Here is a 140661-nt window from a genome sequence, read left to right as displayed (position 1 = left end):
ACTCAGAGAACATCAAGAAATAAGGAACAAACATTGATTATTAAATACTATTAAATATCTTTAACACAGATTTAATGTGTGAGTTCTTCATCTCCAAAATTTTTCAACAAGAGTCTGAACGGTCACTGCTCTTTAAATACTTTTCCTGTACACTGCTGATGGTTGAAAAAGACAGTCATTATGCTCTTTAATTCTAGGATTCGATAATTATTGACTAAGGATATGATTACTGAACTATTTTCTAACTCAAGGATCTGCAGTGGACACCAAAGTATGGAACACGGCTAGATTATCAAAATATATTTTTAAAAACTCATAAAATGTCAATTGTTGGGTTTCTTATATAAGCTCTTATTCAAAATCTGTAAATGTAGCTGGGCTGCAAGATCTCAAGATGTTGATCATCTTGTATGCATTCTCAATTTGTTTTTTTGTTTTTTATTGGCTCCTGTTTTGCACTTGGGACTTAGAAGCCTATATTCTAATTGTAGGTAAATCATCTGCATAAAAGCAATCAGTCCCCTACCTTTGGCAAAATATGATGAGTTAAGTAGGATAGTTTTTTGGTTGAATTTCTGTATGATGGAAGAATAAAATATTACTTTGGATAAACAAGATGTCAATTCAAAAAAAATATTGACTTTCAAACAGACTGCATTTGACCATGTAGGGGTTTTTCTTAAAAAGTGTTTGGATAAGAAAAAAAGGCTCAGCTTCAGTAAGGATCTGTTTTTTTTAAAACCTCTCTTTCCCTCTCTCCCTCCCTCTCCCTCTCTCTTTCCATCCATCCCTCTGTCCTTTCCTCCTACAAAGCTTCATTTATGCCAAACTGACTTTGTACTTCCAAAGATTATTGTGCTCAATAATCAGCCAAACCCCAGATTCCATCACTTTTCCTGGTACTCTGCGCCCAGCCATTTATGTTCCGCAATCTAACTACTCTGCTCCTTTCTTTTCATGAAATTAAATTCCCTTCATGTGAAGGAAATTTTTAAAATCAGTTGTCACACATACGAGCATAACACATATTATGACATTTGTGACAACAGCACATTATCACAAGTATGAGGGCGACATGCCCAGTGCCCAGCCCACTGAGGAGCACACTCTCACACTTTCTTGTACCCCTAGAAAGTTGATGGAAGACTTGTATTAAGCCCATACATCAGCCTATTTCTCCCTCTTAGGTATCTAGGCATTCCTGCTGTTACTGAAATATTATTTCCATTTCTCCTTCCTTCCTAGGGGCAACTTAAAAACTCAAGGATTTCCAGGGCATGCATGCTTTTCTGGCAAAAGGATTTCCAGGGCAATTGGCAGATATAAGAATAGTGGCTACGTGTTTTATTCTATGCTCCAAATTCTAGAACTTGAGCCAGAGATGGTCTTTAAAAAAAAGAATACTTGCCTACATTAGGCCTGTCCCCCTCCTGCCAGAATATGCATGTTAAAGAGACACTTCTAAATGGGCAACTTTACCTAATTGACTCATGTTTAATCAGAGCATTCAAAGGGAGCATCTCATAGGAAGCAAGATAATGTAATGGTAAGTGGAAAGGACCTTGAGAGGAAGAACTGCACCAGAAGGAAAAATCCTTCTATTCTAATCAGCCATCAGAGTAGGAGGGGGGGGCAGAAAAGAGGGACGGAAAGCATCTCTCAAGGGCGTCTCCCTAATAGTTCATAGATTTAATCACTGACAACACTTTAAGAAATTACCGTACATTTTACTCTGGGTTATGGGAGGTACACTGAAGTTGACTAAATATACTTCACTAATCTAGGACTAGCACGGCAGGGAGTGGTACGCTGCTATCTTGTAAATTACAGAAAAGGCAGATAAATACGCTTACGGAGAAATGAGCTTTATTATCTATAATGTTTTAACTCTGTACATTTCAAAATATTACAGAATTGTGACATTCTTTTTAAAACCTTGCTAAGCATAATTAAACAAAGGGGCAAAACCTACTTTTCCATAAACTTCCCAAAAGTGTGTGTCTTCCAAGTGGCTTTTAATCTAAAATCCAATGAAGGCAATCTCTTTTTTAAATCCTTCAAATTTTATCCAGATATTTCAAAGGGATGTTCCATTTACGGATAACTGCGAACAATTTTATATTTTCATTTTATTATAAAAACTCATTTGGACAAAATGGTGGGGCAAATAGACAAAGGTGAATATACATTGTCCGAGGATAAAGTTGCATGATCCAATCTGAGTCAGTCGTTGGACCAGAGGTTTTGTCTTCTGACTCATACTGGAACCCATCCTCAGGAAATTTCTCTCTAGCAGCTGCTACACTGACCCAGTGGATCCTGCAAATAGACAAAAGACAAACTAAATTTTAGACAGAGAGTGAAAAAAATAACAGGAAAAGTTTATATGTATTTAAAGCAGTAATAAAGGTGTTTTTTTTTTTTTTTTTTGTGAGTGTCCATTAATCCAAACTAGGTTTGGAATTCTAGGAGAGATAAAGCTAGTGTCAATATTCATGATTAGTATTTCTTGCCTGGACTACCTCAAAGGGCTGACAGATACTGTAGACCAGTGATGGTGAGGGCGGTCCCTGAGGCGAGGGCAGTCCCTGAAGCCTTTGGAACGCTTAAAACGACCCTCTGAGCAACCCGGAAGTCACTTCCGGTTTGCTCGGAGGGTGGTTTTAAGCGTTCCGAAGGCTTCATGGAAGCCTCCGGACGGTCCCTGAAGCCTCCAGAGGGCCTCCGGGGGGGGCGGGGGGCTCTTTTCACCCTCCCCAGGCTCCTATAAATCCTCTGCAGCCTGGGGAGTGCGAAAAAAGCATGTAAAAATGGGGGGGTCGCGTGTTGTGCGCACATGCGCACTGGGTGCGTCGCACATTGCATTATGGGTGCGGCACGCCTGCACATGACCCCCCTGCACTCCCCCCACTTGTGGCACGCGAGCCAAAAAAGGTTCGCCATCGCTGCCCTAGGAGCACTCTGAAAGCCTCCTAAATGGCTATGCATGACCATTTTGATGAAGGGGGCGGGGTTTCAGGAGGCAGAAAGTGCATATTCAGTGTATAAGACGCACCCAGATTTTCAGCCTCTTTTTTGAGGGAAAAAGGTGTGCCTTATACTCCGAAAAATATGGCAGCTATTGATGCTATGGCACCTATTTGCATTTGCCTTGTTGGTTTCTATCTGGTGGGGAGGTGACTTGCATAAAATAGGGCACTGGGGCCAATGACGTAGGTTGCTCCTTTCACCCACTGGGATTCCGACCTATGGAAAAGGACAGCTGGTTCGAAAACCTGAACTCGCATCATTATTTCCAATTATTTTGGATAAAAATATTTATCTCCTTCCTTTCTCCTTTGACCCCAGAGCAAAAGCCCTCCACCACAGCCAGCTGTTTCAAAAACCTCTCACAACAGAGACAGTATAGAATGTTCAGGTTAATTACAAAGATGAAATAACAGATAGTCCTCGACTTACAACAGTTTGCTTAGTGACAGTTTGAAGTTACAACAGCACTGAAAAAAGTGAGTTATGACCGTTTTTCATAGTTATGACCATTGCAGCATTCCCATGGTCACATGATTTACATTCGGATGCTTGACAACTGACTGACATTTATGACCGTTGCAGCGTCCCAGAGTCATGGGATCCCCTTTTGCGACCTTCTGACGAGCGAAGTCAATGGGGAAACCAAATTCACTTAACAACCATGTTACTAATTTAACAACTGCAGTGATTCACTTATCAAATGGGTCAAGAACAGAGGTGATATTCTACCGGATTGGACCAGTTCACTCGAACCGGTAGTGGAAATCCCCGCCCACCCGCTCTGGCTCTATTTTGTCCTATTTATGGACGTTTTAAGCAAAGCACATGCGGGAAGGCCCCCCATTTTTACATGCTTTTTTCGCACTCCCCAGGCTGCAGAGGATTTATAGGAGCCTGGGGAGGGTGAAAAGAGCCTCCCCGCCCCCCAGAGGCCCTCCGGAGGCTTCAGGGACCGTCCGGAGGCTTCCCTGAAGAATTGCATTATGGGTGCAGCACGCCCGCACACAACCCCCCTGCGCTCCCCCCACTTGTGGCACACGAGCCAAAAAAGGTTCGCCATCACTGCTGTAGACTGTAAATCTTATGAGTACCTACCCAAGAAAATGAAAATCAATTCAATTAATCAAAAGGCTAGTGCAGCATTACAAAAATACTCTGTAGTGACATCTCATGGTTTTAGTCACTGTCACACCTTAAGGAATTACTGTAAATTTTGTTCTGGGTTATTATGAAGAAGGTTGGAGTTGTCTAGGAAGGGACCATGTATGCAGTTCAGGACTAGCACAGCCAGGAATGACACATCAATCTTGTAACTGACTTATAGAAAAAGACATAGGTTAAGTAGGTTGAACAACTTACCTTGTTGCCAGTCCTGTGCTTCTCAAGAACAGTCTGTTACTCAGATCTGCAACATCAGAAAGAAAAACCCTCAAGTATGAGAGGGAGAAAATTGTCTTAAGCAGGAAAAAGTCTTGAATTTGTCCTTATTTTGGCCATGTCCTTGGGTTGAAACCTGTCTATTTGTGGGCTATTCGGCTGTAAAATGAACCTGAGATGGCTAAGAGACTGAATGTTTATGTTCAGTAATGAGGAGATCAGGAACCCCAAAATGCCTTCTTACTAGGTCTGTAGAATAAAGCTTAAATTATTTTTGGGGTGTGTGTGGATGCTTAAATCCCTTCTTCTGGATTAAAATGAACCTGACATGGAAGGGCAAAGAGTTTGCTTCTGAGTTGCTACAACTTGTCCTTGGCACTCTGCACTGTCATGTGGCAAACTATAATTCAGATGATTGTTGATTTCTTCAGTGTTGTTTTTTCTATATCAATCTAGTACTTGGGCATGTTTTTTTGTTGGAAGAAATGTCCGTCTGGTTTCAGCTCCAAGTGGGGGAAAAGACACTGTAGACCTGGAGGCTGCTTGGAAAGATGGTTTAATGGTGGACAGGACCACATGGCTTGAGTCCTGAACAGAAAAGGGGGGGGGGTCACATGCTTCAATGTTGATTGAAGAAGAAGAGAGGAAAGAGAAGGGCTGAAAGTTCCTAGTTTTATACTCTCTGTTTGGCCCCACCTCTCTGTTTCCTGGTCCTGTGTAAGAAAATATATTCTGATTGGTTATCAGACTCCCATGGGACCATGCAGGGGCAACTCTCTACGCCAGTGGTTCTCAACCTGTGGGTCGGGATCCCTTTGGAGGTCGAACGACCCTTTCACAGGGGTCGCCTCAGACCATCGGAAAACACATATTTTCAACGGTCTTAGGAATCGAGACACCAATTTTATGGTTGGGGGGTCACCACAACATGTGGAACTGTATTAAAGGGTCGTGGCATTGGGAAGGTTGAGAACCACTGCTCTAGGCTGTCTTTGAGTCCAGGTTTGAGTTTCCAGATGCCATGGGGTGAGTGGGGTAAAGGGCTAATACTATCATGCCTTAATCCCATCACTCTGTAGCTGAAGGGGAGAACTCTTTATTATATAGAATAGATTGGCTTGGGCATTGTAATGGACCATTAAGAAAAGTGAAGGCTATTAAGAGTGAGTCTGTTTCCTGCCTAAAAACATGTTTTTCCATTTCTGATCCAGGGAAATGTAATATTCTGCCTTTTCAATGTTTCCCAGGATATTTCAGTTTTCTAGCAGAGGGGGTGGGTTTTAACTTCCTACAGTTTATCCTCCCACACTTTGCATTACTGCGCTAGGCATACAGAACTGACATTTGAGGCTTTCTTCAGCTACCTTTACAAAGACCGGGGAAAGGGGGTTTCAATGCAGACTTCTACTGTTTAAAGCCTGAAAAACTATGTGTATTCCTCTGAAACAATGACTTATGAATAAAAGCAAGTGGTTGTAAAAACTTTAGTTCACAGTAATTCATCTTTGCAAAATAAAAAGCCTTTTTGTACAGTTTAATGCTGCTCTCTGCAGGAAGAGAGCAGAACATCCTGCTCCGGTTTATGACAATTGTTCACACATGCTTTAGTTTTACCCAATTAAATCAACACAGATGCTGATTTTTTGCCAGCAGCTTGCCAATGGCGCCAGGTTTCATCTGAAGCCATTCACTCTTTACAGAAAGAATTAAAAAACAAACAAATTATCACATTTTTCATTCTCCCTGCCCCATGACCCATATACTGTATATTCCTCAACATGACTTGGTGGAATTGTATCTACCGTTATGCAAAAAATTGCAAAGACAATCTGAGGGCAAGCTGTGTGAGGGGAAATTGATGGCTAACAAATATGAAAAATGTATCGAAAAAGCTTCCCCCATTCCTGTCATACTTGTCATAGCAAACCATCATTGTCTTCCAATCTCCTGTGGCTGTTAATGGCTAGTGAACTAACAGTATTAGGATATTACATGTGTGATCTTAGATCTACAGGAAATGAATTCAACAATTTTTTTTACATTTATTAGATACCACAAAGAATTTCTTTTTTTTTTTTTTTTTTTTTTTTTTTTTGTAATAAAATTTTATTGGTTTTTCAAAATTTATAGGGAAAAGGGTAAATGGACAGGTATACAAATTTTGGCAGTTGCAAAGTGTGTGAGGCCCCCCTCCCTCCATACCCATAGCGTACATTTATATATAATGCATTAGTATATAATTGATTATAATCAGCATATTAGTTCTATTATTAAATTCAATCAAATTAAACATTGCAATATAAAATCCAAATATAATTCCATTTTCACTTTCGGTCAATTTATAATAATATGATTTTCATATTTATTTCTGTGATCTGAGTCTTCTTGCTATTGCCCCATCTCCCTCCACTGGCAGAGCTCTGGCCCCTCCCGTGTCCTGCGTGTCCGTTGTAGTGTCTGGTGGTTTCTCTAGGAGTGTTTTATTTTTTTCCATAAAGGCCTGCGCCTCTATGGGTGAATTAATTCTGATTCTTGTCTCCTCCCAGAATATCAGCATACCTTCAGGCATCAACCATCTAAACCACACCCCTTTCTGGTATAATTTATTCGCTAATTGCGAATAATTTTTTCTTTTTTCTCTAATCTTCTTAGGGATCTGCTTCAGAATGGTTATCTCCATATCATGATATATCAATGCTTGCCCCCTTTGTACACCCAGAATTTCATCTCTTGTGGTTTTTCTAAGGAATTTAATGTGAACCTCCCTGGGTAAATTGTGTGTTCTAGCATAAGCTGAGTTCACTCTATAAACCAGATCTATATCCCACCCCATCTGTTGTTTTTCTTTGTGTGTATAGTCAGCCAGAATGTTTGTCATGATGTCCCTTATATTTTCCCCATCTTCTTCTATAACATTTTGAAATCTAAGATAATAGGACATTCTCTCAAATTCTAATTTCATCTGTTGGATGTCAAGATCTTTGTTCCCTTTCTGCACGGCTTCCACCCCCCCCCTCACCTCCTCCACCCCCCCTTCCACAAGATTCAGTCTTTGTGAGTTCTTATATATTTGGGCTTGATTTTCTTTAATTTCATCTTTCATTTCCCTTAACTGTTTCTTGATTTCCTCCTGGCCCTGTAGAATTTGTTGAAGCATTTGTTGAAAGTCCATCTCTGTAGTCTTATGTTGCATCAGTTCTGTTATCTTTGACTGTGTGGCTGGACTGGATGTTGCGGATGTTGGAGCAGAAGTGGCAAAGCCAGGTTTTCCAGGAGGGGGTCTTTTAGATGCCATCCTTTATAACGTTAAAAGTTCAGTCCAAATATGAAGTAAGCAATTAGAAAAGAAGGGTAGCCAGGTGAATCCGGGAGCAGAATAACCAGGCAGAAGAGAATCTCTCCAATAAGTCTGGCAATAGATAGAAAATTTCCCCTAGAAGGTTAAAGAAATACCAATCCACAAGAGGTTCCTCTGGGAGACACGGAGACAAGGACCGGAAGCCTGAATTTTAAAGGTGGAGTCAGGTTTCAGAGTTCATAAAGACAACGGAAGTGTGCCATCTTGCCCTGCCAGTTTTGGGCACAGAGGCGTAACAAAGTTTTAGAAAGTTCCAAAAGTCCTCAAATCATTGTAATATGTAAAATTAAATTGAAAAGAAAATCATCTCAGCCTAAGTGAGGCTTCATTCGTTGGCTCTCCCCCCTCCTCCTTCCCCGGGGGCTGAGAGCAAAATTGTTTCTTGCCGCTTGTCCAAGGGGGGGGGGGAAACCCCCCTCCCTCCAGCCGCACCTCCAAAATGCTCCGAAAGTTGTTTTAAAGTTTTAAAAGCTGAATCAAATCTTCATGCAAAGTAAGGGATGAAGAGAGAGGCAACCTCACCGCACCGCAGCTGCTTCCTTCAATTGTAGCATTCTCCAGTCGGCTTGTAGCGAGGCGCGAGGCGTGGAAACGCGATGCGCCCTCCGAGCTTGCTCCCCGGTGCCTTGGGCGCGCGAGAGAGCCCCCGCCGGCTGCCGCCGCTGCAGGAGACCTCCGCGATGCCGCCCCTCCGGCAGGACCCCTCTGCGGGGTGTCCTGTGCCCCCCAAGGAGTGGGGAAGCCCACCGGGGAGCCGGAGCGGGCAAAGAGCTGCCCGTCGCCGCCGCCGCCGGAACCGGAACTCGCAAGAATTTCTATATAGAATTGGCTGACAATTATACTCCACTGCAAAGTTAAAATGGATGAGGGGCTATTACTCAAACGATAAAGTTTGTTTTACTATTGATTCATTTTGCTCCAATAGCCATCAATTTGCTAACATAGGGCTAGAAAAAAAATTGCAGTTTAAAGATGTAGATGGATTCTGGAATATACCCCAAAACATGGAGCTTTCAAGTGGAAGGAATTATGCATGAATGGATTCTGAGGAGCAACAAGTGATTCTGTTCAATGTTGGATTGAATACAGCATTTATATTAAATTGTGTTGATAAAAATTAGAATTGGCTGCCTATTACTGTAATATAAAGACTGATCAATGCTATTTTCTTTGGCTATGGTTTAATGGTGTTTAAAAATTGCACTAGTTTTTAATGTATGCGTGTATTATATAATATGAATATGAATGTGATTTCCTTTTTCCTTTTTATTTCCATTCCTCTTTTGTCTCATTCTCCCTTACTTTAAAACAACAACAACATTACTACTAGTAGCTAACAGTTCCCAATGGGAAGTTAGTAAGTAAGTTGCAATATTTGGATTCTCTGGTACAGCAAAGAATATTAGTGCTGATCCTAAAAATTGCAAAGTAGCTGTGATAACTAAAATATAAGAAAAGATGGGCCAGATCTTTGTATCTAGTAGTTCCCTGTTCTCTGCGGCCAGACAGATCCTTGTGTGATGCTTATGAGGACAAATGATGTAGAACAGCGTTTCTCAACCTTGGCTACTTTAAGGTAGGTGGACTTCAACTCCCAGAATTCCCTAATCAGCATAGCTGGCTGGGGAATTCTGGGAGTTGAAGTCCACTGATCTTAAAGTGGCCAAGGTTGTGAAACTTTGATGTAGCACACAATTTCTCATTTATTCTAGCAAACAGCTCTTGGCAGCATAATAGTAAACAGTAGATAGCCATCATGACAGTTTCTTTTTTTTTCTCTGAATTTGCTGAACTCTGTCTTAAATCCAGGGAAGTGAATAGCTATTACTGTCCTATGTAATGGATCCTCTTTTTAAAATTATGTCTGCTTGAGTGGAGGAGCCAAAGTTGTGACGAGATGATGTGCGATCTCAATGCTCTGAGATCACAGTCAATACTTTTGCCACTGGGTGGTCCAAACGGATCTAAACCATCCCACAGAGACGGTGAACAGGAAGAATACGTCTTGCTGATCCCAGGAACATCGCAAAGTCCCTGATTGATCCAAGAGAAGTTCTTCAAGCCAGTGACAAAAAATCCAGCCATTTGGCTGATGAAGTCGGGGCGGCTCTAAAATGGAAGGATATGGAAAGAGAAAGTGTTTCCAGCTGGTGAGGAATTTTTACTGTTTTAAAAGTGACTGCCTATAAAAAACTTAAAATTAATTTTAATTGGAGAACAGAAGAAATAAGTGGCAGAATTAAATTTGGAATGGTTTTGGACAGTGGGTTATCTTACTTTTTAAATGCTATCTTCACAGATGGAATTTATGCAAGCCTTTTAAAACGAATGGATTAAGTTTCCTTCTTCTTTTATTTTTCTTTTACTATTCTTTGTAATCTATGGACTAAAATTCTCCTCTTTCATTACTGTGGGTGTTTTTCTAACTCATTTAAGAATCTGACTTTTTAAAAACTTGAAATACAAAAAAGATACAAAAAGAAACAAAGAAAAGTGCAACATTGCAACAATAACACTGCTATTCGGAGGCTGGAGGCTTGTGTATTGGAAACGAAACACTTTTATTTTTTTTCACTGATTATCCTGGCTTGGCACTTCAAGGTCTCACTGCTTGTTTATAGAGAGTGATAAGAAGAAAAGCACACAGATGTTCCTTTGAAGTATATTTTTAACCAGAGAAAGGTGAAAATGAAATGTTATTGTGAATTTATGCTTAATCCTGTTAAAACCTTCTAAGCTAGAGCAGCAGTGTTTGTTAGCTGGAGATAATGGCACAATTTTAACAGTAGGAAGAAGTTTTAAGTCTGCAAAAGATATTCTCAGAAATGCAGAAATTATCAGATACATGTGAGAGGATAGAGAAGAAGTTGGAAGACTTAGTGCATCTAACAGCAAAATATGATGAAGAAGTTGAAGAGGTTTATCAAATGGAAAAAGTGGCGGTTAAAATCCTAAAAATTGAAGAGGAAAACGAATATAAAGAAATTAAAATTGCTGATATTTATGGTGATTGGTTTGTCTCTGAAAAGGGAAAGAGTGGAATACTGAAAGAGGAATTAAATGGAGGGAAAATCTACCCCAGATGGCAAGATACAGAAGAAGAGAAAACAAAAGAATTTATGGAGAGAAATTTTATTAGCAATATCATTGATAACACTACCAACAATCAAAGATAAGCTGATTAAGGAAACAAAAGAAGGGCATCGGAATTATATGAGAGATTTTATAAGCAAAGAGTTGCTAAGAGGAGTCCATACAAAGTTGATTAAGGAGATGATTAGAGGACTGACACCACAAATGGCAGAAGATATGAGACTGTTTTGCTACTGGAATGATACAGGTTGATAGATGGAAGAGTATACTTTAAAACTAGTGAAATTTAGTGAAATTTAGTGACAATAGATATAGTTAAATAAATAATTGATAATGATAATAATGTATACAATGTGTAGTGTTATGATAAGTAATAACTGGATATGAATATTGAATGGTACTCATGAAAAGAAGATTAGAAACCCTTTTGGATTATATATAAAGGTTAATTAAAAAAGAATTAAGTTAGATTCAGTTAAGTCTTGATTATTAGGGGGGGAAATAATACAGGATATAGTCAAAGGAGGGATAATGATAACAACATATATATGTATGTATGGGTACAACATAAGGAAATGGGATGTAAATTGTAAACACTGATTTGCAAAGAAGGCTTAGAAAACTTTGTTATTAAATATTATGGATGGTTAGCTAGAATAGGACATAAGGATTTAGTGTTATTGGAGTATTTTAGACATAGTAAATGAAATGCCAGTATGTGGTTTTGTATTAAATCTTGGTATATTTTATGATGAAGGACATTTAAACAATTATAGTCAAATGAAAATGGAGGTATGATGATGGTAACATGTATAAATATCTGAGTTAAAATACTTGAGTTAATATGAATTATGTTTTTTTTTCCCAAAGAATTTTATTGGTTTTTTTAACATTTATAGGGAAAAGGGTAAATGGAAGGGTATACAAATTTTGGCAGTTGCAAGTGTGGCAGGCGCCCCCTCCCTCCAAACTCATAAAATACATCTGAGTATAAAACATTAGTACATAATCATATAAAATCAGCATATTAATTCTAAAAATATTTTCAATCAGTTTATATATTGTAATATATAATCTACATATAATTTCATTACTACTTTCGGTCTGTTTATAACAATGTGGTTTTCTTATTCATTTTTGTGATCTGAGCTTTCTTGGTATTGCCCCTTCTCCCCCCGCTGCAGAGTTCCGGCCCCTCCCGTGTCCTGCATAACCGTTGTAGAGTCTTCTGTTTTTTCTAGGTTTGCTTTGTTTTTTTCCATAAAGGCCTGTGCCTCTATGGGTGTATTGATTCTAATTCTTGTCTCCTCCCAGAATATCAGCATACCTTCAGGCATCAACCATCTAAACCACACCCCCTTCTGGTATAATTTATTCGCCAATTGCGAATAATTTTTCCTTTTTTCCCTAATTTTTTGGGGGATCTGCTTCAAGATGGTTATTTCCCTGTCGTAGTATGTCAATGCTTGCCCCCTTTGTACACCCAGAATTTCGTCTCTTGTGCTTTTTCTAAGGAATTTAATATGGACCTCCCTGGGTACATTGTGTGTTCTGGCATAAGCTGAATTCACTCTGTAGACCAGATCTATCTCCCATTCCATCTGTTGTTTTTCCTTATGTATGTATTCAGCTAGAATGTTAGTCATAATGTCCCTTATATTTTCCCCATCTGCTTCTATAACGTTTTGAAATCTAAGATAAAAGGACATTCTCTCAAATTCTGTTTTCATTTGCTGGATATCAAGTTCTTTGTTTCCCTTCTGCACTGCTTCTACCCCCCCCCCCCTCACCTCCGCCACCCCACCCTCCACAAAGTCCAGTCTCTGTGAGTTCTTATAGATTTGGACTTGATTCTCTTTAATTTCTTCCTTCATTTCCTTTAATTGTTTCTTAATTTCTTCCTGGCCCTGTATAAGTTGTTGAAGCATTTGTTGCAAATCCATCTCTGTACTCTTAGGTTGCATCAGTTCTGTAATCTTTGACTGTGTGGCAGGACTGGATATTGCAGATGTCGGTGCAGAAGTAGCAAAGCCAGGTTTTCCAGGGAGTGGTCTTTTTGGAGACATAGTTTATAAAGTAGAGAGATCAGTCAGTATGGAGAATGGACAGCTGGAGAAGTAGAGCAGACAGATGAGTCCAGGAGGCAGAAGATCCAAGCAGAGGGGAGTTTCTTTAGTCAATCTGGCAATAGAGAGAAATTTTTCCCCCAGAGAGTTCAGGAAATAACAATCCACAAGAGATTCTTCTGGGTGACACGGAGACAAAGACCGGAAGCCTGAATTTTAAAGGTGGAGTCAGGTTTCACAGTTCATGAAGACAATGGAAGTGTGCCATCTTGCCCTGCCAGCTTTGGGCTCAGAGGCATAGTAAAGTTTTAAAGGTTCAGAAAGTTCTCAGGTCATCAGTAAATTATGGAGCTAAATCCAGTGAAAATCACTTTTACAGGGGTGAGGCATCATTGGTTGGCTCTCCCCCCTCCTCCTTCCCCTGAGGGCGAAAGCAGAATTTTCCCAAGCCGCTTGTCCAAGGGGGGGGGGGAAATATGAATTATGTTTGTTGACTGTGGAAGAGATGCACGAAAGCCTTTTTGTAACCAGCTGATACACTTTCTACAGTATGTAAAGAAGGATGTGTTGTTTGTTTTGAAAATTAAAAGTAAAAAAAAAACTTTAAAAAAATAAAAATTATGTCTGCTTGAAGAAATACATTCTTTTGCTACCCTGTGTTACTTACTATTCAATTTCACTGCTGGAGAAAGTGGGAAAGAGCAACTTTCATTATTATTTTCTCCTTAAATCAAAAAGTCCCAGGCATTGAAACTTTATAGGTCTCATCATATTGTTTGCCCTTTTCTGTACTTGGCCCATGTCTACATTAGTTTTTCAAGTTCAGTATTCAAAATTTAGTGCTCCTTTCCATACAATGAGATTTCCTTATTTCATATTAATAGAATGATTGAATTATAAAACAACTACATTAGAACAGTCTTTCCCAATCTCAGCATCTTTAAGCTGTTTGGACTTCAACTGCCAGAATTTCCCAGCCAGCCATGCTAATTCCCCACTATCCTGTCAGTGCTGAAGAAGCTTCTTGGATGAGAAGCAAAACATCTTCGAAGAAAAAACAAGGAAGTCCAGTTGCCTTCTGAAAAAACACTTTTGGGACAACCATGACCTGGATGGCTGAGAATCTCTACAGATTTTTAGCTGTACAATTTGGGATGAACCCCCTTTGAATGGTGTGGGAGTAGGAATGGATTTCCAGAGGAAAAATGGCAGACTACAGGAACCAGGAGCACCACTCAGGTGACCCTGAGGACACAGATAAACCTCCAAGTGCTTCAAAGACCCTCTAAAAGGATGCAGATTACCAGCTGTCTGCAAGGAATATAAATCCTTCCATTGCTCACTATCCTATCAGAGCTGAAGAAGCTTCTTGGATGAGAAAGAAAAAGCAAGAAAATCTAGTTGCCTTCTGAAAAAGCACCTTTGGGACAACCATGACTTGGATGGCTGAGAATCTCTATAGACGCACAGCTTAAAATTGCTGAGATTGAGAAAGGCTGCCTTAAAATATTGATTTCAAAGCTCTTAATACTTTAGTGTCCATAAGATGGTGCTCTATTTCTTCTGAATGAGTCAATAATACTTTTCTCAATCAAGACAATTGTAAAACCTTTCAATTCTTTCTCACTGCTGCCAGGAACAGCCCCATTCAAAGTTTATAATGTTTTATTGTTTGTGCTATGTGGCTTTCTATGATGCAGAGGGAAAAAACCTGCTAAAAAAAGCTATGGGAATTTATTCACCTTCATTCCATTTGAATCAAATAAATAAGTTGTGAGGACAACTGAAGTTTTGCACATTCCACAAAGTCAGCAAGATTTCTTGGAGCCTATGATTCTCAAGACTTCACTGTTGGCTCAGAATCTCATGATTTGCAGGCTGCTTGTACAAGCAATTCCTCAAAATGACTAACGGGGCGCATTATCAGCAATGTGTGAATTCCAATCTTCACTCTTTTTTTCCTGATCTGAAGACCATTTGGAAATATATCAATCCCAATTAAAATTATCCAATAGACAGAATACAGTAAACCATCTCTAGTACTGAGAACAGGTTCATTTCATAGATGGATTCATTCATGGCAAGAGCCACATCCGCACTGACAATCCTCTCCGTCGAAATACTGAGGAGCAAAATCATAACATCTCAGATATTTGAAAACTCCAGGACTATTGCTTACACTTATCACATTTTCCTCTACAATTCTTCTCAATATTCAGTTTTTATGATTTTTCCTTCTGTATTTTTTTTTTATCTTGACTATCCTGAGATAGATTTGGATAGGAGATGACGTGAGTCACAGATCCTATAAAAATACACATATTCAAAGACAAACCAACCTGAAATCACCAATGATTTGAGAGCAGAAATTTTAACCCAGATCTTCCTTGTCCATGTCTGACGCTTAAATCATTGCCACACAAACTTATTTGTCCATTACTGTGGCTTGACAGTTGAGTCAGGTACCAAAGACAAGGTAGTACGAGCCTCTAGTAGGAATGAAATAATGTGGCAGGCCTGCAGAACAAATTGATAGACAGAGCTAAAGAACAAGGCAGGAATTAGCAGTAATGTAGAGAAAGGAACAAATGAATAACTAGTATAAAAAATAAACCACAAGATGCAAGTTAGAATTTAGCTGGAAAAGGTGCCAGTTATTTTGTTTTGGTCCATCAGAAACCCCTTTGTAAAATATTGTGTTACATGGTTTAATGGTAGGCTGGACTTCAAATCTGAAAAACTTTTCATTGAGAAAGTTTCCACATAAGCTCAATGCATCTTCACAGCAATCAGCCAGAAGCTCTTAATATTTATTAAATACTCAATTTACACTAGATTATAATTTTTTGTGTATGTGTCAAGAATTGCACAAAGTGCTGAGGTGGCATGCCAGGGTTGTATTCTGGAAAATGGGCAGGGCAGGGGGAAATGGGAGGTGAATTTAGCACTTAGCAGTTGCACTTAGATTTAGATACTGCTTCATAGTGCTTTACAGCCCTTTCTAAGCAGTTTACAGAGTCAGCCTATTGCCCCCAACAACATGGGTCCTCATCTTACCCTTCTGGAAGGCTGAGTCAACCTTGAGCCTGGCAAAATTTGAACTGCTGAACTGCAGCTAGCAATTAGTTGAAGTAGCCTGCAGCACTGAACTCTAACCACTGCACCACCTTGGCTCATTTAGAATTCAGAGGGGAAAAAGAGGGAAATTATTAACATTTTACCTGTTTTTATGTCTTTTTGAATTCAGTGTATAGTCCAGAATCCATTGTACTGTAGTTGGGCAGCCAACAACTTTAAATAAATAAAATTAGAAATACTGTCCCATTTTCCATTGCATTTCAGTTAAATTTAACATTTTCAAAACATTACAGTTTTGCAAAAGCTTTAAAAATAACATAAAACTCTAAAATCCAATTTTGATAGCATATCATATCATGATGTTTTGGTGATCCCAGGAAGATACTGCAGAATTGGAGTGGGGGGAGGATACTACAATTAGGAGTTGAATTGCCATTCCTATATTTTTCATAGAAATACAGTGCAGTTAATACAGCAACATAATACACAAATGTATTGCGTACATATCAGTGAGCAAAATATTACAAACTCCAACATCTTAGAGGTAAGTTACATTTTAAATTATAAATACCATTTTGAATTCACTTTCTATAGTCTACAGCATGGGTCGTCAACCTGGTCCCTATCGCCCACTAGTGGGCGTTTTGGGATTCCAGGTGGGCGGTGGGGATTTCGGAGGTTAAAACCTTCTTTTGAAGTAACGCGCGCGAGAAGCGCCGTCCCATCGCCAGGGAAACAGTGAGGTGAATCACGTGGTTGCTCAGATTACACGGGCGCAGCCCGAGAAGACATTTCTGAGAAGAGAAACTTCTCTGGTCGGGCTGCGCCCGTGTGATCTGAGCAACCACGTGATTCACCTCACTCACTGTTTCCCTGGCGATGGGACGGTGCTTGCCTGCGCTTCACCAGCTCAGGCGCGACCGGAGAAGTTTCCTCAGCTCCTCACCGCTCCACTGAAGACATTTCTGAGAAGAGAAACTTCTCCGGTTGCGCCTGAGCTGGTGAAGTGCTAGAAGGGGGGGGGAGGAGCAGAAAAGACAAAAAGGAGAATGAAAGGGAGAAAGAGGAGGTAGGGGATAGTGGAATCCTTGCTGCTTTCTGAGCTTGGGGGGGCGGGAAGGAGCAGAAAAGACAAAAAGGAGAATGAAAGGGAGAAAGAGGAGGTGGGGGATAGTGGAATCCTTGCTGCTTTCTGAGCTTGGGGGGGAGGGAAGGAGCAGAAAAGACAAAAAGGAGAATGAAAGGGAGAAAGAGGAAGTGGGGGATAGGGGATCCTTGCTGCTTTCTGAGCTTGGTGGTTTTCTTACAGACATTTCATTACCAAACTAGGTAACATCATCACTGCTAAAAGGGAGTGGGGTTGTGGGGAAAGGAGGAGGAGAAGTCGAGTAGAAACTGATAGCAGGGACAGGCAGAAGCGGAGCAGAGCAGTTGCAAAATAGGAGAAAGAAAAGGCAGGAGAGGTTCCGGTTCCGGCGGCGGCGGCGACGGGCAGCTCTTTGCCCGCTCCGGCTCCCCGGTGGGCTTCCCCACTCCTTGGGGGGCACAGGACACCCCGCAGAGGGGTCCTGCCGGAGGGGCGGCATCGCGGGGGACTCCTGCAGCGGCGGCAGCCGGCGGGAGCTCTCTCGCGCGCCCAAGGCACCGGGGAGCAAGCTCGGAGGGCGCTTCGCGTTCCTACGCCTCGCGCCTCGCTATAAGCCGACTGGAGAATGCTACAATTGAAGGAAGCAGCTGCGGTGCGGTGAGGTTGCTTCTCTCTTCATCCCTTACTTTGCATGAAGATTTATTCAGCTTTTAAAACTTTAAAATAACTTTCGGAGCATTTTGGAGGTGCGGCTGGAGGGAGGGGGTTTCCCCCCCCCTTGGACAAGCGCTGAGAAACAATTTTGCTCTCAACCCCCGGGGAAGGAGGAGGGGGGAGAGCCAATGAATGAAGCCTCACTTAGGCTGAGATGATTTTCTTTTCAATTTAATCTTACATATTACAATGATTTGAGGACTTTTGGAACTTTTTAAAAAAACTTTGTTACGCCTCTGTGCCCAAAACTGGCAGGGCAAGATGGCACACTTCCGTTGTCTTTATGAACTCTGAAACCTGATTCCACCTTTAAAATTCAGGCTTCCGGTCTTTGTCTCCGTGTCTCCCAGAGGAATCTCTTGTGGATTGGTATTTTTTTCAACCTTCTAGGGGAAATTTTCTATCTATTGCCAGACTTATTGGAGAGATTCTCTTCTGCCTGGTTCTTCTGCTCCCGGATTCACCTGGCTACCCTTCTTTTCTAACTGCTTACTTCATATTTGGACTGAACTTCTAACGTTATAAAGGATGGCATCTAAAAGACCCCCTCCTGGAAAACCTGGCTTTGCCACTTCTGCTCCAACATCCGCAACATCCAGTCCAGCTACACAGTCAAAGATAACAGAACTGATGCAACATAAGACTACAGAGATGGACTTTCAACAAATGCTTCAACAAATTCTACAGGGCCAGGAGGAAATCAAGAAACAGCTAAGGGAAATGAAAGATGAAATTAAAGAAAATCAAGCCCAAATATATAAGAACTCACAAAGACTGAATCTTGTGGAAGGGGGGGTGGAGGAGGTGAGGGGGGGGGGGTGGAAGCTGTGCAGAAAGGGAACAAAGATCTTGACATCCAACAGATGAAATTAGAATTTGAGAGAATGTCCTATTATCTTAGATTTCAAAATGTTATAGAAGAAGATGGGGAAAATATAAGGGACATCATGACAAACATTCTGGCTGACTACACACACAAAGAAAAACAACAGATGGGGTGGGATATAGACCTGGTTTATAGAGTGAACTCAGCTTACGCTAGAACACACAATGTACCCAGGGAGGTTCACATTAAATTCCTTAGAAAAAGCACAAGAGATGAAATTCTGGGTGTACAAAGGGGGCAAGCATTGACATATCATGATATGGAGATAACCATTCTGAAGCAGATCCCTAAGAAGATTAGAGAAAAAAGAAAAAATTATTCGCAATTAGCGAATAAATTATACCAGAAAGGGGTGTGGTTTAGATGGTTGATGCCTGAAGGTATGCTGATATTCTGGGAGGAGACAAGAATTAGAATTAATTCACCCATAGAGGCGCAGGCCTTTATGGAAAAAAATAAAACACTCCTAGAGAAACCACCAGACACCACAACGGACACGCAGGACACGGGAGGGGCCAGAGCTCTGCCAGTGGAGGGAGATGGGGCAATAGCAAGAAGACTCAGATCACAGAAATAAATAAGAAAATCATATTATTATAAATTGACCGAAAGTGAAAATGGAATTATATTTGGATTTTATATTGTAATGTTTAATTTGATCGAATTTAATAATAGAACTAATATGCTGATTATAATCAATTATATACTAATGCATTATATATAAATGTATGCTACGGGTATGGAGGGAGGGATGCCTCTCACATTTTGCAACTGCCAAAATTTGTATACCTGTCCATTTACCCTTTTCCCTATAAATTTTGAAAAACCAATAAAAATTTTATTACAAAACAAGAAAAGGCAGGAGAGAATTGTTGTTGGCTAATAATAATAAGTGGACTAACTAGCTCAGCCTTACTTTTGTACATAGCCCTAAGGAAGATAAAAAAAGGAGATAAAAAGGAAAAGCACCGAAAGAGGAGACCTTCGTTTGTTCCTTACGAAAATCGAACCAGATATCAAATATTTAGTCTCGCAGCATCAGCCTCAAAGATCTCATTAATCACTAGTAAAGCTAATTTCAATTTACTTTATTGTTTTCTAATTAAACTTTATAAAGTTAAAAACATTATAAACATGCATAAAGTAGAAATAAAAAGATAAATGTATGTACATTTCTTTTCTTTTTTAAACACCCTCCTTTCTAAAAAATAATCTGCACTTGCGCAAAAACTGGTGGGCGGTAAGGAAATTTTTCCATCAAGAAAGATCCATTAGTAGGCGGTAGGTAGAAAAAGGTTGACTACCACTGGTCTACAGTATGGAAAAAAGTATTTTTCATTACCTATATATAATGTTACTGATAATTAGTATTGTATTTAAGCAAGACAATTATACAAAGACAATTGCAAAGACAATTATACTAAGTTTGACATAAGAAAAATAGTTACTGTTTCAGGGTAACTATAGTCAAGCAAATCTTGCTAAAAATTTAAAATATTCCTGTTGATGTGACTTCCTTCAATTATATTTATTATTGTTCTTTTTCCAGTGGAGGGCACTGCTGGTCTTATGAGAAAAAGGAGATACTCGATGCAACTTGTCTGGAAGTTTGCAAAAGAGGATTTATAACTCCCTGGTATCTGGATTATAAATCAGCAACAGATGATAAATTCAGATATTTATGACACCACCGTTTCCCACTCCTGACAGTACAGTGTTAAATATCAGATAAGTTGTTCTAAAAGTCACCAGCAATAATTTACTTCAAGGAGGGGGAGTGCACTCAAAGGAATGATTTACTCTCAGTTCCGTTGATGTATCTTCAACTCTCAAAAATCAGAGTCAGACTTTCTTCTCATTTCTTTTGAGAAACGAAGCCCTCACTACTTAAGTAGAAGATAGGGAACAGTAAATTACAAAGACTCTTCTAGGTGTTTGTTGATTCTGTATTCGTGTGTGTGTGTGTGTGTGTGTGTGTGTGTAAGTGAGAGGGGGGAGAAGGGGGAGAGACAGACAGACAGAGAGCAAATCAGATTCCCCGTTCTGTTCATGCAACTACTATAGCTCACATATTACCTCCCTTTCTGGTTCTCTGGAACTTCCAAAATAATTTGTTTTCATTGTCACTTTCTCCTCTTAATAAAGTATATGCTCCTCTACAGTGATATTGATTGTAGCCAGGATAAATTGATCACCATATGGGCTACTGCAGTACTGCCACTGAACTTACCTAATAATTTTAACTAATGAAATTATCTGGTGATATGAGCTATTATACTGAGAAATAAAAGATTTTAAAATGATTTTTAAATGATCATGGAGATAAGGGGCTCTGCTTGTATTAAGGGCAAGCCCCTGCTGGTACCTAGTTCAGATTTCTTTGTTATAAATTTCCCCTCTCTATTGTTTCCCCTTATTTTTGTCCCCCCTCCTCTCCTCACTAGTCTTCATCCAGGCTAGTCTCCAAGGTGGGGTGTGGGAGGAATCACTGGATGGTATTATCACGGCCCAATTGCCTGGAGACTGAGGTAAATCTGAGGACACTCCCTCTGCTCCTCCTTCTGACTCCAGATTAACCTCAGTCTTTGGCCTAAAAGGAGCTATTTCCTAACTCTCCGGATTTTTTCCTACCTTTCGATCTATCCTCCTACCTCTCTCTCTCCTGCGCTCTCTCCCTGCCTGTACACAAGCTACGCTCGCAGCAGTTTTCAGGCCCGTCATTGGCAGGCAGAGTTCTGGGCGAAGTGGCATCTGGCAGAAGCAGAATACACAGGGGACAAGCTTTTTGGACCTTCCCTGGATCCCATCCTTGTCGAAGACAAGAACAAGAGGAAAGTCTTCCCGTCCACATCCAGACGCTCTGACCACCAAGCGACAGCGTACTCTAGGAGACCTTCCTACCGACCTCCTGAACAGGATTTCCAACAGCAGAGGATCTCTGCTCCCAGGTATCCCAGGCAGGGGGACAAGCAATTTTCCAGGGACAGATATAGGTTCCAGCAGCCTGACAAGTGGCCCTTTTGAGGGGGAGGCGGCCGTCCCTTCCACAGAGCTAAGTGATCCGGGACTGGATCACCCCATCGGCGGTCACCTTTCCATCTTTGTGGACCGCTCGGTGGGCATCACCATGGATGCCTGGGTCCTCCAGACGGTCAGGTTGGGGCTCCACCTGGAGTTCTGTTCCCAAGCCCTGAATAGATTCCGCACTTTCCCCTCCTCCAAGAACCCGGTTAAGCGCTCTCTCATGCGCAGAACCATCTGACATCTGATAGAAATCAATGCCATAGAGCCAGTTCCGGAAGGGGAGAAAGAGTCAGGGTTCTATTCCCACCTGTTCCTAGTCCCCAAGAGCTTGGGAGGGGGTGGAGAGCCATCCTGGATCTAAAGCTCTTAAATGCCAGGATCATGTATTGAAAATTCAAAATGGCTTCCCTCATGTCCATTCTGGAGGGGATCTGGCAGGGGGACTTCCTAGCTTCCATCGATCTCACAGGGGCGTAGCTCCACATCATGATTGCCCCTGAGCATCGCAGGTTCCTCAGGTTCTCGTACCGGGGGGTCTCACTACCAATACAGGGCTCTTCCCTTAGGGTTGGCCTCTACCCCCAGGACTTCACCAAGGTGCTGGCTGTGGCCATGGCTCACCTTCGTTCCTTTCCTATTCGTTTACACTGTTATCTTGAAGACATCCTTGTCCTAGCCTCCTCGGCGGTCCGAGCAGAGGGGGATCTCAGTACCACTATTAGCACCCTACGGTCCCTGGGGTTTTCTATTAATCTAGAGAAGAGCCATCTAGTCCCTTCCACTAGGCTTCATCATTTTGGCACAGTTATTGATTCGGTGGAGGGCGAGGTGTTCCTCTCCCAGTATTGTCAGTATTGTGAAATTGGTTCAAGAGATTCAGTATTATGAAATTGGTTCAAGAGATTCACAGGTTTTGATCTGTTTCCGTAGCTCTTCTCTCCAGGCTCCTCAGGAAACTCATCTCCTGCATCAGGATTGTTCCCTGGGCTCGTCTCCACGCCAGGGAGTTGCAGTGGTTCCTCCTTCCCCACCAGAGGAATGGGACAAGCAATGCAAGCTTCAGGGTTATGGTGACCCCCCAGGTGCTTCTCTCCCTCGGCTGGTGGATGTCTCCAGCCCTAGCCAAGGGTTCCCTAATCAGGGAGCCAGACAGGCTGGTCCTAACGACAGATGCGAGCCTCTTTGGTTGGGGCACTCACCTGCAGTCTCAGTTGGCCCAGGGCCAGTGGACACCAACGGACTTGCGGAGGAGCATCAACTGGTTGGAGCTCAGAGCGATTCACCTAGCTCTTTGATGGTTCAAGCAGATGGTCGCCGGGGACCACATTCTAGTGCTGACGGACAACGTGGCAGCCAAGGCCCACGTGAACAAGTTGGGAGGCACTCACTCCGCGGCACTGTGTGCCAAGGCAAGACATCTGGGATGCTGGGTGGAGCGGAACCTCCTATTTATCCGGGCAGAACACATCTCCGGAGTGGAGAACCAACAGGTGGACTGGCTCAGCAGGGAGACAGTAGACCATGGGGAGTGGCAACTTCATCCCTATATCTTCAACCAGATCTGCCAGAGGTTCGGTCTGCCGACTGTGGATCTTTTTGCCTCACCGTCGAATGCCCAGATGCTGAAGATTCATCTCGAGATTTCCAACGTGAGGAGCCATCGACATCAACTCCCTATGCTGCAGATGGCTGGCAGGCCTCCTTTACGCCTTCCCTCCTCTTCCTCTCATTCCCGGGGTCTTGAGGAGACTAGTGGTAGAGAGGCCAGAGATCATCCTTGTGGGCCCTCACTGGCCACGGCGTCCCTGGTTCATGGACCTGGTGGAATTGTTGATTCTACCCTATTGGAGGATTCCACATGGGGAGGGGACCCTGCGCCAGGGGAGCCTGGAACATCCAGATCCAGAGTGGCTCCAGCTGACTGCATGGCGCTTGAGCGGGAACAACTAAAGGAGGCACAAATCTCCTCTAGAGTCATCAGGACCATTGAGGCCTCTAGGAGGAGATCCACCACCCGCATCTACAATGCGACCTGGCTTCCTTTGCGGCTTGGTGTCAGTCAGCACAGATAGATCCATCATCAGCCTCAGTTTCTCAGTTTCTGGAATTCCTGCAGGATGGCCTGGAGAAGGGGCTAGCCCATAGCACCCTCCGCAGACAGGTATCCACTCTAGACACCATCCTTGGGGGGGAAGGGCTCCCAGTCCTTGTCTTAGGTTCCAGTCATTAAGAGACTCCTCCAAGGAGCGGCTAACCTTCGGCCTCCGGTGATCCACTGTTTTCCCTCCTGGGACCTCACCACGGTACTCCAGGCTCTCCTGGAGGCCCCCTTCGAACCCCTTAGGGAGGTTAGCCTTCAACTACTCACCTTCAAGGTGGTTTTCCTCGTGGCAATCACCTCCGCCAGGAGGGTGTCTGAGCTAAATGCTCGTTCTATCAGAGCGAATCTCTGCACCTTTCACAGCAACAGAGTCGTGCTCAGACTCCATCCAGCCTTCATGCCCAAGGTCAACTCTCCCTTCTATAGGGGCCAGGAGATAATCCTACCGGATTTCTGTCCTTCCCCCTCAGCAGAGAGAGAGAGGGTTTGGCATCGCCTGGACATGAGGAGGGCTCTGCGCATTTCTATCAAGTGCACTGCAGCCTTCAGGCGTTCTGAGGCTCTCTTTATCTCCTTCCATTCCTCTACTAAAGGAGCTAAGGTTTCCCCAACCACCATCAGCAGATGGATCAGGTTAGCCATATCCAGGGCCTACGAGGCTCAAGGGCTTCCAGTGCTGCAGGGCATCACAGTGCATTCCACCAGGAGTGTGGCCACCTCGGCGGCCTGGGCTACCCAGGCACCCATCGAGGACATCTGCAGGACTGCCGCCTGGTCCTCACCTTCACCCTTCATCAGGCACTATTGGCTAGATTCGTATGCCTCGGCCGAGGCATCATTCGGGAGGAGGGTTCTTCAGAGTGTTCTGGGAACTTGGGAGACTCAGGCCAATGATCCCTCCCATGGACATCTAGCTTTGGTATGTCCCATCCAGTGACTCCTTCCACGCCCCACCTTGGAGACTGTCAGTTGGTCTTACCTGAACTGCATGTTTCAAGGATGGCATGGGAGCAGTCACTTCCCACCCGTCAGGTGCCCTGCGCCAGGGCCTGAGTAGGACAGCTAAGTCAGTCAGGGACCCGGGAGGGAGTTGGGTGTCTCTGTCCCTTCCTTTCCAGGTTCTCTTCTCTTCCGGACCATCGGTTAATCTGGAGAGTCAGAAGGAGGAGCAGAGGGAGTGTCCTCAGATTTATCTCAGTCTCCAGGCAATTGGGCCGTGATAATACCATCCCACGCCACCCTTGAGACATGCAGTTCAGGTAAGACCAACTGACAGTCTTTATCTAGAGAAGAAGCTTCTGGGTGCTTGGGATTGTTAAACAGGAAAGGTTTGTAGAGAGATTTTACAAGGGGAGTTAACAAACCAGGCTACAAGGGACATTAACAGAAGTGGGGGAAAAGACACTGGAGACATGGAGGCTGCTTGGAAAGATGGTTTTAATGGTGGACAGGACCACATGGCTTGAGTCCTGAACAGAAAAGGTGATCCGATGCTTCAATGTTGGGTGAGGAAGAAGAAAAGGGCCGAGGAAGGTGCTTGCTGGGCTTTTTATAATCTCTTCAGCGCCACCTCTCTGTTTCCTTTTCCTGTGTAAGAAATGTATTCTGATGGATTGTTAGACTCCCATGGGGCCACAGGGGCAACTCTCTAGGTTGTGTTTTGAATCCAAATTTGGTTGAGTTCTCAGATGCCATGTGGTGAGTGGGTAAAGGCTAATCATGCCTTAATCCCATCATTCTGGAGCTGAAGGGGAGAACTCTTTATTATATAAAGGACTGGTTTGGGCATCCATTGACAAAGGAGGTGGGCAGGAAGCTGCAGGGAGCTACTCTGTCTTTAAAACATGTTTCTCCCTTTTCACATCCAGCGAAATGTAATATTCTGCCTTTTCAATATTTCCTAGGAGAGGGCTGGGTGATAACTTTCTACAATTCCTTTTTGGAAGAAAAGAGGAAAGAGCTTGAGAAGAAGGTTTATGCTGCGAAACATATCAGAGAAGGAGAAGCTTGGAATACCTGAGGTTCTCCAGAAATGGTGGACAAAGACAACACCAAGGAACAACCCCGCCCCCTCCTTTGGCAGAGGCAAACACCAAATGCAAGAGAATCAGAAAGACAGGTGCCTATTACTTGAGGTGAAAGAAAATGAACGTTCAAAAAACTAGAGAAATTTGAGCAGACATATGAATATATTCCTAGGTAGGAAAACAGTAACGCACAAGGAAGAGCCGGCTTGATGGAGTACACATTCAAGAGATGTCGGTGGTCTTGTAGCCTACAAGTTGGACATAAGCCTGCTATGTGAAGCAGCTGCTAAAAAGACAAATGCTACCTTTGGGTGCATTGGCAGGAGCATAAAAGTCTACATAATGAGAAATATTATTCCATCTTATTTTGTCCCAGATAGACTTGACTTGTAGTGCTGTATCAAGTTGTGGGCACCACAGTTCAAAAAGGACAGGCAAAATCTAAGAGAAAAGCTACCAAGAAGTTAAGAGTCTGGAGATTAAGCCCTGTGTAGAATAGTTAAAGAATCTAGATATATTTAGTTCAAACAAAAGAGAATCGAGGGGCAATACAATAACCGTCTTTGAACATACAAATGAAAATAGATTTATTTTCTATTGCCCCAGAAAGAAGATTGATTGATTTATCATATGGCACACTGACATATTTCAGTAAAAAGGGATGAAATAAAATAAAAAATAGAATATACAATCCGAAATCTTAACAGGAAGATTAAAACTAATATCTAAATTGCAAATCCATTTTTTTTTAACTTCATTTGTCACAGCAAGGAAATTTCCATTATGGGCTCTGTTTTGACACTCTGCTACCATGTGTTGAGTAGTTTGTTTTTCGGCCCCACAGTCATGAGGGTGTTTGGCCTCACTTATAGAGGGTGTCTGCAGAATAAGAACTGAAGAGTTAACACTATGTGGAAGCAGAATGAGGCCTCCTGAGGAATTTCTCAACCATGTGAGCTGTCAGCCAATGGACCAAGCTGCCACATGAAGTAGCTTCTTCCCTTTCACTAAAGACCTTTAAACAAAGGCTGCATAGTCATTGGTCAAGATGCTGTAGTGCAGAGGTGGGGAACGGTGATTCCCCACCATGCTGGCTCAGGAATTCTGGGAATTGAAGTCCACAAGTCATAAAAGGGCCACGATTCCACACCTCTGCTGTAGTGGAACCTACACCGAGGAGAGATTGGACAGGAATACCTTTTATTTTATGATGACGATGATGATGACATCCATTCAGTCGAGGCTGACTCTCGGCGGTTCTACGAGCCAAGTCACTCCTCATCTATCAAATTCTATGGAAAGGATCTCAAACATTTTATGATACCATATGCAAATAAAAGTTACTTCTTTATCATCACAGAAAGAGCAGTGAGGTTGATTAGAAACAGCCTTACTGTATAAAATTACTCCAGAACAAATGAAGAGTTTTCCCCCCACTTTCTCAGCAGCCTGCTAGATTTCAGCTCTCACCTCATAATGATATATAATAGCTCTGGGATTAGTTTTCTTACCAAAAGAGACAGGGAAGGACAGGAATTAAGAAATACAATATATGTCTTGCCTCTTTCTCTCCACTCCTTTCTTTTCCAGTGTCACAAGCAAATCAGGGCTGTGTTGTGGTAGTTTGTGGGATGTGTGCAAAGTAATGTTTCTGATTCTGCAAGGACCTCTTTTGTATTGGAAGCAGACTAGTGTCATGGGTGATTCAATTAACTATGAGAGAGCAATGATGGCTATACGGGTAGTGGAAGAAGGAGGGGTAAATGTCCCTTCATAATTGGCAAAAAGGCAGAACCTAAGAACAGCCCCCTACCCTGTCATCTTGAAATAATGGTGCATTGAGGAACACAGTGAACATATCTGAGGACAACGGTCAGCTGTGTTAGATTTTACCCAATTTTTTTAAAAAACAATGGCTAAGTATATTGGCACCCACAGCGTGATCTTTGATTTCTTTATTTTAAAGGACAATACAAGGTTTGTAGGAGAATTCAGTACTGCTGTGCTTTTAAAATAATTTCTTTTTTTTTTTATAGAAAAAAGTTCATTATTGTAAGATGAAGTTGGCATTGCTTCAGGGTTTTGTTTCTGATTTTATTTTTTCATTTCCTCTTTGATAACTTTGTACCTTGAAGGATTCAGTTTTATTTGTATTATTTTAAAGATTCCTGGGTCTAATTTAATTTATGGAACAGAGTAAGCGGTGCTAAGAAATCACTGAAGTTTTACTCATGTGGTATCATTGTCAAAGGTCTCCTCCTCTAGGAGATGCAATGAGAAAGCCCAAAACGCTTCATTCTCATTTTACAGGTCTATAGTTTCCTGTTACTTAAACACAAAATTATTTTATGAAATTGCACTATGCTGTTAATATTGTTTGATTCTCGCTTTACAATTTTGAAGAATAATGGTGACTAATAGGTAGTTATTCTTTTAAGCACCAGAGATTTCTAATCCCATACACCTGGCAGGATGTGAGTTACTCTTAGTTTGGTCTGTCAGAGTATGGGCCATTGATGCATATAGTATTGATCATATGATAAAGAAATGGATAACAAAAACATCTCATTGTATGGAATTAAAATAAGCAATTGAAGCTAAACCAGATATTTCCATTTTGCTAGATAATACTACATGCATATGGGGGGCTCTGAGTGCTAAATCCCATAATTTGTTACCTTCCAGATGTCTCAGGAAACAGGATATTACATAATTCCTAATATGCTTCACCTGAGTTTTTAAAAAATGTGACTTTAATGAAATGAAAGAACGTGGTGAAAGGACACGGTGGCTCAGTGGCTAAGATGCTGAGCTTGTCGATCAGAAAGGTCGGCAGTTCAGCGGTTCGAATTCCTAGCGCCATGTAAGGGAGTGAGCGCCGGTTACTTGTCACAGCTTCTGCTAACCTTGCAGTTCGAAACATGTAAAGATGCAATTAGAAAAATAGGGACCACTTTGGTGGGAAGGTAACAGAGTTCTGTGCGCCTTTGGCATTTAGTCATGCTGGCCAAATGACCACGGAGATGTCTTCGGACAGCACTGGCTCTTCGGCTTTGAAACGGAGATGAGCCCTCTAGAGTCGGGAGCGACTAGCGCATATGTGCAAGGGGAACTTTTGCCTTTACCTAATGAAATAAGTAAATTGCACACAGCAGCAGCGGCTTTCTTTATGTCCAAGTCAAGGATACTTTTGAGTTTCATAGCACACTAAGAAATAGCAGCAACAGCTGACTAGAACCAATGTTTTGGAAAGATAGAGGGAGAGAAAACAGGTAGGTGAAATCTTGGAGGTATAGAAAAGATTGTGAGATCCCTTTACCAGCGTTCTACTAGTAAATGGCTGTTTTGCGACTGGCAATGCTCATGTGGCAGCCATTTTGGGAAATGGACAAGTCACTCACCATCTGTCTGTGGCCACCAGTTTTGACATGCCAGCCAGGATGTGCTATCAGCATTCCCAATATGCCCAGCACTCTAACAAGATAGTAAATTCTATAATGTACAGGCAGAAACCATGAGTTAAATCCATTTCTTCTGAGAAATAGGTCCCTCTGATTTCAACAAGACTTAGTCTCAAAGGTACAAACGAACAGTTCACACACTTCTAAATAAAGACCAAAGGTTCTCAGAGCATGCACAGCTGATCTTGAAATGTAATCAGAGCTAGACGTGGTTAATACCTGAATGGTAGACTGGTGAGATATCCCAGGCATTTAAACATCGTGGAATGTCACCAATAGATGATTAGGTCGCCTCAAGCTCAATTGATATTTTATTTTTTTCTCTGGCTGATGGCCAACGACTATTGAACCATTGAGAGGGATCTAATTTGCACTGAGTTTTTTTTTTAATTTTGGCTTTTGAAATAATTTCTCCTTGAGTAAGCGAAAAATAAAACTCTTAACAATCTTATTCCAGGCTAGATTCAAATAAAACCTGGCCAAATTTTATATTGTTTTATCATAACTACTAAATCATGGGTGTCAAACTCACATTGTCACGGTGGGATCATGTGACATATCGGGACTTTGTTAAACTCTGCATGGCTATGGCCAACGTGTGACGCATCCAGCCCATAGGCCGGGAGTTTGACAGCCCTGTACTAAACCATGTGTACATCTCATTAGATTCAATTGGATATTTTAACATCCATATTCCAAAAATATTGTATTTTTCTCTTATGCAATTTAGTCACATTTTTATAAAATTGCCAGTTTTTTCATAATATAAATCTCCAGAAGGTGAAGGAAAAGAAGCTGTAGGCTTAACCAATTCTGTTCTAAATGAAATAGCTGTCTCATGGTGTTTAAAAAACTTGGTTCATTGCTTTTGACCTGAAGGAGGTTATGTGCCTCTGAATGTACGTATGTAACAATATAACAGGCTGCAATATATCAAAAATTGTGCGGTGCCAGTGTTATGATCAAGTCTAATATGTTTTATTTTTAAAGCAGCACCCTGTTTACTATACATCCAGAGATGGAAATAACCCATTGTTGAGGGTTGGTTGATGAGGTTGTGAGATTTTGATGAAATGGATAAAGTGGCTTCTTTAATTAAAAACATTAGCTACATTTTTGAGGGTTTTTTTGAGTAAAAATGGGGAAAAAATGAAGGTGATTTATACTTTTGATGATTAGAGGGAAGAAATTATAGATGGAAGAGTAATATGTAACTTTAGGAAGGGATTGAAGCAATTATAACTGATGTGAATATATCAGAAATATAATCTTTTTTCTTTTTTGTAATGTTTTTGCAACTTTTTTCTTGCACTGTTTGTGTTTGATTTCTTTTTCTCCTCCTTACTTTATATTAGTTTGTATTAGTGTTTAGCTTCTTGTTTAAAGGTTTCCATAAAAATTATATATTTTGTTTTACATATATACACATGTAAAGCAGTAGCCCTTAATTTTTCTGAAGCAAATGGTTTTAAATACACTATACTATACCCAGCATATGCATAGAGAAATGCCAAGTGCCACTTTTCTGTTTTAAATAATTTTACTTAAAGTTACTATTAGCATCCTGGAGTTAAAAAATATAGGTTCCCATTTTGTGCACTGTAGATAGAGATAACAGCCAACTTAACTTGGGAGTAGAAGATTGAAACAAAGGAAATATTATATTTATTAAAATTATACATCTACATCTAGAACTATCGTTCTGATAAAAATCCTCCCACACCTTCATGCTTAAAAAAATATTGGGAGATTTAATTATGGATTTGATAAGTTGTAATTTTTTTTTCTTATATGGTGGAATAAACTGAGGAAAATAACAAAGTTTTGTTAAAAAATGGCAAACTTAACAGATAACAAAATATTGAAGCAAATTAGTCCGAAGAGTTACTACTACAATCATCCGATACTGGAAGACTGATAAGTAACCAAAGATTTATTATGACTCACCCATAGTGTGAACTATAATTCCCTAATTTGCTGAATGACATTGAATCAGTCCATCTGTGACAGTGTATCTCTGAAGATGCATCTTAATAATGCATCTAGATCAGTGGTTCCCAAAGTGGGTGCTACCGCCCCCTAGGGGGCGGTGAGATGGCTTAGGGGGGCGGTAAGAGGCCAGGGGGGCGACAGGGGGGTGGTAAGAGGCAAGGGGGGCAGCAAAGGAGTGCTGGAGGTGCCTCCTCTAGCGAGCTATTCAGAACAAGTTTGCTCACTCACCCCCGCCCATCCAGAAGCTGCTCGATCGCTCGCTTCCCCCGCCCATCTGCACTATGCTAGCCCTGCCCACTCACTGATTGGCTGGCTCACCAATCACCCTGCCCGCCTCTAAGAGCCCTATCTAAACCCAGTTAACTTTTTTCTGCTTGGCTTTCCGTCCGCGCCCGGAAGTTGCAGCGACCTCATCAAGACAAAGTGGGAGGCGAAGGGGCCTCGGTGCCCTGCCTGATCCTCCTTCGCTCGCTATTTTGCCTGCATGGGGTGCCTCGGCGGAAGCCCTTTGCTGGCGGCCAGACCTCCCCTCCCCGGGGCGACAGCCCATCCATGCTCACCGTCCCAGTAACGCTGCGGCCGCTCGGCCTGCGAAGAGAGGGAGGGAGTAAGAGTGAAGGGTGAGGGAGAGCAGCAGGGGCTCTCTGCAGGGGCTCTGCATTCCCCCACCACCACTGGAGCCTTCCCAGAGGAGGTGGGGCTGGGGAATGTGGGGTGGGGAGGCGCTGTCTGGGGTGGGACTAGATGACCTCTGCTGGTCCCAACCGGCCCTTCTGACTCTGGAGACCAGAAGCAAGCAAGCAAACACACACACACACAGAGCAAAAGTGTCTGGTTTTGAATATAATCCTCCCTAGTGCTTGGGGAAAAAATAAGGAACATTTGGATATACATTTTGAATTAACTTGGAAAGAAAATTGCTAAAATCACTTTTAGTTGTGTTCTGCATTAAGAATTCATGCAGTAGCATTTCTTGTTGAATTAGCAGAGTAATATTTACAACAGCCAGCTAAGATAGTTTCATCTGTCTTATGTGTGTGGGTAGAGGACTTAGGCATAAGTGCAATGTTTGCCTGTGATTATATAATAAATTCACAGCTTATACATTTGAATTAGATGTTTTTCAATTCACGTTTAACCTATACTTGATATACTTGTATTCAATACATAAGGTGTTAATTATGTCAATGGAAGAGATAGGAAACTGCATTAGTGATATATATGTCAATGGGTTGATTTGTACTAAAAATGTTTAGTTTAAAGAAGTTATAAGGAATCACAAATATGAGTGTGGAAAATGTAATGTAGTTGCGGATGACCGTTTGCATGAGTTGTATTGTGAAAAATAAATAAATTAATAATTAATAATTAATAATAATAATTAATAATAATCAATAATAACAATAACAATAACAATAATAATAATAATAATAATAATAATAATAATAATAATAATAATAATAATAATAATAATAATAATAATAATAATAATAATAATAATAAATGATTCCCCAAAGAGGTAAAAGGCTGCATTTTGCTAGAGTTATTCTTCCAAACTTTTGAGGAGGGGGATTGGACTCCATTGTCTATATTTCCCTTTTCATCCCCATGGTTCTTTAGTGAAAATTATAACCCAAGAACATATAGATCTGTTAAAATGTTCCCATTCTCACTTTCCATATTGGGAATCCCTAGGTACCATGCAATAATCTCATCAAATAATTCAAGCAAATGTTGGTGACATTGAGCTGAAGCCAAAGTTCAAGAAATTGTACCAAGAGTTTTAGTTACAGAAAGAAATTTCTGATCGCTATCCTGCACTATGGACAGTGGTTAAGAAGCTACTTGTCGCATTTCCAACATCATATTTGGTGGAACATGGCTTCAGTGTGGTCTCCAAGCAAAGAAAATGACTCCAGATTACGGAATGTGGTGATTTAAGACTCCTGCTAAGTGACTTAAACCCAGACATTGGGAAACTGGTATCACTTCATCAAGCCCATCCATCACATTAGGAATTTACCGAACAGTGAAGTAGTTACTAAATTTTGCTAAGTTTACTAAGTTACTAGTTACTAAGGTTCTTGATAAATGACTATCAGACTTTGAAAACCTGGTATCATTGGATCATGTTCAACAATTTTGTTGAATTAACTAACTACAACGGTTTTTAAATTGGATTTTGAAAAAATGTGCAATTAATTGTTACAGTTTTGAATTTTACTGTTACTATCTTTATTCCTTCATGCAAATCAACCAGTCACATGACTCCCCCAGCCACGCCCATCAAGCCACGCCCAAATTTGAATTCCACCACTGGGTGGGGGGGCACTGAGGATCAGTTTGTAGCACCAAGGGGGCGGTGGACTGAAAAAGTTTGGGAACCACTGATCTAGATCATTATCCACCAGTCCACTTGCAGGGGGTGGTTAAGGCACCAGGCTATAAAGCAGGAGATTGTGAGATCTAGTCTCACAATAGCCACAAAAGCCAGTTGGGTGATTTGAGGCCAGTCACTCTCTCTCAGCCCAAGCCATAGGGTGACTGTTGTAGGGAAAATAGGAGGAGGAAGGTATGTTGGATATGTTTTCTGCCTAGAGTTATTTGTAAAAATAATAAAAGTGAGATACTAACTAACTAACTAACTAACTAACTGAACAATGCTTGCCATTTCCTTAAATGTTGATTTCTCTTCCCTTATGCCTTGAAGTCTAAAAGTCTCTTCTTTGTATATGGCACCATTTGATGGGTTTCTCTTGATCACATCTTGAGAATTTTGGGAGATCTATCATAGGTCCCCATTGTCATTCACACCATTTCATTATATCATGTTACCAGACCCAGTTCCTGGCTGGTTAGCTGAATGCAGCCAGTGAAAAATGTCTTCTTTAATGCAATGATGGAGTCCACTGACAAGAAATCTGTAGACAATAGATGCTCCAACAAATTCTTTTGGGAAGGAGAACCTGTTTTTATAATACCCCTCCCCCATTTTTGATATTGCATTTAATTAATTGAAATATACCCCTTTTTACGGTGAGATTCAGAATACCTGGCCTTTCCTTGCATATTGTTTATGGTTAACCTGTCACTGTCCAGATGTTTCCATCACTCTATGCAAAGCTAAAAGAGAACATACCCCATCTAGTGATGGACATGGATGGTACTCCTTCATGTGCATGTTGCAACACAACATGCAGAATACAGAATAACATAATTGGAAGAGACCTTGGAGGTCTTCCAGTGAGTCCATCCCCCTACTCAGATAGGAGACCTTATACCATTCCAGACAAATGGTTGTTCAATCTCACCTTAAAAACCTCCACCCACAACTTCTAGAGGCAAGCAGTTCCATTGATTGTTCTCATTGGCAGAAAATGTCTCCTAAATTCTGGGTTGAACATCTCCTTAATAAGTTTCTATTCCAATACTTCTTGTCAGGTGCTTTGGAGAATAACAGATTAACAGAGTTGGAAAGGACCTTATAGGTCATCTAGTCCAACCTCCTGCTAAAGCAGGAGACCCTACACCCTTTCTGACAAATGGGAGTCCAATCTCTTCTTGAAAATCTCAAGTGATGAAACTCCCACAGCTTCTGAAGGCAAGCTGTTCCATTGATTGATTGTCCTCACTATCAGAAAGTTCTTCCTTATTTCTAGGTTGAATCTCTCCTTGATCAGTTTCCATCCATTTTTCCTTTTCTGGCCTTCAGGTGCTTTGGAGAACAGGTTGACCCGCTCCTCTCTGTGGCAGCCCCTCAAATATTGGAAGACTGCTATCATATCTCCCCTGGTCCTTCTCTTCATTAGCCATGCCCAGTTCCTGTAACAGTTCTTCATATGTTTTAGTCTCCAGTCCCCTAATCATCCTGGTTGCTCTTCTTTGCACTTTTTCTAGAGTGTCAAATTCTTTTTCATAGTGTAGTGACCAAAACTGGATGCAGTACTCTTGGTGTGGTCTTATTAAGGCTTTATAGAGTGGTATTAGTACCTCACTTGATCTTATTTTTTTAATTTTTATTAAAAGTTTTAATAAATTTTACAAATATTGCCCCCTCAACTTCCCTCCCTCCACCTCCCTCCCCCCAACCTCCCAGAGCAAAATACAGGGTATAAACATTTAACAATCATATGCTAACATAAGCTAACTGAATTCGACATCCTACCTCCTCTTGTGCTTTAATTCCCCTTTTGTTATGCTAACTTTAGGTAAGTTGTAACATTCCTTATGCCTTCACTCATAAGCTAATTGAAATTTTTTAGTCCGATATTTATTTTGAATATAGTCAATCCATCTTTTCCATTTGAACTTGTATTTCTCATCTGAGTGGTCCTTCAAGTACGCTGTTAGCGTCCATTCTTGAATAGTAGGCAATTCTTCCCTCTTCCAGTACTGCGCCACCAACAATCTTGCTGCCGTTGTTAAGTTCAAAATCAAATTAGTCTCTATAACTGTACAATCTGTAATTATACCTAACAAAAACAACTGGGGGGTGAACTTTATCCTTTTTTAAAATATATTTTGAATAACCCACCATATTTTTATCCAAAATGTTTTGACTTTTTTTCAAGTCCACCATATATGGTAATACATAGCATCAGCACAATCACATCTCCAACATTTAGGTTGTAAATTCGGATACATACAAGATAATTTTTTGGGGATCTAAATGCCATCTATACAACATCTTATAAAAATTCTCTCTCAAATTCTGGGCTTGCGTAAATTTTACATTTGTTACCCAAATCTTTTCCCATGTTTCCATCATTATTGGCTCTTTGAAATTTTGTGCCCATTTTATCATACAGTCTTTAACTAACTCTGTTTCAGAATCTATTTCTATCAGTATATTATATTGCACATTGCTGGCTCATATTTAGCTGATTGTCAACTAAGACTCCAAGATCCCTCTCCCAGTTTATTAAGCCTGGTTTCACCCAGTTTATATGTGTCCTTTTGATTTTTCTTACCTAAGTGTAGGACTTTGCTATAGGTTGACCCCTTCCCTGTGATGACACTTCAAATATTGGAAGACTGCTATCATGTGACACCCCCCCCCCCCAATCTTTCTCTTTGTTAGACTAGATATGCCCTGTTCCTGCAATTATTCATCATATATTTTAGCTTCATTGTGAGATCCTTCTGGAGAGCATCTATCTATATGGTCGCCAAAATTCAGCCCTAACTTGTTTGCACATCATCATGATTTTCTCATTTTTTTTTGCTGCTTGATGCTGTTCAGTAAATAGTATTTGTTTATTATGCATAGGAATTGTGTTGAAAGGAGGAAAGAACTTCTACTCAAAAAAGCCAAACTGTAAACCACAGACCCAAAAGCTATGCATTTGCAAATCTGTGAAATGGTAATTGAACAAAATCCATGCAGATTTTCCCAGTATTTCTCCATTCCAAAATATTTTTTGTCCTAGCACACATAGTGGGATAGTCTATATACTACTCTCATTGGATGAGTGATTCTTCAAACTGCCCCACTCTACTTTTTGATTACATTTCTTTAGTTTTTAAACAAAATAATAAAAAAGAAGTTAGTATTCTGCAAAGCCTTTATTTCTAAAAATATCCTGTGATTCTATATAACTCTTCTAGGGTTTCTTAGAAAATAATAATAATAAAGGACCACAGACCACTGCTTTATAATTCCGGGAATAAAAAGTGTGGCAGACATTCATTTGTCTTCCACAAAGTTAATGTTTTCTGTTTGGCGGTGTCAAATACAACAATTTTTTTCACCCCCTTTTACAGCCATTTTCTTAGACTGTCCATAATGTGCTTTCAAAAGAACCGACTGTCCGTAGAGGCTCACAAACTCCTGTTCAGTCTTATTACCATAGTCAAGGTCTCAGACTGTTAAGTTTGGGGTGAGAATGGAAATGAAGCCAGAGTGACCTTCAGCAAAACTCTTTATTTCAGCTCATACTAACATTAGCAATAGCCTGGCCAACAGCACTCCTTTTATAGGAAGCTGTCAGCTGTTCAACCATTCAAAACAAAATATTTTCCCGCTTCAACAGCAGACCTCAGTGAGAACGTCAGCTGCTCATTTCCATATGTAACACAGACTATGCTGTTTATCTGGGGGAAATACTTTGATACTGGTCACGCAACAAGTCACGCAATTCGCTTCTCCACTAATGCCTACTATGCTTTTGTAAAAAAAAAATCTACCATAATTTCTACCATTTGGGTAGCTGGGCATCCTGTTGTACAGGTTTCTATTTTGAAATGACAAACACACAAGTTATCAATAGAAGTAACTTTGTTAAGTGGATTTTGCTCTATTTTACAACGTTTCTTGCTACTTTTGCTAAGTGACTCACTGCAGTTCTTAACATAGCAATACAGTTGTTAAGTGAATCTGGTTTCTCCATTGACTCTGCTTGTCAGGAGGTAGCAAAAGGGAACCACATGATTCCAGGATACTGTGACCGTCGTAAGCATGAATCAATTGTCAAGCATCCAAATGCAAATCACATGCCCATGTGAATGCTGCAATGGTCATAAGTGTGGTAAAGAGTCATAAGTTACTTTTTTCAGTGCTGTTGTAATTTTGAGCGATCACAAAATGAATTGTTGTAAGTCAAGGACTACCTGTATATTGTTGAAAGACATTTTTTTCTACATCCAATTACGCACATAGTCTCATGAACAAAACTAGGCCTTTCAATTCTCATCAGTTATTTTTCTGGTCTCCTTTCTACAGAATGCCCTTAAATTGACAAATCTCAAGTGCTCTTCATCCAACATCCTGCCCACTATTCTTTCTGAACAGTTTAACTCTTAATTGTATTGCCAGAGTTGAATTGATTGTTCCCTAATCTGGCTATTCTGCTTTTTCCTGTCCCACCTTCCCACATCTGCACCCCGTCTTACCTTTCCATCAACCATTGATTTCTCCATTCCCTACCTAGCCATTCCCCATTCTTCTCCACCCCCCGTCCCCCACTGTTTACTGATACATTATTAAACATTAGTTATTTATTAGGTTCTGTCCACTTAGAAGTTCAAAAGCATACAAATGCACGTAGATAAATAGGTAACGCTTTGGTGGGAAGGTAACATTTCTTACGTATCACTATATAGTCAAGCCCGCCACACGACCATAGAAATATCTTTGGACAACACTAAGAAAAACCCAGAGAAGAGCACCACCAAAATTGAGCATGACTGGACAAGGAAAATGTACCTTTATCTTTTTTATTGGCAGTACCTTTGTGCTCAAAAGCCTTTGGGAAAGAAGGAGATATGGTAAGGGTGGATCATGCAGTGCCAATGCCTTCTTTGCATTCCATTATACTCCAAAACACAATAATGCAGGGGGAGGTCCAGGGGGAGGTTCCGGCAGTCGCTACTACTGGTTTGCTTGTGGGTGCATCATACGTGCAAGCGCAGTGCAATAAAAATTGCTCTGCACATGTGCAGAAGCCAAAACAAGATGGCGGTGCTTACAGCGGTGCCCCGAGAACTGGTTCAGGGGGTGTGGTAGGCCTGGGTCGCTGCTGATTCCAGCAACTCAGGCCGCAAAACCACTACCGGTTCGGCCAAACTGGTCCGAACCAGTAGGAACCTACCACTAGTGTGCCCCTACTTATAATATGTGCCTTCTGTGCCTGTAGCTACCTTTCGCTCTTCTCTGGCAAAAAATATTGTTATCATTACTGTGGTTGCCTTTTGCTTTTCTGTATCATCTATATTTTCCCTACCCTTAAATGATAGCCTTTCATCACAGCAGGAAGCCCATTCCTTAAAGTCTTCCCAAGAGTTCTTTTTTTAAATTAGAGCCAAACCAATTTATGTGAGCATAAAGAGATGAAAAATGGATTAGTTAGTGGCAGGGGGTCCAGGCTGCCAAAATGAGCAAGCTTGCTTGTCCCTTCACACAGCAGCTGTTTGTTCAATTTGGCCTTCAGAAGAAATGCAGACTCTCCCAGTTGGCTATGGATGGATGTAGACTTGTGAACATTTTTTCAATGTCAGATTATTCTCAGCGCCCAAAGGTTCAGTTTTTCTTTGTGCAAGAGATGAAAACAGTAATTAAGTCCATAAATATGGTAAACAAAATATGGGAATGCTACCAGCTGCCCTGCAAATTTCTTCCTCCTTTATTTTCATTTCACCACAGGCACTTCAAAAGACACTGAACCAAAGCATGAAGTCTACTCACACACATCTTGCAAGAAAAGAAAAAAACTACAATTGACCAACTGAAAATATTGGGAGGATAATACTGTCCTATCAGTTTCCTTATTTGGCATTCTTCAAATGGACTTAAAGCCATCTCTTATCTGCCCTAGTGCAGAAATAATGTATGTAGGGAAAAGCAGATTGTAGTATCCAATACTAGACGTTCAAGAGTAAGACAGCCAAGAGTGTTCACTTCTTCCATCGTTTTGTGGTCCTACAACATCTTTTGAGTATGAGTAATTTTAGAGAAAGTATGAATACTATATGCTGCACAGCAAAAATGTATTTATTTATGTACAAACGTTATATGGGTGCACATCTTACATATGAACTTTGGGTGGCTAATAACAATCAACCACAAACAATTGAATAAAATCCAAGTAAGTCAATCAAAAAACAGAATTAAAACAGACTTAAAAACAGATTTACAAAGATTCCATGGCAGCAGTATTACACAGAACACGCAACCTAGCCAAATACACTAAGAACACAATTCCCAAAATCATGGAATTCCTCAACTTCTGCCTCACTGCCTACTTTCAGTTTGATGGACAAGCACAGCAACAAATCAAAGGGACACCCATGAATTCACCATTCACAGGAGTCATAACAGAGGCTGTAATACAGCATCTGGAAACTATAGTACTCTCACACATACAAGCAAAATAATGGATTTGTTACGTAGGTGATACCTTTGTGGTAATAAAAAGGGGGCAACCAGAGAATGAATTTCACAAGGGGAAAAAAACCCAATAACACACTGTCATTCCTAAATATCCTCATTAGTAGAGGAAATAGCAGCAAATCAGAAACACAAGTCTATTGAAAGACAACCCACACTAACCAGGGTGCCCCATTAAAGACAACCCACACTAACCAGGGTGCCCCATTACAAAAGTATTACGGTAATCCAACCTTCCACAACAGAACTTGTGTAAGAACATTATTCAGACAAATGCAAAAGCACTGAAACAACCCAGAACACTAGAAAATGGAAGTAGGCCACTAGTCAAGATCTTCCAACCATACAACTTTATCAAAACGTTCTTGACCACTCAACCCAATACAGCACAGCTAACACATGTTATAAAAAGGATAGCTCTAATTACATTATACCAGAAATAACCAATAGACTATCACCACATAGCGCTGCAGTAGCACACAAACCAACTAAACTCTCCAAAACATCAACCAAAAAACCCCAGTAGCCCAAGAGAAAAAAAACAGGATTCATCTGCAACATAAAATGTAAGGATTGTAACAACCACTGTGTAGGACAATCAGGCAGAAGACTAGAGAGAACATCAGTGGTGGGTTGCAGGCGGTACGCCCGGGTACAGGCATACCAGAGCCTGCCTGGAGCACTGGATACTGTTCTGGTACAGTGCTCCGGAGGGTCCACCCGCCCGCCCGAGCTCCTTACTGATCTTTTAAGTCTTCGGTGCTTCCACGCACGACGCGTACCGCACCTGCATGACACTCTGCAGAGCAGCTGGAATGTTGCGGATACTCGTGGAGGTGCTAAGATGCATATGTGTGCTGTGCGCGCATGCACGTGCGCTGCGCACATCCATGTGGAAGCCGCCGGGCCCGTTTCAACTGTACTGGTTGGAATGGGATCTGGAACCCACCACTGGAGAACATCCATGAACTCTAACTAGCAATCAGAAAACACGATGACAACTCCTTAATTTCACCACACATGGAAAGATTTTACCATAGTTACACATGGGAAAATGTAAGCATTTCAGACCAAACTAAATCCAAAAATGCTATGCAATTCCTGGATGCTTAGCATTCAGACAAGTCAGCCACATAGAAATAAATCATATTGACACACCATTCAAAAGAGACAATTAAAATACTAAGGAGGAAACTATTTTTTCCTTCTTAGGAATAACCATAAAATAACCATAATGCCACCACCAAGGCACCATATAACTGACTCGCTATATATACTACACCAATGTTGAGCTCCACTAATAGGCAGGCTGAGTGCCAGGGGAAAAGCCTGGTTTTTACAGCCTTCTGGAAGTCAAGATCTTCTAGATATCACAGAGGAGGCTGTGATAGAGGAGGCAAAGTACCAGAGCAGAGAAAGCACGAATCCCCGAGTCCCATAAGACAACATTATTTAATGGAGAGACTTGGATCACACCTTCCTTGTCAGATCTAGAGGAAAAGGTGTGGAAACAGGCAGCTGCCAAGTAATATGGCCCTTTGTCATCCCCATCTTTAAAGTTGACAATCACCCCTTTGAATGGCACCCAGAACAACTGCTGTGCAATCAGGCAAAATTTTCCTCAGTACCGAAAGTATTTATCTCCCTGGCTTCTGTTTGCCAACTCTAAAAACCAGGTTGGTTACTACTGCTATTACTACTTTTTTATTATTATTATTATTATTATTATTATTATTATTATTATTGTTGTTGTTGTTGTTGTTGTTGTTGTTGTTGTCGTCGTCATCGTCGTTGTCGTTATTATTATTATTATTATTATTATTATTATTATTATTATTATTACTACTACTACTACTACTACTACTACTACTACTACTATACGATTGTATCACAGCGGCCAGTTGTTTTGACGGATTTGGCATTGATTACTAGTCGGGCCCCACCCAGGGGCCTAGGACGTCGTAACGTATTTTCGTAATATACGTGCAGATCCAAGCAGTGCAGCTTTTTGCATTTGACTGATGGTGATTTTGTCAAGTTTTAGCTGTTTTAAATGTAATTCCAGTGCTTTTGGAATAGCACCCAGTGTCCCGATTACCACTGGAATTACCACTGCTGGTTTGTGCCATAATCGTTGAATTTCGATTTTTAAGTCCTGGTATTTCGCGACTTTTTCATGTTCCTTCTCCTCAACCCTGCTATCACCTGGTATTGCGATGTCTATGATTGTAACCTTATTTTTCTCAACCAGTGTGATGTCTGGTGTGTTATGCGCTAGTATTTTGTCTGTTTGTATACAAAAATCCCACAGGATCTTGACCATCTGATTTTCGGTGACTTTTTCAGGCTTATGTTCCCACCAGTTTGTTGTTGTTTTAATATTAAAATTTTTGCACAAATTCCAGTGGATCATTTGTGCTAATGAATTGTGCTGCAATTTATAATCAGTCTGCAATTTTTTTACAGCAGCTGAGTATGTGGTCAACAGTTTCATCAACTTCTTTGCAGAGTCTGCATTTGGCATCATCAGAGGATTTTTTGATTTTGGCCTTAATGGCATTTGTTCGGATAGCTTGTTCTTGCGCAGCCAGGATTAGTGACTCTATTTCTTTCTTTAATGTACCTGTTGTTAACCATAACCAAGTTTTTTCACTGTCCACTTTATCTTTTATTTTTTTCAGAAATTGACCATGTAATGCTTTCTTCTGCCAACTCTCCATTCTTGATTTTATCACATCTTTTCTGTATTCTTGTTTCGTCTGTTGGGCCTTCAGTAGATTTTTGTTCTTTACTTCGATTAATAGATGTTCTTGACTTTCTTTTAAATAATCAGCCAGTGCATGTTTTTCTTCTTCAACTATTTGCTTCACTTGTAATAATCCTCTGCCACCTGATTTTCGGGGCAGGTATAGTCTATCAGTTTCACCGCATGGATGTAAACTGTAGTGCATTGTCATTAGTTTCCTGGTTTTTCGGTCCAAAATGTCCAAATCAGCTTGTGTCCAGTTAACTATACCAGCTGTGTATCTTATAACTGGTATTGCCCAGGTATTTATGGCCTTGATTGTATTTCCACCATTTAATTTAGATTTCAAAATTTTCCTAACTCTGTTGGTGTACTCTCCTGACAACAGTTTTTACTTCTCCATGTTTGATATTATCCAACTGCAAAATGCCTAAGTATTTGTAGGCTTCATTATTATTATTATTATTATTATTATTATTATTATTATTATTATTATTATTATTATTATTATTATTATTATTATTATTATTATTATTATTATTATTATTATTATTATTAATGTTAATCTTTGGTGAGATTCACAGCCTTTGGGACTGGTTGGTAGCTCAACAGCTCGAGTCCTAACCAAGGACTTAGGAACTGTTAAGGTAACGTCGGAGGATATAAGTTGTTCCAAGTAGGGTGGTTTTTTGTAGTCAGAATGTTCAAGTCAGGTAAATTTAGAATTTTAAAATAGCGAGGTAGCCCTTTAGGTATTGCTCCAAGGGCTCCAATTACAATTGGGACAACACACGATATCTTTTTCCACAGTCGCTCAACCTCAATTTGCAAGTCCCGGTATTTTGTGATTTTTTCTTGCTGTTTACCTTCAATTCGTGCATCACCTGGTATTACAATGTCAATGAACCATACTTTTTTCTTTTCAATTATTGTTATGTCAGGTGTGTTGTAGGCCAAGTGTCTGTCAGTCTGGATTCTGAAGTCCCACAAGATCTTGCCTTTCTCATTCTCTAAAACCTTCTCAACCTGATGGTCCCAGTGATTTTTGCTGTACTCAAATCCAAACTTTTGGCACAATTTCCAGTGAATAATCTTTGCAATGCGGTCATGGCGTTGTAGGTAGTCAGTTTGTGAAATTTTGCTGCATCTGCTGATCAAGTGGTCGACTGTCTCATCTTTCTCATTACAGAGGCGACATTTGCTGTTGGTGGTAGCATGTTGAATTTTTGCCTTCATGCAGTTTGTGGCTAAGGCTTGTTCTTCAGCTGCCAAAATAAAGCCTTCTGTTTCTTTTTTCAGTACTCCTGATCTTAACCAGTTCAAGTTAGTTTTTGGTCAGCTTTGCCTTCAATACTTTTCAAGTATTGGCCATGCATAGCTTTGCTTTTCCAATGTTCAGCTCGCTTCTCAATTACTTCTTTCTTATATTCAGCTTTTAACTTAGTTGTCTTCAAAAGGCCTCCTTTATTTACTTCTTTAATCATTGGTTCTTCACTTTTGTGGATGTAATCATTCAAGCTGTGTCTTTCTTCTTCCACAGTTTGCTTTACTTGTAGGAGTCCTCGACTACCCTCTGCTCTTGGTAGATACAATCGGTCAACATCACTTTTAAGGTGCAAAGCATGATTCATTGTCATAAACTTCCTTGTTTTTCTGTCCAAATTGTCCAACTCCATCTGGGTCCAGTCAATTATTCCTGAAGAGTATTGAATTACAGGTATAGCCCAGGTATTTATGGCTTTTATGATGTTTCCTCCACTCAATTTGGACTTTAATATCTTGCAAATTTGTCGAATGTACTTGGCTGAGATTAATTCTTGACTTTATTATGCATTAAGTCAGAGGCTTCAAAAATCCCCAAGTACTTGTAGCCTTCTTCTGGTTTTATTGCCTTTATCATTTCTTCATTCTCAAGTTGTATTCCATCATCTTCTAGGACCTTGATTCCCTTGGTTGCCATTGTTGCACATTTGTCAATTCCAAACTGCATACCGATGTCTTGGCTAAATTCTTTTGTGCTTTCAATTTATAAATTCAGTTCAGCTTTTGTTTTACCAAACAGCTTCAAATCATCCATGTACACCAAGTGTGAAATTTTCAGTCCTTTCTTTGCAAGTTAGTATCCACAGTTCACCTTCTTCAAAATGGTTGTCAGTGGTAGCATTGAGAGTATAAAAAGTAGGGGTGAAAGGGAATCACCCTGGAAAATGCCTCGTTTAATTTCAACTTCACCTAGTTCTTCTCCATTAGCCATAAGCTTTGTTTTCCAGAGGTTCATTGACGTTTCCATGAATTTTCATATGTTGCTGCTGATGCCAAAGATTTTCAGGCATTTCTTGATCCAGTTGTGGGGAACTGAATCAAACGCTTTCTTATAGTCTATCCAAGCCATGAACAGCTTGGTTCGCCTTTTCTTTGAATTCTTTAGGATTAGCTTGTCAATCAGCAGTTGGTCCTTTGTTCCTCTTGAATTTTTGCAGCATCCTTTCTGTTCTACAGGAAGCAAGTCATTTCTTTCCAAGTATCCGTAAATTTGGTTTGCAATGATACCAGTAAGGAGCTTGTATGTTGTTGGCAAACAGGTGATTGGCCTATAGTTTCCAGTCCTTTCCTTTTTCTTTATCTTTTTGGATCAAAATGTCCTTCCAGTTGTCATCCATTTTTCATTTTCAGGTGTTTTTAAGATCTGGTTCATTTGGGCTGCCAATCTTTGTGCATACTTGTAAGTGCCTTTAGCCAGAAACCATGTAGCTCATCTGGTCCAATTCTTCACTTTTCTTGACTGCCTTTGCACCATTTCTTTTGTTATTTTCACATCTTCCATTTTATGCACTTTAATAGAATCCTCAACCTGCTTGATACATTTTGCATTTCTGTTGTGCTTCTTGTTGTTTTCCTACAAATTCTTCCAGAATTTCAGAGTTTTCTCTTTATCAGGCTTTTCATTTGTTGTTACTCCATCTCCACTTTCTAAGCTCTTATAAAACTGGTACTGATTTGCTCTGAACTGTGAGTTTTCCTTGAACTGATTTACTCGATTTTCATACTGTTTAATCTTTTCAGCAATGGCAACAACCCTCTGTTTCAGCTCTTCAATTATTACCACAATCTCCTTATTCTCCAAATCATATCTTGCTTCCAGGCTGCTTTTGACCTGCTTGTTCTTTAGCTGACCTTGCTTAAGTTCTTCACGTTGCTCAAGTCTCCACAAAATTTTTTGATCTTCAATTCCAACCGAATTTTCCACTTAGGCTTCCCCTTCTTTCCTCTTTGGTTCCTTTGTATTTTCAAACCCAATTCTTTGGTGGTTATGAAGGCTGCTGCATTCATCAGCTGGTTTGTTTCAGCTAATGTAGTGGTTTAAATGGTTTGCACAGCCTCATTGACCTTTTTTTAGTACATTTCTCAATTCTTTCCAGTTCATTTGGTTCAGCTTTGGCAAATGTGTTCTTTCAGCATCTTCCATTTGATGCTTTATTTCTCAGCTAATTGAGCACTATCTGTTGGTGCTTGCTCTTCAGTGCTTCCTTGTTCTTTATCTTCATCCATTTCAGCAGCCTCTTCCTCCCTTTCTTCCTCAGTTTTCTTCTGAGTCTGCAAATCATTTTTGATGTTACTCTTCTTTGTTGGTATACTCAGACCATTAGTTGCTTTCTCTTCGATTCCTGTTAATTCTGCTGTAGTGAAAAATTTGTGGCTCAGAATTACACATTGTTGGTCCATTAGCCTTTGTTCACTGATATCACAGTCCGTGTGGTTCACCTTCCAAATCTGATACATTCGTTTTTGAAATCCACGTTTTTCTAGCTCATCTGATAGGAAGCTTCCAAAATAGAGATGGTTTCTTCCCTAGTCCAGATTTTTTGCTTTTTTGCTTTTTCTTCCAGTAGCTTATCAGTTCCATGCCCTGGTTGCCTAGCAGAGGGAGCTGAGTCCTGTAGCTCATTTTGCGTGGAATGCCCAGGAGCTATAGCATCCAACAGAACCCTTGTTAATCCGGGTGACGGTTCAGCCAGCATAAATTTCATTTTTCTTGTATTCACCATGTTTGAATGGGTTGTGGAGCAAATTTTGTCTAGCCCTTCACCTAAGACCTGTCTGATATGGTTGCACCTGTTCAGCATAGCCCTTAGGATCACTAGAGCGTGCAAGCCCCTCCACCACAACAAGGTAAAGCTCCTTGGAGGGATTATTATTATTGTTGTTGTTTTTCACACAATCAGCCAGATGTTCAGGCTGGCTTTGGCATTTTTATTCAGTACTATTCTATCAAGTCTTTTCCAAGGACCTCAGAATAAGATGTTGTTATTTGGTGGTGTTAGAGTTATTGTCGCAGGATGTAAGTTCTTCTGAGTAAAGCTGCCTTTTGCAATTGACTGATGTTGAATTTGTCAATGCCGATTGGGTTCAAGTGATTCTCCAGTTTTGGGATTGCACCCAAGGTGCCTTTTACTATCGATCCTACTTTTGCAGGTCTTTGTATTTTGTTATCTTCTCCAGTTCTTTCTTTTCTGTTCTGCTGTCTCCTGGTACTATCACGTCCATTATTATTATTTCTTTTTTTAAAACAAAGTTTTATTGGTTTTTAAAAAAAATAAAAAGGAAAGGGGTGGTGGAATAGATTACAAATTTTGGCAGTTACAGCATGTAGGAGGTGTCCCCTCCCCCCGTGCTCATATTTTCCATTTATACATAGATAAGTTTAACACTACATAATAATATTTTGTCAGCATATAAGTTCAGATAATAATTTCAATCAATTTGTATCAAGCAGATTTTCTTGTTCATTTTTGTGATCTGAGTTTTCTTGGTATTGCCCCTTCTCCCCCCGCCAGCAGGGCTCCGGCCCCTCCCGTGTCCTGTAAATCTGGTGTGGAGTCATCGAGTTTATCTAGGAGTGCTTTATTTTTTTCCATAAAGGCCTGAGCCTCTATGGTTGTGTTGATTCTAACTCTTGTATCCTCCCAGAATATTAACATGCCTTCAGGCATCAGCCATCTGAAAAACACCCCCTTCTGGTATAATGTCTTCGCTAATTGCGAATAGTTTTTTCTTTTCTCTCTCACTTTCTTAGGGATCTGTTTCAGAATGGTTATTTCTCTATCTTGATATTTCAAAGCTTGCCCCCTTTGTGCACTCAGAATTTTCATTTCATTTCATTTTCATTTATTAGCACTTATATACCGCCCCCTCTCCCGAAAGGGACTCGGGGCGGTGTACAGTCCGTATTAAAAAACACCAAATAAAATACATGTATGCATAGGAGGAGGATAAAATAGGCCAAAACTGTACAGCTAATAAGTAAACAATATAAAAATTTAAAATATCATACAATTTATACACTATCCCTCTAAAAGCCAGTAAAAAGTATATGCCAGGGGGGTAGACGTTGTAAATTATGCCAAACCAGCCAGTCGGAACAGGTGTGTCTTCAGTTTCTGTCGGAAGGAGCGGAGGTCAGTAGTGGTTCTAATGTCGGGGGGGAGGTCATTCCAGAGGGTTGGGCCCATCACAGAGAAGGCCCTACTCCTCGGTGTCGCCCGTTGGCATTGCCTCGTGGACGGCACCAGGAGAAGGCCCTCCCTGTGAGAGCGGATTGGCCGCAGGGATGTGTGCGGGAGGATGCGATCCCGCAGGTAACTAGGCCCTATGCCATGGAGCGCTTTAAAGATGGTAATCAGAACCTTGAACCGCACCCGAAAGACCACAGGTAGCCAGTGCAGCTCGCGCAGGAGAGGTGTTACGTGGGAGTACCTAGTACTCCCCATGACTACCCGCGCGGCTGCGTTCTGGACTAGCTGCAGTCTTCGGGCGCGTCCCAAGGGAAGCCCCATGTAGAGAGCGTTACAGTAGTCCAGGCGAGACGTCACCAGCGCATGAGTGACTGTGCGTAGGGCATCACGGTCCAGAAGGGGGCGCAATTGGCGCACCAGGCGAACCTGGTGGAACGCCCCCCTTGCCACGGCTGCCACATGATCATCCATTGACAGCCGGGCATCTAGGAGGACGCCCAAATTGCGCGCCCGTTCCACAGGGGGCAATTGCTCGCCCCCTATGGCCAGTGATGGAATTAACTGGCTGAACCGAGGTGCCGGTAGCCACAGCCACTCAGTCTTGGAGGGGTTGAGTCTGAGTCTGTTGTCCCCCATCCAGACCCCGACGGCTTCCAAACACCGGGACATCACTTCGACAGCCTCGTTGGGGTGGCTTGGGGTTGAAATGTACAGCTGAGTATCATCAGCGTACAGATGGTACTCAACCCCAAAGCCACGGATGATCTCACCCAGCGGCTTCACATATGCATTGAACAAAAGGGGCGAGAGGACCGACCCCTGCGGCACCCCACAAGAGAGTGGCCTCGGGGTCGACCTCTGCCCCCCAGTCAACACATATTGCATCCGGCCGGAGAGGTAGGAGCCGAACCACCGTAAAACGGTGCCTCCGACTCCCATCCCCTCCAGCCGGCGCAATAGGATACCATGGTCGATGGTATCAAAAGCCGCTGAGAGATCTAATAGGACCAGGATAGAGGAACAACCTCTATCTCTGGCCCTCCAGAGATCATCCACCAACGCGACCAAGGCTGTCTCGGTGCTGTGCCCGGGTCGGAAGCCGGACTGGCGTGGGTCTAGATATACGGATTCGTCGAGGTGCCGTGGAAACTGCTGCGCCACCACATTCTCAACAACCTTCGCTAAAAAGGGAAGGTTGGAGACTGGACGATAATTAGCTAGCTCCATTGGGTCAAGTGAAGGCCTCTTGAGCAGGGGCTTCACCACCGCCTCTTTCAAGGCAGCCGGTAAGAAGCCCTCACCCAACGAGGCGTTCACCAGGCCCAGAAGCCAGCCTCGCATCACCTCCCAGGATGCCAGTACCAACCAGGAGGGGCACGGGTCCATTGAACATGTGGTGGGTCGTAGCCGTCCCCGTAACCCGTCTAAATCCTCGGGGGCAACAGAGTCAAACTCCTCCCAGAGTGGACTCACAAGACTCACTGATGTCGGCTCGTCCGGACCACTGGGGGGGGCCCATCCGCTCCGGATCTGAGCGACTTTGTCTTGCAGATATTCTCCAAACTCCTCTGCTCTTCCCTGCAAGGGCGCCTCCCGCGTCTCCTGCAATAGGAGAGAGCGGGTCACCCTAAACAGGGCGGCAGGGCGGTTATCCGCAGACGCAATGAGAGCGGCACAATGCCTACGTTTGGCCGCTTTCAATGCCACAAGGTAAGTCCGTAAAAAGGCTCTTACCTGTGTTCGGTCAGATTCGGAGCGTGAGGACCTCCACCTGCTCTCTAGACGTCTCCTATGGCGCTTCATCACCCTGAGCTCCTCGGTATACCAAGGGGCCCGGGTGGCTCGCTGCCGCAGGAGAGGTCGCAGAGGCGCGACCCGGTCTAAGGCCCCCGCCGTCGCCCTATTCCAGGCGTCGACTAGGTCCTCCGACCGAGCGCGGGTTAGGGCTACAGGTAACGGCCCAAGCTCCGCCTGGAACCTATCCGGTTCCATCAAGTGCTTGGGGCGGTACCAGCTTGAACATACTGGTTCCGCCTCCTCGCGGTGGAGGGTAGCGCCAGGGAAGTCGAGCCGGAGATATGAGTGATCTGACCATGACAGGGGCATAATCTCTAAATCCCCTATTCCCAGATCACTCGTCCACTGTTCAGATACAAAGATAAGGTCCAGTGTGTGGCCGCCTTCATGTGTGGGGCCCTGAATTAGTTGGGTCAGGCCCATGGCTGTCATGGAAGCCATGAACTCCCGAGCCACCTCAGACGCTGCTCCCGTCGACGGCAGGTTGAAATCCCCCATAACCAAGAGTCTGGGAATCTCAACCGCCGTCTCCGAGACCAGCTCGAGGAGCTCGGGCAGGGCCGCTGACGTATAGCGAGGAGCCAAGTATACAATCAGCAGACCCCACTGCCTCCCTGGGCCCCATTTCATACCCAGCGACTCACACCCGGGTATCTGAGGAACAGTGAACTCCCTCGGCTCTAGACAATCCCGTATAACTACCGCCACCCCACCACCCTTACCCAGGGCCCGAGGCTGATGGAATGCACGGAAACCCGGTGGGCACATTTCCACGAGGGGTAAACCACCCTCGTGGCCCAACCAGGTTTCCGTTATCCCTGCAAGGTCTAGCTCCCCCTCCGAGGTCAACTCGTTAATGAGGGGGGCCTTGTTGGTCACAGACCTTGCATTGCAGAGCATCAGCCTAAGGCCCTGGCTCTGTAGTTCCCGACCACCTAGGCTGCGGGGGTTGGTACAAGCGACCGGGCGTAGCCAGCAGCCACGGTCTCCCAACCGACCTTGCGATCTTTTCTTGTCCTTGCATCCCCCCCTCCCCGCGACCGTTGTAATAAAACAACCCTCTACTGGAATTACTTGTTCCCTCTCCCCCCTCACCCCGCTCACTTCCTTCGTAGACTCACCTGTTCGTCTGGCGTTGGCTTCCCTCCTGGCCTGGTTATCCCCCCTCCCTTTCCTAGAACCCCCTAAAAACACAATAAAACATTTTGATAAAAAGCCCCTCAGCTTCCTTTTCTTCCACCTCTCGGGGTTCACAAACCCGTCATCAAGGCTGGACCTTGAAAGGGCCCGGGGCCAAACCTGCGAGAGAGGGGCTTCTCGCAGGTGGAGCAGGTCTAACCTCGAATAAATTGATTGAATAGTGAAAGACCCAGTAGGGTAAGGTGTTGATAAAACAAAGTTGATAGGTAATAGCCGGCAGGGCTGGGTCTCAATGAGGACCAGAGTCTTAAAGTTTAGATGTTAAGTGATGGTAAAAATATCTGGATGGTAACTTCAGAGGAAGATGGTAAGTAGTAGATGATAGATAGATGGTAAATAATGTTTGGATGGTAATAATGTCAAGATGGTAACTCCAGAGGAAGGGGGGGGGGAAGTGAGAGATATCCAAGTGGCGCAAATGGTGGAAAGAGGCAAAGATGGTCAATGGGAGACAGATGGTTCAAATGGTCCCAGATGAATATAAGTTCCTTAATGGGTGGGGGGGGGCTTCATTATCCTAATTGTTTTAGGCTGGGTAGCTGCTCAGGCCTGTCCATAACCCCAAATGCCTGCTCAGGCTGCTCCAGCCTGTCCACAGCCCCATGTCCACAGCCCCATGTCCAGCCCCAAGTCCAGATCTCCAGTGGCCTCAAGGCTCCAAGACATCCCCGGCCATTATTTCAGTGCCTCACCAGTCTTTGGTGCCTCTCCAGTGCTCCGTTGTTACTGCCTTGTACCTCCCTGTGCCTCCGTGCCTCCGGTGCTGATGGTGACCCTCCGGTGCCTCCGGTGGCTCTCTGGGGGCTCTCTGGGGGCTCTCCGATGGTGCCCATTCCTTCCCTTTTATTATCCGGCTTTTCGGCTCTTTTTTAAATTAAATTTATTAAATTTACCGGCGCCTGCGCCGCCCACGCAGCCGCACTGCGCCGTCGCCATGTTCGTAGGCTTCTTCCCAGCCGAATGCTGCTTACAATCTTCCGCTCCTTCCTGCACTCCGATCTCCACCGACCACCCTGGAAGGCCAGAACTGGCCCAAAACAAGCCAGGGTGGACGGGCTATCAACTCTCGGCCCCCTCTGGTGTCACAGGGCCGGTTGCAGTCCTTTACCCGGTCGGGCGCTCCATAGTTCGCTCCGGAGCTCAGGAGGCGACCGCCATCGTTGGAAGCTCCTCCTCCATAAGTCTCATCTCTTGTAGTCTTTCTAAGAAATTTAATGTGTACCTCCCTTGGAACATTGTGTGTTCTAGCGTATGCTGAGTTTACTCTATAGACCAGGTCCAAGTCCCACCCCATCTGTTGTTTATCTTTTTGAATATATTCAGCCAAAAGATTTGTCATGATGTCCCTTAAATTTTCATCATCCGCCTCTACCACATTTTGAAACCTAAGGAAAAAGGACATTCTTTCAAATTCCATTTTCATCTGGTGGGTCTCAAGCTCTTGGTACCCCTTCTGCACCCCTTTCACCTCCCTCCTCATCTCAGCCGTCCCCTCCTCCAAAAAGTCCAATCTCTGTACATTTTTACTCGTCTGGTCTTGGTTCTCTTTAAGCTACTCTTTCATCTCCTTTAGTTGACTTTTTATGTCCTCCTGTCCCTTTAAAATTTGTTGGAACATCTGTTGAAAATCCGTCTCAGAAGGTTTAGCCTGCAACATGGAGATAAGAGTCTGTTGTGCACTGGGACTGGATACTGTAGATGTCGGGGCAGAGACAGCAAAGCCCGGCTTCCCCGGGGGTGGTCTTTTAGGTGGCATTATGATGAGCAGGAAAAGTACAAAGTCAATACAGAGAGGAAACAATTGGAGAGGAAAACCGCCAAGAGAGATTAGGAGGCAAGGAGTCCAAGCAGAAGGGAGCTCTCTCTAATTATAGCTTCTGGCAGTAGAGTAAAAATACTTTGTTCCAAGCGGAGTTCAATAACAAGAGATTTATCTGAGTGTCACGGAGACAAAAGCAAGATGCCTGAAGTTCTATGGGTGGGGTCAAGTTTCAATGTCTGTGAGGACGACGGAAGTGTGCCATCTTGCCCTGCCAGCTTCGGGGTTGAAAGGCATAACAAAAGGTTTTCAAAGTTTCTAAAGTTTTCAGATCATCATCTCATTTATAGGTTTACAATCCAAAAACCGCCTTTGTTATGAGCGTGAATTCATTACTTGGCTCTCCCCCTTCCTCCTCCTCTAGAGCAGAGAGGAAACCGTTTATTGCCGCCTGTCCGAGGGGGGGGGGAATTCCCCTCCCTCCAGTCACGCTTCTCCAATCCACGTTGAAAATGACTCTAAAAGCAGCTGGCAGGTTTTTTTTCCTTTTTCGAGCAAACAAGGGAACGGGGGGAACTTTCCACCTCACCACACAGCAACTGCGTCCTTCAGATCGTGCGTTCTTCCAGCTGCCTCCTCACGAAGACGCCGCAGCGCCTCCCCATCATGCCTCCCGGTGCCTAGGGCGATGCGGGGAGCCCTCCCGGCCGCTGCCGACTCAGGTGATCCCCCGCTACGCTGCCCCTTCGGCAGGAGCCCCTCCAGGGCGTCCTGTGCCCCCCAAATAATGGGAAGCCCACCAGAAGAGCACGGGGCGAGCAGAGCCTGCCCGTCGTGATCAGTAGCCGGAACCCCATTATTATTATTATTTCTTGATGGATCATTCCAGTATTCTTCTTCTTTTTTTTTTTTTTTTACAAATTCCTTCATATGTTACCACTGCTTGAAACAAATGTTCAAAGATATCATCAGCATTTGTTGCAGCTAAAATTTGCTAAAATATGTTTTAATCTCCAGGCCTTTAATAATCTTAGTTACTCTAAGATAAACCTTTAGTAAGAGCACACCTGAAATATTGTATCCAGTTTTGCTCACCACATGACAAAAAAGATGTTGAGACTTTGGAAAAAGTGCAGAGAAGAGCAACTAAGATGATTAAAGGCCTGGAAACTAAAACACATGAAGAATGGTTAAAGGAGTAGGTATGGCTACTCTAGAGAAAAGAAGGACTAAGGTTGACATGATAGCTGTATTCCAGTATTTGAGGGGCTGCTACAAAGGAGAGGGGGTCAACTTATTTTTCAAAGCACCAGAAAGCAAGACAAGAAACAATGGAGGGAAACTAGAGAGAAGCAATCTGGAATTAAGGAGAACCTTCCTAACAATGAGAACAATTAACTTTCAGAAATTGTGGAGGCTTTTAATAAGAGACTGGACAGCTACTTGCCTGAAATAGTGTAGGGTCTCCTGCTTGAGCAGGGGGTGAGACTAGAAGACCTCCAAGGGCCCTTCCAGCTCTATTCTGATTGGTAGATGGATGGATTGCCTTAAACGTGTTGAACAGAATTACTCTTCAGGGGCTGCAGAGATAAAGAAGATGGCAAGGATGTAAAGGATAAATTCATTTGAAGAATCACAATCCAGAGGAGAGCAGAGCAGAGCAGAGGCAAAGGCAAAGGGAAAGGAAAGGAAAGGAAAGGAAAGGAAAGGAAAGAAGAAGGAAAGGAAAGGAAAGAAGAAGGAAAGGAAAGGAAAGGAAAGAAGGAAAGGAAAGGAAAGGAAAGAAGAAGGAAAGGAAAGGAAAGGAAGCATAGCAGGCATATGGCAGTTCCTGACAGCTAAGAATGGATTCCCCATCTGAAACCAATAAATAGCACTTTGGGCGAAAAATCTGTTGTAAAGTTGACAGTCCAGAAATACTAAAACAATTCTTCAACTGTGGAGTCCTTGCAGTCAATCAGCTCCAGACCAAACTACAGTGGGATCTGGAATCTCTCCCATAGCAGTGTCTGCGCATCAGAACAGCTCATTATTCTGACAATGTTAATTCATTAATCATTGCCGATACTTTTATTGTGCCTTCTTTGAAGCTCTCTGCATGTTTTCTTTCCCTTTTCAGATGAAATGTGGTCAATTATAGCAAGGCATAGTATGTCACAGCTAAGAATCTGTCCCACGTTAAATTTATTTCTACTACCAATTCACTAGCATTTCCCAATGCTTCTGCAAGGAACCCTACATGTATTGGTCTTACTAGGCCAAAATGCAGTTCCTGGAATACTGTACAACGAGGCCTTTACCACATTGTGAAGCAAGTTCGGTTCCATGATATTTAAAGCTTTGTGTGATTTTTCAGCATGTCGCAGAAGCAGGCACTTAAAATCTGTGCTTTCACATATGCAAAAAACCTACCACTTGTAATTTGCAGATTGATCAGAAACAGGACTGAAAACTGATGTGGTTCATCTGTCCATACACTTTCAGGCATTATGCCAAGCTATTTCAGTTCTGATAGAGCTCTGGAGTGAAATCTTTTTGCCAAATTTGATTTTTGTCTAGACTGACTTTTCTTCTCTTCTTACTCCCATGCCTTTAACCACTTAGTGGCTTCTGTTGGAGAATCCAATAGAATTCATATTTTCAAATTTAGTAGGTTATACAATAATACAATAGCAGAGTTGGAAGGGACCTTGGAGGTCTTTTAGTCCAACCGTCTGCCTAGGCAGAAAACCCTATACTGTTTCAGACAGATGGCTATCCAACATCTTCTTAAAGACTTCCAGTGTTGGGGCATTTACAACTTCTGGAGGCAAGCTGTTCCAATGATTAATTGTTCTAACTGTCAGGAAGTTTCTCCTCAGTTCTCAGTTGCTTCTCTCCTTGATTAGTTTCCACCCATTGCTTCTTGTTCTGTCCTCAGGTGCCTTGGAGAATAGTTTGACTCCCTCTTCTTTGTGGCAACCCCTGAGATATTGGAACACTGCTATCATGTCTCCCCTAATCCTTCTTTTCATAAAACTAGACATACCCAGTTCCTGCAACCATTCTTCATATGTTTTAGTCTCCAGTCCCCTAATCATCTTTGTTGCTCTTCTGTACACTCTTTATAGAGTCTCTAATCTTTTCTACATCATGGTGACCAAGACTGAATGCAGTATTCCAGGTGTGGCCTTACCAAGGCATTATAAAGTGGTTTTAACACTTGACGTTGTTTTCCTTTTCATTCCTGGCTGCTTCTACAGTTAAAGTTGAAATAGTTTCTTGGCCTCTTTACTATTTGCACACTTAGAGATGCATAAAGGAACATCAGGGAAGCTTGATTGTTCATCATTCTGTCAAATGATACCAAGGAATATATCACAGATCCAGCTAAATACATGCTTGAAAGCAGATGTGGGATCCATAGTTGGATGATGAACTCTCACACAAATCAGTGCCTTTTCTGTCCTTTGGGAGGCGTGCATGAGTGTAGTCCCTGAATTGACAATGTTGTCTGAAAATGAACATCAAAAAACTTTGACAAGCAAGCAAGGCAAAAATAAATAGGAGTATACCAAAAAGTGATAATACTGAATTGATTTAAATAGTTGAATAATAATGTAAAATATTCTGTCATATGTATGTATGTACCAGGAGTGGGTTCCAGCAGGCACTACTGCTGGTTTGCTCATGGGCATGTGTGCATGCACGCTTGATGCGCAGTGCAATAAAAATTGTTCTGTGCATGCACAGAAGCAAAAAAGCAAGATGGCGGTGCCTATGGCACCACACGGAGAACCAGTTCAGGGGGCCTGGCGGGTCTGCATCACTGCCGGTTCCAGAGCCCCAGGCCACCAAACTACTATGGGTTCAGCTGAACCGGGACAAACCGGTAGGAATTCACCACTGGTATATACTGTATGAATATGCTCTGCCAGCGAAGACAGACTCTCAAGCTTCGTTTCAGCTGTGACAGCCTCCTGCAACCCTCTACCAGTGAAAATAGAGCTCAGGAGGGCTGCACATAGTCCTCCAAAGCTCCATTTTTTCTGGCAGAGGCACTGCGGGCCGGCCTTTTGCTGTTTCCAGGGAGGCCCCTCAAGCCAGATCTAAGCATCCCACAGGCCAGATCTGCCTCCCCTCCCGGTCCTTGAGTTTGACAACCCTGCCCTAGCGCTATTAAACTTGATGACCATTGGGCTCCATCTTTGTTAGAATATAAATATCTTCATACTTCACAAACATCTCAGGTTTTTCATTAGGGGTGTCCAACCTTTACCAAGGCTCTGGGAGGAACATGCACATATATTTTCTCAGAGGTATATTGCCACCATGGATTAATATGCATTTTATTTAAAAAAAATAAGATGAATGATTAAATATGAGTTCCATATGTAATTTGAAATAATACATACATTTTGATATGTGGGCCATTTGAAAACAAATGAAAAAGCAAAGTATAAAAATAAAACATATCAATTCTGAAAAAAGAGTCTTAAATTCGTAATATCTATTGTTATACATTCTATACATTCTATTCTAATTCTGACATAATTAGCATTAAACCGGAATGACCAATTGAAGAGAAAAAGTGAAACTCACTTCAAGCTGTTTGTCTCATTTTCAGGAACCAAGAAGTAGATTCAAAGTATTGTAGAGGCAAATGGATGTAGTGTCTTCCTGTTTTCACTACCAGCTCACTGCTGTAGTGTTAGTTAGATTTTCTAAAATGTACAGTAAAAGAGGCTACAGTCTCCAGCTCTCGGCCACAAAAACTACTTTGGAAGAAACAAAAGTACTATGTATGTTAAATATGGTGATCAAATTCTGTTACTAGATTTTGTTGTAGATAAGTATGATCCAGTGGTGGGATTCAATTTTTTTTTACTACCTGTTATGTGGGTGGGCATGGCAGGGGAAGGATACTGTAAAATCTCCATTCCCACCCAATTCCAGGGGAGGTTTACTGCAAAATCCCCATTTCTTCCGATTATTTGGAACTTGGGAGGCAGAGAATAGATGGGGGCAGGGCCAGTCAATGGTGGTATTTACTGGTTCTCCAAACTACTCAAAATTTCCGCTACCGGTTCTCCAGAACTGGTCAGCACCTGCTGAATACCCCCTCTGGTGTGATCCTATTATTTATTTACTGCTATTTGAATGAGACATTCATAGTCAACTGATAATATGTGAACATATTATGGGGAATATGTGAACATTTTGATTTTGTGGAGCCAAAGATATTAAACTCTCTTGCATCCCTTGCATCCAAATGTTAAAATGTATGCAATGTACAGTATTTCAAAGACTTCAATCCCCACCTGCACAATCTTTTCTCTTTTCAAAAGATTTCATTTCCAGAGTATGAGGCTTTTCACTACCCAACTCTTTTAATTTTACATTTGAAACAGAGTAGAGCTTGAGCCGATTATTTGGGCTATTAAAATTATCAAGATATTATGGTACTTCTATGCGGCCAGCTAATAAGTTGTGCAGAGAATGTATCTTTTCTGGTTAATTGGTAAGTAGATACATCTCAGCCAATTCTTGCTCAGCTATTGACCAGCCACTGAGATCAAAGGAAAACTCAATTGCTTTTATTGCAACATTCACTGCTTGCAAATGGGAATTTTACATGTGCGAAAACAGTCATCACAGCTTGAGTAAACCAAACGGTGACTGCCTCAAATGTATCTGGCAGGGATAGCAACCTCTTGTATTGCTGTAGATCAGGGGTGTCGAATTCATTGAGGGTCACATCAGGGTTGTGTTCAACCTGGGGGGGGGCAGGTAGGTGTGGCCAGGGTGGGCATGGCCAGCTCGACATCACTCGTGTCAAGAGCATCTGTGGAGCCCCAAGCACTCTGTGAGCAAAAACAGAGCTCCGTTTTCACTGGCAGAGGCACCATGGACCAGTGCTTCGCTGTTTCCAGAGCAGCCCTGCAGACCAGATCTAAGCATTCCATGGGCCGGACCTTGAGTTTGACACCCCTGCTGAAGATCTTCCTATATATTTCATGGAGTTCAAGAATGTTGGTTTCCACCAACATTATATCAAAGGTCAGCTTGGTCTAGGGGTTAAAGCACTAGACTAGAAACCAGGAGACTGTGAGTTCTAGCCCTGCTTTAAGCATTAAAGCTGGCTTGGTGACTTGGACCAGTCCTGTTCTCTTAGCCCACTCATTTCACAGGGTTGTTAGGGGGAAAATAGGAAGAGGAAGGAATGTTGTTAAGTATGTTCACTGCTTTAAGTCATTTATAAAAATAATAAAAGCAGGATAAAAGAAATCTTCAAAAAATCCCCTGGAAGTTCTTTGTAACTGTATCAGCTGGGATTATAACTCTCATAAAGCGGTTGATATAGCAGCGCTCTTAGAGGACTGGCAACCCCGGGGAGAAGTTCAATCAACAGGATCTGTCCACCATCTTTCTTTGCAGCGGTTAATGACCTTGATATGCAAATTTACCAGAAAGACATTATTAAAGCATTGCAACAGCCAGATCTGTTATGTCAATATTGAAATTGTCACAATAAACTTCTAGCTGTGAATACATCTGGTTTCTTTTGAGCTATCTTCAATCCAAGCTTTGTCAGACAAAATATATTCTAAATTATGAATTTGGCTTTGCACATTTAAACTTTGAAGCATAATCTGTTTTTTTTTAATAAGTGAGGACTTTTTAGGACAGGATTAATTTTGCATGGGGTTATTACTTCTATATATAACACTGGAGTACCTTGCTGCCATGTTGGATGAATGCTCAGCCATATAATCTTAATATGGGAATTGATTGGTAGTTGACACTTCATGGTACACATCTCCATTGAAAAAGTTGTATTTGATTATACTACCTGATATACCCACATAAGAAATTTATCATATGGAAACTTTGCAATTATTTAGTTCAATAGTCATTCAAAATGGTATGTACTATATAACTGATGTTGTTGGCTCAAAAAATGGATATGAAATGCCAGCATTTCATTAGGAAAAAATAGCAGAATCATACAGACAAATTTCACTTAAGGAAAGGTCTGTCTTAATTTTTCTAAATGCAGAACTTTTGTAACATTTGGAAATTCAAACATTTTTTTAAAAAATACTGATTCAAAAAACTTGTAACTATATATGTGAGATGGAGGTAATATACAGTATACTGTACAGTGACATGCGGTGAGGTTTATGGCTGGTGAGGCTGGTGACGTCATCAGGAAGGCAGGGAATTATTAACAAGGCGCCGGCCACAACTCGGTTTCCAGGGTCCTTTCGCGAGCGAGCTGGCAGGGAAACGGTAGCCGACGGTCCGAAAAGTCCGTTGCACTTTCTGCTTTCATGAGCAACTTCCCGTAAACCTGCTGTTGCTCAGTGCGAGGAAGGGAGCCGCTCGTGCATGGGCATTCGCCCTGGAACATGAACCCGACAGAAGGCGGGGAATGGGACCACGTGTGCAGGAGGGAGGTTGAGGCTAGAGGAGCCTCCTGCACCTCCCTCTGTCCTGCACACGTGGTTCCATTCCCCATCTTCCTGAGTCAACATGAAGGGGACCGTGTCTCGCGCAGTCCCATTCCCCGAGGCTCCTCAGCGCCTTTTCCTTTTTCCCTTTTTTTTCATGATGAGAGCGGTGAGGCTCTGCCTCCCCTGCCTTCCCTGACCGCACGTCCCTGATACTGTATACTTTGACTAAAAGTTGAGAACAGTTTGTCTTAAATTACATTTTGCAAAATGCAAATGTTCCCCCAAACAACTTCAAATGTTCTGTGAGTTGGTCCCAAGATTCCAGAGAAGATTTATTATAGATTTGGATTCAATTCAGTTTCACTTGCCAAAAAATACCATATCAATAAATGAAGAAGAGATGTTAACAGATCTGTGCCCAGAAATCTCATTGATACAACTGAAAAATGTTATATATATATAGGTTCACAGAGATTATGAGCTTTTAAGTGAAAAAACATTGGAGGTAGAGCAGCTTAACATGCCTTTGTGAGAATGGATTTTCAGTACTTAACTACAGTCAAGAACAAATATTGAAATAGTTTGAGTATTAGTCAACACTGAGACTTTCTTTAACAAATCTTTCTTCATATATTGATGAAATATACTACCATATGTAAATCATTCACCCCTTTAAGATGTATGTCTTAAATTAATGTAAGGGAAAAATAAAGAATAATGTGTTTTCACTGCTACATTACTGTCACTCTGATCCTTTAAAAAAGAAACAGTTATATATTGATTTTGGTGGTTCATAATCTTGAAATTTTTAAGAAATGCTGGACTAAATAACCCCCCTTTGTTCTGCCCAAGGACAAAGTCTGTCTGGATAGAAAACAAATCCATTTATATCTTTTATTTATTTTGATTGGGGAGGTCTATTCTTAACTTAGAACCATTGAAAAATTACTTTATTGGGAGAAAATATGAATTAAATAGCAGATGCAGGGGTGAAATCTACTTACCTTCGCTACCGGTTCGCAAATGTGAGTGGGCGTGTTCACACTCCGCTTTCAGACACCATCTCCGTGCATGTGCAGGACTTTCTGCGTATGCGCAGTGTGTCAAAAAAGGATGTGATGACATCCGGGCAGGTGGGCAGAGCCTGCTTCCAAGTGTGCTTGAATGGTAAGTAGAACAGTGAGGGGGGAGGGGGAATCCGCTGTGCCACACGATTTAGATTATCTAGAAAGCAGGAAATCCTGCTTTCTAGCTAATATAAATTGTGCGTCACAGCTGATTGTCAGAAATATCGGTTCAGCCGAACTGGTAGCATTTTTTTATTGCCAGTTTGGGCGAACCGGTCCTAACCGGTAGCATTTCACCCCTGAGCTGATGGATAAGTAGTTTCCAGTATCTATGTCCATTGATTATGCTAACTGAGGCTGGCATGAGCTGGAATCTAGCAACATCTGAAGGTCTTAACTTTCCTAATTTTGTTTAATTGGATCAACTATAGTTAGGGATACAATGTGGTGCACTTACTTCTACCAATGTGATGTTCACAGCAATTCAATGTATCAGACACTGTGTTGGAAGCACTTTTAATTCAGCAGTTGTGTGTGCTGAATCTTTCCTGGATCATGTCATATGTTTGGTTTATTTCATTTTTTTTTTTTTAGTAAGGCTCACTTTCTTCAAAAGTAGAATTATCTGACAGAATGCCAGAGGAAAATAACCTTTCGGTTCCCATCCAATGTTTTAATCCCCTCCATGAATTCATCTGTAATATAATGAATTCTCATTTCCTGTCTTTGGTCCCCTACTAGGAACATAAGAATTGTCTCATACCTGAGTCAGACTACACCGTTTGCAGTCAAGACACCCTTGGCCTCTGAAAGTATATGAATGGAATTGCATTCCATAAACCAGGCAACCAGAAAAAAAAGTCAGTGGGGCCAATGGCTTGGGTCAACTCTCCTGAGTAATCTAGACAGGAAACTTGATTGGATGAAGCTACATTAACAGAATCTTGCAAGTCTGAAGGTACTTCCCTCCACCACTTTTAATGGCTCAACCAGTTAAGGAGAGTCCTTCCTGAGCTTCTTTCTCTGACTATTATAGGCACTCCTGCCACTCTTCTCTGATTGTTTCCTGGGCAGCATTTCTCCCCCAAGGCTATCCACACATTCCATTACAGTGGGACCAATGGCTTGGCAGAAAACTGAGGTTATTGTAGGCCAATTCAATGGAATTCCCAATAATTTTGTGCATCGGATGGGACATTGTCATTCCCCATGTAGATGTAGATATCTGCAATGGGTATGTCTCTATTACCTTTTATCCCTAGTTTTTGTAAAAAAAAAAAAAGTACTTACAAATGTTGGGTGTATAAATGTGAGTATTGTGACTCTCTTATCACTGCTGTGCCTTGTGTTTTCTTTCCATACTTTACTCAAAGCTGGAGGATATCTAAAAAATACCTGGGATATGAGTTGAGGGTACAGCAGATAAGGATAGATAATTATGCCAGGTCAGTTAGAAAGTTTCCATTTCTAAGTCTCTTATCTTCTCTCAATTTCTTTTCATTTTTTCATTCATTTCCTCCACTTCCTGCATTATTTTTTAGCGAATTTTTAGAGTTTGCACTACAATGCTTAACATATTTTGATTATCAGTTCCTCCACTTCCTGAATTAATTTGAACAAATTTTTAAAGCTTGCACTAGAATGCTTATCTATTATTGTACAGAATGTCCAAACATAGTTTTGCTTATAATTTTGCCTAGCATACATATTTTTTTCCAAACAACTTTCCCATATTTAAATGCTCATCTGCACATTTCCTTTATATATGTGTGCACTTTGTGTACCCCCACATTATTTTTTCTCTATTATTCTACTACTGCTTTTATGACTGGCACTGCAGCATTCAGAGAAATGCAGATTTTGAAGCATCGTTGAATTGTGTTTTGGGCAGTGTTGGGATTCAGAAATGTTTACTACCGGTTCTGTGGGCATGGCTTTGTGAACATGGCATGGCTTTGTGGGCGTGGCTTTGTGGGCACAGCAGGGGAAGGATACTGCAAAATCCCCATTCCCTCCCCATCCCCACTAACCTGCTTTCCAGCTCCGTTCTCCACTTCAGGACAAAAGAAGATCAGCTGGGAGGCAGAAGGGGCAGGACCAACCTATTTGCTGGTTTCCGAACTACTCAAAATTTCCGCTACTGGTTCTCCAGAACCTGTCAGAACTGGCTGAAAATGACCTCTAGTTTTGGGTATGTGAAAATGTGAAATATGATCTCATTCAAATGTTTTATTGAATTTCTTTCGTGTCTCTAGCAGCAGCATCAGGAGGAATATAAGAGAAACCAGGGGTAGCTAGTAAGGGGAATGCCATTTAGGATTGCCCTTAAGCACCATCATGGATACGAGCCCACCAAAGGGGGAGGGGAGGTGGGGGATGGGGAAGCATTCCCGGGGTCTGCTGGCTTTGGAAGATTTCTAGCCAGCAATATGGTGGGCTTTTCTATGTGTTGACAACCAGCATCAACAAATCATTAAAAGAGCATGAAGATGCATGTCACACATTCTTTAAAGTTGTGAAAGCAATTTTTAAAGATTAAAAACATATAATTGGAAACAAATATGTGGTTAAGAAAACATTTGGAGTCTGTTAATTTTAGTGCACTTTTTACTTGTTATGAGTACATGATGTTCCAATGTTCTCTTAAACTCTTCAGAACAAAATAAGATTCTTGCTTCACAGGTTCCAGCCTTTGGTAGGTACACAAGCTGATTGGCAAGGCTTCTGTCATGTATACTAAGAATTTTTTAAAAAAAATTCTTCTAAGCTAGTTCTTTTTTACTCTAAAGAAATGGGGAAGCTTCCTGGAACCATTTCAATCAGGTGATCTCTTCTGAATACACCTATGGCAGGGGTGGGATTCTACCAGTTCGGACTGGTTCCAGGAAAACTGATAGCTACAACGATCAGCTGGGAGTGAACTGGTTCTGATGATCAGCTGGGGCCCTTCCTCCTCTGCGCTATACTGACCTATATTCTCTTTTCTGAAGCCCAGCTGATAGGTGTGGCAGAGTGGATTGCCACGCCTCAGCCATTTTGCACTGGGACTGCAGTAGAAGGTAAGTTTTCAAATGCACTGCACGCGTGTGGAATGCGTGTTTGCTGTGTGCGCGAGCAAAGTGGGCAGACGTGTGCAAAGCGCACTCTCCGCAAACTGGTTGTTACACCGGTTGAATCCCACCACTGACGTATGGTCATGTATAAGTAGGCAGTCAAGAACTTTATTTCTCTTTAGCTTCTCAGACTGAAAAATAAATGAAAATTTAAAGGGATCCAAAGCTTGACTCAGAAATCAAGATCATGGAGGTTTTTTTTGCTCACTCCAACTAATTTTTAACAGATTCTGCATATAAATTTACAGATTGCTGACCAATTCTGAAACATTATCAATAAGATAGGCACTATTGTGCTCTCTGTCTCTCTATCTCTGTCTCTGTCACTCTGTGTGTGTGTGTGTGTGTGTGTGTGTGTGTGTGTGTGTGTGTGTAGAGAGGAAGAAGTGCCTTCTAGATTTGAGCCATGGTAGCTTTGGGATTAAACTTGTTCTGTTGGTCTTTTTGTGTATGTGTGTGTGTGGGGGGGGTGGCATTGTTGAACCTGATTATGAACATGGGTCTCTGTCTCCACCGTTTGAAGAGCAATACTGGAATCCTAGGGCCTGGTTTAGACAATGTCCTTATAAGCCCCCTTATATGTTGTAAGCCACTCAGAGTCATTGGATACAAGATAGGCAGCAAATAAAATTTATAAATAAATATACCTGAGGACAAGTGACCCGGGCAAACTTCCTATTTCTCTCACACTGGCCCCATTTGATTTCAGTCCCATTAGAGAACCAATGGAGAAAGTTATAGCTATACCCTTATTCCAGTAACATTATGTGGCTGCTTGTGCATTTGAGAATATATCATCTTAAAACTTCAATATATAATACGTTGGGAACCATTTAGAGCACTATTCAAATGATAAAGTGTTACCTCAGTAGCAGACAGCATTTGTTCAAGCCTCCATCACCCCCCTCCCCCGGCCCATTGGCAATCCAGGAAAAAAACCAATCCAGTTAATTTAGGAAAAGGACTTACCCTGAAACTATCTTGTCTTTCCATTTCTTCACTACCTCCTGAACAAGGATCTCCAAAAATGTAACCCATGGAGTATGAATATCTGCTTTCCTTCCAGATGCCATAAAAATAAGTCAGAACTGCTGGAAGAATCAAAGTTTTATTTTAATTTTAGAGATTAATTGAGCCAATGATTACTGTATTTTTCGAAGTATGAGATGCACCGGAGTATAAGACACACCAAGGTTTTGAAGAGGCAAATTTTAAAAAAAGTAGGTAGGTAGATAGAGGGATAGAGAGGGAGAGAAAGAGAGAGAAATACAGTATGTAGGTAGGGAGAGAGAGAGAGAGAGTAGTTAGGTAGGTAGGTAGGTAGATAGATAAAGGGAGAGAGAGAGAGAGAAATAGAGAGATAAAGAAATATAGTAGGTAGGTAGGGAGAGAGAGAGGATGTAGGTAGGTAGGTAAAGGGATATATAGAGAGAAATAGAAAGAGATAGAGAGAGAAATACAGTAGATAGGTAGGGAGAGAGAGAGTAGGTAGGATGGTAGGTAGAGGATAGAGAGAGAGAGAAAGAGGGGAGAGAAAAAGGTAGGGAGAGAGAGAGAGAGAGAGAGAGAGAGAGAGAGAGAGAGAGAGAGAGAGAGAGAGAGAGAGAGAAAGAAATAGGTAGATAGGTAGAGAGTAGGTAGGTAGGTAGATGTTTCCAGGTGCATTTATCCATGTGCTGGAGAAGGAAATCGCTGACAATCTGCAGCACCTAAGACTTTGTTTCTGCTGGCACAGCACTTGATCAATCCAATTCTCATCAATCAGTTAAAGAGCTTTCAAAAAGGAAAAAAAAGTTTTTGCACCTGCAAACCTCCCAAAAATGGTCTGTTTTTCACGAAAATGGACCCGTTTCCCCCCCAAAAAGGCATGAATAGCCTTGGGGGGGGGCTTGCAAAGTGCTCCTGGGTGGGGGCAAAAACAAGCAAAAAACGGGCCCATTTTTTGTCAAAAAAATTGCATGCATAGCCTTATGGAGACTTATAGAGTGCTGCTGGGGCCTGGGGGGGGGAATGGCCTGTTTTTTGCTCATTTCTGCCCTCCTCAGCCCCCAGGAGCTCTCTGAAAGCCTCCATAAGGGTATGCACAGCCATTTTGGTGAAGGGGCGGGGCTTTGGGAGGCAAAAAATGCTGTATTCGGTGTATAAGACGCACCCAGATTTTCAGCCTCTTTTTTGAGGAAAAAAGGTGCGTCTTATACTCCAAAAATACGGTAACTGACTTCACTGTTATTAGTCCTGGGTATTTGATGTACGCAAGACAAATGAAAGGATGAGAAGAGCCACAGTTGATTCTGGGTGATGCCGGATCAAAGCAAACACAACTGAAGCTGTCCAGTCTTGTTCAGAATGACTCAAAAGGGAGCAAAATCCAAATTAGCTGTGGGGTTTTCAGACACAGGGAGAGTTAAGGATTCAGGAGTGGACTGAGCCATGTTCTTCTCCAAAGAAAATGAATTCGGGCAGCAGCACATGTGCTGATCATCATAACAGCAACAAAAAAAAAAAAAACTCTCACTGCAGCTGAATGCTCAATAATAGGTTCTAAATTGCTTGAACAAATTGTCGCCGGTTTTAGCTTTTCTTCATGACAGTGAGTAACAATAAAGCCTCAGCGAAAGTCAGCAAAGCTAATATTTCATTCAAGAAGGTAAAACTGATCTCTTCCATTTGAAGGTCAGTTAATTCAATTCCCCTCACCCCCATCCCCTCACTATTGCACATTGCTGGAACCCGACAGTCAGAAAGGGAGAGGGATCAGTCTGGGCATCAGTGCATGTCACCTATTTATGTGTTGTGAATGTGCAATCCCTGCTTCAAAAAGGAAATTGAAAAGTGTCCATGGTCTGAAGTTTCCCTCTGAGTCATCAAGGCATTTCATCCAGTGGTGAAATTCAGCCGGTTCTATCCAGTCTGGGCAAACTGGTAGCGGTGGGAGGCTCCGCCCGGCCACCCGGACATCATTACATCCCATTTTTGATGCTCTGGGAGATAACCTCACACTATGCTCTGCAATTTTCTGGAGTAATCTAGTCAATGGCAGGAAACAGCAGGTGGTTTAATTCGACTTGGTTTTTGCAGAATTTATTCCCTCCCCTAGGTAGGAGATGGACAGAAATCATTCAGATTCACAGCAAAGGAGTTCTCCTTCTCAGCAACTGAGAGCCACATTGCCTTATAACGAAGCTGATAATTAAAGAGCCATTAGTGCATTCTTTAACCATAGCTCTTGAACAGATTAATATCTCTACCCTTTTACAGGTAGTCCTCAACCTATGACCACGTTCGAGCCCCAAATGTATGTTGCTGTTGTGGCCCAGCAGCGGCCAGCTGAGCTGTTGGTGGACTCTGACAGCTCAGACCATTGTGGGACTGCTCTCGAGGATGAGGAAGACTCTGGGGGTGTTTGGAGTCAGAGCAGGAACTAGAGAGGCCTGTTGGCCACCAGGTGGCATCTGAGTCAGGGAGCAGTGAGGAGGAACAGAGGGAGGTTGTCCCTGATGTGCATGTACATAGAGCTTACAAGAGAAAGGAACAGCTGTGGAGACGACATCATAGAAGGAAGTAAGGACAGCTGGCTAAGGGTGTGGCCCCTTCCAAAGAGTTTATAGGTGGTGCGACGGGAGGGGAATCTTTGCAGGAAACAACAGTCCATTTTACTAGCCATTGAGAAAGCATTCCGTAAGTTTAATCTTGGGTTCTTGAAGATAGCTTTCTAGGCTCCTAGCCAAGAGTTGGTTTTATCTCTGTAATTAGTCGTGGCATACAGCCAAGACTGTGTCTGCATATTCATTGGAATCATGGGATAGAATAGTTGCTAAGTAAGAAATTTGCTAACTGAGTTTTGCCCCATTTTACGATTTTTCTTGACCAGGGGTGGTTTTTACTTACCTTCCCTACCGGTTCATAAATGTGTGCAGGCGTGCACACTCACTTCACTCACACGCACCCTGTCCACACATGCACCTGGCCTTCCCGCATCGCTTTGCTTAAAACGTCCATAAATAGGACAAAATAGAGCCAGAGCGGGTGGGCGGGGATTTCCACTACTGGTTCGGGTGAACTGGTCCAATCCGGTAGAATATCACCTCTGTTCTTGACCCATTTGATAAGTGAATCACTGCAGTTGTTAAATTAGTAACATGGTTGTTAAGTGAATTTGGTTTCCCCATTGACTTTGCTCGTCAGAAGGTCGCAAAAGGGGATCCCATGACTCTGGGACACTGCAATAGTCATAAATGTCAGTCAGTCGTCAAGCATCCGAATGTAAATCATGTGACCATGGGAATGCTGCAATGGTCATAACTATGAAAAACGGCCATAACTCACTTTTTTTCAGTGCTGTTGTAACTTCAAACTGTCACTAAGCAAACTGTTGTAAGTCGAGGACTACCTGCTATTTCATCTTTGTAATTAACCTGAACATTCTATACTGTCTCTGTTGTGAGAGGTTTTTGAAACAGCTGGCTGTGGTGGAGGTCTTTTGCTCTGGGGTCAAAGGAGAAAGGAAGGAGATAAATATTTTTATCCAAAATAATTGGAAATAATGATGCGAGTTCAGGTTTTCGAACCAGCTGTCCTTTTCCATAGGTCGGAATCCCAGTGGGTGAAAGGAGCAACCTACGTCATTGGCCCCAGTGCCCTATTTTATGCAAGTCACCTCCCCACCAGATAGAAACCAACAAGGCAAATGCAAATAGGTGCCATAGCATCAATAGCTGCCATATTTTTCGGAGTATAAGGCACACCTTTTTCCCTCAAAAAAGAGGCTGAAAATCTGGGTGCGTCTTATACACTGAATATGCACTTTCTGCCTCCTGAAACCCCGCCCCCTTCATCAAAATGGTCATGCATAGCCATTTAGGAGGCTTTCAGAGTGCTCCTAGGGCAGCGATGGTGAACCTTTTTTGGCTCGTGTGCCACAAGTGGGGGGAGCGCATGGGGGTCATGTGCGGGCGTGCCACACCCATAATGCAATGTGCGACCCACCCAGTGCGCATGTGCGCACAACACGCGACCCATCCCCCCATTTTTACATGCTTTTTTCGCACTCCCCAGGCTGCAGAGGATTTATAGGAGCCTGGGGAGGGTGAAAAGACCCCCCCGCCCCCCCCCCGGAGGCCCTCCGGAGGCTTCAGGGACCGTCCGGAGGCTTCCCTGAAGCCTTCGGAGTGCTCAAAAGGATCCTCCGAGCAAACCGGAAGTGACTTCCAGTTTGCTCGGAGGGTGGTTTTAAGCGCTCCGAAGGTGTCAGGGAAGCCTCTGGACGGTCCCTGAAGCCTTCGGAACGCTTAAAACCACCCTCCGAGCAAACCGGAAGTGACTTCCTGTTTGCTCGGAGGGTGGTTTTAAGCGCCCCAAAGACGTCAGGGAAGCCTCCGGACGGTCCCTGAAGCCTTCGGAACGCTTAAAACCACTCTCCGACCAAACCGGAAGTGACTTCCGCTTTGCTCGGAGGGTTGTTTCAAGCGTTCCGAAGGCTTCAGGTAAGCTTCCGGATGGTCCCTGAAGCCTTCGGACAGCCTCCTGAGCGGGCGGGGGAGGCTCTTTTCGCCCTCCCCAGGCTCCTATAAAGCCTCTGGAGCCTGGGGAAGGCGAAAAATGGCTTTTAAAAAGGTGAACTCAGCTGGCCAGCGCATGCATGCGCGCTGGCTAGCTGACAGGGCAGCGCCTTGCATGCTCTGACAAATGGCTCCACATGCTACCTGTGGCACATGTGCCATAGGTTCGCCATTACTGTCCTAGGGGCTGGGGAGGGCAGAAATGAGCAAACAACAGCCTATATTTTGCTCAATTTTGCCCCCCCCAGCCCCCAGGAGCACTCTATAAGCCTCTTAAAGGCTATCCATGCCCCTTTTTTGACAAAAAATGTTTCCATTAAAAACAGGCCATTTTTTGCTCGTTTTTGGGACCCCCACCACACCCAGGAGCACGTACAAGCCTCCTAAAGGCTATTCATGCCCTTAAAAAAAAGAGACGAAGAACAAGCCATTTTTGGGAGGTCTGCAGAGTGTAAAAACTTTTTTTAAAAAAAATTGCCTCTTGAAAAACTTGGTGCATCTTATACTCCCGTGCGTCTTATACTCCAAAAAATACGGTATGCTATCAACTATATGTTTAGAAGCAGGGATATCAAACTTAAGACCTACAGGCCAGATGCAACCTGCTTAGATTTATCCCATGAGGCCACCTTGGAAACAGCAAAGGACCAGCACATGGTGCCTCTGCCTGTGAAAACAGAGCTCGGGAGGGTTACAGGAGGCCTTCACAGCCAACAATGGAGCTCAGGAGCCCATTTTCAATGGCAAAGCACTTGGGCCATCACAGGCGCCTCCAACACAAGTGATATCGAGCTGGCCACATTTACTCCAGCCATGCCCACCCCACCCTCCCGAGGTCAAACACAACCTTGATGTAGCCCTCAATGAAATCGAGTTTGACACCCCTGGTTTAGAGTAAGTTTCCTCTACATGATGCTCTGTAGATGTATTCCACTATACAATAAATCCCAGCCAGTCCTAGGCTTTTCATTGAACATGCAACTAATGTAAAATGATCTACAGTACACGTCTAAGATATATGTATCATTCAGGGCAGCTTGAAACAATTAAAATCAACACAGTTAAATGTTTAAAATAGACACGCACCACCCAAAATGCTAAATCCACTTCCAAAATTATTACAAAATATCTAATAAAAAAGGGTAAAGCAAATCTAGACAGCATACTAAAAAGCAGAGGCATCACCTATATGCACAAAAGTGTGTATAGTAGGCTATGATTTTCCCAGTTGCAATGCATGGCTGTAAAAGTTGGACCATAAGGAAGGCTGAGCACCAGAAAATTGAGGCCTTTGAACTGTGGTACTGGAGAAGACTCCTGAGAGTTCCTTGGACTGCAAGGCGATCAAACCAGTCAGTCCTAGTGAAGTTCAACCCTGACTGCTCTTTAGAAGATCGATCCTGAAGATGAAACTCAAATACTTTGGCCACCTAATGAGAAGGAAGGACTCACTGGAGAAGAGTCTAATGCTGGGAAAGATTGAGGACAGAAGAAGGGGACGACAGAGAAGGAGGTGGCTTGATGGAGTCACTGAAGCAGTAGGCGTGAGCTTAAATGGACTCCAGAGGATGGTAGAAGACAGGAAGGTCTGGAGGAACATTGTCCATGGGGTCGCAATGGGTGGGACACAACTTCACAACTAACAACAACAACAAAAAGCAGACAGAGGTATGAACATTTTATGAAACTTAGGCTACCAGTACACTCTTATGTTTTCCTAAAAAGGAAGATCTAAACGTATTGGCATGATATCAGTAATTAAACATTATTGAACCAGTCTTTCATAGTATCAGAGTAATTGAAGAAGAGGAAAGGGGGCTTTGTCAGAAACATTGTTGCCACAGTGGTAGGTCTACAGAATAAATGTGAGAGGGTGGGACTCTCAAACAACAGTTGACCAACCATGATCTAAAGCAGTGCTGCCTGTCCCGCCAAAGCTAACTGCTTTCTCCACTTCCACATGTGTTTGTGTGTTTGAGAGAGGGTGGAGGGAGGGAGAGAGGGAGGAAGGATGGGAAAGGAGAAGAAAAAGAAAGAAGGAATTTTTTTTCGCAAAGGAGAAAAACAAATGCTGTCACTTTAAATCAGAACTGAGCATGCCTGGCTGTGTAATTCTGGGAGTTGAAGTCTACAAGTCTAAAAAAATGTAAAACCCACCACTGGGTCAGTGCCTCACCAGCCATAAACCTCACTGCATGTCATTCCTACCTACCTACCTTGTGTGGAACTTCCTACATATTACAGCACTGTCTGCATGATTCCTAGGCTTCCAATTAAAATCCAAATAATCAGAAACACTGTAATATTTGATTTGTCATCATCATCATCACCATCATCTTCCATCTTGTGACGATATCTGTAACAGCGTCAAGCACACACATCTGTCTATCCCAGATCCTTGATAAGGACTCGATAGGTAGACAAAAATTCCAAACCCAGTCTGAACACCTGGCTGACTGTGCGAATAATAATAATAATAATAATAATAATAATAATAATAATAATAATAATAATAATAATAATAATAATAATTAATAATAAATAAAGTGAAAAACGCTGGGAAATAGTTGCACAGAATGCTAGTAAAGAAATTTGCAAGTACATACTATTTTTCCTTTTATCTGTTGTGAAACACTTGGTGCTCTCTTTTTCTCTCATAAAGACCTAAACATATGAACATATAATAAACCTGATTCATACCAGTGACAGTGACTGATTGAGTAACTGACTGGTTGATGATGTGCCATGAAGTCATTTTTTAACTCTTAGTGACCACAGAGATATGTTTTCTGTATGATAATCTGCTCCAACCTGGCTGTTCAAGTCTACCACTGTAACTCGGTCCGTCCACCTTGTATCAGTACCAATACTATGATTATTAATAATGTCTCCTTACTTTAAATAATATCAAGGAAGTTTCTTCTGTCCTGGTTAGCATTAGATGACAACAAAGTCAGTGGTGGTATTCAAATAATGTAACAATTATTTAACGGTTTGCTCAGGGTCATGTTGGCTGTCAGAGACATGGCCCATACCCATCCTCCAGCTCCACTGCACATGTGGGACGAGCCTCCAGTAATGAGCCTGGGTGAACCAGTTGTTAAATTCCCCGCCCACCCCACACACTATCAGTGGATCCGCTGTGCTGTGCTGCAATGGAGAAATGGGCAACAGAGTGCCTGGCACAAGGGAACTAGGATCAGGGAGAAGAAAGAGGGAAAGCAGCCTTCTCCTTCCCTTGTGCTGGCTACTCCATTGTCCATTTCTCTATTGCAATGCAGCACAGTGCCCAGGATCCACTTTGATAGCAATGGGTGGGTAATTTAACAACTGGTTCACCTGAACCGGTATGAGCTGGCTGAATCCGACCACTGAACAAGGTATATACTCAGTGACAACATACTTGACATTATGAAAACTTGTGGAAAATGAGGAAATGGCTTCAAATATTTATTCATGATAATTGGTTTCCTCTTTTTGGCTACCATTTGTTTTTTCCAGGCTTGAAGCTTTGATGCTGCTATTATCCTTCAATTTAGTATTGATAGCCAACTTTTGACCCAATTACAACCTACTCTGCTCTGAAGACAAAACTGGAGTGAATTGAATTGACACTCAAATAGGTACAGAACAAATATTTGCAGAGGCCCGTCTACATGGTCCCAAAGAGACAACACCATACACATGTGTACACATAATCGAAACAGTTCACATGTTAGGATTCACATCTTACAAGGCATTTACAAGGTAACTTCCACAATATTCAGCAAGTTAAAAAATATGGACTGCTCTGGTACACAGAGTTTTTCCTGTTCTTCCTTTCCTCAGGCCTCTAAAAAAAGATACCCTTCAGGTTAATGCCTGTTGCAGTGAGGGGCAGAGCAGATCTATATGACCGAGTCTCTAAATTCAATCCAGCATATCATTTAGAACAGGGGTGTCAAACTCGATTTCATTGAGGGCCGCATCAGTGTTCTATTTGACCTCTGGAAGCAGGGTGGAGTTGGCCAGCTATATGTCACTCATGTCAGGGGTGCCTGTGGTGGCCCGAGAACTCTGCTAGCGAAAATGGACTGTTTCCAGAGTGGCCCTGCAGGTCAGATCTAAGCACCCTGTGGGCTGGATCCAGCCGCCGCATGAATTTGACACCCCTGATTTAGAACATAAGCAGAGTAGAAAAGCCTGAGACAATCAAACAAGAAATATAAATAAAAGATTCCATTGAGAAACTACTGCTTCTTAGCAATACGTTTGATTCAGACCATTGAAATATTTTGGTAAGGGAATCAAATTTCCTAATTTTGAGTCATGCTGATTTAGTTCTGGACAAATTTACTTGCTGAACTGAATGTTTGTCTACATTTTAAGGGTTAAAAGCTAACCTCTAGTATCTGAGAAATATCTGGGCTATTTACTTGCATTAACTAATTAATTTGTATTAAGGTCCAAAATTGGTAATGGCTTTTGTATTAGAAAGCCTTTGGAATCATCATTCGTGTGGGTCCTCCTGACATACTAAGACTCTACCACCAGGTAGCGCTAGACTGATTTGTTTTGTGGGGAAGGGAAGGAAGGATTTCCTATGGCTTTCCTGCCCCTGTCCTGAGTGCAATAAACTTTGTTTTGCTTCCTGCCCGTTGAGCCTCCCAGGACACACTGTTCCTGCTTTTGCAAAAGCCTCCCTCTTTTTTGTGTGTTTCTTTTCCATCACTGGCATTTTCTGAAGATTATTTGGTTTTTTGCCTTAAAAGTAAAACCCCTAAATTCAAGTTTTCAAAACATACATCTTTTGTTGATTTACGGTTTGCTAAAATAGCCTGCAATAGAAAATATGCTCTGGTATCATATTCACAAAACTGAAAAGAAAAATTGAAAAGGCCATTTAGGATGTGCCTTTTTCAATCATATTTCAGAAGAGACACCACTAGCTGACAGGGTCCTTGATGCATTTAGCCTTGTCATGTTCTGACTTGCACATGGAGAATATAATTATTAGCTAATGGCATTGGTAATCTGAACATCACTGGCTTTAAAAATATGCTTTCATTCTCTGGTGATCTTTCTGCCTCATTGCCTTTTACTGCTGGACAAAATAATCCATCTTGTAACTCAGGATTCCACTGTTAGCAAGACTCTATCTAGAATTAGTATAAGAAAAAAAAGGGATGCTCAGTGGTTAAGACGTTGAGCTTGTCGATCAGAAAGGTCAGCAGTTTGGCGGTTTGAAACCCTAGTGCCGCATAATAGAGTGAGCTCCCGTTACTTGTCCCAGCTTCTGCCAACCTAACAATTTGAAAGCATGTAAAAATGCAAGTAGAAAAATAGGGGCCACCTTGGTGGGAAGGTAACAGCGTACCATGCGCCTTCGGCGTTTAGTCATGCCAGCCACATGACCATGGAGACGTCTTTGGACAGCGCTGCCTCTTCGACTTTGAAACTGAGATGAGCACCACCCAGTGGAGTTGGGAACGACTAGCACATATGTGCAAAGGGAACCTTTACCTTAAGGAAAAAAAAAAGCAAAATAAATATGATGCTCTAGGACTTTTGATCCAAACTAATATGTTTCAGCCCTAACCCTAACCTTAACCCCGTCTTTATCTAAACTACCAACTTTTCCTTCAGTTTTTTTTTAATAGCAATGCACCTTTGAATCACAGACCAAAAGTTTTGTCCATATTATTGAGCATGTGAAATAAGAAAACATTGCCCCAAAATATTATTATTAGTATTATACTTTATTCATTAAACATGTAATTCAGTCAATTGAGCATTCAAAAATGTATCCCAAATACTATTGACTAGTGTTAATGATTGATATGGGTTGCTGCCAGTGTCCTAGGTATCAACCAAGTATCTTCTTAAAATATATGATGTTCCAAGCAGCACAGTTTTTTGCAGTTCCACTGGTGTTATTGCAGGAAGCTGCAATTTGTTGATATATCTTATAAAATTCTTGGACATGGTACCAAGTGCCCCGATGACAATGGGTATCATTGTTACATGTTTCATTCATAATTGGGTAGTTTCAATGGCCAGGTCGTGGTATTTCATGATGTTTTCCACTTCTTTTTCTTCAACTCTGGCATCTCCTGGTACCGTGATGTCAATAAATTGTATGTTTTGGCCCTCTATAACCGTGATATCTGGAGTGTTGTGTTCCAAATGACAATCAGTTTGTATGATGATGATGATGATGATGATGATGATGATGATGATGATGTTAATCTTTGGTGATATTCACAGCCTTTGGGGCTGGTTGGTAGCCTAACAGCTCGAGTCCTAACCAAGGACTTAGGAACTGTTAAGGTAACATTGGAGGATATAAGTTGTTCCAAGTAGGGTGGTTTTTTGTAGAGTCAGAATGTTCAAGTCAGGTAAATTTAGAATTTCCAAATAGTGAGGTAGCCCTTTAGGTATTGCTCCAAGGGCTCCAATTACAATTGGGACAACACATGATTTCTTTTTCTACAGTCGCTCAACCTCAATTTGCAAGTCCTGGTATTTTGAATTTTTTTCTTGCTGTTTATCTTCAATTCGTGCATCACCAGGTATTGCAATGTCAATGAACCATACTTTTTTCTTTTCAATTATTGTTATGTGTTGTAGGCCAAGTGCCTTTCAGTCTGGATTCTGAAGTCCCACAAGATTGCCTTTCTCATTCTCTAAAACCTTCTCAACCTGATGGTCCCAGTGGTTTTTGCTGTATTCAAATCCAAACTTTTGGCACAATTTCCAGTGAATAATCTTAGCAATGTGGTCATGGCATTGTAGGTATTATTATTATTATTATTATTATTATTATTATTATTATTATTATTATTATTATTATTATTATTATTATTATTATACGATTGTATCACAGCGGCCAGTTGATTCGCCGGATTTGGCATTGATTACTAGTCGGGCCCCACCTAGGGGCCTAGGACGTCGTAACGCATTTTCGTAATATACGTGCAGATCCAAGCAGTGCAGCTTTTTGCATTTGACTGGTGGTGATTTTGTCAAGTTTTAACTGTTTTAAATGTAATTCCAGTGCTTTTGGAATAGCACCCAGTGTGCTGATGACCACTGGAATTACCACTGCTGGTTTGTGCCATAATCGTTGGATTTCAATTTTTAAGTCCTGGTATTTCGTGACTTTTTCATGTTCCTTCTCCTCAACCCTGCTATCACCTGGTATTGCGATGTCTATGATTGTAACCTTCTTTTTCTCAACCAGTGTGATGTCTGGTGTGTTATGCGCTAGTATTTTGTCTGTTTGTATATGAAAATCCCACAGGATCTTGACCATCTGATTTTCGGTGACTTTTTCAGGCTTATGTTCCCACCAGTTGGTTGTTGTTTTAATATTATAATTTTTGCACAAATTCCAGTGGATGATGATGATGATGATGATGATGATGATGATGATGTTAATCTTTGGTGATATTCACAGCCTTTGGGGCTGGTTGGTAGCCTAACAGCTCGAGTCCTAACCAAGGACTTAGGAACTGTTAAGGTAACATTGGAGGATATAAGTTGTTCCAAGTAGGATGGTTTTTTGTAGAGTCAGAATGTTCAAGTCAGGTAAATTTAGAATTTCCAAATAGTGAGGTAGCCCTTTAGGTATTGCTCCAAGGGCTCCAATTACAATTGGGACAACACATGATTTCTTTTTCTACAGTCGCTCAACCTCAATTTGCAAGTCCTGGTATTTTGTATTTTTTTCTTGCTGTTTATCTTCAATTCGTGCATCACCAGGTATTGCAATGTCAATGAACCATACTTTTTTCTTTTCAATTATTGTTATGTGTTGTAGGCCAAGTGCCTTTCAGTCTGGATTCTGAAGTCCCACAAGATTGCCTTTCTCATTCTCTAAAACTTTCTCAACCTGATGGTCCCAGTGGTTTTTGCTGTATTCAAATCCAAACTTTTGGCACAATTTCCAGTGAATAATCTTAGCAATGTGGTCATGGCATTGTAGGTGGTATTATTATTATTATTATTATTGTTATTGTTATTGTTATTACCACAGTCAGCCAGGTGTTCAGACTGGGTTTGGCATTTGAGCAGCACCTGCTTGTACCTGGATATCTTCCTGTCTAACCTCCCCTGCATCTTTTCTTCTTCTGAATCCTGGAGATGGTGGGTATCCAGCCTTTAGTACATTATTCTAAAAATCTCTTGCCTTCCAAACTGAATTAGGATGATATCTTTCACCTAAATAATTCACTACCAGTCCAGCCGGAGCCTCCCATCTATACTGTATCTGACAATTTCTAAGTTCATCCACTAGATATGCATAGTCCTTTCTGGATCTCAACATTTTGGGGGGAATTTCCTTCAATACTGCCACATCCTGACCTGCCACTTGTAGCTTGTTTTTATAAGTCGCTTGTAATATTCCATTCTTAGTTTTCCTGGTGACAAAATAGATTACAATATCTCTTGGTAGTTGTCTCTGTCTGGCAATCCATGAATTAACACGATAAATTTTGTCCATCTGCCAATCACATTCTGTCTTTGGTTCACCAGTTAATTGAGCAAAAGCTTCTGCAAAAATCTCTCTCAAGTTTTCTTGGTTATGTTCTTTCAGGCCTCTTATTCTCAAAGCAAATTCCATCGCTCTATATTGTATCATTGTAACCTCTGCCTCTGATTTATCAATCTTATTTTGTGCCTCCTCAACTTTATTCTCCAAATTGACATTAGACTGATTAATTTCTTCCACCCTATCCTCCAGTGATGTTACATAACCAAATAAGCCCTTAAATGCATCAACTATATCCTCTCTTATCTGTTGGTTGCGGGTTTGAATTAAATCCTTAATTTCAGACATTTCATCAAACACATCTTTAAAAGCAGTTGCAATCTTTCCTTCCAAAACAACGGCTTGTTCCTTTAAAGTATTTTGGAGGGCTTCAAGTGTCAAGGTTTGTGTATCCGCTGGGGGTAGTAAAGACTGCAATTTCTGTTTCTGGGCTGGGGAACTTCCAGCGCTCTTAGAAACACTTAATTTTGTTTGTTTTGAAGCCATTTCCAAATATTCAAATCAGACTTTTCAACAGCCAAATTATTAAGTCCAGAAAGTCCACCTATTCCCCACATTTGTTAAATCTTGTAGCTTGTTAGTAAACTAATGCTGTTTTCTTTAGTCTTGAGCTCTTGAATCTTTTAACAATGTTAACAGGCACTTAACAAATACTATCCCTTTTAAGTTTCACTTTCACCATGCCCTTTGATATTCAGGCGCCATCTTCCTTTTTATTCCCTTAATCTTCACAGAAGGAAGTATTACTACATCAGACTTAAAGTTTGTACTTGCGATTGTAATCACTCCTGTTTTTGCTCTGCTTGCATCTTATTCAAATGTAGATTAAAACGTTGATTGCAGGGATGGTCGTGACATTTTGTTTCTGTGAAAGCAGAAGCATCCCGGATGAGGAGTTCTGTCGGGCTGCTGGGGAGCTCTCACCCTTCGAGCCCCATATTTGCACCTGCGGGTCTAGGGGACCTCTACCCTTGCCCGGCTGCTTACCTCCCCCTCTTTTCCCAAGGGGAGAGTTTTCAAGCCGCTAGACAGCTGATTTACGCTGTTCTAGCAGCTTACTCGATCACGGGGCTGGTGTTCCCTGAGGAGCATCCTTCAACACCGACGGTGCCACCGAAAGCCATTGAAGAGAATTCTGAAGGAGTTAAGGTCCTGGCTCCCATCAGAGTCAAAATTGTTTGCCGTCACATGACGTTTCATGACATTTTTTTTCTTCGCAGAGCTGGGTGTGTGTGACGCATCCAGCCTGCAGGTTGCCAGTTTGACACCTCTGCCCGCCCTACAGGGACAAGAGCCCAGTCAGGCACTCTTGAATGGCAACCCTGACAAAGTCATGGAAAAAAAGTTGAGATTTACATATTTTATTTGGAACCAATTGGAGGACCATGTGGCAGCCGTGGCAAGGGGGGCGTTCCACCAGGTCCGCCTGGTGCGCCAATTGCGCCCCCTACTGGACCGGAGTGCCCTGCGCACGGTCACTCATGCACTGGTGACGTCTCGCCTGGACTACTGCAATGCCCTCTACATGGGGCTTCCCTTGGGACGCATCCGGAGACTGCAGCTAGTTCAGAATGCAGCCGCGCGGGTTATTATGGGAAGTACACGTTACTCCCACGTAACACCTCTCCTGCGCGAGCTGCACTGGCTACCTGTGGCCTTTCGGGTGCGTTTCAAGGTATTGATCACCATCTTTAAAGCGCTCCATGGCATAGGACCTAGCTATCTGCAGGATCGCATCCTACCACACACGTCCCTGCGACCTATCCGCTCACACAGGGAGGGGCTCCTCCTGGTGCCGTCTGCTAGGCAATGCCAGCGGGCGACGCCTAGGAGTAGATCCTTCTCTGTGATGGGCCCAACCCTCTGGAATGACCTCCCCCCAGACATTCGAACTACCACCGACCTCCGTTCCTTCCGGCAAAAGTTAAAGACTCACCTATTTCAATCAGCTGGCCTGGCACTTTCTTAGTTTTACCTCCCGGGGATTTATTCTATTTTAATTGGGTTTGGGGTTTTAATTGTGATGTTTTTAGGATTAGAATATATTTATTTCTTAGTACAGCCTATCTCCCCCTCCAAATGTATCTTAAATGTATTTTATTATTATGACCGATTTTATTGTATTGACTGTACACCGCCCCGAGTCCCTTTCTGGGAGAGGGGCGGTCTAAAAATCTAAGAAATAAATAAATAAAAATAAATATCCAAGAGGTTTATGAATATGATAAAAATGTAATGTATCTATATTACTAATCTCCATGGGATGGAAAGAGACTACATAGAGCAATTATCTAATATCTCTATGACTAAATGTCATGCCTAATACTTTCTTATTAGGAAATAGAAACCTTTTAAACATACAGTATTTAATTTTAGGTACAATAAAGTACAATCCTATTGACATATGCTTTGGATTAAGGCTTATTAAATGTCTGTACTGTAAAAATAGTACTCTCCAAATCACAGTATCTTTACATTTTTTAAGGCTGCAATCCTCTATACCCAGGCCATATACATCTGATTTAATTAATGGAACTTAAATGACTCATTGTGTGCAGCTTAACAGCCAAGATGTTTCAAAAATAGATCAACCAACGTTCAGCAATTGCAAAGATCTCTGTCTCCAGTGAAATAGTTAATTTCTTAATGGTGTGTTTCTTGTAAAAATGAATAATAAATCAACTTATTTAGGAAGATCGCTCATCTGAAATGCCAAAAAGGATTGAAACATTATTGAAGACATGCTATGTTTACAAACTGAAATGTGCCTCTAATAATCATGTGTGTATATGTTTGTGTGTTTATGTGTTTTGAAATGGAGTTAAAATCTCGCAAAAGCTTACTTGGGGATCAGTTTTAACAGTAGACCTAGCAGCTTAAGAATTCACACTGTTTTTGTTCTCATTAGGATACACACCTAAAAATTTGATAATTTTTTCCAGGTGGCTTAAAATAAAATTGGTTCTACAATTGTACCTAATTTCAAATTTTAAAGTAAACAACGTACTTGAATGGAAGGACATGGTTTGCCCGTGATATATCCCATCTGGGAATGTTTATTTTAAACACATCATTAAAAAGAAGCCAGCTGAAGGTTTTTAAAGAAATTTCCTACCATGCTAAAACATTTGAAGGAAATTTTCTTTTAGTTAGAAACATTGGAGATTCCCCCGCCCCTCCCCACTCCAGTGATAGGCATAGTGGGATGAAAACACAGATGTGGTGAATTATCTTTCACGAAGGGAAAGGGGGGAAAAACCATTTTAGGTAAAAAAAGAAAAGCAGATTGTTGTGCTGAATATAAGGTTTGGTGGATGGTATTAACCACAACTTTGAATGAACTTGATTCATGGAACATGTGACTGATTTGCCTGACACAGGAAAAATCCTACACAATTTTTCTCACTTGGATCCAGAGGTGATATACAGCCAGTTCTGACAGGTTCTGGTAGCAGATTTTGAGTAGTTCAGAGAACTAGCAAATAGGCTGGCCCTGCCACCTGCTTCCCAGCCTCCCAGCTGATCTTCCTTTGCTGCCCTGAACAGGAGAACGAAGCTGGAAAGCAGGTTAGTGGGGTGGGGAGGGAATGGGGATTTTGCAGTCACCTTCTCCTGCCACACTCACCAAGCTATGCCATGCCCACCAAGCCATGCCTACAGAACCCGTAGTAAAAATGTTTTTTCCCAAATTTATTTATTGTTTTAATTAAAAAATCAATGGGACTTAGGGTTAGGGATAGCTCTCCATGAATTTGCAGAGCAAAATGGACATCGCCATTGGATTCGGAGCCCGTCAGTATGTTTAGGAGGGAGAATACCTTTTGAGCCGGCCTTATGTACATTCCTGGAAAAATACATGGGGAAATGCCATTGGGGAATATTCCACTTAGGGTTAGGGTTAGCTCTCCATGAATTCGCAGAGCAGAACAGACATCACCATTGGATTCGGAGCCCATCGTTATGGTTAGGAGGGAACACAACTTTTGAGCCAGCCTTATGTACATTTCCTGGCAAAATACATGGGAAATGCCATTGGGGAAAATTCCACTTAGGGTTAGGGTTAGCTCTCCATGAATCCAAAGAGCAAAATGGACATCACCATTGGATTTACCGATGGGCTCCAAATCCAATGGCGATGTCCGTTTTGGTCTGCAAATTCATGGAGACATAACTCTAACCCTGAGTGGAATTTTTCCCAATGGCATTTCCCCATGTATTTTGCCAGGAAATGTACATAAGGCCGGCTCAAAAGGCATGCTCACTCCTAACCATACAAATGGGCTCCAAATCCAATGGCGATGTCCATTTTGCTCTGCAAATTCATGGAGAGCTATCCCTAACCCTAAGTGAAATATTCCCCAATGGAATTTCCCCATGTATTTTGCCTGGAAGTGTACATAAGTTCTTTCCCAAATGTGTGATAGCTTTCTACTGGATTCCCCTCTGTCTTGCATTCAGATGCCATCAGTATGGTTAGGAGGGGTCATGCCTTTTGAGCTGGCCTTATGTACATTTCCAGACAAAATACATGGGGAAATGCCATTGGAGAATATCCATTTAGGGTTAGGGTTAGCTCTCCATGAATTCGAAGAACAATACGGACAACACCATTGGATTCAGATCCCATCAGTATGGTTAGGTGGGAGCATGCCTTTTGAGATGGCCTTATGTACACTTCCTGGCAAAATACATGGGGAACTGCCATTGGGGAAAATTCCACTCAGGGTTAGGGTTAGCTCTCCATGAATTTGCAGAGCAAAACGGACATCACCATTGGATTCCGAGCCCATCAGTATGGTTAGGAGGGAGCATGCATTTTGAACCAGCCTTATGTACATTTCCAGGCAAAATACATGGGGAAATTCCATTGGGGAAAATTCCACTTAGTGTTAGGGTTAGCTCTCCATGAATTAGCAGAGCATCGCAATTGGATCCGGAGCCCGTCAGTATGGTTAGGAGGGAGCACACCTTTTGAGCTGGCCTTATGTACATTTCCTGGCAAAATACATGTGGAGATGCCATTGGGGAAATTCCATTTAGGGTTAGGATTATCTCTCCATGAATTCACAGACCAAAATGGACATCGCCATTGTATTCAGAGCCGGCTTGTCCTCTTCGCCAACACGATGATCCCCAGCCAGAACACCTTGTTGATGAGGAGCCAACCGAGTACGAAGTTACCAGGATCTGGGATTCCCGATGGCTGAAAGGACGGTCCAATACCTGGTGGAATGGAAAGGCCGAGAGCCGTAGGATGTTACCTGGGAGCATGCGACCTCCATGCACACACCTGCTTTGGTGCAGGCCTTCCATGAACAATTCCCAGCTAAGCCACACTCTGAGTGTCAGACCCGGGGGAAGGGCCCTGCCATGAGGGATAGTGTTGTGGTCCAGCAGCAGCCGGCTAAGCTGTTGGTGGACTCTGACAGTGATGACCATCATGGGACTGCTCTGGAGGATGAAGAAGACTCTGGAGGGTGTTTGGAATCAGAACAGGGACTAGAGAGACCTGTTGGCCACCAGATGGTATCTGAGTCAGTGAGCAGTGAGGAGGAACAGAAGGAGGTTGTCCCTGATATGCGTGTGCGTAGAGCTGAGAACTGAAGGGAGCAGCTGTGGAGAAGATGTCATTGAAATAGGGACAGCTGGCTACTGTTGTGGCCCCTCCCAACAAATGTATAGGTGGAGTGACGGGAGGGGAATCTTTGCAGGACTCAACAGTCCACTTTACTAGCCATTGAGAAAGCATTCCATAAGTCTGATCTTGGTTTCTTGAAGATAGCATTCTAGGTTACTAGCCAAGGGGTGGCTTTATCTGCTCTTTAGTTGTGGCAGACAGCCAAGCCTGCGTCTGCATATTCATTAGAATCACAGGACAGAATAGTTAGGCTCTCTGTTCTGACCCCCTCCTCTTGTATAACAAGTCACTCCGAAACAAAGTCTCTGCAATATGCTTTTATTACATACAGTTTCAACCTTGGCAGCAATCCAGCCTGCCAAGGTCAAGATAGCACTCTGGGCAGCAACCCCACTACAGTGACACCCCTTGGCAGCAATCCAGCTACCAAGCTCCAGATAACCACCTTAGCAGCACTCCTGCCTGCCAAGGTCCAGGGAACAGAGTGGCAGCAATCCAGGTAAACCCTTTGGCAGCAATCCAGCCTGCCAAAGTACGACACAGATCTGAGCTTCTCCAACTCCAATGATCAGTTGATTGCTGCAAAGGGTGTGTCCACAAGCAGTCCCTTTATAGTCTGGAGAGGAGTCTATTTATCAGCAGCTGAGAGCCATTACCTCCTGTAATTGCTCAATTGATCCTTACGCCGGGTAGCACGCTGGTAACGAGCATCTAATAGCTCACTGCTGATGTCTGACTCACTGTCCTGTGACTCCTCCCCACTGCTCCAAGGCATGACATCAGGAGCCCCCTTCCTTTGGCTTTCACCACTGCTCCATGCCTCTCTGCACCCTGCTCAGAGTCGGAACCCTGCCCAGGGTCCTCCACATCCTCCTGAGCTGACTCAGAGGGACCCTCGCTGTTGGAGTCTGGTGGCAACTCCAACGGCTCCTGCTGGGCCACAAGAGCTCTGCATGAATTCGCAGAGCAAAACGGACATCGCCATTGGATTCAGAGCCCGTAGGTATTGTTAGGAGGGGGCACGCCTTTTGAGCCAGCCTTATGTACATTTCCTGGCAAAATACATGGGGAAATGCCATCGGGGAAAATTGGCAATGTCCGTTTTGCTCTGTGAATTCATGGAGAGCTAGTCCTAACCCTAAGTGGAATTTTCCCCAATGGCATTTCCCATTTTTATGCCAGGAAATGTACATAAGGCCAGGTCAAAATGCGTGCTCCCTCCCAACCATACCGACAGGCTCCAAATTCAATGGTGATATCCATTTTGCTCTGCAAATTCATGGAGAGCTAACCCTAACCCTAAGTGGAATTTTCCCCAATGGAATTTTTCCATGTATTTTGCCAGGAAATCAACATAAGTCCGGCTCAAAAGTCCTGCCCCCTCCTATCCATAATGACATGCATCCAAATCCAATGGTGATGTCTGTTTTTCTCTGCGAATTCATGGAGAGCTTCACCCCAAATCCAAAATCCAGTCATTTTTGCCTCACAATTTTAGCAAGTTTTGTTGCATAGCTAGCCAGATGTTTAGACTAGATTTGACATTTTTATCCACCTATTCTCAAGGACCCGTGATACTCAAATATTGTTTGATGATATTAAAGGTTTCACTGCAAGATGTAAACTGTTCTAAGTAGAGCTGCCTTTTGCAATTGACTGATGGTGATTTTGTCAGTGCTGATGTTTTCCAAGTGGTGTTCCAGATTTTTTGGGATTGTCATTGTCCCCAAGTCCCCTATCACGAATTGTAGATCACGAATGATCTTTGCTTTGTTTTGCCACAGTTGTACTTATTATTAATTTACAAGTAGATTCAAAGTCTTATACTTGTGGGAAAATAATAACTTAACTCCTAACCAAGTATCTGTTTGATTAATTAGACTTAGACTAACTTTTTTGTCATTTTGAATGTACACTGATCGGCATATATTAAAATGAAATTTTGTTTCATACAGCTCTCAAAGGGTCACCTCCTCCATTATACACTATACAAACATGACAAAATAAATGAATAATTATCAGACTAGGCAATAAAATTAAAGCATCACAGGAACCAAGAAGACTGTATGAATAGCAGTCCAGAAAAGAGGCAAAATTACCTATTTTGTATCTGGAATGGTTCTTTTGAAATGTGATAAAAGTAGTGTATCTGTACAGCAAGAAGGCAAAATGACTGACATCCACACATATGTGAACCATGTGTTTTTGACAGGCAATGTAGCTTGTCTTGAAACTAGCTTCCTCATATTTCTCATGTAAAAAAAATAAATCCATGAACTGTGTAGTTTGCACAGATAAGATAAAAAAATATATGCCCAAGTTAATGAAGGCTGCAATCTTATTCTAACCTAGGAACGCCATTAAAATAGATACATAAATGTATTTCTTAATAAATATTTACAGATTTGTGTTACTGTGTAAACAAACTGGTGACAGCTGAAGAAGCCTGAGTGTAAATATACATCAACAGGGAAAAAAATAGTTACATACACTGAAATCTCCATTTTATACACCTTTGTAGCTAACTCGCTAGTTGCCATTCATTTAAATTGCTATCCAACGGTATCTTTGCTGTGAAAATAAACACATTGCCCTTTTATTGTTAAACACACACACACACACACACACACACACACACACACAACAAAGGTTTAATCAAAATGCATTAATCCTGCAAAGGGCTCAGAATTTTCCATTTGTGTAACTGGAAAACAGATAATTAAGTGGAGATGTAAAGAAAGTCTTTATGGTCATTTTGTTTGTATCTGTCACATTGCATAACTAAGAGAGCATTAAAAAATGCAATGACATCCATTGTGAAGCCACCCACAAAGAATGCTGAATAGTATTTTCACAATCTATCAATCTAGGCCAGACGCTGCTTCTTTCTCTCTCTCCCCTTGGATCACATGTGGTGGTGCTGATGAAAAGAAGAGTTTTTAGTTGCAGTGGACGTCACCTCTTTGGTTGAGCTTGTCACTGGGTTAATTGGTTTGCTTAGCTGTGCTGAAATTTACTGCGCAGGTCACAGTTCTTATCTGCAAGTGATTTAGTATGCATGCTCCTTCACATTCCTTTACTTTCTCTTCTAATCTTCCGTTTGCCTTGCCAGGAGGCAGGCACATAGCTCTTGCCAAAATGTAGTTAATTGAGTTAGCACTTTTGTATTTTTATTTTCTTTTATATTAAAATGTTTTTATTAGATCTTGCTTCGGGTTTATTTTCACTTATTCAAAAGTATGCTACAAGGAATGCCAAGATCCTCACCTCCTTAATTGAGGGCGGAAATCTCACCCTAACAGAGCTGAACCTGGGAAGATTAGCAGAACTCAAAAGGCCTTGCAGCAAAAATGGGGCTCCTAACATAAAAGTTGTGAGAGCTGCATTAATCCACTTCATATGAAGATGAGGGAAATGGTACGCATGTCTTCTTTGTCCTCTCTGCATTGTTAGAAGATGAAACACACATTCTGCCGTGCAAACATTTAAATCAATAAATGAAAATGGAGGAAAACCATAGAGATGATTGGAAAGCTGTAAATCGGATCACTGCATCTACCCATTGGAACCACTAAGCAGTATAGCCATTTACTTAGAAAGTGTGAGATTTCCCCCACTTTTCTGAACAGTGCTGACACTACAGATCAGCAAATCTGTTAATTCTGCTTTCTCTGACTTTCTTAGTTTTTCAAGTCCAGTTTCTCTGCCTGGTTTTATTTTCATAGAACAAAAATCAGTCCACTGAATCTGAGATTCTTTAGAAGTTTGCATATAACCTTATTATATGTCTTGGTGCATATTTCTTCACATGTGGGTTTCTGTTGCAGTTTTGTTTAATATGAACAGCAAATAAACTCAATTGCAGAAAATACAACTTCAGGAACAGAGTGGTCAATGCCTTGAATGCACTACCTGACTCTGTGGTTTCTTCCCCAAACCCCCAAAACTTTAACCTTAAATTGTCTACTATTGACCTCACCCCATTCCTAAGAGGTCTGTAAGGGGTGTGCATAAGCACACCAATTTGCCTACCGTCCCTGTCCTACTGTCCCCACTTATTTGTATCTATTTCCTGTATTCATAATCATGTTTATACTTATATCTGTTATCTTATACATACTTGACAAAAATAAATAAAACTAAAATTAAAAAAATTAAATAAGATTTAGCAAATATTTTCTCCAATTGTAATGTAATTATGATTATATATATATATATATATATATATATATATATATATGTGTGTGTGTGTGTGTGTGTGTGTGTGTGTGTGTGTGTGTGTGTGTATGTATGTATGTATGTATGTATGTATGTATACACACACACACACACACACACATTTAGTTTCATAGATTTTCACAGGTGTAGGTATGCGGGACTTGTTGTATTCGGGTCTTTTCCCGTGTAAGATTGAGATTGTCTTGGTAACGTTTTGGTGAGGTCCCACTCACCATCTTCAGGCTGGTGTTTTTGGCTTCGTTCTTGTGCAAGTAAAGCATGGTTGGAGCTGCCGTCTCTCTATAAATCTTGGTGGGGGTGTGTGGAGTGCTGGCTTTGTTGCTATAAGTGGGTTGATTGGCTGTGTAGTTGCATGTATACAAATGTATTACATATTAGGAGAGCCTGGGGCTTAGTGGCTATTACATCTGCCTAATATGTAATACAGCCCAGGTTCGAATCCCTGTAAGGGTATGGCTAGCTGATGAGGGCTAAATAGCTTGAAATAGATCTATACTAGTCTCCCTTTATTTATTTACCAGCACAAATAGAACACAAAAGGCAACATTAAAAATATGGTTTTCTGCCTAGATGGTCTCCTGCAGTGAGCCGATAGACAGAAAGGGGGAGTAGTGAGTTCCTTCCCATATTTGGGCATACCAGGGGTTGTAACACAAATACATACATATATATATAATATATATTATACACACACACACACATACATATATACATCTATCTATCTATCATCTATCTATCTATCTATCTATCTATCTATCTATCTATCTATCTATCTATCTATCTATATCAGTGACGTGCAGTCAGGGGAGGCAGGGGAGGCAGATCCGCACCACTCTCATCATGAAAATTTAAAAAAAATACTCCGGGAAGCCGCGAAAGTGGCTGGGAGAGGCGTGCGGCTTGGTTTAGCCTCCCTGGACATCTCAGGAGCAGCCCCAAGTATGCCGATCTCGCCATTTTTTGCATTGGGCGAGCCCGGGATCCTTGCAAGGGGAATGGGACAATGTGTGCAGGCGGCTCCTCAGCGCACAGCCTCAGATTAGCACAGCCGCGATCCCCTTCCCCTGCACACGTGGTCCCATTCCTCTCCTTCCTAAACCAACATGAAGGGGACCGCAGCTGCGCTTATTGAGGCTGTGTGCTGAGGAGCCGCCTGCACACGTTTTCCCATTCTCCTTGCAAGGATCCCGGGCTCGCCCGATGCAAAAAATGCCTAAGTAACATCATCAGTGCTAGAAGGGGGGGAGGAGGAGAAAGGAGAAGTTTCTCTTCTCAGAAATGCTTTTTTAGTGGAGCTGCGGCAGCCTGCCTGCCTCTTTCTGACATTTCTGAGAAGAGAAACTTCTCCTTTCTCCTCCTTCTCCCTGCCCATTCTCTTCTAGCACTGATGATGTTACCTAGGCATTTTTTGCATCTGGCGAGCCCACGATCCTTGCAAGGGGAATGGGACCACGCGTGCAGGCGGCTCCTCAGCTCCCAGCCTCAATCAGCGCAGCCGCGGTCCCCTTCATGTTGACTTAGGAAGGAGAGGAATGGGACCACGTGTGCAGGGGAAGGGAATCACGGCTGCGCTAATCTGAGGCTGTGCGCTGCTGAGGAGCCGCCTGCACACATTTTTCCATTCCCCTTGCAAGGATCCCGGGCTCGCCCGATGCAAAAAATGCCTAGGTAACAACGTCAGTGCTAGAAGGGGGGGGGGAGGAGAAAGGAGAAGTTTCTCTTCTCAGAAATGTCTTTTCAGTGGAGCTGCGGCAGCCTGTCTGTCCCTTTCTGACATTTCTGAGAAAAGAAACTTCTCCGTTTGGGCTGCGCCCGTGCGATCAGAGCAACCACGCGGTTTGATGACGTCACCAGCCTCACCAGTCATAAACATCACCGCACGTCACTGATCTATATCTATATCTATCTATATCTATCTAACTAACTATCTATCTAACTATCTATCTATCTATCTATATCTATCTATCTATATCTATCTATCTATCTATCTATCTATCTATCTATCTATCTATCTATCGATAGAGATAGAGATAGAGATAGAGATAGAGATAGAGATAGAGATAGAGATATATAGATATATCTCTGGTGCAGAGCTAGCTCAATGCCTGTGGTGCACCATGGATAGTGCTTGAAAAAGCTAACAGTCTTAGGCAGAAAAATAACTACTCTGTGTTAGCATTGTAGTCTCCTGCCTAATGTAACATCGCCATATGCTAAATAAATAACTACTGGTCAAAAATTAAAAGTTAGGTACAGTATGTAACTCTGAATTCAGAAGTAAACTCTGCACTCAGAAATTAATTTCTCTTCTATCACTTCGTTGATGTATGCATGTCCACACATGTTCGTAAAAGACCTCACGGACAGAAAATGCAAAGTAAGAGAATAGATTTCCCAAATAAAAAGAAGTATATTCTGAGATCTTGTATATTAGGGCTCTACCTTATTCTTAACTACTTTGCTCTATTTCTTGTATGTTTGAATCCAAAGCTGTACTGATAGCTCCTTGTTTATCCTTTTCCCATGCTTTTTAAAATATTCCATATTCTTAAGTTGTTTCTAAAGGGCTCCTAAGTTGGTTCCCTTTGAAGCCATGGTTGGTTGGTTGGTTTCTGATTTGGAGAGTCTGTCCATAGACTGTAAAATGAGACCTTCAGGAGACAGTTCACTTATTTCAATCTTCATCACCATTTCACACAAGATGGATGTCAAGGCAATGAAAAAGCTATCCAGTGTCAAATGCCTTCTCAATTATTCAAAGGCTATTTAGAAGCTAAACAAAATTTCCTTGACTGTTAAATTATTAACGAAAGTGTATTTTTATGACAAAAAGAATGGAATGGCTAGGCATGTGTTACAAACAGCAACAGATCACCCCTAGCTAGAAGTTCCTCGGTCAATTCTCCCTTTTTATCTTATGTTCAAGAAAAAGACCTGTTGATAAATGGAGTCATTTTTGTCTGAATTCTTTACAGCAGTCTTATTCAATTTGCTCTTCTGTAGTTGTTCTCTTTGATGGAACAAAGAGGTTGAGAGTTCAAATATTTTCCTTGTTTATTTCATAATATATTTGATAGAGAGGCGGCCTTTTTTCCAGGTATGACATTTTTAAGGAAACACTCACTGAAATATTCATATTTATTTATTTTTATTAAATAAAATTGCTCAGTGACAACAACATCCACAGACTTTTATTCAAAGCAATATATTCTTTGATCCCATTTAAGATTCACACTTATTCATTTTAAACTTTATTGTAAATAAATGTACATTTTTATCTATCTTTTTTTTTTGTCAGGACAAATAGCAATAGCATGTAGACTTATACACCGCTTTACAGCCCTCTCTAAGCAGTTTACAGAGTCAGCCTATTGCCCCCAACAATTTGGGTCCTCTGGGTCAAACTTGAAGCTCCAAATGAGCTTCCTTTGGATTTTGAAAGAAAAGACAAATCCCTTGTGCGCTCTCAATAGAATTCTCTTCAGTGACCAGAACAACCTGGCAGAAAGTTGTGGCTTAATGTGATACCTATTACCTGCAAAGTAAGTTTGCCTGACATCTTCTTTCTCTCGCCCCTCTGCAATTCAACTGGAGAGAATTCACAGCATTATGGAACATTCCTGCACTGCAGAGTTTCTAAGCCTCTAGTTTCAAGTTTCTCTCCTCCTTCCCTCAGTGACATAAGAAGCCGATTCCCCTACTGTCAGCTGTACAACTAACTTCAGCTAATGTACACAAGCCCATGAGGTCGCACAGGAGGAGCTGAAATGCCAGCAGCCTTCTTGAGAAGGTGCTTGTGTATTTTTAAGATCCTTGAGAAACCTGCAGGAATCCTTTCTACACCTCTAGAAAGGGGGGAGGGGATGCTACTGTTAATTCTGTTCTACAATGTGCATTCGAGGTTGAGCGATCTTGACAATATGGATTCCCGATTAATGGTTGTATTCCAAAGCTTTTGCATGACATCTGACTTTAATTCTAACCCGCATCAAATGTGTATTAAACTATACTAAATTGTATCAATCTTAAATTATGTATTAAACTTGATTGAAGAGACTTGGATGGTAACAAATTCCTTTTAAATGTAATTCACTGTGTGGTGTTAACTGTGAATTCTAATTAGGTATTTACACAGGGGTCTCTTAGTTCAAGGCTGGAAACCTTACTGATATGTGGAGATTCTGTATGTATTCTTTATTCTCCACTGATATGTAGAGATTGAGTATGTCACATGCTCAAGTTTACAATGTGTTGGCCAATATTTAACCTTTAGAATACGCCACATCATTATGAATATAAATTCCTATAGCAGTAAATGTCATAAATCAACTGCATTTCAGTACAATTGTACAACATTTTTAAAACATAAAAATAATCAAACAAATCAGTTATTTGGCACATTCTGTGTGTGTGTGAATAAAAGGACAGAAACAGAATCTACCAGACTAAATATATTATTCTTTTTTTTACCATTGACCTTCTTCAAAGGATGAATTTATTATTATTATTTTCTTTGTCATAAAGTGAAAACCTTTTTATTCATTACCTGAGATGCATCTATTGTACAATCAGTGAACTAATTATTTCCCATTTCCCTTTTTCCAATCAACAAGTTCTCGGTTTCTTTACTGAACTTGTACATTGTTGTCAGGATGCTTATTTTTTGGGTAATTATTTTGTTTATGCAAAATCTAGCCTTAAAATCTCAGACTTTTTTCCTGATGTTTGATATGGAGGAGATAATGTGGGAAGATTTAAGTCTGCATCCTTAGTTGTGTATTTGAGTTGAACGTTTCTTTTTATTTTATCGTTTTTTAAAAAGTCATTGGCCTTTTCTTTAGATTTCCTCAAACTTTTTACCATGAAAATATGTTCGTTTTTTACTGGGAAAACTGGTGGTCTTGAAACACTAACGAAAAAGGGTGAGCCAATGGGTTCCTGTTGTGATGATCCCAACCATGAGATCTTTTTTATAATATGATCCTTTGTAGCACCTGGTTTCAATCTTGGTAAAGGTGAGAGTTGAGGTGTTTCCATAACCAGAAAAGCAGAACTCTTTCTTTCTTGATGTTGCCACTTTGGAGCTAGAAGGTTCTCATTCATTGCTTTCAAGAGATCTTTGACTTTTGTGTTAGGAAAAACCATAGGATCTTGATCTACAATTCTGTTTTCATTTGTTGATCTTGGTGTTAGTCTACATATATATGACATGGAAGACTTCTCAGTCTCGTGATTCATAGCATATTTTGGGTTATTTTTTAGAGGAGAAGGTGTCTTTTCCAATAAATACAATTTTCTTACTTCTGGGCAATCTTTAACATCTTCTTCATTTCCCTGTGGTTCAAGTTGTGTCTCATTGAATGGCCCACATGAAGATTTAGGGAGATCAAAATGAATCAATTCTCTGCCTGCGAACTTGGAAGCTAAAAAAAACACAGAATACATGAAATCAGGTAATGAAAATTTAAAGTCTATAAACATCAAAATAAGAACATCTGCTTTGCCTCTGTTGATCATAGCCATGGTGGTGCAGTGGTTAGAATGCAGCATTGCAGACTAACTCTGCTCACAGCCAGGAGTTCGATCCTGACAGGCTCAAGTTTGACTCAGACTTCCATCCTTCCGAGGTCAGTAAAATGAGGAGCCAAATTGTAGGGGGTAATATGCTGACTCTGTAAACTGCTCAGAGAGTGCTGTAAAGTACTATGGGGTGTTATATAAATCTAAGTACTACTACAGCATTTTGAAAGTTCTTTTAAAATCTTAACAAGCAAGAATTTGCTTTGTTTAACAAAGCATTGAGGATGATTATTTAGCCTCATGTCAGGATTTTTCTTTTCATTCTCTATTCCAGGGGTCAGCAACGTTAAACATTCAAAGAGTTACAAAGGTCCTAATCAAAAGCCCCCCATTCAATTCTGGAGCTAACTGGAAGTCCAGTTCCCGCATGATACAGTCTCCTCCTAGCACAGCATCCTTTTTCCTCTGCCAACCGGAAGTTCAGTTCCCGCATGATAGAGTCTCCTCCTAGCACGGCATCCCTTTTCCTCTACCGGTCCTAACCAAAAGCCCTAACCCTAACCCTAACTCTATCAATTGTGGAGCCGACTGGCGACAGGGAGCTGCAGCAGAGGGATGAAGGAGCTACATGCAGCTCCAGAGCCGCGGGTTGCTGACCCCTGCTCTATTCTATTAAACAATGCATCATATTTCAGGAGTGGCTACTTCAAGGAATAGGATTAGAGTGATTACAAATAAATTCTGAAGAAATCTGTTGATTAATCAGTTGTGTGGAAACATACCCTGCCATCTCCTCAGAACTAATATGGCTGTGGCATTAAGAAAAGGGTGTTTAATTCTATACCCCTTTCCCACTAAAAGAATGTTGCAAGAGCATGGGAGAAACTAATTTGCTAATTGTGCTGAGTAACTTTTTTTTTTTTTTTTGCAATTGTCACATCAGGCAGATATTTAACCCTCAAAGAAGCTCTATAAATGGTTTGTCCTTTTAAGTTAATTTGTCATTTTGTCTATTATCTTCTGGCTCTTTTAATCCCAGACAAGAAAATCAGGAATTAATTCCCTCTAATCAATGATGGAATCTGTGTGTAGAATCAGTTTTGGATAGAGCAGAACTTCCTTAAAGAAGAACAAGTTCACAGAATGGAAGTATTTCTGAACCTACAGCTCAGTGGTGGGATACGACCAGTACGCCCCGGTACGGGCGTACTGGTGCCTGCTGGAAGCACCAGGTACCGTTCCGGTACAGTGCTCCAGGGGGCCCACCCGGTATTTGACCTGTTCAGCTGCACAAGGAGCACATGGTGCCTGTGCGGTGCTCCGCCGAGCAGCTGGAGCATCACGGAGGCATCGCGGAGCATCGTGGGTGGTAAGTAAACATGCGTGCGCTGTGCGCATTCATGTGGACGCCCGGCCCTGTTGCACCATATGTGTTGCACCGGGATCCGGAACCTACCACTGCTACAGCTGCAATTCTGACCAAAAATGCTTGCCTTGTTCTCAGTATAATTGAGTGTGACAATTGCACCTTTACGGGCTTTTGTCTATCTTAAAGGTTTTTTTTTTTCTTTATTCCATACTGCCTTTGAACATTATACAGAAATGTCCACTAGGCCCTGGCACCGGCGGCGGCTGGTGGGGGCTTCTCCGCTTTGCTCCAGGCACCGGGGAGCAATTTCGGAGGGCGCGCCTGCGTCTCGCTCCATGCCGATCGGACAACGCAAAACTGAAGGAAGCAGCGGCGGTATGGTGAGGTGCTTCCTCTCTTCATTCCCTTTCTTTTGAGTTGATGGACTTTTTCAGTAACTTTAAAAGTTAAACTTTCAGATTCTTCTTGGAGGAGCGGCTGGAGGGAGGGGTATTTCCCCCCCCCCTTGGACAAGCGGCTTGAAAAATTTTTGCTCTCGCCCCCAGGGGAAGGAGGAGGGGGAGAGCCAACTAATGATGCCTCACCCCAGTAAAAGTGTTTTTCATTGGACTTAGTTCCAGAACTTATTGATGACCTGAGAACTTTGTGAACTTTTAAAATTTTCCTATGTCTCTGAGCCCAAAGCTGGCAGGGCAAGATGGCACACCTCCGTTGTCTTCATGAACTTTGAAACCTGACTCCACCTTTAAAACTCAGGCTTCCTGTCTTTGTCTCCATGTCACCCAGAGGAATCTCTTGTGGATTGTTATTTTCTGAACTCTTTGGAGAGAAAACCTTTCTCTATTGCTAGACTGACTAAAGAATCTCCCACCTGTTTGGATCTTCTGCCTCCTGGTCTCATCTGTCTGCTCTACTTCTCCAGCTGTCCAGTCTCTACACTGACTGATCTCTTTGTTTTATAAACCATGTCTCCAAAAAGACCACCCCCTGGAAAACCTGGCTTTGCTACTTCTGCACCGACATCTGCAACATCCAGTCCTGCCACACAGTCAAAGATTACAGAACTGATGCAACCCAAGAGTACAGAGATGGATTTGCAACAAATGCTTCAGCAACTCATACAGGGCCAGGAAGAAATTAAGAAACAATTAAAAGAAATGAAGGAAGAAATTAAAGAGAATCAAGTCCAAATTTATAAGAACTCACAGAGACTGGACCTTGTGGAGGGTGGGGTGGCGGAGGCGAGGGGGGGGGTAGAGGCTTTACAGAAGGGAAACAAAGAACTTGATATCCAACAAATGAAAACAGAGTTTGAGAGAATGTCCTTTTATCTTAGATTTCAAAATGTTATAGAAGCAGATGGGGAAAATATAAGGGACATTATGACTAATATTTTAGCTGAATACATACACAAAGATAAGCAGCAGATGGAATGGGAGATAGATCTGGTCTATAGAGTGAATTCAGCATATGCCAGAACACACAATGTACCCAGGGAGGTTCATATTAAATTCCTTAGGAAAAACACAAGAGATGAAATTCTGGGTGTACAAAGGGGGCAAGCATTGACATATCATGACAGGGAGATAACCATCTTGAAGCAGATCCCCAAAAAAATTAGGGAGAAAAGGAAAAACTATTCGCAATTGGCGAATAAATTATACCAGAAGGGGGTGTGGTTTAGATGGTTGATGCCTGAAGGTATGCTGATATTCTGGGAGGAGACAAGAATCAGAATCAATACACCCATAGAGGCACAGGACTTTATGGAAAAAAATAAAGCAAACCTAGAAAAAACACGAGACACTACAACGGACACGCAGGACACGGGAGGGGCCAGAGCTCTGCCAGCGGGGGGTGATGGGGCAACACCAAGAAAGCTCAGATCACAAAAATGAATAAGAAAACCGCATTGTTATAAACAGACCGAAAGTAATAATGAAATTATATCTAGACTATATATCATAACTATATAAATTGATTGAAAACTTTTTTTTAGAATTAATATGCTGATTTTTTATGATCATGTATTAATGTTTTATACTTAGATGTATCTTATGAGTTTGGAGGGAGGGGGCGTCTGCCATACTTGCAACTGCCAAAATTTGTAATCATTCCACCTACCCTTTTCCTTATAAATGTTTTAAAAAACCAATAAAAATTTTTGAAAAAAAAGAAAAAGAAATGTCCACTGACAGAATATGTGGCAATGAGGGTTTTAACAAGACTATAAAATCCTGGATTGATTGGTAGATATGCCAGGTGCAGCTTTTTTTATTGCTATACTCAACATGATGCTATGAATCCACCACGAGTTTAATATTGCTGTAGTTTTATTGTCCTGTCTTAGGACATTTTGAAGGTTTTCGTTAAAACAAACCAATAACTGAACTGTGTGGCGGTTTTTTCTCTTTACGTTCTTCATAAAACCTTCCAGGCAGGGGTGAAATCAGTGGTGGGTTCCTACCCGGTTTAGACCAGTTTAGTAGCTTGGCCGCCTGGGTTGCTGGAACTGGCAGTGACCGAGGCCTGCCATGCCCCCAGACCCGTTCTCCTGGTGGCACCTACAGTCGTGCCATCTTGTTTTTTGCTTCTTCGCATGCGCAAAGCAATTGTAGTTATACTGTGCATGCGCACACAGCGTGCATCAAGTGCAGGGTGCGCCCCTCAGCGAACTGGCAGTGATCTCTTCCAGAACCCACCCCTCGGTGAGATGCTACCGGTTCGGACCAGTTTGCCCGAACCTGTAGTAAAAAATGCTACTGTAGGAACTTTTAAAAACTTTTTTAAGCATTTGGGGTCTGTTTTTGCTCCCAGGAGGGTTTTCTGAGGCCTGCTAGGCCACAAACAGGGGGTGGGGTAAAAGAAAGAAAGAAAGAAAGAAAGAAAGAAAGAAAGAAAGAAAGAAAGAAAGAAAGAAAGAAAGAAAGAAAGAAAGAAAGAAAGAAAGATGGGAGAAAAAAGGGAGGGAAGGGAGAAAGAAAGGAAGGAGGAAAGAAAGAAAGAAAGAAAGAAAGAAAGAAGGATGGGAGAAAAAAGGGGGGAAGGGAGAAAGAGAAAGAAAGGAAGAAAGAAAGAAAGAAAGAAAGAAAAGGAAAGGAAAGGAAAAAGGAGAGGGAGGAAGGACCACAAACCTTGCACTAGACACAGCTTCAGAGGATACCTTGAAAGAGCACAGCAATCCAGGGCTGGAAGGGACCTGGAGATCATCTAGTCCAACCCCCTGCTCCATCAAGACATTTAAAGTGAGTTTCTGTCTTTTGACACTCCCCCCAGTCACTTGACTACATAGCCACGCCCACCCAGTCACTTGACCCCCACTAGCCACCCCCTGTAGGAAAAAAATGTTTGATTTCACCACTGCTTCTAGGTTCTTTGGAGTGTAAAGTGAAGAAATATTTTTTTTGTTTCTAATTCTGAATGGAGGATTATGAATCTAAAGACTCTGTCTATCCTCAGAGTACACTGTGTTTCCCATAAATCATAGATTGGATCCAGTGAAGTATTCCCAGGAATAAAAAAAATCCTCCTTCCCGTTGTTGAAAGCATTTGATCCACTGAAAAATGTTTTTCACCGTCTAAGTAGAGAATAATGTAATCCATTGCTGAAATTGCATATGTCACTTCAAACACTGAAGTGATTTCATAAATGAAAAGAAAACAATGTAGATTGCTGAAGAAATTTAACTATTCCAGAAATTCCCATCAGTGAAATAAACATTTGGATCCAACCCAATGTTTCTAATGACCTTTTCATATTACAAAGCTGGCAGGTTTCGGAGAATCATGGAGATTTATCAAGCAATTCAAGACTGCAAAAATAATAGCAACAACAACACATATCAAAATAATGCTACTGTACTCCAATAACATTGTTTCCATTATTTTTCTGTGTTTTTGTCTCTTATGAAAACCTTTAGCTGAAACTTTAGACAAACAAACAACTGTCCTTTATTGCTATCAGTACCAGGCAGCAATGAATGAAATAATGGGCTCCATGAAGCCATAAAACAGCACATTCAACTGAGGTTAGGATTCTTGTCATTAACTTCTATAGGCAAGTCCCTTTCACATTTTATACATTACAAAACCTAGTTAGGCATACTCAAAATATGAATTTCAGGCATTAAAACATTTACCGTTTTTTTTTTTAATTTTTCCTCACTCTTAATCAAAAAATATTTGGACAAGTATAAAATGTTAATTTTATGTCTTTTGTTAGAAGTCTTATTCCATCCCACTGCTATACATTGATAACATCCCCAGGCTAGCAAAAAGAGCAATACACATTACCTTGTGGTAAGATTTCTTGATTTTCAAGAATAACTGCAATGTCATCCTCCTTGGTAACATATGGCATTTTTGAGCTGAGGGTGGAATGAAATGCTTTATTGTTGCCACTTTTCCATTTTTCTGTTACAACCTTTTTTGCCTTCTGTAAAACTGGAACATCTGCATCTTGACTTACACTTCCAGGATGCTCAACGTGAAGTTTTTCTGGTTCAGGTTCTTTCTGTAGACACATCAGACACAGTAATATTATTTTTGTTTTCTTTCAATCAGGTCTGATTTTCCTGGACAGGTTCTTGCAGCTTTTTTGGCAAGACTTTTTCAGAAATGATTTGCCATTGCCTCTTTCCTAGGACTGAGAGAAAGGGATTAGTCAAAGGTCACCCAACTTGGGTGGCTTTGGGCTAAAGCAGGTCTAGAACTCACGGTCTCCTAGTTTCTAAACCTGATGATTTAACCATTACTCCAAATTGCTTCTCAGTGTAAAGGGAAATAAAAAAGAAGAAGTTAATTCAGGCATCCCTTTTTTTAATTCTATGAAAACTAGTATTGGAAGTAATCGATTATTGTTATTTCTAATTGAATATGCTAGCTTTCTGTTTCCTCACAAGACAGATTATAGCTTACATTGATACACAAAAAATTAAATGGATCAAGGTGGCTAAAATAATCTCAATACCATTTCTCAAATAACCCTCCCTACCCAATGGATTTAGATTATATTCCCCAGGCACTTCTCAATTTCTTTTCCCAGAATTGGAAAACTTGGGACTTGCTTTTACTATAGACCAGTGTTTCTCAACTTAGCAACTGTAAGATATATGGACCAACTCCCAGCATGCTGGGGAATTCTGGAATTTGATGTCCATATATCTTAAACCCCAAAGGTGCTTTTTCAAGAGGCAACTGAACATTCTTTGTTTTTGTTGAAGGCTTTTTGCTTCTCATTCAAGAAGCTTCTTCAGTTCTGACTGAATGGTGGAGAATGGAAGGATTTAAGTGAAGAAGCTTCTTGGATGAGAAGCAAAACATCTTCAAGGAAAAACAAAGGAAGCACAGTTGCCTCTTGAAAAAACACCTTTGCAACAACCATGACCTGGATGATTGAGAATCTCCATAGACATACATCTTAAGTTTCTAAGGTTGAGAATAAACTGTCTAGCCTTTTCAGGCATATTTGATATTTCTACAGCTAGAGGCTGAGGCTGATTTATAATTTAGGCATATTTACATACCGTGTTTCCCCGAAAATAAGACAGCGTCTTATTTTCTTTTGACACCCCCCCAAAAAAATAAGTGCTTGGCCTTATTTTTGGGGAGGTCTTATTATTTTTGAGGTGCAGGAAGCGTTGAGCATGGTCACCTCATGGCTGCTGCAATATTTTTGGGGAGGGCTTATTTTCAGGGAATGGCTTATTTTAGCGCATGTGCTCAAAAGTCCGATTGGGTTTATTATCTGAGGAGATCTTATTTTCAGGGAAACAGGGTAATTAATTTGACCTGACAGCTGGCTTTTGTAGTACTAAACTTCAATGCCCATTGCACTTCAACAACCTAACTAAAACTAATTAAATATACAGTATACACACTTATATGCACTTGCATATATAATATATATGCATTATATACAATATGAATGGCATATGCACTTTTGAGTGCATTTTGTGACTTCAGGAAAGAAGAGAGCTACCTAGAATTAGAAACTTTTCTGATGAGTCCATCTGTATCAAAACTGGGGTTTTTTTCCCCAACAATTGCTTCAACAATTTTTGTAACATTTTTTTAAAAATGCACTGCTCCATCTCTACTACATCAGGGGTGGAGGTGAATATGAGATAACATAAGCATTCTAGCCAACTTAGTCAAAGACTATCTCAGAATTCTATACACTCCTAGCTAAGAAATCCAAGGTTCATGTTAAGATTTTTACAGTCCCTTTATTTACTGTCCATCTGAACTGAATTCATAAGAACTAATTGGTTAAGCATCTGGACAGGAAGTTCTTTGGCAAGAACATTATTTCTGCAAAACTGATCCAGATGGGTTTGGATGGCATTAGATTGTTCTTTCTACAACAAATGTCATAAAGTGCAAGTTGCTTGGAGAAATCACAGTGTGTAACAGAACAGGCCCTTCTTTTATATGTATAATTAATGGTTCAAATATGGTCATGGGGGAAAAAAACCTCTGTGTTGCTTATAGTCTTTTCAGAGCCAAATTTACAGTAGGTTTTTCTCATCAAACCAAATGACTGTCATGCCTAAAACAAAATCTTTTGTGACGAGACCCAAATGTGCTTTTTCAACAGGCAACTGGACTAGACTTTCTCTCAGTTCAAGAAAGTCCAGTTGCCTCTTGAAAAAGCACTTTGGGGACAAACATGACCTGGATGACTAAGAATCTCCATAGACACTTTTGTGACCAGCTGTTTGCAGTCAAGATTATAAAGAGTGAGATATAACTTTAGTATATTAAACCTTCAGGATTTTTCCAGAGGAAAGTTTTATTGGACAAGCAGAACATAGCACAACGCTAAGATGATGGAGAATCAGATGTCCTTTCCCAGATCTAGTATGAGAAATCACATTTCCTCAACACTCATACTACAGTTCTTTGGAACTAAGCAAAAAAAGTGATATGGACAATTCATATGCACAGATGACACTCTTGTGTAAACAACTGGCCTTACAGAGGCAGAGTTCTGATTAAACTGTTCTTCCTCCTGAACCCACCTCTATGATAAAAGGTGTCATCACATTCTGGATTTGAGAGCCAGATGGAGTGACCAAACAAGTCTGTTCCACTGATGGATGTTACATTCCAATAAACAGAATACATTCACTGAAGACATTGCTCTGCAGTGATTGGTCAGAACCAATCTCAAGTACTACAACGAGATTTGAATAACATGTTTTTAAAAGATTCAGGGAACCTAAAGCAAATTCAAGAAAATGAGGTTGATGGGGAGTGAGTTGGGGCTGGAGACTAAGCAGTTTGGTGCTACTACCCTTTGAGAAGGGAGCAATAATGGGAGGAGGGATATGATAGCATTCTTCAAGTACATGGAAAAGAAGAGGAAAGCCAAGTCCTATTCTTGGTCAGCAGGAAGATAGATTCTACCCAAAGAGTAAGTGGAATAAGTAAGTTAATTGTCCATGGTGATGGTGAAGATGGAGTTTACATTTATTTTGTACTGAGCAGAAAGTTGAATTCGATAGCCATTATGACTTTCAATTCTATGCTTCAATTAAAAGTATGTTTGAACATTTGGAACCAAGAGGTTATGGTTACATCCAGCATTAGTGTATTGAAATATGTTTATGTGCTATAGAACTTAAATATTTTTAACTGTCTGAATGAGTGAACTGTTGAATATGATTCTATCTGTATTGATTAAAAGGGCTAAGAAAGATCACCCTTGCTCCAGGAAATTATTTTTCAGTGGTAACCATTTCATTAATGCAGCTCCTTAAACAATCAAGATGAATGTATAAGGTTATTTCTCTTCTGACAACTTGATAATATGAATTAACTGCTAACACGTATAGCATAAACAAATGTCAGGGAGAAAATAAATTCAGTTACCCAGCTTTCACAAAGGGCCTAAAATTTAAATAACAAAATATTTATGACAATGTTTAAAAAGCGCAAGTTGCAATAGGTTCACAAGGGAAATGCCTACAATTAATATTGAGAGGAGTTATAAGATGGAGAGGTGTTGAATGGATTATTCACAAATGGAGGAGAAATCATTCCTGAATTTTTATTATGTCCGTTCTTGCCAAATACTAATCAAATGGACTATGGGAAATAGATCAGTAATGGTAATCATATGGACAATGGAAGGATATAGACAATTTCAGTTCTGTACATCTAAGTTTCCGCTTTCATTTCTACCTCTAAGACCATCAGGGATCCCTACTTGAATATTAAATGTGCTTCATGTCATATTTTATTTTACAACCCCAACAGGAGTTTGCGGATCTCCTATCCATGCCAGAAAATCAATGCTATGAATATGTTCAGTATGTGTGAGAGAGGATAAAAGGGATGAGGAAGTACTTTACAAGTTATTTCTATTTCTATTCATGTGATTTTCTTTATAAGATTCAGGAGTAGTTTATCATAGCCTGCTGCCACCCACTATGAAAAAGTTGTTGAGACTTCGGGAAAAGTGCAAAGAAGAGCAACTAAGGCAATTAAAGGCCTGGAGCTAAAATATATGAAGACCGGTTAGAGGAATTGAGTTTGGCTAGTCTAGAGAAAAGAAAGACTAGGGGGAACATGATAACAGTATTCTAATATTTGACAGAATTGACTTGGTGGTGACAAGCTGGCTGCCAGTGAGCTGGGGTTAGTTACAGCTATCTTACAATCATTTCTCAGTTGCGTAGTGGTTATAAAAATTTCCTGAAGTTGCTGGGGATTTAAGTCATATGTTAGATTAGAAATTTGAAAAACATCATAGACAAAAGCAGTAGCAATGATATCCATAATGCCACCAAGTAAATTATGTAAACACATCCATAAAACCTCTAAGTATTGAGCATGATTTGAAGGATGCTTTGGCTTTTTTTTTTCATTACCCTGAAGTAACAAGAACTTAATCTTCATATGTGTAAATAAGGTAGCTATTTTCCTTATCATAAGGCAGTATTTTTGGATTTTTTTTGTAAAAAAATTAGAAATTTAAAAATGTTTTTCTATAAATACTGCCACAGAAAACCCGTTTAAATTCACATTTGTACAAATAGGCCTGCTTTGCTCTTGTTTATCAACAGCTTGTCTTTCTGAAGATGGGGTGAGAGCAGAATAATTATTTTAAAGAAAAAGATCCAAGAATAATCTATTAGAACCTTCTTCAAACCTCGTGGTTTTAGAGGTATTAGGACCATATTTCCCATAATCTAAACATGACACACTCCAAGTACTAGGGCCATTATAACTGGCAAGCTTGTTTGGAAGTTCAATCATGGTATATTGAAATATATAGTGGGAAGCTACACCCCACCTAGAAGAATGAAATATTTTAAGAAATATTTAAAAAACCAGAATATTATATGTCCCTAAAGAAGAAATATGTTTTAAAGACAGGAAGCAGATATTTAGTGCCCATTAAGAAAGACTGGGCCAGCCTATCTACAAGACAAGACCTCCAGCTCTGGGGTGATGGGATAATACATGACCCTCCAGGACATAATAGGATTAACCCATCTAGCAGCAGAGCTCACCACATGGCACAATCTCCTAAGGACATTGCATCACCCAGCAAACTTCAACCAAGCCTGGGAACTCAGACAAACATGACCCCATAGGAATCTGACAACAACCAATAGAATACATGTACTTGCACGGGAATAGAAAGTTCAAGTTCAAAGCCCAAGAGAATGTGTACAAAACCCCCACTCTCAACTCTTTGTGGTCAGACCATCCATATAGTTCTGTTTCACCATTAAATCATCTTTCCAATCAGCGTCCATTTTATCTCTAGTGCCTTTTTCCCAGCTTGGAATGAACCAGATGGATATTTCTTCCAACAATAGCAAGGCTGTAGATTAAATCATTCTGGAAGAAGCCATTGATGACCCACCTTTGTTGCTAGAAACCCTACATGTCTGTAATTATGGTTTTAATGATCAGGATTGAATTCAGGCATATCTTCATTGGTAATCCAACAGAAGGATGCTAATATAGGCAAATCGGAACCAGGCTGTCAAGTTGTATCCATTCTTGGCCAACTAGAAAATCTTAAAGGTTTGCTTCCTGGAAATTCTATCAGCTTTCTCTAAGATAATCTCAAATGCAACTGAAGCACCTTGCATTTCCAAAGACTGCATCACTCTAGTTTTCTTAGGGAAAAGAACCTCTGAGCCATATCCACCCCATGGATAATCTGGACAAGATTATACATTAACCACATGGCTTGACCTCATGCATGGGTATATGAAAAGAAGCAAATCCCTTAACAACAGATTGAGTTGCTAGGCTCACCCAGTTGGTTTAATCCACTTCAGTCAGGTTACTTATTTCTTTTTACAATTTCAGGTTTCTCCAGATGATTAGCCCTGCTAGCCCTACATTTCATAACAGTGGAATTATTTATATAATTAATTAATTAATTAATTAATTAATTAATTAGATATGATATAAATATAACCTATTTATATTATATGTAAATATAATATATTTATATAATATAACTTGATGCAATAAATATACAATATAAATAATATATTATATAATATAAATTATATTATATAAATAATTAAACAGACTGGAGACAAGATATAAGCAAACTGTGGTCCTTAATTAATTTAAAGATGCCATGAAGTCATATATTACCTTTTCAGTCCTCGGTTCTCTCTGATACCTAATTAATTTCTTCAGCAATAAGTAATATGTAGCCATGATGGAAGATGGCTTGTTTTTAATCAAGAAAGTCACAACATCTGAAAGGTTGAAGTCCATTATTTCTGTCATGTAACTCAAGACCACAGGATTCAATTCATTTGGGCGAAGCCTGAAAAGAAGAGGTTATGAGATAGGTAAATCTTTTTGACTTGGGTTGCCGCAATAAACTGAGCTATATTCTTCTCTATCAGAAAAAGTTGTGCTATAATTCTGGTCAAAATTTAATCTGAAAAATTCTCCCTGAGTTCATCAGGTTTTCCAACCAGTTCCCCCCACCCCACAATACACAATTTGTTCTAAATTTATCGGGGGTCCTGGGGCAAACCCTCACAGCGGCAACACAAGCAGAGGTAGGTTGTTCCCGGTTCAGCCTGGTTCAGCCAAACTGGTAGCAGTGGTGGTGGGAGGCTCCGCCCATATATCTGGACGCTTTTGCGCATGAACAGAAGTGTTGTGTGCGAGTGCGCGTGGGAGTGCCTCCGAACCGGTAGTAAAAATATTTGCAACCCACCACTGAACACAAGGATTCACCAAGGGCTTCAGGGTGAAATCTCTCAGTTTCTAGAAGTTACAACGTTTCGACGTGAGTTTTTGAATGCTTAAAGTGGATTTTTAGCACTGTGGAAATACATTTCATGACTCATTGTCATAATAGAATCTGCTAAATGAGCTGTTAATGTCTGTCCCGCTAGATAGGCCAGGCCAGGAAATTAATTCCACATGAAGACTAAAACTACTTTTATTGGGATTAGTTAGAATAACAGAGACTTCAAGTTTGATTGTGCTATCCCTTCCCTTCTTTTTATACTTCAGGGAGGCATCTGACTGAACTGCCTCTGAATGCTTTCTCATTATTATGGAGTTTAAAAATATTTCATCGCGTTTCACCTAGGAAACAGTTCTTACATATTTTTATCAAAGTCATCTTAACCTTACTCTCAAGTGACATCCCAAATAGTTTCTATTTTTCTTTCCAAGAATGTTATTTTATCATCGAACTTAGACTATATTTTGTATCGCTGCTATTAAAGCAGAGTGCTCCTGCCTTCATACACATCCTTCAAGCCCTCGGGCATCTCCAATACATGAGATATGTCACACAACAGGCAGGCGGGAAAATTCATATTGACTTCATATGCAAGCACATCTATGGGAGATGGGCCATAGGCTCTTCCTTTGCGCTAAAGAGAACAGAAACATTGCCTTTTTAGAATCCTAGCATCCAAATAGGAGGGAATAAGAATAGCCATATGATTTGAGCAAAAACAGAAAAAAATTTTCCAGCCCCATCTTGTCTTTTTTGGAGAAAGAGAGAGAATGAGGCATAAGTGAGGGGAAGAATTGAGCGGGGCAGCAAGCAGGCTTATGTTGTTGTTATTATTAGTTGCGAAGTCGTGTCCGACCCATCGTGACACCATGGACAACGTTCCTCCAGGCCTTCCTGCCCTCTACCACCCCCAGGAGTCCATTTAAACTCATGCCGACTGCTTCAGTGACTCCATCCAGCCACCTCATTCTCTGTTGTCCCCTTCTTCTTTTGCCCTCAATCTTTCCCAGCATTAGGCTCTTCTCCAGTGAGTCCTTCCTTCTCATTAGGTGGCCAGAGTAATTGAGTTTCATCTTATATATTTAGGCTTATATATTGCCCTATAGCACTTTACATCACTCTATGGACAATTTGCAATGCAGAAGCATTATTTGCATATTGCTGCCATCAATCTGGGTCCTCATTTTCCTGACCTTGGAAGGATGAAAAGCTGAGTCAACCTTCAGCCCTGTCATGATTGAACTCCTGGCTGTGGGCAGAGTTTGCCTGTAATACTGCATGTTAACCACTGCACCACCAGGGCTCTGAGATGTGAGAAAGGGGGAGCAATATTTTGATTGTTTCTCAGGGGAAGAGATGGCAGTGCCAGAAGGAGATGGCTAAAACAGCACCCAGAACACCATATTGGTCTTCTCAGATAAAAGAAAGTAGAATTATGGATAGTAGGTCAATGTTCTATTAATTCAGGAATGAGGAACCAAAGGTTTCTCAGTTGGTTTGCCTGGACAATAGAGATGAGAACAGAGGTGGGATTCTACCGGTTTGGACCAGTTCGGGCGAACGGGTAGCTCCGACTATCAGCTGGGAGCGAACTGGTTTGCTCCAACTTTGAAGTGGGCCTGCCTGCCCGCCCCTGTGCTGTACTCACCTATATTTCCTTGTCCAAAGCCCAGCTGATCTGCGCGGCAGAGTAGATTGCCACGCCTCAGCTGTTTTCCTCGCCAACAGTAATGCGGAAGGTGAGTTTTCTGTAAAATGTGCACATGTGCACAGCGTGCGCTCAGCGAACTGATTGTTAAACCAGTAGGATCCCACCCCATCCCAACTCAAAAGGGGACATATCAGCCCAAGGATGATCCGAGTACATGGTGAAATGCTCCTAAGTCTCTAATAAATAACTGGGAATCTGAAAGAAACAGAGTTTAACACTTAACAGAGTTTAGAGTAAGTGCTAAATCACTGATCAGTAAGCTAGCTCTCTTAATCCAGATGTTCTGCTTCATTTTCTGGGTGCTGAATTTGCTTGATTCTGGCAATTGTTCCTAGTAATGTTTGTATCTTTGTGCAGAATTTAAAGTTTTGCATTATCCCAAATTTATTGAGCCTCAGACCTCATCTTTTTTCTTTTGAACACCCCCTCCCCCCCCTGAAATAGACACTTGGCTTTATTTTCGGAGAGGTCTTATTATTTTTGAGGTGCAGGAGGCTGCTGCTGCATTGCAATATTTTTCAGGGAGGGCTTATTTTCGGGCAGAGGGCTTATTTTAGCATATGCACCCAAAAGCCGGATTGGGATTATTATCCTGGGAAGTCTTATTTTCATGGAAACATGGTATATATCTTATCTGATCTGATTTTATCTTACAATACAATACAATACAATACAATACAATACAATACAATACAATACAATACAATACAATACAATACAATAGTAGAGTTGGAAGGGACCTTGGAGGTCTTCTAGTCCAACTCCCTGCCTAGGCAGGAAACCTTATACTGTTTCAGACAAATGACTACCCAACATCTTAAAGACTTCCAGTGTTGGGGCATTCACAACTTCTGGTTCTAACTGTCAGGAAGTTTCTCCTCAGTTCTAAGTTGCTTCTCTCCTTGATTAGTTTCCACCCATTGCTTCTTATCCTACCCTCATGTGCCTTGAAGAATAGTTTGACTCCCTCTTCTTTGTGGCAACCCTTGAGATATTGGAACACTGCTATCATGTCTCCTCTAATCCTTCTTTTCATTAAACTAGACATACCCAGTTCCTGCAACTGTTCTTCATATGTTTTAGTCTCCAGTCCCCTAATCATCTTTGTTGCTCTTCTCTGCACTCTTTCTAGAGTCTCCACATCTTTTCTACATCGTGGTGACCAAAACTGAATGCAGCATTCCAAGTGTGGCCTTACCAAGGCATTATAAAGTGGTATTAACACTTCACATGATCTTGATTCTATCCCTCTGTTTATGCAGCCTAGAACTGTGTTGGCTTTTTGGCAGCTGCTGCACACTGCTGGCTCATATTTAAATGGTTGTCCACTAGGACTCCAAGATCCCTCTCACAGTTACTACTATTGAGCAAGGTTCCACCTATACTGTACCTATGCATTTCTTTTTTGTTGCCTAAATGTAGAATCTTACTCTTTTCACCATTGAATTTCATTTTATTAGATAGTGCCCAATGTTCAAGTTTGTCAAGATCCTTCTGTATCTTTAGCCTATCTTCTGGAGTGTTGGCTATTCCTGCCAGCTTGGTGTCATCTGCAAATTTGATGAGTTCCCCATTTATTTCCTCATCCAAATCATTGATGAAGATGTTGAAGAGTACTGGGCCTAAAACAGAGCCTTGGGGTACTCCACTGCATACTTTCCTCCATGTAGATGCAGTTCCATTGAGGACTACACGTTGAGTGCGATTGGTCAACCAGTTACGAATCCATCTGGTGGTGATGCTGTCTAACCCACATTCTTCTACTTTATCTAGTAGTAGGCTATAGTCCACCTTATCAAATGCCTTACTGAAGTCCAAGTAAACTATATCGATGGCATTCCTCTGGTCCACTAATTTTGTCACATTATCAAAGAATGCAATAAGATTAGTCTGGCATGATCTGTTTTTGACAAACCCATGTTGGCTTTTGGCTACTACTTTGTTTGCTTATAGGTGTTCACTTGTGTTGCTTGATTATCTTTTCCAGAATCTTTCCTGGTATTGAGGTTAGGCTGATAGATCTGTAGTTTCCTGGATCTGTTTTTTTTCCTTTTTTGAAGATGGGAATCACATCAGCTCTTTTCCAGTCCTCTGGTAGTTCCCCGGTGCTCCAGGATCTCTGAAAGATATAGTTCAGTGGTTCTGAGATCTCTTCTGACAGTTCCTTCAGAATCCTGGGGTATAATCCATCCAGTCCTGATGATTTGAACTCATCTAGGGTAGACAGGTGCTCACTTACCATTTTCTTCCCTATTTCAACTTGTGTTCCTAATCTGATTTTTGTGGTGTTGTTTTTGATAGGTTGGACTGGTTTATCCCTTTGTGTAAAGACAGATGCAAAACATAAGTTAAATAGTTCTGCTTTCTCCCTGTTGCTTGTCACCTTCTTGCCACTTTCTCCCAGCAATGGACCAATTGTTTCCTTAACTTTTTTCTTGTTTTTAACATGTTGGAAGAAGCTTTTTTTGTTATTTTTTACTTTTATGGCAAGCCTTTCTTCATTGTGAGCCTCAGCTTTCCTCACTTCATCTTTACATGCTCGGGCTATTTGCTGATATTCTGCCTTAGTTATGTCTGCCCCCCTTTCCACTTTTTATACTTATCTTTTTTGTCTTTCAGTTTGTCAGAGAGTTCTTTATGCAGCCATGCTGGCTTCTTTTGGGAGCTGTTCTTTTTCTTCTTCATTGGTATTGTGCTAGACTGGGCTTTTGTAATATCATTTTTCAAAATTTCCCAAGCTTCTTGAGTTGTTTTCCCCTTGAGGATTCTCATCCATGGAATTTTTCCCAAGCTCTCTCTAAGTTTGTTGAAATTAACTCTCTTAAAGTCCAAGACTCTAGTTCCACTTTGTTCTACTACTTGTGTTTGCATAATGTTGAATTCTAATATTGCATGGTCACTTGCCCCCAGGGTTCCTGTGGGTTCAACACCTTCTATCATTTCCTCTCTGTTAGTGAGAATTAAGTCCAATATGGCTAATCCCCTTGTTCCCTTCTCTACTTTTTGGGAAACAAAGTTGTCTGCTAGGTATATAACTGTGCCTGAATCTCCACATAGTGTTGTAGGGGAGAATGATGTTTGAAGAACCATTTATGATTTTTTTGAGAGCCAAATGTCTTATTCCAGCTAGTTATCATTATTCTGGAGAAGTTTTATTCTCTCTTAAATTGTCTTTTTAAAAAAACCATTAATTGTATTTCTGCTTTATCTCATCAGAAGGAGATATAATTGCTGTTCTTTGGCTGTGTCCTCTTCTCCCAAAGCAAGTCGAATTGGAGTAATGGGTTTTTTGGATGCTTATGACCTGCTTCTCTTATTGTTCTGATTTTTATTAGGTGCAGAGCTTGGAGTTATTTGAAATTAGATATTCTTTTTAATCTAAATAAATGAATAAATAAAATTATGCCCAGATTGTAAAAGCTCATCTCTTTCACAAGTTGTTCTTAAAAGGGAGAAATCAGGGCAAGACATTGCCTTCCTTCAGGAAAGTGGATGACACAACAGGAAATACTACACAGCCCATAAACAGAATGCTTCAAGTGTGTCAGGATGATGGTACCTGAAAGGTATGGTCAGAAGCCACTTTCACCACATGGCCAATTTTCAAGCAAATTCATTACTGTTGAAAATGAAGAAATAAAGGATGATAAACTTGCAATAATTACCTATTTCTATATATGAAAGCATTTAGTGGTTTGCTGATATTATTATCATTTAACCAATTGTCTTGCATTGCCTCTTTAACAGTAGGCCGCTTTGTGGGATCAGGTTGAAGCAAAGAGTGCATAAAATGAACAGCTCCTGTGGACAAATTTAAAAAACCCAGAGTTGTTATAACAAATTTATTAGGTGGCATTGCTTTTTTGAAACAGCCTACAGAGTCCTCAAACAACAATGGGGAGAATTAATGAAGCACTTTTCCTGACAACAACATCATGGAAGAAAAATTACCAAAGTCAACATTTCTGACCTCAGAGAAATCACTGCTGAATTTAAATTTCTGAGGGGCAAGCAGTTCACTTCCAATGATATACTTTTAATAGACCTATTCTTGTAATTGGCTTTCATACAGATGCAAAACATACTTTCTCATTAATGCACTTTTGTCTACTCATCTTTCCAGAAATCCCAGAACCATTCTTCAGTATTATCATGGACAAATGATCCAGTTCAAATACTGAGGAGTCACAGCATTTTATTCTTCTCTTAAACCTAGGCAAAAAGTCAACACTACTTGAAAAAGTTAACGTTTTGGAAAAGAAAAGGGAAAAAAATGGACTACATTCAAATCTATTCTATTTTCCCAGGCCTTGGGCCACTTCCATTTAAACCATTTGATTATTTTGTCATTTATTGATTTGTGATTTATAGGATGAATGTAAGATGATTGTGAATATAAGCCAATCCAGAAGAGATTCATCAGCTATTTCAGCTGGTGACAGAAGCTTGTCTATCAGGGTTATCTAGTGCTTCCTATACTGTCCTTGCACTACAATGACCAGTGGTAGCCATGTTCAAATCACAGAATTCACTGGTGACTTTGAGTTCATCACTCTTTGTCAGCCAGGTTTTATCCACTCATTATGTGGATAAAAAGTCTTCTGTGCAGGTTATTTAGAGCTCTCAGAGAAAGGACAGGATAGAAATTCAATCAGTCAGTCACTGTCCTGAAGAAGAGCTGTGCCAAATGGACGTTCTTGATATGTTACACAGAAATTGCAGCAATATACTGTAATCCTGTCTTAACTTGGTGTCTTCCTGATGTGTCTGGATTACAACGTCCAGAATTCGAACCAGCCTGGCCAATGGCCACGCTGGCTATAATCTAAAACAGCAGGTTTTATATTTGTCATATTTTATATTAAAATGTAAAATAAACCATCTCTTACCAGAGGAAATGTTGGGAGAGATGGGATTCATTTCTCCATTAACCATCTTGAGATGAAGTTGCTTGATATTAAATGGCTCCACAGTGAAAGGCAGAGTGCCCGTCAGCATGGCAAATGTGCTGATTCCTCTGTCCAAGAAGACAACACAGAGTGGCTATGGAGATGACCCTATTCATTTCCCCTCCCTTTGTGCATCAAACCTGTTCATCATTGGGACTTGCTATACCAAGCAAAAATGGATTAGTTTTTTCCTACAAAAAGCAACAATTTATATTTCTGCTTTTATATACTGTAGTCCTGTGGCCCCCAATCTTTTGGGCACTAGGGATCAGTTCCAAGGAGAAACATTTTTCCATGGACTGGAGGGGATGTGGTTTTGCTGTGCTGCCTTTACCCACAGATAGGACTTTGTTTGTTTACTTGGCTCGATTGCTGGCATGCCATGGACCAGTGCCGGTCGACGGGATCCTTGCTGTAGCCATTTATTACACACATCAACAGAACAAGAAAAGCCAAATCCAAATCTAGAAAAAATAGTTCTCTCTCTTCTCCATTCCTTCATAAAAAAAATAAAACCTGGGCATGATCAGTGGTGAAATCTAATTTCTTTTTGCCATCGGTTCTGTGGGCGTGGCTTGGTGGAAGGGTCATATGACTGGGAGGCCAACATGGCCAACTTTTTTTCACTTTTTAAAGAATGTTTTCCCTGCTCCTTCCGTAAGAAACTCAAGACCCACCTGTTCCAATTGGCTGGCCTATCCCATCTATAGTTCTATTCTTATCCTCCTGGCAGTTATTTTTAATTATTTATTTTAATTTTGGGGTAGTTTTTAGGGGTTGTTTTTAATGTTGTTCTTAATCTTACTTTACTGTACAGTTTGTATATTGCCTCCTCTATCTATATGTATCTATATGTATGTTTTATTTCGACTGTACACTGCCCCGAGTCCGTTCGGGGAGAGGGAGCGGTTTATAAATTTGAAATAAAGTAAAAGTAAAGTAAAAGCTGGTTCAGGCGAATAGGCAGGAAAAAATGCTTTAAATCAGGCAGCTCACAGCTGTTCCGCGCGATCGTCAGAACCTTTTTTCCTCACTTTTTAAAGCATTTTTTTTCCTGTCTATTCATCTGAACCGGCAGGAAAAAAAATGCTTTAAAAAGTGGGTGAAAAAAAGGTTCTGATGATGGTGCGGCTCACAGCTGATATGCGTAACCGGAACCTGTAGTTAAAAAATGCTTTAAAAAGTGAATAAAACGGTTCTGTGACAATCAGCTGTGCAGCGCGATCGTCGGAAGCTTTTTTCCTCCCTTTTTAAAGCATTTTTTTACTACCTATTTGCCGGAACCTGTAGTAAAAAAATGTTTTAAAAAGTGGAGGAAAAGGTGCCGATGATCATGCAGCACAGCTGAGTGTCATGGAACCTTTTTCCCCCACTTTTTAAAGCATTTCTTTTTACTACCGGTTGGGACAAACCTTAGCATTTTTTGCTACCAGTTCCACCCAACCAGTCAGAACCAGTAGCATATCGCCCCTGGGTTTGATGGCATTAGCCCTTTCAGGATATTCCTCTTTTTTGATTCAATGTCTATTGCAGTGTTTTTCAACCTTGGCAACTTGAAGATGTCTGGACTTCAACTCCCAGAATTCTGGGAGTTGAAGTCCAGACATCTTCAAGTTGCCAAGGTTGAAAAACACTGGTCTATAGCATAGCTTTGTAGAAATTCTGGATACATTATACATTTCATCGGCTTCAGTTTTCATAGCATTATTTAATATTTCTTACAATATTACTTCTACAGTAGTATTTGAGGTCTCTGTACATTTTTAAATGACTTCATGATCTCAGTGCTGGCAAGGATTATCAAGAGCTCTTTAGATCCCCAAAGGAAACATACTGACATCTTACACTGATTTGCATTAAGCCCTCTCTTTAAATAAAAACAATTGGTAGGATAGGTGTTTATGTTGTCCGAGTTTGACTTTTTTTATGACAACATCTTGGAGTCGCATGCTTATTTTCCTTGTATTTTATTATTTTAGCTCATCATCTCACTCCTGGTAAATTAGACTTTTAGGTGATGTAACAGAGAAAACAGTTCCCATTGTGCATAGTTATTATGCCACTGACATTATACAGCACTTTGTCTCCCTAAAAGTGCTGAAGGAGAGATAGAAATATTCGTAATCTACTTACATGGACCAGACATCCACTTTTGGCCCATATTGCTTATGAGCTAAGAGTTCTGGGGCTGCATAAGCTGGACTCCCACACTGAGTGTTTAACAGTTCTTGGGAAAGGCCCTGAAACTTTATGATATTGCTCAGTCCAAAATCTGAAGAAACAAACAGGCAAAAAAAAAATTTAAAGATCTGCATGACAAACTCTAGCAGCTTTAATCATACAGAAAATTGATTTAAACAATGCTCTAAAACAGGGCATCCCAAATTGTGAGTTTTGGGAAGATGAAGACAGAATCCAGAGGAAGTGTGAAGAACTTTTTAGTCACATCATTATAATAAATCCCCTTTCCCAAAGTTTCAGTGTATTACTTTCATTGTTCATTTGTGTTCATTCCAGTTTTTCTTTGAAGCTGTTTCACTTCTCAACCATGACCTGAATGACTGAGAATCTCCATAGACATGTTCATTCCAGTGTTTATATTTTTAGGAGAGGTATGTACATTAAGATTACACTAAAGGGAGGCTTGATGGCGAAAGGTTTAGCAAAAAGGATGGGTTACATTAAAGTATAAGGATTTTTTTAAATGTGCAATTCTACTTTTTGTACGATGGGCGGCTATATAAATTTAATAAATAAAAAAGTAACACTAAGGTCAATCTATGCCTGTAGATTGCTTAAATTCTCATGTCAACAATCCTAACTTTAGTCCAGTTCACATATTTGTTTTATTTAATGTCTATTCCAGTGGTAGAAGAACAAGATAACATCCCTACGATATTCATAGTAAAGCATTTAAATAAAGATAGTCTGGAATTCATAATTCATATTAATACATTTCTTTTAAAAAAAAGCAGGTAGAATTGAACAATTTAGAAGCAGCCATTACATTCACATTTTGTTTTGTCCCTCCTTTGGCATCCTTTCTTTAATGATTCTATTCCACTATTTCTTCAATATTAGTGTGACTCTTATCCCACAGCAAGTTGTCCCACAGTGAATTGGCCATGGCGAGTTGGCTGCAGCAAGTTGGCAGTGATGAGTTGGCCACAGAGAGTTGGCCATGGCAAGTTGTCATAGACCCTTCTTAGATCGTGCAGGTGATGACATTTAAAAGGAAACTTATTTCACCCATCCAAATTCATCAAAAATGAGGAAAAGTACTGCAATGTATAAAGTAGTAAACTTTTTTTTCTTCCTAACAAAAGGAAGAAGAGAAAAATGGAAAGACCAAGAATAAGCGGTATGGCCCTTTATGTACTTTCCTCTTTCCAGCACATCCAACATTTTGAAAAAGAAGTTTTAGCACATCATCTAGAGAGTTTCTGCAGATATTGTTCATCATATCTGAGGGAAATGTTTTACCTTGAATTTCAGCTCAATCAGTTAATATGAAAGAGCATCTGTGGCAGATATTCTCTGTCAGGAGTTGTGTGTATAACAATTAAGAGGTAGGAAGGACTCAGGGAATGGTGGAGAAGCCATGGAGTAATCTTTCACTTGCAACAACATGAGCAGGCGCATTAATTTGCACCAAGGGTTAGGGCTGATCAAAACCCACTCAGGAGCCCAGAAAACCATCCAAATTCCCCAATTAACAGAAGACATAAATCTATATGTTACAAATACTTTACAGGACACATTGCTGCGAAATGATCAACAGGAGCTTCATATCTACAGTACCTACCAACAATTTTAATGCTATTGTTTTCATCCAGAAGAAAATTTTCTATCTTCAGATCTCTAAAGAAGGAAGAACTGAAAGTAAATATGCAGTCTTGAAACGTAAGATTTGCACTGCAAATATCAATAACTGAAGTTTTTCACAATATGCCTGCTTAATGATATTAGAAGGAATATAGTTGATAGGTCTCTAATTTATTGAATCTCACACATACATCACACACATGGCCTTTACATCTGCTTGAATTCTGAAAGCAAATAGCTCTTCTCAGGTATCTCACAACAGTGACTAGGAAACACATTAGGCTAAAAAATAACAATTGGTCCACAATGCCCTGCTGAACTCTTATTGTTAAAGTAAGAGCTTTAAGGCAAGGATCTTGGAGACACAATCTACTTTACTTGTCTCTCCTTCTCTCTCTTAATCTTGAACAATTATTTCAATTTCTGCCTCTGATTGATTTAATATTTTAGTATGAGTCAGAAATTCTGCTTCAAAATATGTAGAATATTCATTATTCTTTATAATATTTCAAACAGATTCGAATGTAATAGTACAAGCATATATATTTTTCTTCCTGAAAATCTTACTGATTGCATGTAAGCTTTTCACAAGGCAGTGTAGCAATATAAATGTTTTCCAGCAATGTACCGGTAGTCGTCAACTTACAACAGTTAGTAACCATTCAAAATTATATTGGCACTGAAAACAGTGACATTAGCATTTTTCACACTTACGACCATTGCAACATCCCCATGGTCACATGATCTCAATTCAGATGCTTGGCAACGGGTTCATATTTATGACGATTGCAACAGTCCTACAGTCCTGTGATCACCTCTTACGCTCTTCTGACGAGCAAAGTCCATGGGGAAGCCAGATTCACTTAACAACCAGGTTACTAATTTAACAACTGCAATGATTCACTTAACAACTGTGGCAAGAAAGATCATAGAATGGGGCAAAACTCACATAACAAATAACCAAAGTTTTGGGCTCAATTGTGGTCATAAGGCAAGGAGTACCTGTACATGTGCATTATAAATGTATTTTTAAAAGTAACAAACAATTTTACCAAATTCACAAGCAATGTAGTCTCAGAAGGTGTGTAGGTATTATGCTATAGTAAACCAAAGTACAAATTATGTCATTAAAATATCACATGATGTAAAGATTGGATGGAGTGACTTTCCTGTTCAGTTCCATACGTAGGAAAATAGCAGATTTAGTCAAGAAGAATTTAGGCAAGGAAAAAAAATCCCCCCACCTCACTTAGTATCTTATCCAATAATAGTAAATGGTTCAGTTTAAGACTAAATGAGGCAGGAGTTCCGGTTCCGGCGGCGGCGGCGGGGGCAGCTCCTTGCCCGCTCCGGCTCCCCGGTGGGCTTTCCCACTCCTTGGGGGGCACAGGACACCCCGCAGAGGGGTCCTGCCGGAGGGGCGGCATCGCGGAGGACTCCTGCAGCGCCGGCGGCCGGCGGGAGGTCTCTCGCGCATCCAAGGCACCGGGGAGCAAGCTCGGAGGGCGCTTCGCGTTTCTGCGCCTCGCGCCTCGCTATAAGCTGACTGGAGAATGCAACAATAGAAGGAAGCAGCTGCAGTGCGGTGAGGTTGCTTCTCTCTTCATTCCCTAATCTGCATGAAGAATTATTCAGCTTTTTAAAATAACTTTCGGAGCATTTTGGAGGCGCGGCTGGAGGGAGGGGTTTCCCCCCCCCCCTTGGACAAGCGGCAAGGAACAATCTTGCTCTCAGCCCCCGGGGAAGGAGGAGGGGGGAGAGCCAACGAATGAAGCCTCACCCAGGCTGAGATGATTTTCTTTTCAATTTAATTCTACATATTACTGTGATTTGAGGGCTTTTGGAACTTTTTAAAACTTTGTTATGCCTCTGTGCCCAAAACTGGCAGGGCAAGATGGCACACTTCCGTTGTCTTTATGAACTGTGAAACCTGACTCCACCTTTAAAATTCAGGCTTCCGGTCTTTGTCTCCGTGTCTCCCAGAGGAATCTCTTGTGGATTGGTATTTTTTAAACTTTCTAGGGGAAACTTTCTATCTATTGCCAGACTTATTAGAGAGATTCTCTTCTGCCTGGTTCTTCTGCTCCCGGAACTCGCCTGGCTACCCTTCTTTTCTAACTGTTTATCTTATATATGGACTGAACTTTTAACGTTATAAAGGATGGCATCCAAAAGACCACCTCCTGGAAAACCTGGCTTTGCCACTTCTGCTCCAACATCCGCAACATCCAGTCCAGCCACACAGTCAAAGATAACAGAACTGATGCAACCTAAGACTACAGAGATGGACTTTCAACAAATGCTTCAACAAATTTTACAGGGCCAGGAGGAAATCAAGAAACAGCTAAGGGAAATGAAAGATGAAATTAAAGAAAATCAAGCCCAAATATATAAGAACTCACAAAGACTGAATCTTGTGGAAGGGGGGGTGGAGGAGGTGAGGGGGGGGTAGAAGCTGTGCAGAAAGGGAACAAAGATCTTGACATCCAACAGATGAAAATAGAATTTGAGAGAATGTCCTATTACCTTAGATTTCAAAATGTTATAGAAGAAGATGGGGAAAACATAAGGGACATCATGACAAACATCCTGGCTGACTACACACACAAAGAAAAACAACAGATGGGGTGGGATATAGACCTGGTTTATAGAGTGAACTCAGCTTATGCTAGAACACACAATGTACCCAGGGAGGTTCACATTAAATTTCTTAGAAAAAGCACAAGAGATGAAATTCTGGGTGTACAAAGGGGGCAAGCATTGACATACCATGATATGGAGATAACCATTCTGAAGCAGATCCCTAAGAAGATTAGAGAAAAAAGGAAGAATTATTCGCAATTAGCGAATAAATTATACCAGAAAGGGGTGTGGTTTAGATGGTTGATGCCTGAAGGTATGCTGATATTCTGGGAGGAGACAAGAATCAGAATCAATTCACCCATAGAGGCACAGGCCTTTATGGAAAAAAACAAAACACTCCTAGAAAAAACACGAGACACTACAACGGACACGCAGGACACGGGAGGGGCCAGAGCTCTGCCAGTGGAGGGAGATGGGGCAATAGCAAGAAGACTCAGATCACAAAAATAAACAAGAAAATCATATCATTATAAACTGACCAAAAGTGATAATGGAATTATATCTGGATTTTATACTGTAATGTTTAATCTGATTGAATTTAGTAATAGAACTAATATGCTGATTGTAATCAATTATATACCAATGCATTATATATAAATGTATACTATGGGTATGGAGGGAGGGGCGCCTTTCACATTTTGCAACTGCCAAAATTTGTATACCTGTCCATTTACCCTTTTCCCTATAAATGTTGAAAAACCAATAAAAAATTTTATTATAAAAAGACTAAATGAGGCATGGGAGATATTAGAAAATTGACACATTCATGTAAAAAACAAAGAACCTATGGCCTGGATGATTTTTTTATGATTATTATAGCCAAGAAAAATAACAATAAATAAATTCCAAAAAGGTTTATGTGTTTTTTGAGTTTTCCAGACTATTTCACCAGGAAAACATTAAAAATTATGCTACTTCTTCCGTATCTTTATTTAATATGTTTTATTGTACAATTGACTATTGTAATCTCACAAGAGTAATAAAAAGAATAAAAAACAAGAATCGAAAGTAAAATTCAATTGTCAACCATTTTAACCTGCTGTTGTTGCTTTTACTCTTCTTTAACCTTTTGTGATTTTCTTTTGATAATAATATTAATCAGTTATTTTCTGTGGCTATTTCCCCCTTACATTTTATGTAAATTATGAAAGGCACATGCAAATGAATTACCTTTTCTCCTCTTCTAACTTCCTACTTTTTTTCCCCAAGAGCTTCTCCAACAATCATATTTCCTGGAAACCCACAAACTTTTATAACAGACTGAACAAATATATAATATTCTGCTTGATTAGCTATTGACCCTAATATGTAAGAATATCCATTCATTTGGCAACAGTCCCAATTCATTTCCCATATGAAGCATACTTCCAAAAGAGGGATTAAAATAAACATTCTCATTCCCTCTTTCAAGTTTTTGTCACAACCTAAAGCAATCAAGAAACAAACTCAGAAAATGGATGTGCACCTGACACTTATTAATTTATTTTTGAAATGTTTTTTATTATGTCATATAATAAATGCTAATCAGCTTTGAAGCAGGGAAAAATTACCACATTTGGATTTATCATTATTATTTTTATCTACCCTAGTCAAGTAAACTTAATATTTGCTAACATGAATCATGAAGAAGTCCCTGATACACTTTACTAGAGCCTAGCTTTACTTAGATGAAGGCAAGTCATTGAAACCCAACATAGTCCTCGGCTTACAACAGTTCATTCAGTGACTGCTCAAATTGACAACGGCATTTTAAAAACTGACTTATGACCTATTTTTCACACTTACAGCTGTTGCAGTATCCCCATAGTCATGCGATTAAAATTTGAATGCTTGGCAACTGACTCACATTTATGTTGCAGTGTCCCAGAATCATGTGATCCAGTTTTGCGACCTTCTGACAAGCAAAGTCAACGGGGAAGCCAGATTCAGTTAACAACTGTGGTACTAATACAATACAATAGCGGAGTTGGAAGGGACCTTGGAGGTCTTCTAGTCCAACCCCCTGCCTAGGCAGGAAACCCTATACCGTTTCAGACAAATGGCTATCCAACATCTTCTTAAAGACTTCCAGTGTTGGGGCATTCACAACTTCTGGAGGCAAGCTGTTCCACTGATTAATTGTTCTAACTGTCAGGAAGTTTCTCCTCGGTTCTAAGTTGCTTCTCTCCTTGATTAGTTTCCACTCATTGCTTCTTGTTCTACCCTCAGGTGCCTTGGAGAATAGTTTGACTCCCTCTTCTTTGTGGCAACCCCTGAGATATTGGAACACTGCTATCATGTCTCCCCTAGTCCTTCTTTTCATTAAACTAGACACACCCAGTTCCTGCAACTGTTCTTCATATGTTTTAGTCTCCAGTCCCCTAACCATCTTTGTTGCTCTTCTCTGCACTCTTTCTAGAGTCTCCACATCTTTTCTACATTGTAGTGACCAAAACTGAATGCATTATTCCAAGCGTGGCCTTACCAAGGCCTTATAAGGTGGTATTTAACAAGTACAGTGATTCACGTAACAACTGTGGCAAGAAAAATCATAAAATGGGGCAAAATTCACTTAACCAACATTTCGCTTAGCAACAGAAATGTTAGGCTCAATTGTGGTCATACGTCTAGAACTCCCTGTAAAATATGTTATCCTCCCACCTGGACTTGAAAAAGAAACAATAGTGTCTACCTGTGGACAATGCCATGGTGATGAAGATGGTCCACAGCAGCCATGATGTGCCTCGTATATTCCTTTACTTCTTCTTCATCTAGCCACTTTTTCTCACATATTCGGTCCATGAGGTCCCCCCCAAGGCACAGCTCCGTCACCATGTAATACGAGTTCTCCGTCTCCAAAGTTTCATACAGCTGAACTATGTTAGGATGCATAATCATCTGATGTATCCGAGACTCCCGCTTCATATTTTTTAAAACGTACGAGTCTTGCTTAGCCTTTTTCTTGTCAATAACTTTTATGGCTACCTAAATCACAGAAATGAATGAATCCTTCATGATACAGGTAATTCCCACCATAATTTGCCAACATTTTGCAAACATAAATAAGCAAGCTCAGGAATGGCTGATTATCGCTACAGATGGCATTCAGATATTAAACCCGGACTACTGAAAGAAAAACGTATAATTCTTAAAACCAGTGATGAAATTAGGCCATTGTTTGAATTAATATGCAATTCTATGGTAATGTTTGAGGCGTAGGTAAGTGTTTTAGCAAACATCTTTGTAGGTACATGTTCAGATATCATTTTGTACATTTCTTATAGATAACTTGAGTGCAGACATTTCCATGAGGGACTGAACAAGTCTGCTATTATTGCACTCACAGATTATTTAATTTCCCTTGAAATGCTCTAGAGATACTCAAATATCAGCAGAATCACCCAGTTGGGGGAAACTCACAATACAGTTAAACCTATAGAGCATATATTGTATGAAATATACCCTTATCTTCCAAAGCTATTTAGGAACTTGAGAAAGGTAAGTCAGTGCATTACTTTTATACTTGTCACTTGAGCATCGCTACCGTAATTGAGCAAAAGCTATGAGCAAACAAGAAAAGAGAAGAGAATTCACGAATTATCACATGCTATTGTGAGATGAATGCAGTTGCTAATCAGGATCATGTAATCATGCTCAGATTACCTTCTCCCCAGTGAGAATGTGCAGTCCCTCCATCACTTTGGCAAAAGAACCCTTGTTGATCACTTTGCCTACTAGGTAATTCCCAACTTGTTTAGTGTGTGGAAAAGTCTTCTTAGGCTCTTCTTGGGAGTGTTTCCTGAAACAAGCAGGTATGTGTAGATCTTTGTGGTTTTTCTCTGTGCCCGATAATACCTTTTTCTGATTTGTAGGATTGATGATGCTGACATCTAGAGTCTCTTTTATTGCTGCAGGCATCTTCAAGAAGTTGGGTTGGGTTTGCAGCCTTGCTTCCCAGGAACGCAACTTGCCAAAGTTAGTTCAGTCAGAAGACACAAGAACTAGTTCTGCTTATGGTGAGACAGACAGCCCTACAAATCTATTGGTCATGCAGAATTTAATTGTGCTCCCCTGGAGGCTATGTTTTCATTACTGATCTCTACTTGCAGGCATGGAGGTCCGCTCAAGCAGAACCAAGCTGGAGATTATTAACCTAACCTGATACAAGATGTCAATTAATGCCCCACAACTGACAGCTCCAATGTCACATAATAATTTCATGAAATAAACCACTCCCATTTACAGAAGCCAGCATTCTCTAAACACCAATCAACTAAATTAGACTACGGCTCTTTTCCCCTGTATTTTCAGAGACAACAGCCACAATGTTTACTATGTAATGGCATCAGCATAGCTCAGGTTAATCCAGAGGTTTATTTACACAGAAAGTGGTGGCAAGCAAGTTCTAAATGACTTACTTAAACTTGTGTTCTCAGATCCCTTCCAAATTCTTTGGCTGGAGTTACAGTTTCATCTTGCACTAGGTGAGAATAGTACATTGTCTTTAATCTTCCCTGGGATCAGGGAAAAGGTGGGGGGGTTCACTGAGTTGTGTCATGGTGAGCTCAAACGAGGAGACAAACAACCTACTCTGGAGTTACCTGATGAACCACTGTTTGAAGACCTGAGGTCAGCCAAAGTTGGGGCTGTTCAGCAACCATCAGGAGCAGTTGCCCTTGGCTTCCAAAGATGAACTGACACTTCTATCCAATTCAAGGGCTTGCCACACGGAGAGACGAGGATGAGCACTCTGCAAGGCACCCCATAAAAAGGGAGCTCCTGTGATGAGCAATACTGGCCCTGGCCCTATAGTAGCAAACTAAGTACTGTATCTCCATTCAAAACAGCAGTTAGCTAACTCAGCCTCTTTTGTTGTTGTTAGTTGCGAAGTCATATCCGACTCATCGCAACCTCATGGACAACATTCCTCCAGGCCTTCCTGTCATCTACCCTTCTCTGAAGTCCATTTAAGCTCACACCGACTGCTTCAGTGACTCCATCCAGCCACCTCATTCTCTGTCATCCCCTTTTTCTTTTGCCCTCAACCTTTCCCAGCATTAGGCTCTTCTCCAGTGAGCCCTTCCTTCTCATTAGGTGGCCAAAATATTTGAGTTTCATCTTGGGCTTCTAAAGAGCAGTCAGGGTTGATCTCCTCTAGGACTGACCAGTTTGATCACCTTGCAGTCCAAGGGACTTGCAGGAGTCTTCTCCACCACCAATGCTTTGGCGCTCAGCCTTTCTTATGGTCCAATTTTCACAGTCATACATTGCAACTAGGAAAACCATAGCCTTGAGTATACGCACTTGTTTTGGCAGGGAGATGTCTCTGCTTTTTAATATGTTGTCTAGATTTGTCATAGCTTTCCTCCCAGGAGCAAGTGTCTTTTAATTTCTTGACTACAATCACCATCTGTGGTGATCTTGAAGCCTCTTAGAGAGCATTATTATTGATACAGGCAGTCCTTAGTTAACAATTAATCTCTTGAGGTTGCTATAGAGCACATTTGTTTATTTCCTTGATCTCCTGGGGAAAAAAGGCAGGATGCAGCACTAACAAAAGTAGATTATTTTTTTTTGTCCACAACAAGGAACATGATGGTTTTGTAATGGTAGGAGAAAACTGATAGGATTCCTATAAATAGTTGAAGAAGCATGGGGCGAGGTTCACCCAAAAGGCATATATTTCTTCTGCATAAAAGTCATGGAAATATTGTGTAAAAATCAATGATTCCCAGAATTAAAGAAGAAAAAAGTGTAACCGCCAATTTGGCAGGAAAGTCACTTATGTACTGATTGGCTTAATACATCTATCATCTCTGAACTGTGACACACATTGTTTGTGTGTTATTTTTCTTGCCAACAGAGAAGAAAGCTTGCTAAAATATGCTTTTTCGGATCTGTAGTTTCTGTCATTTGTGTGGGGGTGTGTGTGTGTGTGTGTGTGTGTGTGAACAAAACAGAATTTCCTGCTTCATTTTGTTAATTTTCTTATCTTAGTCTGCCACAGATTCTTGACAGGTTTTATAATTAAAAATAATAATTATAATGACACATATGTTTGTTTACTAATGTAGAGGCAGCAGCATGCAAAACCACGCCCCCTCCAGTCCATGGAAAAAAATCTTTCCACACAACTGGTCCCTGGTCCCTGCCTTAAAGAATCCATCTCTCTTCTTGAGATGGTGAGGCACATGTATGTGTTTTAAAGAGTCTGGTATCTTTTTGTATCCTGTCATAAACAAGTCAGAACTCTCTTCAAGTCCAGATTTCTTAAAATGAAATTTTAAAAAATATTTAAAAAATAGTGGGCAGGTTTACTAGTAGATTCTCTGAATGCATCCCTGTGTGTGTATAAGAATGTATTACCATATTTTTCGGAGTATAAGACGCACCGGAGTATAAGACGCACCAAGATTTTGAAGAGGCAAATTTTTTTGTCAAAAAAAAAAGGGCATGCATAGCCTTCAGGAGCCTTTAACCCTCCTCTGAGAACACTTGTTTAACAACCTTGATTCTAAACATTAATATGAAATTGAGAGTTACCTCCAACTTGAGATTTTGCCTTTGTGTTATTGTTACTTCTCTGCTCCACAAACTTTTTTTTAACATCCTACTTTTTGAGCCAAAAGGCTGTGCTTTTGCCAAATCATGAATTTTCAGCATGATTAATAACCAACAAGTTCAATGACTAACATGTACCCATGGAAAGTATGTGTATATATTTATTTATATATACATACAGAGAAGAAAAATACTCCTTTTATGCAAAAGCAGCCACTGAAGCTAAAATTTGGATGGGGGAAAGAGTAGATCAGTGAGAAAGACGCACCTTAATCCTTCAGAAAGATTTACAAAATTGCACATACTATGTGTATTACAATTCCAAAAGATTCCTAAGTATTACTTTTGCGCAATAATTGGCAAAAAATTGCAATAGCAGTCAATGTGAAGATAGGGCAAGGATAAAAAGGGGTTGTGTTGTTTTTAAAAGTTTGCTCTCCACCTCCCCCCTCTGGAGAAAAAAAACAATTTTTCATCTTTCTTGTGCATGCTGTGCTTCTCTCTGGCCTCTATTAGGGTTAACATATTTGGGCAGAAAAAGTAATGGTAGCAAGGAGTTAATAGTTTCCCCTAACATTTTGCTACCATCTAGCTGTGGTCTGGACCTTTGCATTTCATTCATATTAGAACTATTCTCCCAACATCTGAACAAGTGAGACTTGGAGGAAGTGATGTGCAGCAGGCACAAAATAGACTTAGGTGGAGGCACCTCTGTTTGTTAAATACACACATAAAAGTTCCCCTCGCACATATGTACTAGTCATTCCTGACTCCAGGGGGTGGTGCTCATCTCCGTTTCAAAGCCGAAGAGCCAGCGCTGTCCGAAGATGTCTCCATGGTCATGTGGCTGGCATGATTAGATGTTGAAGGCACACAGAGCACTGTTACCTTCCCACCAAAGGTGGTTCCTATTTTTCTACTTGCATTTTTACATGCTTTCGAACTGCTAGGTTGGCAAAAGCTGGGACAAATAATGGGAGCTCAGTCCATTCTGCTGCACTAGGGATTCAAACTGCCGAACTGCCAACCTTTATGATCGACAAGCTCAGCATCTTAGCCACTGAGCCACTGCATCCCCTAAAAATACACACATATACAAACACAATTTGTAAACACTCCCCATCATCACTTCTCTTTCTTTCTCTCATCCTCTTTTCCTAGAAAAAATGTAATGGCCACTCTAGGTGAGACGGATGACTCTAGGCAGAATCCAAGGTAAATTTAGAGAGAAAGGCATTCTATCACTTATTATAGTATAGAAAATAGCTTATTCTTTCTTCCTCCTCTTTCACACACATTGAAATCTAAGCTTCAATTTGGGATTTATTTATTTATTTAAAAAAAACCCACATTTTTAAAAAATGTTTTTAAAATCATCAGAATCCATATTTCTTATCTCAAGCACTTCGTATTGACTTGCTTAATGAAAGAATCCTAGGTTCAATAAAGATATTAAAAAATAGTCAAACCAAACAATCAAATCAAGAACTGTGTCAAACAGCACCATTTACCTGCATTTCTTTACTCTAAATTCATAGAGGACCAATCCATATCAGGATTGCCACACTTGACGAATAAAATAGCTAATCCTTTTTCCAATCCTCTTTTAAATTCCCATGCACAGGCATGGGGTTTTAAAAACTTCCGTTGCTTTCCAAGTTTCAGGTGGTAATTGATTCTTAAAACATTTTAAAATAACCATAACGTCAAACTCAATGCTTTGCTGGAAATGCAACAAATTACATCATCAAACACCCCGTAAAATGAGTAAGTTATCGAATAAACAGGCAAAATAAACATTTTGACTTTATTCTTGTTTTGTGATAGGATTTCTCTGTGTGCAAGGGCCACTGTGTGTGTATATGCACAAGCATGCAGGTTTTTGATTGAATACAAAAAAGAAAAAAGAAAGAAAACAGCAAAACAACAAAAATGTATAAGGTATATTTATATCTTGGATAAACATTCACCTAAGTATTTCCATGAATACTTAGTCATATTTCATTATAATCATCCATTGATAATCTATAATAATGTGCAATTTATTGGTTGCTAACAATAGCAAGTCTGCTTTTGCTTGATTTCCATGATTGTTACTTTTCTTTCTCCTACGTGGTCCATCTAGAGCAGGGTTGTCAATCTCGCAGCCCACGATCCAGGTGTATCAAGTGCTGGCCACGCCCATGCCCTGTTCAGCGAAGGGGGGAATGCCCCAATACATCACATGATGCCCCAATACATCACATGATGCCACTGTGACCCCTGATCTAGAGTCTCAATGGGTTGAGGCAGCCTACAAGTATTTACAATTCTAAAGAAACTAATGCTGACTTTTTCTAATTGGCAAGCAAGGTGCTAAAAATTAATTCAAGAGCCATAAATAAAGCCATAAGCAGTTGGGATATGTTGAGCAATTGGGGAGCTAGGAGGTAGGTCCCCTATTTCAAAAAATCTGATCAGGCTTCCCCAAGCAAGGTGAAGCACCATGGAAACTTGCTCTGGACTTTGTTGGCCTTTTTTTCTATAAGTAATGGGGCAATTTTAGTACCACAATGTTTGAGAACACGTCATGATATGTAAATTAAATTATTAAACAGTGGCATCAGAGGTGGTATTCAGCAGGTTCTGATCAGTTCTGGAGTACTGGTAGAAGAAATTTTGAGTAGTTCAGAGAACCGGTAACTACCACCTCACTGGTACCACTCCCATCTATTCTCTGCCTCCTGAGTCCAGCTGATCGGGAGGAAATGGGGATTTTGCAGTAACCTTCCCCTGGAGTGGGGAGGGAATGGAGATTTTACAATATCCTTCCCCTGCTACACCCACCAAGCCATGCCCACCAAGCCACGCCCACAGAACCGGTAGCAAAAATATTAAATCCCACCACTGAGTGGCATGTTTAATTCTTGCCAATTCTAACTTCGGTGAAATCATTAGTTTTATTCATGGAGATGGAAGTACACGTTCATTTAACTTTTAGGTAAGTCATAGTTTTGTAAAGTCTGAGAATGCCAGAAGTAACTGCTTTACAAAATGTTCTATGTTTTTTTTTTTTTAGTCAACAGGAATCTGATCTGTTTTTGCTATCCATGTTAGTAAGGCCAATTTTTTTAAAAGACTTTTAAAGTCTGAAAAATAGGTTTGTCTTATTGAGGTTTTTTAAGGAGCAAAGAAAGCCAGAACAGGGTAAGTGAACAAAGAGAATAGATGTGGGACAGTAAGATAAACTTCCTGCTCATATTCTCTACCTTAAAATGTGAAAATTGTCATCCTAATTCCTTCTAATAAAGCCACACTATTATTAGGGCATCCGGTGGCTTCCCCAGAGGTTCAAAGGTTGAGTTGGACCTCCCAATCTTTCAAATATGTCTACCCTATTTCACAGATATCCAGGCCCTCAAACGTGTAACAAGACTGTGCCTAAGGCTGATATTAGAGGCACAGAGTCAACTGTTCTGTAGGATCAAGAGAAGCCAATTTTATTATGGGTGACTGAAATTCAGAAGACAAGACAGAGAACTTTTGTTTGGATTAGAAAGCAATCAATGTCAGGGGATAATATTTCACCCTGAACTACATGAGGCTTAGACCGCGGCTTTTTCCAAACAGCATATCTTCAAGGAGCGAAAATGAAATAAAATCCCGGAAACATATTCTAATTAAAAACAAGCTTTAATACAAAAATAATAAAATAAAGAAATAAACAAATCTATCTAATTGTTACATTTTGGCAAGAGCAGTTTGTCTACCAGCTTCCTGGCAGATGGAAAAAGATCAAAAGAGAAAGAAGTCTCTGGAATGTGTGATGTAATAAACATGTTAAGCATGCGCAATAAATCATTGTCAGATAAGGCTTATGACCTGCGCAGTAACTCTTTCAGTTCAGCTATTCAGTTTCAGTTCGGCTAGCAAACATTTAACGCAGTGACAATCAAGGTTTCTATTGGAGAAGGCAAGAAGTATATGAGTTTGGGATCTCCTGCAATTGTTCCGGGATTTGAATGCTAGGGGTAGAATCTTAAATATTGGAAATTCCCAGTCTGTACTCAAGGAGATATTCTAACACCAACTTCTTCCCATATAGAGCAGCCAGTCACACAATTATGGTAGTCATGTGGGGTTGGGTGGATCAGACTCTAGCTCAGTGGCTGAACCTCCACAGGCAAAAATATAGAACAGGGTTTGTTTTTACCTCAGCTTGGCATGAGGGCCAATCCCTCAGCGTCAGAGGTCTAGTAGATTGTTATTTTCTTTTTCTCTTCCCATGTAGGGGCATGATAAATGAGAGACTAAGGGGACTGGATATATTTCTCACCGAGAAAAGAAGCTGGAAGGGGGATATAATGGCATTTTTCAAGAGCTTGGAAGGTATTTTACAAAAAGAAGACTATCCTGTCTCTGTTGCCCCATTATGCAGGAAATGAAATAATGATCTTAAATTATAGAATGGCAGAACTGAATCTTCCAAAACAAGTTCCTATATGTTGAGAGTGATTCAAGAATATAAGCAGTTACTAGTGGTAAGCTCCTTTTCTGGCTACATGCTCAAGGAAAGGTTGTTTCAGCCATCTGTTGAGATGCTTCAATTTGATTTCTACACAAAGCAGAGTCTGACTCAACATCTCCTTACACATATTATTCTATCACTCCCCTGAGATTAGAACAGGGTGTACTGACTTCCTCTCAATCATATTTTTCCAAAACTGGTATTCACAAGCATGCTTTCTATCTTGCTTTTGGCATATAAAAATCACAACTGATGACGTAGCTGCTGGTAATCTTATCCTTCAGTGTTTAGCTCCAGGCAGCTCATCTCTCGTTTCGTCTTACACATGGGCTTTTGCTTGTCTCTGTGTTGTCTTAGTAATTGTTTAGATCAAAACATTATAACGGAAACATTGTTTTCCTCCGAGATGAAGCAACTTTTATATCTCCCTAACCTACTGTAGAGAAAGAAAAGAAAGAAATGGGAAGGGATATAAATTCCTAAATGATAACCAGAGAAATATTTTATTTCAGATGGTAGAAAAATAGATTCCAAAAAACAACCGAAGCATTATAATAGTGTTAAGTAGTGATAAAGGAAAAAGAAGAAGAAGAAGAAGAAGAAGAAGAAGAAGAAGAAGAAGAAGAAGAAGAAGAAGAAGAAGAAGAAGAAGAAGAAGAAGAAGAAGAAGAAGAAGAAGAAGTAATAGTAGCAGTAATAGTAGCAGTAATAGTAGCAGTAATAGTAGCAGTAATAGTAGCAGTAATAGTAGCAGTAATAGTAGTAGTAGTGGTAGTAGTAGTAGTAGTTCAGTCGTAATCAAATTTCTAATTTGATCATACTGGTTAAAAAGTTTCAGCAATTGGCATACAAGTCTACAAAATTTCTTATGGCCAAAAAGATCAGTAGTATTTTCTAAATCAAGGTAATTGTACTGCATTCTGGGTGACCTTGGAAAAAAATTCCAACCTTTATTTTATAAACATCTTTTTATTTTTTAAAGCATCTCCTATCATAGTTTTCATAGATACACATTTCAACATGGATTTTTGCTTAATATAAACACTTACAAGCATACTTATAAGTGCATGTGTTCTTGTACATTAATTTGTATAATAGCATATTTATATTTTAATTGGGAATCATAACACAACATTTGGAACACATATGCACACAAATAGGTTTGTGTACATGTGTATATATCACATACATATTTAACTGTTTTTAACATAGTTAAATTTTTCTACTAATATATAATGTTCCATTAATAAGGAGTCCAATCTCCTAGAAACAGTAGTTTCACATGTAGGCAGGACATTAATTCAGTTTCATATCACATTCTGTTGAATGTCTAGCCTTGCTTTGCAAGGCTGAGAAAGACAATCATGTAGACACCCCACTGTCTACTCCAATGTAGACAGCACTACTTTGCTTACATTCGATAGACCTTTCCATTCACAAACCTTCATAGAGGGGCACACTGGGGCACACATCCTCATCCCTTCCTTATACCTTCATCAATGAGGAGCCCAATAGCTCACATGATTAGAATGCTGGGTTGGAGGTTAGCAAGCCCACGGTCAAGACCCAAGTGCTGCTGTGTGGTGAGATGAGTTTCTGTCACTTGCTCCAGCTCCTTGACAGGGACATGAAAGGAGCCCCCAAGGGCATCCCCCAGGCAATGGTAATGTCACTGGCTAATCGTTTCAACCCAGAAGCACCTTAAACAATGTATCAAAAACTGACATGAATATACATGTATCTTTGTACTGAGGATATTGTTTTACAATCCATTTGGATTTTATCCTAGAGTCTCAGGCAGTGACCCCTCCAAGCAGACCTAATAACCTCTTTGAAATGGGTATCAGGATCAAAATTTTAATCTGACTTTTGTGAAGAATCTGATCATTGTGTCACTTTAAAAAAACCCAACTTGCTGCATAAATCAAACCCAAATTTAAAAGTTCCTATTTTAAGCTTCAAACCTTTAGAATCTTAATTTCCTTTTCACTGTAACATTGAACATTTTAAGATGGTTGATTATTGTAAAGCATTGTCAATTTCCTTTTCATTTGAATGTTATTGAACATGTCATTCAGATGACCATTTTGCTTCTAATGAAATACTACATTCTTGCAGGTCATGCAGGTGTTTATGGAAGAGTTGGGTAATCCAGTTGTGAGACATTTGAAATCAGAAGCTTTTATGTGGGATAGGAGTAATCATCAGTCTGTATTCTTTCTTCCGTACTAAACAGCACAGAAAGGGTATGTCAAGGCTGTAAAATTAGTGGCCTGCGGGCCGGAGGCATCACACACTGGCCATGCCCATGCCCGGTTTAGCGAAGGGGGGGGGGAGAGAAAGTCCTGATATGTCATGTAACGCTGCTGTGACATGGGTTTGACACCCCTGGTGTATGTGATGGAATGCAATGAGGAGCTGAATTCCCAGGAGGGAGAAAAGTAAAGGAAAACTCAGTTCAGATGTTATGTGTGAGAGAAGAGGATGAAGGCAGTCCCTCCGTAATAGTTCACAGAGTGTATTGTAGATGCAGAGAGTAGACTCCTGAGTCTGGTAAGATTTTGTCTGTCAGTATGAAACCAGAGGTGATATACTGCTGGTTCAGACCAGTTTGTCCAAACAGGTAGTGGAAACCGCGGGTAGGCCTGCCCACCCACCCTGGCTCCATACCATCACATTTAGGCTCCTTTTTTTAGCCAAAGCGCATACGCTCACATTTGCGAACCAGTAGGGAAGGTAAGTGAATACCATCCCTGTGGGAAACCAATAAAAAACTCAACTTGGAAGAATCAATGTGCGTCAGTCTAGCAGAAGTGTGTATGTCACAAACAAGACCCGTAAAGCCCATAGCTGGATCTCTATTTTCCCACTACCCGGTCCAGGGTTCTGTGTTTAGTTATTACCCCAAATAGAAAGGTTTCCCCCCCCCCAAACAGGTAGCTTTGCTGTCACCACCTCTTCCTAAAGGAAAGATCTCCCTTGCTTGTCATTTGGTTGAAGCAGAAAAACAAGATTCTTCATTCCTAGGCTTAACTTTTTAAATAGATGTTTCTTGTTTTCTTATTTAATGAGGGCTACCAGGAGCAAGGGACATGGTGCCACAGTGGCTAAGAAATTGAGCTTGTTGATCAGAAAGGTCAGCTGTTCAGCAGTTCGAATTCCTAGTGCCGCATAACGGAGTGAGCTCCCGTTACTTGTCCTAGCTTCTGCCAACCTAGCAGTTCGAAAGGATGTAAAAATGCACATAGAAAAATAGGAACTACCTTTGGTGGGAAGCTAACAGCGTTCCATACACCTTCAGCATTTAGTCATGCTGGCCACATGACGACGAAGAGGTTTTCGGACAGCGCTGGCTCTTTGGCTTTGAAATGGAGATGAGCACTGCCCCCTAGAGTCAGGAACGACTAGCACATATGTGCGAAGGGAATCTTTACCTTTACCAGGAGTAAGTGGTTTTAGAGCATTTAGTGCTAGCACAAAGTATATAATGGAGGATGTGGACGAACGCATCTACGATTCAAACAATAGGCTCTAGTCTAACTGCATGGCTAAATAGCAAAAACAATTGTCCTGCTTTATATACGGAGATGAACTTTTACCATTGAAGCTTTTTTAACATCCAATATGGGTTTTATTAAGGATTCTTTTTTTTTCATATATTCCCAATAGACATCAGAAAAGGAGTTAACCCGGATTTCATTGCCAACATTTTCACAACAAATATATTACTAGAGTGGGAGAGAGCAAGGTTCTATGAGTTTAAAACTCATTTGTTTTTACAGTAGGTGAATATGTGGAAGTGATTGGAAATTGACCAGTTTTTCCAGTAGAAGAAGATGACCAACACTGTATATTGTAAAGCATTGACATGTGTAAACATCATATATTTCATATTTATTATTCGTAAAAATTATTTTCAAGACCTCTCCTGATTTTTTGAGTTACTAGAGTTAAGCCAAGTATTTTAATTCCAGAAGCAAAATTGGAATGTTTATTGTAGCATGTGTTGGTGAAATAGTTCATATTTATAAAACTTTACTGTGTTGCAAAAACAAGGAGAAAATTGAGGTGCAAGCAGGACAAAATGGCTTTTAAAGGAAGTTTTACAAAAACCATTTTATTTTCAGCACCAGATGGTAGAATGATTTCTGTCTGTGGAGGAGTGATATAGTGTCTTCTAAAATTAGGTTTATACTTCTTTATTCCTCCCATGGCCTAGGCATATGGAATGGTGCCTACCTAATTGGTCATGAGAGGGGATTAAATTAAATAAAATCACAATTCACAGAGGGGCTGTAAATATGGCCTTTTAATTTGAAACTTTTTTGTGGGTTGCAGTGTAATTCAAGCTTTTTTTGGCTTTATTTTGTGTGTCACTATTCACAGAACTTGCCAAGTCAAACCTCAAGGAGTCTGTTATGTTGGCCATTTTTTATGCCCAAAATGAACCATTTTGCTACTCAACAAAAGACCTCCTGTCAACAACTCAAGTCAGAACAGTTGATCAAGGCTTCAGCAGGAAGGGGCCGCATTCTTCTGTTAAGCCTCGGGGTCCAACATTTGGACGGATCTGGTGTCTGCAGTTACTTCGTCAATTCTATAAGCAAACCAAGGATGTCCTGAAGAGACATTAATGAATGCGAGCAACTCTTCATGTATTCTCTGCCATTAAACTGAAACAGTCAGTTTGAAGTGACTAATTGCCTTGGGAAGAGAAGGGACCAAGAGCACTCAGTGCTGGAAAGCTACTAACGGAACAAAGTCCAAGGTTTCTTGTCCAAATTGGAATGTGATAGAAATCTGTTGGAAGGTGATGACAGAAGTGAAGTAAAGCAGTTCTTTCCCTGAACCATGTACCAGATGTGTCATATACTGTGATAAATAAGATCAGTATTTTACACGCCAGAAACCAGGGAATACTATGAGTGCTCATTACAAAGTACCCCCCAGAATCTACTTGAAGTGTACTGTTACTTGAACCATCAAGAAGCACATAGTTATTGCTTAATGCCTAGAGAAACTGATTTATTTAACTTCGGACCAACAAAGCTGATTAAGAGCTTCAGTTTAATTTACTATGAAGATATTTACAGATTATGAAAAGATATTCAGGAATTCCAAACTCTGCTGTTTCTTAAACTGATTTCTTTAAAAGTTTGCTCCCTTTCCTCCTTAATTCACTGCCATGTTCTGAAATATCTTTCTTACTAATTGAACAATTGCCTAGCATAATATTTCTCATCTGTCTAAAAAGTGGGAAATCCTAACCACAGTTCAGATAAATCAAAACACCTGGAGCTTAAGTTAGATTCTTTTTCTATGGAAGTGATAGAGGACATTATAATAGCTTTCATTCTTTCGTTCTATTGTAGGAGTGAAGGCAGATCTCAGTCATGGACGAGGGAAAGAAAGAGAAACAAAATATTACATTTTGGTATATCTTTAAAACGTAAAGCATGCAAGATGAATTGGTAAAACATGTTTATTGTGGAACTGCAATCCAATGAAAGTAAACCTCATTTAACTCAATGGGGCTTAGTACTGAATGGATTCATACTGATGTGTGTTACTAACCTGAGTTTAACTTAATTTTTTTGTCTTCAACCCCTGGTATGCCCAAATATGGGTATGCCCCACCCATTAAGGAGGAGGAGCTTCCGGCGATGGCGGTCGCCTCCTGAGCTCCTGAGAACACTATGGAGCTCCCGACGGAGGAAGGGACTGCAGCCAGCCCTCATTCCATCGGAGGGCCGACGGTTTGACAGTTCGACCACCCTGGCTTGTTTCGGGCTCGTTTTGGTCCGCCAGGGTGGTCGGGGAGGTCGGAGGGGAAGACGAAAGGATGGCTGTAGGTGGAAGGCGGGGCAGAGAGCTGGAAAGCAATGGCGGCGGCGCGTGGCGTGAGGATTGCGCTGGCGGAGAGAGAGACGCCGGTGAGAAGAACGAGGCTGAGAACGAGGCTGGCGATAGCGGAGCAGGCGGGAGAGGCAGACGGAGATGGTGGCGGCGGCGGGATGAGTGGGAGGAGTGACGCCGCTGCCAGGGATTCCTCCGTGGTTTTCTGTCGTCTCCTGGTGGCTCCTATGCCCCCGGGCCTGCCCGGGCCTGCCAGCGCCAGTAGAGGACGCCGAGTGTTTATTAAGAACTTCAGAGCGCCGGGCGGAGGCCAGGGTGGAGTGTGCCCACCGGACTTTCTGGACTTTCTGGATGGGAGCCAGGGAGAAAGGGCGAAGGTACAGGACAACGGTTGGGGGTGGTCTGGAACATTGGAGGCCACCGGAAGCCCTGTTTCAGGGCCATAGATAGGCCGGAGCGGTTACCTAGGCCAAGAACCACCGGGCCAAGAACGCCCCCCCACCCATTAAGGAACTCACTCACTCACCTGGGACCACCTTGGACTACCACCCACCTTTTTGTCATCTCTGCCAGCTTTCACCATTTGGAGATATTCGATCATTTTCTGCCCCCCCACTCATCCAAGTACTAACTGGACATTGAAGCCTCCTACTTCCTACGGAGACCCTGACCCACTGTCTACTAACTTTCCACCAGCAGCACCTGACCCCACCGGGTTTTTAACAATCTACTCGAGGACTGAAATGCTCCGCCTGCGGGAGGCCCCTCTCTCGCAGGCATGGCCCTTAGCTTTCTCAAGGGCCTGCCTTAATGACGGGTTTGTGAACCCCGAGAGGTGAAAGAAACGGAAGCTAAGGGGATTTTTAATTAAATGTTTTGTATTGTTGTTAGGGGGTTCCAGGGAGGGGGGGTGGGTCAACCAGGCCGGGAGGGGAGCCAGTGCCAGACGAACAGGTGAGTCCAGGAGGGAAGTGAGCGGGGTGGGGGGGGAGGGAACAAGTTATTCCAACAGAGGGTTGTTTTATTACAACGGTCGCGGGGAGGGGGGGATGCGAGGACAAGAGAAGATCACAAGGTCGGTTGGGAGACCGTGGCTGCTGGCTACGCCCGGTCGTTTGTACCAACCCCCGCAGTCTAGGTGGCCAGGAACTACAGAGCCAGGGCCTGCAGCTGATGCTTTGCAATGCAAGGTCCGTGACCAACAAGGCCCCCCTCATTAATGAGTTGATCTCTGAGGGGGAGCTGGACCTTGCAGGGATAACAGAGACCTGGTTGGGCCACGAGGGTGGTTTACCCCTCGTGGAAATGTGCCCACCGGGTTTCCCTGCATTCCATCAGCCTCGGGCCCCAGGTAAGGGTGGTGGGGTGGCGGTAGTTATACGGGAATGTTTAGAGTCGAGAGAGTTCACTGTCCCTCAGATACCCGGGTGTGAGTCCCTAGGTGTGAAATGGGGCCCAGGGAGGCAGTGGGGTCTGCTGATTGTATACTTGGCTCCTCGCTATACATCAGCGGCCCTGCCCGAGCTCCTCGAGCTGATCTCTGAGACGGCAGGTGAGATCCCCAAGCTTTTGGTTATGGGTGTCAGGGGAAAAACACCCTGTTGGAGATCAATGGACCGTGGCTGATTCCCTTCCGCATATCTTTTGAGATATTGAGAAAAATAAGTCTTTAAAGTATTCTAATTAATAAACAAACTTTAATAATAAAATAATAAAAGTAAATGAAACAGAAAATAACTAATTGGTTACATTTTGATAATGAAAGCTACGTTTGCCAAAGTTGGCTGCCGAACAAAGAAGAGAGGAATTTGGAATGTGTAACGCGTGCGCAATAAATCACTTTCAGATAAGAACCTTTTTTTGTTTTATGACCTAAGCAATAAAGCTTTCTTAGTTTAACTCTTGAATGTCAGTTTAGGCAGTTCAGGCCTAGCAAACTTTTTAACATCGTGACACCCCTTCTTTTGCTAGTCTGGGCTGACGTCATCAAATCATCAATTAAGGCACATCTTCTTTCGCAGATACTCGTGTTGATTTGCGGCAAGTGGTTTGTTAAGCATGTCTGCGATCTGATCATGTGTAGAAACATATTGCAATTTAACAAAACCTTGCTTAACTAATTGCTTTGTGTTTTGATAACGAATGTCAATGTGTCTGGACCTAGAACCTGTAAAATGTGACTCAGAAATATAGACAACAGATACATTATCTTCCATCACGGTGATTGGTCGAATCGGACGTGTCCAGATATCTGTGATCAAAGCATCAAACCACGTTAGAGAATTACAAGCATCTGAAACACAAGCATATTCAGCTTCAGTAGATGAACATGAAACAAAACTCTGTTTTCTCACTTGCCAGTAAACAGGACAACCATTTAGGAACATCATGTAACCAGAAGTGCTTTTGCGTGACTTCTTGTCGCTCGCCCAGTCGGAATCAGCAAAACAAATCAGCTTTGGTTGATCAGTGTGTGTTGGTTCTAGCAATAACTTCATGTGTTTAGTGTGTTTCAGGTATTTCAACAACTTCTTAATGCATGACCAATGAAATTGTGTTGCCTTACCTACGTGTCGTGATAAAAGATTAACACTAAGTGCGATGTCAGGTCTGGTCCAACTACTAATGTATAATAGTGAACCAATGACTGAACGATAGAGTGTTTGATCCTCGAACTCAGGACTTGGTTCATGTGTTAAGTTGTGAAAATCTGTTTGCATGGGTGTCTTTGTTGTGCTAGCATCTTTCATGTTGCAATGATGTAGAATGTGGTCAATTTTCTCTTCTTGTGAAAGACTAAACCCCTTCTGTGTCTTTTCAATTTGAACACCTAAATAAGTGCTAATGTGTCCTAAAGATTTTAGTGTGAAGTATCTCTGCAAACTTTTGGCAAAAATCTCACTCATTTTCTTATTTGGACCAATATAAACAATATCATCAACATAAACAAGAATTATCTCATATGCATTGTTAGATCTTTTTGTGAACACGCATTCATCAGTTTCGGACTTAATAAAGCCCATTGAATTTAGTTTGTCAGTAAGACATAAATACCACATTAAACCTGACTGTTTCAGACCATAAAGACTTTTGTTCAGGAACCAGGTATCCCCTTCTTGCTTTCGGAATCCTGGAGGGCTTCTCACGTAGATCTCTTCATCTAGGTCTGCATGTAGATAAGCTGTGTCTACATCAAATTGAAAAACTTCTAAACCAAGAATAATTGCAGTGGTTAAAGCAATTTTTACACTTTCAGTTCTGACTGTTGGTGAGTAAGTGTTTGTGTAGTCCTCAGGATAACGTTGAGCGAAACCCTGAGCTACAAGTCTGGCTTTGTATAAAGACTCACCATTCGGTTTCTTCTTGATTCTGTAGACCCATCGGGTGCCAATGACTTTCTTGTTTGCTGGAGGTTTTGCAGGTGTGAATACATTAAGTTTCTTCAAACTGTCCATTTCATCCTGCATTGCATCATACCACTTGTCTTGTTCTGAATCAGGAAGCTGTTTGATTTGTGTGAATGTCTCTGGAGGAAGAGTAACGTTGCAAATCAAAGGTAATGGTGATTTTGTCAGTTGCCATGAATAACGTTGTGGAGGGATTCCTTTTGTGGCCCTCTTGGAGCATCTAGGAACATCAGTCCAGTCTTCTTCTTCCTCATCATCATCATCCTCGTCCTCACGTTCGTCGCTAGCATCAGCATCCGCGGCTTGCGA

At 41.2% G+C, this 140661-nt stretch overlaps 1 protein-coding gene across 1 annotated transcript; it reads right to left on the bottom strand.

Annotated features, from left to right (window-relative positions):
• Positions 1-24881: 24881 nt before the first annotated feature.
• On the bottom strand, positions 24882-123939 carry LOC309387413 (hormonally up-regulated neu tumor-associated kinase homolog A-like; the record flags this gene model as incomplete). Its single annotated transcript, XM_081943890.1, has 8 exons — positions 24882-24962; positions 106299-106476; positions 112291-112426; positions 113515-113642; positions 115708-115846; positions 117380-117435; positions 122714-123006; positions 123685-123939. 8 exons carry the CDS (start codon positions 123937-123939, stop codon positions 24882-24884), a joined length of 1266 nt encoding a protein of 421 aa, XP_081800016.1.
• Positions 123940-140661: the final 16722 nt, after the last annotated feature.

The sequence above is a fragment of the Natrix helvetica genome (assembly GCF_964273705.1).
Source record: "Natrix helvetica genome assembly, chromosome: 2".
Classification (NCBI taxonomy): domain Eukaryota; kingdom Metazoa; phylum Chordata; class Lepidosauria; order Squamata; family Natricidae; genus Natrix; species Natrix helvetica.
This window is presented reverse-complemented; position numbering and strand designations above follow the sequence as displayed.